Source organism: Vipera berus (assembly GCF_964194415.1).
Source record: "Vipera berus genome assembly, chromosome: 3".
NCBI lineage: Eukaryota > Metazoa > Chordata > Lepidosauria > Squamata > Viperidae > Vipera > Vipera berus.
This window is the reverse complement of record NC_138204.1, coordinates 203,534,126-203,678,304: the sequence shown is the minus strand read 5'-3', so window position 1 is coordinate 203,678,304 and position 144,179 is coordinate 203,534,126. Positions and strand designations below refer to the sequence as shown.

Genomic DNA, 144,179 nt, shown 5'->3' with positions numbered 1-144,179 from the left:
GCTACGCTACTGTGACAGAGTTCAGGAGAAGGGCCTTTTCTGCCGTGGTTCCCATCATTTAGAACACTGTGCCCCTTAAGGTGAGATCTACACCCATCCTCCTGACCTTCCATAAAGACCTGTAGATCTAGCTCTGCCAGTAGGTCTGGAGTCTCAGTGGGGGTTCACCATTCTGGCTATCAGATTAAAAGAAGATTCTACCTCTAGATATTTTGATCATCCAGGATAAGCTGAGAAGGAAAGATCTTTTCCACTCTACAGCTCCTTATGCAAAACTCTTGTCAATTCCACGCCAAACTTTGCACATATTACTTATGTCTAAATATTCTTTTTTTTCCTATGCCAATTGGCAATTTAGATTGGGACTATAAAGCAAGGTAAAAGTTAAAAGTTAAGAGTTAAACATTTTCTCTCTCCCTTCTTCAGGAAAACAGAGTGGCAAAACTCATTCTTAGATTTAGATTATTATTACTTTTTACAATATTCAACCTCAGAAAGGTTTACTTGTTCTCCAGGTTAATTTCTGATCCACACTGCAATAACCTAAAGATAAATTAGAAGCTGTGGGTGCATCTAACCACTCCCCCCAACTCCACAGCCATCAGATTACATTAAATATGAGGAACCTCGAACTCTCTAGGTTAGGAGTCTCCAAACTTGACAACTTTAAGACTTGTGGACTTCAACTCCAGAATTCCTCAGCCAGCTTAGTCCACAAGTCTGAAAATTGCCAAGTTTGGACACTCGTGATCTAGGTGTTGCTGACCGACATGTTACAGCATTTTTGGTCAACATAATGAAGTATGGTGAGAATTTTAGTTTGATAACTAAAGAAGTAACAGGCTTCTTTCCTCTAATGTATGGAGGAAAATTTCCTTAATAAGAGGAAAGGAAAATCAGAGACTTGCAGAAAGAACTTATCAAGAAAAAACAAACACCCTTCAAGAGGAGATATATGATATGCTGCAACTAATTCAAACAACAATGACTTCAAACCACAAAGAAATCCAAAATAACTTTGGAAATATAAACCAATTCATCTCCAACTTTACAACAACAAACAAACAAACAAACAAAACATCCCAGAAAACAACAGTAGAGAAGGAGCAGATAAAACAGGTAACTGAACACAAATTCGAGGATAGAGACTTAAAGATGGAACCTAACAAAACAAAGAAGTATGATTTAACCCAAGTGGAGAAAAAATATTAAGGTGACTATGTTTTTTTAAAAAATCAATAAAATATATTATTAAAAAAGAGGAAAGCTATTAAGCTACTATTTTTTACACAGCTAGACTGGTTGAACAGGCACATCAACTTCAGCAATTCTTTGTTCTGAACCAGCCCTCTTCTGGCCTTGTAGTAAGGCAAACCCCTATTCAGATAGAAGAGACTGGAGAGCGTCCAAGGCTAAAAGGCGTCTGCCAAGATTTAATACACAATTAACATAACAAGAAACAAAAACACTAGAGCTTGACTCCTCAAGCGGAAGAGTTGCTTACAGCAACCAGCCCCTCCCCAAACACTCCTTTTATTGAGAGCTCAGGGCGTGGTCTCCCTGTGCCTCCTCCCGAGGAGTCCCACAGCCTTTCTTTGTTTGTTCCTGCTCGACTGCCTCCTGCGTCGAGCGTCCTTGAACAGGGCCAGCTGTGGGTCATCATCCTCCGCACTATCGGGCTCACGCAGCTGAGAAGAGGTCCCCGGCTGAGGGCTCTGCAAAGCCTCCAAACCATCATCAGCCGGTTCGTCTCCCTCCTCCCCCTCATCTGAGTCATCCGATACATCGGAGCCGGCTGTCGGACCCACAGGCTGGCCCTGAGTCACAACATTCTTCTATCATCCTAAACCCAGTCTTAAAAACCTAAAATCAGGGAACCATAAAGCACCTCTTAGAAAACTCCTACATTGATGCTCTCTCCCAGTTATGCAGGTCTATTCTGAAGTAAGTCCCGCTTATATTATGCCTGCCTAACGTGCTTCCTTTCAGTTAATTAAACCCTGCTTTATTCAACCCAATTTTCTATCTTTACACAATACATTAAACCATAAACAGATCACGTGGCTGTATATCACAAGCTGGGCTAAAAGTTTACATATTTGTGGTACCAGGAGGAGAACAGGACCACTTGAGTGAATTCAATCTAAGCTGGTCACTCGGAAGCAGCTACTTACCCTTGTATTCATTAACTATAGCAGCTGCATGCCTTTGTTTTGCTACTGGCATTTTACGGCAGCCACATAGACACTGCAAGTATTACTTAGGCTTGCCCAATATACTTGTAATCTCCAAGTGTGGGGATTACAAGCCTGTGTTCCCATTCAGGATGCTGTAGTCTCTCCCAAAACTTCTAGATGGCTAGGTTGGGTTGCTTCCTCTTCTGAACCTCCCAACACAGATTGCCATCTCAGATGCATTAACTTACTTTGCTGGCTTCTCCATGGTCTTTCTGAATGCCACACTTACTTCCCAGTAGCCCACTACAGATGGTAAGTCCTGTGACTAACTCAAGGAACGAGCCATTCTTTTTCTGTTCCTGTTCATAAGGTTTCCTTGTAGTTAACTTCCCAAAGTATCAGCTGCTTCAACAGGGTGGGGCTGTTCAAACATACAGTTATATTCAAGAGTTTTGACGTTAAGCCCAAGAGCATCCAGGACCGTGCAGTTAAATGAGGCAATGCACAACTGTTTGATATTTGCTTTTAGCGTGATCCTCTACAAAACAGAAATTAGTCGTATTTCTCCAAACTGTTGCAAGTGACTCCTCTTCAAAACTTTGTTTTGAGGTAGATGACACCAGAGAAATCTGTCTGTCTGTCTGTCTGTCTGTCTGTCTGTCTGTCTGTCTGTCTGTCTATCTATCTATCTATCTATCTATCTATCTATCTATCTATCTATCTATCTATCTATATCCCACCTTTATTATTTTTATAAATAATAAATTCACACTTTCTTCCTTCTATTTTCCCCACACCAACAAGCTCGGAAGATTAAATCTCTGGTCCTGGTGACCGACCCAGATTGGATCCTGTAACATTATCCTGGGACATGTGCGTTCACCTTTATTTGTGTATAAAAATACTTCAAATCTATATTGGAAATGTGAACAACAGGAAGAGAGATTCTGTCATGCCTGGTGGACATGTAAAAAAGCTAAAATAATGGATTTAAATACATACCATTCGAAACCTTTAGAGACTATTAATTAATCTCAATCAGTCTGAATGGAAAGAGGTATGCTAAATGACTGCAATGGCCTTTCTCTGGTATAAAACACTGAACTGGCTGTTTATGATAGCTTGAATGGAATTCTTCTCATCTGACTTTTTCCATACTGATTACATGTTTTTTTTTACTCAAGATTTATTTGGAGTTTTGACAAGCTGCATCAAATTAAACATTTGTCCAGGACCAAACTCTGTAGTCAGTACAACAGACCAGCTGGAACTGTCCATTTCCTTCTGAGCAGACTAAGAAATAAAATATCCCCCTTATTTTCAGCAGGAGCTGAATTAGAGTGCAAAATGTTAGGCTGCCAGGGGCTGTGTTTTGTTGTTTTTGTTGTCTGTCATTTTTGCTTCTTTTACTCCAAGAATTAGTTTCCGGTCAGTTAAAAAAAAAAACTTTCCCCTCCTGCAGAAATCAAGTCACTTCACTCGGCAGGCTGTTTGATGGCAGTAGTGATGGCAATGCTGGTGATTTTTTTTGTGCTTTCTTTTGGAGATAGACCAACAGGTTTGGAATGGAAATTTTAGATCCACAAAATTAATGGGGTTAGATCAAGATTTCATGCCGTGATCTTTAGGGAGTACATCTTGCAGCAAAGCCAACATTTGTGCTTGCTCTATTCATTCATTCCTCTATCGGCAATATTTAAACAGGCAGAAACTGCAATAACTTATTTACAGGAATTGCAATAATTTATTTACTTATTTCTATTGATTTCAATAACTTCTACTAAGCATACATAGGATTCCACACTGTAATGGTAACAATTCTATCCATATTATTGTTGGACAGCCCTCCTTTTATATTTAATGGGGTTTATTCCCAAAGAACCTAGTGTAGCATTGTGCAATTCTACAAATGTGCATTGCCATATCCCATCCCTTATGCAGTTCTATCAACTCCAGACCCATTCACCTGGGAGTGGGGCATGCATCTCCTGAATCCTCTTTTTCACAGCTGTCAGAGGTAACTGCCAAAAGTCCTGCTAGTGGAAGTGGAAAAGATCCAAAAACATTGTACTGCCATCCTCCACATCAGTTTCATGCATATACAGTACAATGCCAATGTATTACGAGATTTGGAATTCAAAACACATGACTGTTGTCTTCCTGCTATGTTAAATAAGGTTTAAATAATTGGATGGATGGATGGATGGATGGATCAAAAAAGGAAGGAAGGAAGGAAGGTCTTCCTGCTCTTCCCATCTCCCATAACACTAGCAATAGCTCTTAGACTTATATACTGCTTCATATTGCTTGACAGCCCTCTCGAAGCGGTTTAGAGTCAGCATCTTGTCCCCAACAATCTGGGTCCTCATTTTACCCACCTCAGAAGGATGAAAGGCTGAGTCAGCCTTAAGTTGATCAGGATCGAACTCCTGGAAGTTGGCAGAGTTAGCCTGCAATACTGTATTCTAACCACTGCACCACCATGATGGTTTTACATAAAATCAGTAAAAATATAGAAAATCCTGGCAATGCGACTGTCAGTAGCAAATTGTGCATACGTACCAAATCTCCCTCCCCCTGTGATTTTTGTCCTTTCAGACACTATCATGGTGCATTAAATTGGTAGCAGAGTGTAGTCACAAAAAATCAAGATGGCAGCCGCAACAGCGCAATCAAGCTCTGCCTAATTTTTACACATGTTGCATGTGTTCCAACTTATCTTTTTAACCATCCCCTAGGGGCATTCCTGAATCATAGGATCATATTATGCTGCTAGGTCTAGGATAGGGGTAGGCAACCTTGGCTCTTTTATGACTCGTGAACTTCATCTCCCAGAATTCCTGAGCCAGCCACGCTGAGGGAAAAGGGAGAGGTTTCCAAGCTGAGCTACGCTGACTCAGGAATTCTGGGAGTTGAAGTCCACAAGTCATAAAAGAGCCAAGGTTGCCTACCCCTGGTCTAGGATAAAGAAGCGAGGCAGCTGATAGTGTAATGGAATGTGTGAATGGCCTTCAGGAACAAGGGATAGAGATGCTGCCTAGGAAGCAAACAGCTAAGAGAAGCAGAAGCCTCTAGTGGCTTAATGGTCAGAGGAAGAAATTTAGGAAGGACCCACCTAATGGAACAAGTAGTTGAAGGTGGAGATAGGAAGTTTGTGTCTTTTGTGGCATAATCCTGTTCTTTGCAAGATTCTGTTAATGTACCCTTACAATTAAGCAGTGCTTTTTTTGTAAAAAAAAAAAAAAAGGTGCCGGAACCTACGTCAAAACAACCTGCCATGCTTACCCTACAAGTTTCCATCCAAAAAAGGTGCCAGAACTCCATTCTGGGCGTTCTATGACAAAAAGAGCCCTGCAATTAAGTAGAATTTTTTATTCTACTTACGTTTCCTGTCTGCTTCACCCAGGAGGACTGATAGATGGGGAGAAAAGAATCATGGCTACTACCTTGAGATAGGATTGTTATTACTTGTCTAGGCAAGCAAAAGTTCTAAAGGGCTTGGCTCTTGGTTGCACAGGAACTGCTCAAGTTTAGCAGATTTCTTTGTAAAAGAATGGCAAGCCCTTGAAATTTTAAACCAGGGATCTTCAAACTTGGCTCTTTTATGACTTGTGGACTTCAACTCCCAGAATTCCTCATCCAGCGTGCCTGGCTGAGGAATTCTGGGAGTTGAAGTCCAGAAGTCATAAATGGGCCAAGTTTGAAGACCCCTGTTTTAAACAGTGAAATGGGAGAGAAAGGAAAACGAGCAGCTTTGCCATATTTAGCTCTAAATGCAAAGCAAGAATTGTTGATGGGAAAAAGTGAAGAAAAGGTAGGTGGGGAAAAGTGCAATTTGTATTCAGCTTTAAAAAAAAAGTTCAAAACACACCACTATTTTAAGAAAAGGGAGCATGGTGTGTTTACCTGCCCTAATCAAACAGAAGAAGAAAGATTAACGTGACAGGTGTTGAGCACAACCCACAGTCCCCATTCCTGACATGAAATTCCTGTTCACTTTTTATTACACTAGAAAAGCTATTTGGAAGAAATCCAGCACCATCCCTCGAAAACCACGAGTGTCAGTCTTCTAGGTAAATCAGACTAGGAATCCCAAATACGCTTTTTCAAATGACTTTCTGTGTTTTTTCCCTTGAGGATGTTTCACTTCTCATCTAAGAAGCATCCTCAGTTCTGACTGAACGCTGGGGAAGGATTTACGTTCTGGGCAGTCATCTGGTTGTTAGCACTTTGAAGATTGGCCATTAGCTCAATTCCCTTCAAGGTGCTAGCAACCAGATGATCAAATCCTTCCATACTCCACCATTCAGTCAGAACCAAAGGTATTCTCTTCAAGAGAGGAAAAAAACACAGAAAATCCAGTTGCCTTTTGAAAAAGCACCTTTGGGACAACCATGACTTGGATGACTGAGAATCTCCATAGACTAACTAGGAATCCATTATCACATAGGTCAGGGGTAGGCAACCTCGGCTCTTTTATGACTCATGGACTTCAACTCCCAGAGTTCCTGAGCCGGCCATGCTGAGGGGAAAAGGAGAGGTTTCCAAGCTGAGCCATGCTGACTCAGGAATTCTGGGAGTTGAAGTCCATGAGTCATAAAAGAGCCGAGGTTGCCTACCCCTGACATAGGTCAATACTATTTTTATTGTAAAGCTATTATAATAACAGAATCTTGTAAATCTGAATGCACGTTCCCTCTCCCTCTCTTTATCATTGCGACAACCAAGGAGAGTCTTGTCTGAAATATTTTCTCAGATTACATCTCTGGCCCAGACTCAGTTCTCTTTTACCTGACCTTTGTTTTGGTAGCAGCTCTTCCTCCTTTCCCTCAAAGCTATTCCCTCTGCTGTCTACAACGGAAGAAAAGAATGAATGAATGAACCTTTATTGTCAAAGTACAACCATGTATACATGGCTGAGCCTCCCTTCGTGCCCCCACCACCACAGCTGACAGTGACAACAAATCCACCAACTTGTTACACCATGTGAGGGTGGTGAGCACAGCACAAAACATCGTGGGCTGTCCCCTGACACCACTGGATGACCTCGCCAGGGCTGGCTGCCTTGGAAGAGTGAGGAAAATTCTCAGGGACGACTCACACCCTGGTCGGTACCTCTTTACTCTCCTACCATCAGGTAGGAGATACAGGAGTATAGCCAGCTGTACCAACAGGCTGAAGAACAGCTTCTATCCGTCAGGCTCTTGAACGGGAAATAACTTTATGTATGATTGACTTGCAAGGCCGGTGTGTTGTGTGCAATTAGCTCACATGGTGTAACAAGATGACTTTTTGGTGGAAAAATCTGGACGGGCTCTACAGTAATGTTCAAGTGATTTGGAGGCTGCAAATATCTCTGAGGCTTTTGGTTACGCACCTCTAGTGCAGGGTAGGCAATCTTGGCTCTTTTGTGACTCAGGGACTTCAACTCCCAGAATTCCTGAGCCAGCATGGCTCAGCATGGAAACCTCTCTCTTTCCCCTCAGCGTGGCTGGGTCAGGATTTCTGGGAGTTGAAGTCCACGAGTCATAAAAAAGAGCCAAGATTGCCTATCCCTGCAATAGGCTTTCAAAAGCCAATAGAGGGAGCTTTTTTTTTGCAGAAAAAAAGGTGCCGGAATGCCGTTCTGAGTGTTCTATGAGAAAAAAAGCCCTGAGTTTAGCATATTGCTCTTTTGCACTCCTACAGATGCCTCTTTGAAAATGGCAAAATCAGAACAAATCAGGTGGTAACTCTTGGACAAATTCTATAGAAAAATCAAGATGTTGATGTCAGTTTCTAGGCCTCTTGCAACAAGATGCACCACAATATAAAAGGATTTATTGAATTCCACCGCTGGTCTCTTTGATTTGACCCATATCCAACATCTGCAAAAAAAAAAAGAACACACATTTGTAATGCCTGATCTTATTCCAAGGATATCATCCACCCTATTATCCTCTCTTTTATATTTATAGTGTCTGAAATGCCTTGCCCTGCATTAGGTTTTAAACCAGAAGAGGAAGCGGGCCAGGTTGGTGCAGTGATAAGAAGAGATTTTTCTCAAACTGGACAGTTCAGATATATTTGGACCTACATCTCCTATTGCCATATAAAGAATCAGACCATCAGCCTACCTACAGTACAGGTAGTCCTCAACTTGTGACCACAATGGAGCACAAAATTCCTGTTGTTAAGCAAGATATTTGTTAAGTGAATTTTGCCCCGTTTTACCACCAGTCTTGCCACAGTTGTTAAGCGAATCAATGCAGTCATTAAGTTAGCAACACAGTTGTTCAGTGAATCTGGCTTCCCCATTGACTTTGCTTGTCAGAAGGTCACAGAAGGTGATCACATGACCCCAGGTCACTGCAATGGTCATAAATATGAGCCAGTTGCCAAGCATTCAAGTTTTGATGACCTGACGATGGGGATGCTGTGATAGTTATCTGAAAAATGGCCATGTCCCTTTTTTCAGTGCCACTGTAACTTTGAAGAGTCGCTAAATGAATTGTTGTAAGTCGAGGACTACCTGTGTGCCAGATGATATTCTTAGCAAATGTAGTACTCTATCTCATCACAGTTCTTTGCCATGGGCCACACTGACTGCAGATGATGAATCAAATACCTAGAAGGCATCAGCTTACCTATATTTCTCCTTTAGACTAACTTCTTTGATACCAGCATTTCTCTAGGAATTCAGGCAAACATTTTCCCTACATCCTACTTGATTTGAACTAGCATCAAAATCCCCAGGTACTGCTGCATTTGACTGCAGATACTATACATCCAATAAGTTCCATGTAGCGTCAAGGAGATAAAGATTAGCCTTAAGTCACTGAAAACAAGAATCTAGTTCAAGGGTCGGCAACCTTAAACACTCAAAAAGCCACTTGGACCCGTTTCCCAGAGGGGAAAAAAACCTGCGCGCGTGTGCGTGCGCACACACACACACAATGGGGGGGGGGGAAACTTGATTGAAGAGTTTAATTAAAAAGAAATAGAGGCTGCTGTGCATGAGTTCTCTCTCTCTCTCTCTCTGCCTCCCTCTCTTTCTCTGCCTCTCTCTCTCTCTCCACCTCTCTCCAATCTTCTGCTCATCTGGCAAGCTGGCTTCACACTATTCTGGACAAACTGACACACATTCTTACTGGGCTGGCTCTCCTGCCCTGCTTTCTGCTGCTTCTTGTGGAGATGCAGCAAAGGCAGGGGGCCCGCCCAATAAGCTTGTCAGCTTCTCAGAGAACAGCGTGAGTTATATACAGAGAGAGAGAGAGAGAGAGAGAAAGACACAGAGAAGGGAAGCACAAGTGCCTCTCTCTGTCTCTGTCTCTCTGCAAATGGCTGGGAACTGCAGGAGAAGGCTGAAAGAGCCGCATGAGGCTCCAGAGCCGTGGCCGACCCGTGATCTAGTTAAAGAGAATAACACATTCTTCATCTTACATATGAGCACACACATATATCCTAATGGGTTTAGTCAAATCAAAGTTTTATACAGTCATAGACCAGCCTAAGTTTAGTCATCATATTAAACTGACGAGCAGTTCATTTTGGCAAGCACATGTAAGATAATCTTTATGGCTAAATGCAATCCATGAACCCAGCCAATTGAGACTTATTAAACAAATCATAAAAAGGGACGCGGTGGCTCAGTGGGTTAGGACGCTGAGCTTGTCGATCGGAAGGTCGGCAGTTTGGCGGGTCGAATCCCGAGTGCTGCGTAGCAGAGTGAGTGCCTGTTACTCGTCCCAGCTTCTGCCAACCTAGCAGTTCGAAAGCATGTAAAAATGCAAGTAGAAAAATAGGGACCACTGCGGTGGGAAGGTAACAGCGTTCCGTACGCCTTTGGCGTCTAGTCATGCCGGCCACATGACCACGGAGACGTCCTCGGACAAGCGCTGGCTCTTCGGCTTGGAAACGGAGATGAGCACCGGCCCCTAGAGTCGGAAACGACTAGCACGCATGTGCGGGGGAACCTTTACCTTTACTTTACCTTTAAACAAATCATGGTTGAAACATATTTTTATTAAACCATAGATTAGATTGATTTGTGGAACCTGTCTTTTTTTTCCTTTTTCTTCCTTTCTCAGCTTTCTTCCTTCTTGATCGTGAGATGATGAAAAGGAAAATTTCCACTAACCACGAAAACTTTCAGAAGTCAAATTGTCCCTGAAGGGGTGGAGCTAAGAAGATACCATCCAGATCGTTAAAAACAAAGTTACTCAATCTTGGATTAGGGGATTAACTAAAATCATGGAAGACTTGGTCCTGAAGAGCTACTAGTGATGATACTTGAATGCAATCTTTAATATATTTTAATAAACAAATAATTGATTAGCAGAAGAAAAGCAATTCTGGATCTTCCAGGTGCATCTGGTTGGTTGCAAAAAACCTTTGATCTCATTTATCAGTTTCTTTTTATGTTTATCAACAATATGTTCCCTACTATTTCTGTGCTTTTTCGTATCTTTGCTTATCAAGTATATTCTATCTTTGCCTCTTCATTTTCCCCTTATTTCTATAGCTCCGCTCTTCCCCCCATAATACCATGACACTCTATTTTAATTTTATACATTCTTTTTAAAAATGGGGATCTGAAATGTACTGAGATATATACAGGGGGGAAAAAACATCATATCATTTTAGGAAACCTCCGCTCTATGGCAGCTAGTTTCAAGAGTCTTTTGATCCTTCTTTCCTTGTTAAATATATCGGCATTAACTTCTTGCTACATCTTTAGCATAATGCAGGATTAATGCTGAGGAAAAAATAAAGAAGCAGGGGGAAAAATGAAGCATTTCAGGGAGCCCTAAGAAGGCAGTATGTAACTTGATTTGCAATTCCGATGATCTTTACAGTAGTTATCCAAAATATATATGAAGCAGATGTGCCTAATTCTGTTCTAGTACAGCCATTTGTCTGTAATGGTATAGGGTTTCCTGCCTGAGCAGTGGGTTGGACTAGATGACCTCCTAGGTCCCTTCCAATATTATTATTATTATTATTATTATTATTATTATTATTATTATTATTATTATTATTATTATTATTATTATTATTATTATTGATGATGGTTATAAAACTTTTATTCATAAAATATGAAACTCAGTCAACTGAACACTCAAATTGACTGGCACTAGTGGTTGACACGGGTTGCTGCCAGCATCCTAGGTATCAACCAGGTATCTCCTTAAAATGTAAGATGTTCCGAGTAGCGCAGTTTTTTTGTAGCTTTGCTGGAGTTATTGAAGGAAGCTGCAATTTCTTGATGTGTTTTGTAAAGTTTTGGGACATAGTTCCCAGTGCCCCGATGACAATGGGTATCACTATTACGCATTTCATCCATAATCGCGTAGTTTCGATGGCCAGTATTTCGTAATTTTTTCCAGTTCTTTTTCTTCGACTCTGGCATAGCGATATCAATCAGCTGTACACTTCGGTTCTCTATCTGGCGTGTTGTGTTCCAAATGGCGATTTGTCTGTTGTTTTTATTATTATTATTATTATTATTATTATTATTATTATTATTATTATTATTATTATTATTATTACTATTACTACTACTACTACTACTTCCCTTTGAAAGGCCATCTCCTACAACCTACACCATATGGAGCAGAAGAGGTTTTCAAAATTGTTGTCAGCCCTTCAAGATAGGCAAGATCAAGAAGCAAGCATAACCAAGATTCCAGGAATATCACTTTATCATTGTAGGATAGAATAACAGAATCCTGACATCTTCTCTCTGTGACGCTCCCATCTCCTACCAATCAAAATCAAGGTGGAGCTATTTTGAGTTTCTTTTGCGTGCTTTCCCTTTTCCTTGACTGAATAATATTTTCTGTCATTCCCTCCTTAAGGGATGGCTCATCTCTTCCTCGTTGCCCCCAAGTCAGAGCCACATTCCTTCTCAAATAGGAAAGAAAACTAGAAATCTGTCCCCAGTAAGAGCTTTACAGATTCTCCTGTCATTTTTCATGGCTATACTTTTTTTTTTAAAACTATTTCTATTTTTGCTGCGGGGATAGAACCGTTTGTATCTTTCTACAGCAGGGCTCTTCAAACTTGGCTGGAGCTGCAGGGCTGTCAGGGCTCAGCGGAAGCTCCAGGATCAGCGCCAGGCTCCAGCTGGAGCTCGGTGCTCATCCTGGTGCTTCTGCTGAGCCCAGAAGAAGCACCGATCAGCTGGAATGTTGTAGCATCTCCAGCGTCTTGTGTTTTACACTCAGATGCTTGGCAACCGATTCATATTTACGACGGTCACAGTGTCCCAGAATCATCTGAAGTGACCAAAACCTGCTGGAACCACCCAACAGAGGGTGGGGAAATAAAAACCAAACACCCCCCACTCCACCCCTGCTGCCAATCCTCAACAGAAATTCTTACAACAATGAAAACCTCGGACAGGAGGAAGAGCACCGCCGGGCGGGCAGGCAGGCAGGTATATTGCCCGGCGGCACTCGGGGGGCACTTTTTTCAGTGCCGTTGTAACTTTGAACAGTCACTAAACGAACTGTTGTAAGTCGAGGACTACCTGTACTTCATCACTTTTTTCCTTTTTTTTGTCATCAAGTTTTTGACAACTTGCTCGGCAACTGGTAGTACTCAGATGTTGCCATATCCTAAAAGTGGTACAATGGGTGAAAAGGTTGAAAAGCCCTGCTCTAGATACTCAGTTTCCCAATTCAAAGGGAAACCTATAAACTAAAAAGAGAAAATCTCTCTCCTGATAGCTAAGTGGAACCATCCATGTACAGTAGAGTTTTTTTTTGGGGGGGGGAATATGGAAGCAGCCCCTGTTGCCTTTAGGAAATTTCAACAATCTGCTCTACGTCCCTGAGGTGTCAGGCAGTCTCCCCTCCAATCAGATCTGAACCTGGTTAGCATTAACATCCTTCCATATTCTTTTCTCTTCCTGTTTTAGTTCTGCCTTTGTAATTTTTAATGTTTCTTTAACAATTATTATATAATGGTTTTAGGTAACAATAAAGGTAAAGGTAAAGGTTCCCCCGCACATGTGTGCTAGTCATTTCCGACTCTAGGGGCCGGTGCTCATCTCCGCTTCAAAGCCGAAGAGCCAGCGCTTGTCCGAGGACATCTCCGTGGTCATGTGGCCGGCATGACTAGACGCCAAAGGCGCACGGAGCGCTGTTACCTTCCCACCGTAGTGGTCCCTATTTTCCTACTTGCATTTTTACGTGCTTTCCAACTGCTAGGTTGGCAGAAGCTGGGATGAGTAACAGGCGCTCACTCTGCTACACTGCACTCGGGATTCGACCCGCCAAACTGCCGACCTTCTGATCGACAAGCTCAGCGTCCTAACCCACTGAGGCACTGCATCCCTTTTAGGTAACAATGGTTTTATATATTTGATGTTTTATCGGGTGGCTAGACGCCACCCAGAGTTACTTTCCATGAGATGGGAAGCCATATAAAACTGATTACTAAATACATAAAATCAGCCAAGGTCAGCTAGCTGCTGCCATCTGCTGCAGCAACTGATACTTTTAAAATATAAACTTAGTACAATGTTGTTTCCCACCATCACCCTCCTCCCCCCCCTGCCCTGCCCGCCGAAAAATGTTATGGCCTTACTAGAGAAAAGTGCAGATATATTTGTCATGATTGATAATTCCCATTAAAAATAAGAAAAAGCTTAGGCACTCTGGAAACAAAATGAGGAAGAGCCGTAGGCAAGTTGCGCTCTTTAGTTAATTGCTGTTAACTTTAGCACAAATTCCGATCAGAACTCACCAATGTGAACTCCAAACCTTGGGTCATTTAAAGAAAACAAAGCTCAGTTGGGTGAATGAATATGCCATGTAAACACAACAACATCTGGAAAGGGGAAGTTGCAATTAGATAAACACTGCACAATTAATAAACTTTGGGCCTCTTATCAAGGAGGTACATTATTGCATCTGCAGACTGGATAATTGGGAGAACAAAAAGCAAAAAATCCCCAAACAAACCCTAAATAAAAGTCAGTATGTGCTGCACCATTATGAAAGGCCTTCGGTTGTGTCAGTCATGTCAAACTGTGGAATATCCTTAGGAGAACTAAAGAGAAATTTCCTGACAGTTAGAACAATTAATCAGTGGAACAACTTGCCTCCTAAGGGCGAGTGGGTGGAGGTTTTTAAGAAGAGATTGGACAACCATTTGTCTGAAATGGTATAGGGTTTCCTGCTTGAGCAGGGGGGGTGGACTAGAACAGAGGTCCCCAACCTTTTGGGCACCAGGCACCGGTTCCATGGAGAAAGTTTTTTCCATGGATCGGAGAGAGCGTGGTTTTGTATGCTGTCTGCATCCCATGGATGGGGCTTTGCTTGTTTGTGCGGACCAGTTGCTGGCATGCTGCGGCCCAGTACCGGTCCACGGACCGGGGGTTGGGGACCCCTGGACTAGAAGATCCCCAAGACCCCTTCCGACCCTGTTATTCTGCTATTTTGAATGGGAATTGTTGTGTATGTAGAAATGCCTTTTTATATATATATACCTTGTATTTAGCTCTGGGAAGTCCGGGGGGGGGAGGGGGGTTAGGGGGAGGTGGGGGGGGAGGAGGGAGGGGGGGAGGGGGGGGAAGGGGGGAGGTAGGGAGGGGAGGTAGGGAGGGGGAAGGGGGTTTTTTAAAGGAAAACTGTATTTTTAAAACTTTTCAATAAAAAAAAAAAAAAAAAAAAAGAAATGCCAGGCTAGTATAGCCACCATAACACCAGGTGGCATTGGCCGGGCGTCCTGATTGGTGAACCTGTCCGGCGGGAAATATACAACACCAGGTTGGGTGTTACCTGGCTGGTGGGAAAATAGAGCAACCTGGTTGGCTGGGTTCATGGGCATCAGTAGGCTATAAGAGGACACTGGGGGTTTTGGGACTCAGTTCCATCTTGTAATCAATAAAGGTATCTTGTACTATGTTGACTCGTTCCTGTGTCCACGCGGTCACCCACGCTACAACAGGAATCTCAGAATATCTCATTGATTCCATGTGAAATCTATACACAGGAAAGGAGATCACAGGCTGGATGGAACATAGTCAAACTGATTGGCTCCAGTTTAACAAGGCGAGAGGTAAGATTGTATATTTATTTATTTATTCAGCTAAAATGCTGAATATGCCTTAAGAGAGCTTGGATTGGAAGATGAACTAAAGGAAGGAATGTCAAGCACCTGCACTATGCTGATGACGCTGTTAGCCAAAGAACGCCAAGGATCTGCAAGCTTTAGTAAAGAAAATCAAACAGCACTGTGTGGGAAGTCAGCTCCCCAGAGAAGGAAATATTAAAAGGGCAGGAAAATACATTTCCTAAAAAGAAGTTAAAGAGGCAGAAAAGCATGCGCAGGTTTTCTTAATAGCCCCAAGTCTCCCTCCCCCAAGCAGAAACCAACTCTATAGAAATGCAGATGTAAACCATTCAGGAAGATTATTTATTTATTTATTTTAATTCCATTTATATCCCGCCCTTCTCCGAAGACTCAGGGCGGCTTACAAGCTTAGCAGTAATTTATTTATTTATTTATTTATTTAATTTGTATACCGCCCTTTTCCCGAAGGACTCAGGGTGGTGAACAGGGCAATACATAATAAAAACAAGATACAAAAATTAAAAATTCTTAAAAAGTGATTAAACAGTGATGCCCGTAATAAATTACTACAGATTAAAAGTTAAGACCAATTTATAAAACCCAACCCCATCCCATCAGGTCAGGCTGGCTTGTTCAAAAAGGTGGGTTTTAAGATCGCGCCGGAAGGAGCGGAGATCAGGCGCCATCCGGAGCTCGACCGGAAGATGGTTCCATAAATCCAGTGCGCCCACAGAGAACGCCCCCCCTGGGGGCCACCAGTCTGCATTCTTTGACCAGTGGCACCCTGAGGAGGCCCTCTCTGTGGGAGCGTACTGGGCGGAGGGAAGTTGACGCCGGCCGCAGGAAGCTAAGAAGACTTCAGACATCTAAAATCTACATACCCCGGCCCCAGGGAGGTGGGCTGGGACAGACAACCAGCAAGAATCCTAGAGGGGCACACCTAGGCTCAGGACAGAATACGTGACAAAGGAAATACAAAGCTTGAAACAGGAAATAACTCCAGACAATAGAGTCCAGGGGGTATAAAAACTCACTACCCACCTGTGGTCAGTCCTTCTCTGGCTCTTTTCTGTTGGATCCATCTTTCTGTCTGGCTTTCCTCTGCAATAAACTACAACCTTCTTCCCAAAGCAGTTGCCATGTTTATTCCCCGCTTGGAGGAACCATGATGAAGACTTTTCTTCCTACAACTGAAAAATCGGGATGAAAATTACATATAGGCTAATGTAATGACAACAGGTACAGTAACCAGCTTTACAACTGACAACAAGGATATTGAAATGAAGAATTTCTTCACTTTAGGATCAATTATCAACGGGAGGAAAACCAGATTAGTTTACTGGTTAAGGGCACCGGACTAGAAATTGAGAGGCCATGAATTTAGTCCCGCCTGAGGCGAGGAACTAGTTGGGTAATTCTGGGCCTATCATTTTATTGCAGGAATAAGGCAAGGGTCTTTAAACTTGGCCCTTTTATGACTTGTGGACTTCAACTCCCAGAATTCCTCAGCCAGCATGCCTGGCTGAGGAATTCTGGGAGCTGAAGTCCACAAGTCATAAAAGGGCCAACTTTGAAGACCCCTGGAATAAGGCAATGGTAAACCGCTTCTGAAAATGCTGGTTTCCAAGAAAACCATACAATCTTGTCCAAGCAGTTATCAAGGGCTAAGACTGAGATGAAGGCATAAAACAAGCAAAATGAAAAACAAATCAAAAGGAACTAGCATGAAGAAATACATCACAGACTAATTCTTGGTAGAATAGCAATAACAGCCTAGGAAAAGACCTTGAGATGCCAGGACCTACAAAGATCAAAATCCTACAGCCATTGGATTTCCCTGAACTCACTATGAATGTGAAAGCTGGACTCTGAAGAAGCAGGCTGGGAAGAGTATTGATACCTTTGAACTTTGATGTTGGAAAAGACTCCATAGAATAGATAGGCAAGAAAACAAACAGATCATCAAAAATTAATCCAGAGTTCTTACTACACTAGAGGAATAAATGACCAGGGGGAAAAATATCGTATTTTGAACATATTAAAGATCTTACTCTAGATTCTAGAGAAATCTAGAATAGCACCAGACTAGAAAGCAGGAGACCATGAGTTCTAGTCCTGCTTTAGCCATGAAAGCCAGCTGGGTGACCTATGTTTCTTGTTGTGAAGACAATAGAAGAAAGATGTGTTAGATAAATTCTCTGCCTTTTGTTATTTCTAACAATAATAAGTAAGTAAATAAATAAATAATTCAGGAATGATGGAAGGAAAGAGGATGGCTGTCAATAAGATGGATGGACTCAATTACTGTGGATAATTAATTGATAATTAGGATAAAAGAACTGGAACATCAGAAGGGCCAGTTTTGGGATAGATCAACCTGGAGAAAATCTATCTAGGTGTTTGCCAGGAGTTGACACTGACTCGATGGCACAGGATCTGTCACTGACTACGTACTTTCTGATAGCCTCTCATTCATATGATCACATGAATTGTGCTTGCTAGAAGGCATTCGTGAACCCTTACAGTTGTGGTGTTTTTTTCCGTTCACCCATGGTTCAGTTAAAATTGCTCTATGAAGGGGAAAATCTATTTTCTGAGATTTAATTATGCAGGGATATAAGAATCTGTCCATATGAATTAGGATGGATTACACTAATTCAAAGTCCCAAACTGCTGATTCAGTTGTTTCTAACTAAAGCAGGAGCCCAAATGAACCTATTTCAGAGGGTGTCTTGAAAGGACACTGGTCTGATTATGAAAGATGGGTTTAATTTTCACCTAAAGTTTAAATTAAATGAAATGGTTACATGTCTAATGCATACTAGGCAACTATGACCTACAGCAGGGGTAGGCAACCTCGGCTCTTTTATGACTCATGGACTTCAACTCCCAGAATTCCTGAGCCAGCCATGCTGAGGGGAAAGGGAGAGTTTCCAAGCTGAGCCATGCTGGTCAGGAATTCTGGGAGTTGAAGTCCACGAGTAATAAAAGAGCTGAGGTTGCCTACCCCTGACCTACAGGGTCATCCTCTGTCAGTATTTACTTACCTATATGACAGGAAGACAAAAAAAGTGGGGGGGACTGACTTCTGACTTCCTGCTGGCTTTCCCATGGATTTTGTTTGTGGGAAGTTGGTGGGGAGTATTAGAAATCACGATCGTATGACCCTGGCTGACCATGACAGCACTGCAGTGGCCACAAGGATAGGGATACAACTGGTCTGAATATCCTTGAAATTTCAATTCCATAGGAATAACAGGCCCTGGATTTTGGATGCAGTCTTTAAGTTAATGTATTTGAGGTACTTTATTCAAAAATTGTTGTCCTGTGATATAACTTTTCGGCTAATTAAAGGTTACAAACGGACAACACCAAGCGTTTTAGCAGGAACTAAAGAAAAAATGGATAGTGGGAAGAGCAGCTTTAATTATGAGAAGGAGGGTCTTATATAGTTCTCTTTCAAATGTCATCTGAGAATCCTGAGACAATATTTATTTTAATCCTGCCTTTCTTATTTTTCTATAAATAACTCAAGAGTTATTTCTTTTCCCCACAATAACCTTGTGAATTGGGTTGAGCTGGGAGTGAGTGACTGGCCCAGAGTCATCCAGCTGGCTTTGATATCTAAGACAGAACTAGAACAGAACAGGACTGTTCTGTTATGACCCAGGTGGTCAAGGCAAGGCCGGCCTTTAGAGTCCTTTATTGTCCTCAAAAAGTATTCAACAAACAGCCCTGCAATGACCAGTAAGGCTCCACCCCATACTAGCCCTCAGTCCCCCAAACAAAAGCCCATATATTATCAGGAAAGTCCACAAGGCAAAGTCTGGGCATAAGACAAATGGCAGTCCTTAAAGCAAAGACAGGGTACAAGGCAAAGGCAGTGCTTGAAGCAAGGCAAAAAGGTACAAGGCAAAGCCGGCGGGCGTGTAATCCAAATCCAACAATTGTTCCTGGCAAAGACGAACTCTCCATGGCTTCTCAAGTTACTGCATTCCAGGTGTTTCATTCAAGGGGTGGAACGACCTTCTCCCGAGTAGCCTTGCAGCCCTTCTCCGAGCTTGCCTACACCCAGCTCTCTGTGACCTTGGATCAGTGGAGGAGGCAGCTGTTCCTCATTAGAGGAGATCTACTGCCTATCAGCACCACTGCCCTTCAGCAGCCTATCCTCCCCTGTGTCTGTGAAGGCAGACAGCTCTCCATCTGGATGACCACCTCCCCCAATGCCTGAGGGACAGCATCGTCCTTAGCTCTTGGCCTCTCCAAATGTGCCAAGGGAGAACGTGACATCCCTGTCGGACAGTCCCAGTTCCAACTCCTCCTCTCCTCCCAATCAGGCTCCGACGGAGCCATGAGTCTCCTGCTTTCACTGCCAGCAATAGCAAAAGCACTAGCACTTAGACATATATACCGCTTCATAGTGCTTTACAGCCCTCTCTTAAATGATTTACAGAATCAGCATCTTGCCCTCAACAATTTGGGTCCTCATTTTACCGACCTTGGAAGGATGGAAGGCCGAGTCAACCTTGAGCCGGTCAGAGTTGAACTCCTGGCAGTAAGCAGACCTAGCCTGCAATACTGCATTAACTCCTGGGGAGTCACTGCTGGGTGTTGACAACAGTTTTCCAAAGGTTGGATGCTGGAGCCACAAAGTAACATTCTATAGCTAGTGCAGGGGTAGGCAACCTTGGCTCAGGAATTCTGGGAGTTGAAGTCCACGAGTCGTAAAAGAGCCAAGGTCGCCTACCCCTGAGCTAGTGAATCTCACATCAACACTCAAGAAATATAAATTCTGCATTTAGACAGAAGGCCTGGCCTGGAGATTTGTGATCTTCCCAGTCAGCTTCTGATCAGCAAAGTCCATGAGGAAAGCCAGATTCACTTAACGACCGTGCGATTCACTTAACTGCAGTGGTTTGCTTAACAACTGTGGCAAAATCAGTTAAAATTTAAATCAGTTACATCCGGCACACAACTCACTTAACAACTGCCTTGCTTAGCAACGGAGATTCTGTGGTTGTACATAACTGTATAGGGTGATTCCTTGAATTTCATTTTTACAGGAATTCCTCAACATACGACCACAATTGAGCCCAAAATGTCTATTGCTAAGTGAGACCGCTGTTAACTGAATTTTGCCCCATTTGATGACCTTTTTTGCCACAGTTGTTAAGTGAATAACTGCAGTTGTTATATTAGTAATATGGTTACGATCGTAAGGGGACGCGGTGGCTCAGTGGGTTAGGACACTGAGCTTGTCGATCAGAAGGTCGGCAGTTTGGTGGATCAAATCCCAAGTGCCGCGTAGCAGAGTGAGTGCCTGTTACTCGTCCCAGCTTCTGCCAACCTAGCAGTTCGAAAGCACGTAAAAATGCAAGTAGAAAAATAGGGACCACTACGGTGGGAAGGTAACAGCGTTCCGTGCGCCTTTGGCATCTAGTCATGCCAACCACATGACCACGGAGACATCCTCGGACAAGCGCTGGCTCTTCGGCTTTGAAACGGAGATGAGCACCGGCCCCTAGAGTCGGAAACGACTAGCACGCATGTGCGGGGGAACCTTTACCTTTACCTTTTTTACGATCGTAAGTGTGGGAAAACAATCACAAATTACTTTTTCCAGTGCTGTTATAACTTCAAACGGTCACTAAATGAAGTGTTGTAAGCAGAGGACTATCTCTGCTTCTCAAGGAAGTTCACACCATGGCTCCATTTTCTGTTCATATTCCTCTATAAGGTAAGATAGACACTTGGACCAAGGCTTCATAGCCTTGATTTGAAACTTCTGAAAATTGTAGCCCTACTTGTAGCTCTTGACAACACCAATTTCAGGAAGAAAAGTCTAATAAGTGCTTTGGGTGCTGTAAAAATAATAATAATAATAATAATAATAATAATAATAATAATAATAATAATAATAATAATAATAATAAAGTTGGAAGGGACCTTGGAGGTCATCTAGTCCAACCCCCTGCTCAAGCAGGAAACCCTATACCATTTCGGACAAATGGCTGTCCAGTCTCTTCTTAAAAACTTCCAGTGTTGGGAGTATTCACCGCTTTTGGAGGCAGGTTTTTCCACTGGTTAATTGTTCTAATTGTCAGGAAGTTTCTCCTTAGTTCTAGGTTGCTTCTCTCCTTGAATAGTTTCCATCCGTTGCTTCTTGTCCTGCCTTCAGGCGCTTTGGAGACTAGCTTGACTCCTTCTTCTTTGTGGCAGCCCCTGAGATACTGGAACACTGCTATCCTGTCCCCCCTCGCCCTTCTCTTCATTAAACTAGACATACCCAGCTGGCTTTTTTGGCAGCTGCAGCACACTGCTGGCTCATATTTAAGTGATTATACACTAGCACTCGGAGATCCCTCTCACAGTTACTACTATTGAGCAAGGTAGCCCCTACACTATACCTGTGCATTTGGTTTTCCTTGCCTAAATGTAGAACCTTACTTTTTTCACCACTGAATTTCATTCTGTTAGATAGCGCCCAGTGTTCAAGTCTGTCCAGATCCTCCTGTATCTTAAGCCTGTCTTCTGGATTGTTGGCTATTCCTGCCAGCTTGGTGTCATCTGCAAATTTGATGAGTTCCCCATCTATCCCCTCGTCCAAATCGTTGATGAAGATGTTGAAGAGCACTGGGCCCAGAACAGAGCCCTGAGGCACCCCACTACACACTTCCCTCCATGTAGATGCATTCCATTGAGGATCACATGCTGAGTACGGCCGGTCAACCAGCTACGAATCCATCTGGTGGTGATGCTGTCTAACCCACATTTTTCTATCTTATTGCTCTTTGCATACTGCTTCCCAAGCAAGCTATAAATCTTAATAAATTATTACATGCCAGTTTTCAACACCATTATGCTAGCAGTCCAACCAGAACATATTGCTTTAGACTGACTCTGCAGCTGGAGGTGTTCCAAACGTGTTTACAATATACTGGCACTTCTAATGGCTTATCCGCATCTTTTAGTGTGCATCAATCACTTGCACATTTTACCTGTTGCAGCAACAGCTGCAGAGCATGACTGCAACATAGCTCCAAAATGGGGAAATGTGAGGGTGGCAGCTGTCCTAAAAATAGACTGCTGCACATCAAGATTCTTGAAATCGGAAGCAGCAATCGGAAGCAAGAAGTTTCACTTCCCACCTAAGACTGGGTTGCTCCAAAATATACCTACATCATGCTATCCCCTTCCTGAGTAAGCAACATTATGCAAAGGGCAGAAAGGAACTAAGGGATACTAATCCAAAGAAATTCAGGTAAGAGATAACAGAAAGATAAGAAAACACAGCTAAATCTAATTTATACCAAGCCTGCCTAACACTTTTCTATTCCTTGTTTCAACCACCTCCACACTGCTTTGTAACACTTTCTTTTATTGATTAAACTTTCTCACTTGTCCTTTGTTCAGTCATGACTTTCTCGGTTTACCCATTCCTTTCACTTCCTGGCCACATATTCATCAATTATATCTGCAGGATCAGGGCCTCATTTAAATCAATTGCATCCTTCCCCCTTTCTTTCAATTTACCAGATGCTCATTGGATCTACTTTTATTCATCTTATTCATTCATTGAGGCTCTTCATCACTCATCTACTCCTCTTACATTCCAAAGCTGTAATCCTCCACTGTTGCCACCAGATTCTCATGTGCTGAAAATACACATAAGCTTGCCCAAGACTTTTCAGGTTAGAGCAGTGGTGGGATTCAGCCAGTTCGCACCAGTTTTGTTGCCCAGGCTCAGAGTGGACTTCCGGAAGTGGCATCCACACAGAGAACTGGTTGTTCACATATTTGAATCCCACCACTGGGTTAGAGGCAAGTTAGAAATCCAGGCACAAAAATCCATGTCGTTGCTGCAACCTCTGTTTCCAGCATGCTCCTGCCTCTCACAAATGAAATGCTATATACGGTACTTTGTGACTAACCTTCCCAATTATTTTGCTAGTGGTGCATATTAAAATATATTAAAGACAGCCGCACGTTGGAAAGCAACATTCCAAGTCCAGCCTTCCTAGAATGAACTGAATTGAGATCAGTGTGGATCAGCCAAAATGGAGTGTGAGCAGCACGTCAACACCGCGAAATCCTGCACAAGTGCTATTCAGATTATTAGCATGGCATGTAGTCAAATCAGAACTTTGGGATGTGACTGAAGCATAGCGTGCCTGGCTGAGGAATTCTGGGAGTTGAAGTCCACGAAACATAAAAGGGCCAAGTTTGAAGACCCCTGGCATAAGGCAATGGATTTTCTGCCGCAAGGATATCACAGAATGTAAGGGCTAGAACAGGGGTCAGCAACCTGAAACAGTGAAAGAGCCACTCGGAACCGGTTCCCTCACAAAAGGAAAAACTGGGAGCCGCAAAAAATGTTTGCATATGCGCATACATGCGCGCATGCGCAGAACAAGGTTTGACTGAAGAGTGGAGCCAAGGCGAGATATGCACCTCCCCTGCATATTTGAATTGATTGGTTGAACTTTTTTAGTCCCACTTTTTATTTATTTTTTGGACTGCACATGGCAGAGGACTGGGAGCCGCAGGAGACGGCTGAAAGAGCCGCATGCGGCTCCGGAGCCACGGCTTGCAGACCTGTGGGCTAGAAAGAAACTCAGAGATTATCTATTTCAACCCTCTGCTCAACGCAGGAGTGCACAAGTGCAATATCACTGACATGGCCAGTCAGCTATCTTTGAACTCCTCCAAGAAAGGAGAGTCCACTACCTGTTACTGAAGAGTTCTTACTGTTAACTGTAGGAATTTTTTCTGCTGTTCAGCCAAAATTGCTTCTTTGTAATTTCTTGTCCTGCCCTATAGAACAATTCTGTCCTGGTTTTACATAACAGCCATTCAGATATTTGTACTCTGTTATGGTATTTCACCGTATTGTAGCATTCTTGTCTCTAGGCAAAAGATACCCAATGCCTCCAACCATTATCCCTAAATTTTCCCTTTTGGATTCTTTATTCTCGCGGAGTTCTCTGGACATGCTTTAATTAGTTAATTTCCTTCCCAGGATGCAATCCCCAGAACAGAGTGGAATATTTTAGATTTGGATGAAAACTATCAGAATAGAAAGGAGAATGACTTCTCTTGATGTTATGTTAATGAAGTCTAAGATTTTATCTGTAGATTGGTTTGTCTTTTGCATCTGTCTTCCTGTTGATTCATGTTCATCATGTGATCTACAAAGACACTCAGAGCCATTTCTTTATATGCTGCCGCCCAACACGTTCTCCCCACCATCTGACTTTGGTTTGTGCAAACACACTCTGTAAGTCATTCCATTTTTAGTTTGAAAAACAAAATAACACTTTTAAACAACACGCCATTCAGGTCTGCTTCCACAAGAGTAAACTTGGTAGTAGTTAGAAAAAAGGTTTTGAAAAAAAATAGATGACAGCTATCTACAATTTCCAGTATGGAAAGCAAATTATAAAGCAGAGGGGGCTGTGAAATGCTTTGTACTCCAATGCCACCTGATCCTGGGGTGTTACATTCATAGGTCCTACCGGTGGAAAAGAATGCTAGTGCATCATGTGCCATGTCTGTGTTTCTCAAGTCTAGACATATAAGCATCTGCAGCACATCAAACTGGCATCAAGTTGGTGATACAATGCAAACCACACTCTTGTGCACTTCCTCCCGATCTTTAATGCAAAGACTTAAATGATAGTTAGAGACACCTCATGATTCTTTACTTATCCCTCTTTGCAGATCTTGGGCCAGTCGCTCTTTTAGACCTAGGAAAGAGGCAATGGCAAACTACTTTTTAAAAGACCTTAAAATTGCAGGAATTTGTCCAGGAAATCATCAAGACTTGACTCAAAGGCACACACCTACAAAATAGCCAAAACCAAAATGAATTTCACTGGGATTTAGTATATTGGCATAGGTGACACTACATAAAATAAGATATAAAACAATTTGCTTGATTTGGACAGGCACTGAGCTTTTTAAGCCATTAATTATGGTTTTGCAAACAGTCATTATTAGATAATATTCAAAGAGCAAATCTTTTTGTCTTCTAAGTCATTCTAATTTTGCATATGTGCCTATATCAGAGGAAAACTTCAAGAACAGCAAAAAAAAATTAAAAAAACTATCAGCCTTTCCATCCGAACACTTGCTCTCTAGCTCATCCTTGCGTCTGCAGCTTTTATGATTGTTTGCACTTTAACTGGCTTTCCAAAAAAAATATTTCACAGAATCACATCCCCAAAGTGCTTTTTCAAGAGGCAACTGGACTTTTCTTGTCTTCAGAGCTGAGGGCAAAGAAAAACAAGAAAATCCAGCTGCCTCTTGAAAAAAAGCACCTTAGGGATAAACCAGGACAGGGGTGACTGAGAATCTCCATAGACCAGGGGTAGGCAACCTCGGCTTTTTTATGACTCATGGACTTCAACTCCCAGAATTCCTGAGCCAGCTGGCTCAGGAATTCTGGGAGTTGAAGTCCATGAGTCATAAAAAAGCCGAGGTTGCCTACCCCTGCCATAGCCAATCATAGAAACATTTTTTTAAAAAAACACCTATTGTCATAGGAACATAATACCCAAACAGAGCAATAAGCCTCCTGTCGGTTTTCAATGGCCTGAGAGACCGTATTACCGTCAGTCAAGCATGACAAGATTTGTATTCCAAGGAATACAGATGAAATAAGGCCATTCAGGTTAATGTTTAGACCCCGCCTTCCTCCATTCTCTACGTGACAAATAAAAGGGCGGAGCATGCGCCAAGCATCACGGGAATCGTAGTTTCGCCGATATGCGAGGTGACGGTCCAACGGTCCCACTTTTTTTCGGCTTCTCAAGGATTCTTTCTCATAAAGCAAAAGGGTATGCCTTTTCTTTTGTACGTAAGGAACTATTGCAGCTAACGGAATCGCTCATTAGGTAGGAGGACCTCCCCCCCCCGGATTCACCGCGCGCATTCTTCACCATCTTTCCTCCCCCCCCCCGTCCCGCGCTTTCAGGCCTTTTGAGTTCGGCTCAGCGCCGGAAGTGACGCACGGCGGAGGGGGCGGGCCTGCCGGCGTCCACAACGCGGAAGCGGTGAGGGGGGAGCGGAAGGCAAGTTTGAGCAGTTGCGTTGGGTGGCGGCGGAGCCTCGCCTCAGGAGCGGGGCTGAGGCGGCGGCGAAGAGGACTTGGGGTCCGCCAACCCTCCGTCCGTTCTCCCTTGCTCGCTCCACCCCATCCCGGGGAACCTGCCATGAATGTGGACGTGGAGTTTCACATTCGCCAAAACTACCCCTGGGCCCGTCTCCCCGCCAGCGTTAAGCAGGTACTGACTGACTGACTGACCCCTCTCGGCACCCATACGCAGCAACGCCCCTCCGACTCCCCGCGAAGTTGACCCCTCGGGCTGCCCGTAGCCCACTCAGGATGAGCCAGAAGTCGAGCCGGTCTCCCCTGCTAGTTCATGCTGGATGTTCCTCTTCTGCCCCCTCCGACGTAACGCAGCCTTTTCGGGCTTTTCGCCCCCACGCGGGCGGGCGGGCTGCGGTTCGCCTTTCTCCCCAGCAATGGGACCCGTTGGCGGGGAAACGGGGTGAGGTGCAGCCCGAGGAGGCTAAGGCCGATCAAGCCCAGCACCTGTTCATGACCCCGTTCCAGGGCAGGTAGGCGCGTGGCCTCCTGCGTCCTCCTTGCTGGCTGAGGAATTCTGGGAGTTGAAGTCCACAGGTCTCTTAACAGGTGCCAAGTTTGAGACACGTTGCCTTAGGGCAGGGGTAGGCAACCTTGGCTGTTTTATGACTCGTGGACTTCAACTCCCAGAATTCCTCAGCCAGCTACGCTAACTCAGGAATTCTGGGAGTTGATGTACAACGAGTCATAAAACAGCCAAGGTTGCCTACCCCACAGGTCTTAACAGGTGCCACGTTTGAGACACATTGCCTTAGGGCAGGGGTAGGCAACCTTGGCTGTTTTATGACTCGTGGACTTCAACTCCCAGAATTCCTCAGCCAGCTACGCTCAGTCAGGAATTCTGGGAGTTGAAGTCCACGAGTCATAAAACAGCCAAGGTTGCCTACCCCTGCCTTAGGGCCTCATTAACCCGAACATCACTTCCCTTTTACTGGAAGAGCCTGGGTTGAAAAAGAAGGCACGATCTTCGACTACAAAGGCTTGGGCTCAGGAGCTTCCATTCCGCAAGTGAGGTGGACATGGACGACATTCTCCTCCCTGTCTCCTCAGCTCCAAGGGTTACCTGAGGCTCCGCACGGGACCATATTACGAGTCACGTCTGAAATGAGTTCACAGAACATTCTAAATTAAAATGTGATTAGCTCACATTTGGGTTAAGTAGTTTGTGCAGACAGCCTTATTAGTTAAGATCCCTTAAGAATGGGATTGGGTCAGTAAAGTACAGTTAAGCCAATTATGGGTTAGCGAGTTGTGCAGACATAACTTGAAATTACTAAGTGTTGCTAAGTGTTCCAACTAATCAGAAGTTGTAGGTGCTTCATCAGTGGAGGTTTTCAAGAAAATCCTGGACAGACACCTGTCTGAAATGGCACAGAGTCTCCTGCTTGAGCAAGAGATTGGAATAGACTAGAAGACCTCCAAGGTCCCCCTTCCAGCTCTATTCTGATTGATTGAAGTGCTCTTGATTCTGTGCCTTAAGGTCATTTTTATTTTTTGCTCCTAGCGACCGCATATAGATAGAGTCCCTCCATCATGATATGTCCCTTACCTGGTCTTCCAGTCACCTGTCATTCTTGCCACTGTACATGGGTCCATTCCCTTTATTGCTGGTCATCCTCTTCTCTTCTCTACCACCTTTCCCGACATCGCACTCTTGTGCACAATCTTAACACACATAATGTGGAAGAGTTACAATCAAAGCTGTTATAATCTCTTTGTGGCAGAATTGCATGCATTTGTTTTGCAAGCTGGTAACTTTATATCATTTGTATCAGTGCCTTATTACCATCCTAATTAATTGTTAATGTTAAACTTAATTGTCTTAGTGTTTTTAGTAGTGAAATAGAAACAAATGCAACACCAACAAAACGTGACCATACAGTGAGAAAAGAACATTACAGTAATTAAAATAATGTACCAAAAAAGGAAACTCACAAAAAAGAAAGACATATAATTAGTCCATTTTGTATGGAGCTAAAATTAATTTTAATCTTTAAGCTTATTACTAAGATCTGAATTTTCATTTTTAAGAACATAAAGACTTTTAAAAATGGGGAAAAAACAACTCATATCTTGAATCCATTTCTTATTATCAAGAAGTTTCTTTTCATTTACTTAAGATTATACTTTTTGTCAGCACCAGACTTGGTAGAACTAAAGTCCTTCACGAAGTGACAAAGTCCATGTTTCAGAATAAGGATTTAGTTCATCTTTAGCTATTGCATTTCTTTCCTAAAGCATATTAACAAATGCCATGATTTGAAACAAAAATAAAGTTGTATATCAAATGTCATACAATTCCAGCAGAAAATACTTAACGCCCAACACTTTTCTAGACTTTCTCTGAGAGTTGTTTTTTTTAATCCCATTTATATCCCGCCCTTCTCCGAAGACTCAGGGCGGCTTACAATCTAAGCACAAATCAATGTGCTTAGCAATAAGTTCCAATAGTTATGAAATTATATTTTCTAATGAATTGATTTCATTCTTAAATCATATATTTTTTGTGTTTTTAAAACCTGGATCCATTGATTTATCAAGATTGGATATTCCAATTCTTCATTCCACAGTTCCAATATAATGAATAATAAATTTTATTCTGCATTTTTGGTTCCTTATAAAATTAGATTATTGGTTTCAGTTTAAATGCTGTACTACAATCGGTATGTTGTCTTTCACTAGCCTCAGATGCTCTCAAGAATATATGGGTAGACAATGACAAGATTTAGTAGTGACATTTACGAAGAGCATACGAAGAACTTTATTTCATGCTGTTCTCAAAAATAGGTCTGCAATATTGATATTTTTCAATGATATGTTTGATATATCATTGATACAATGTGTTGTATTAATACATTGGGTGAGATGACTGGTTATAGAAATTGAATACCTAAATAAAAACCATGTATATTTGAATGTTAGAAACCACTACAGTTTTGAAATTCGTGCTGATTCCATTCTCAAAATTGTATCTGTGCTCACAACAAGTTCTGTACCAGTTCCTTACAGTTTTTACCCTCATAAGACTAATGGGGAGTAATTGAATCCAGCCTCAATAACATAAACTGTCTTTCTAGGAACTTTCTGCAGCTGTTTTTCCCCCAAATAACATGTAAATTGATTCTAAGAGTTGATTCTATTTGGAAAAAAAATCTCCAATCGCTTTTTAGCATTTAGATTTACAACAATCATTTGGGGTAAAAATACATTAAAATACTTTTGTTTTACTACAAGTCAATCATGCATCTTTGTTGAAAATTAAGCCATTAAGATGAGTGGTGCTTTCAAGCTGAAAGAGTGGATGTTAATCTCTGAACATCTGAGCGTTCATCAAATTTTTAGTAGCTTATCCTAATGAATGTGTTTTGTTTGCTTCATAGGGTCTTGGAAACTCACAACGAGAATATGAAAAACAGGTGGTGCTGTACAGTATCCGCAATCAACTTCGGTACCGAAATAACTTAGGTGAATAAAGAAGTACAGATTTGGGAAAGGGAAAATATTTTGTAACTGTGCTATCCATACTGGCCACGCTGAAAAAAAGCTCTATAATAGATTTTTTGTTGCTGAAGTACATTGACCAACTTATGAAGGAGGATTAAGAAAATATACCAGGTCCTACAAATTTCTGTAAAACATCATAAACTATGACAGGAGCAGCTAAGGAAGATGTTTTTGTTCAAATTTTATAAATGCAGATAGAAATAGCTCCATCATTTGTATTTGTAAACAGTCTCAAATCTAAGCAGAATAAATGAGACATATACTTTAAATAAGTACTCTGGAAGTTTTTAAGATAAAAGTGATATTCATTGAATTCCTTGGATTGGTCTTCTTTCTTAATTAATTCCACGTGCCACCAGATGCTAGTGTTTGAGTACTAGCAAAAAATTATTTACCAAGACTTTTTGGTTAATTCTATATTGATTATTTATAGGTGAAAGAAAAGTCACATCTTTCTGCCAGTGATCTAAAAACTTCAAACCATTTTGTACCCATGTTGGACACATTTTAGATAATTGTGTTCCCCATGTCATTGTACGCATCAGATACCATATAAAAATTCAGTTCTCAGCAAAGATTTGCTGGCTTCCTCTGGGTGTCAAGGATTTTGATTCTCATCATCCTTGGCCAGCACAAACATAGAAGAATCCTGATTTATAGAACTATTGTGTGGCACAATAGTTATTTTAATGATTTAAATATTTAAATGATGGAATTTAATTCCGGTTTTGATCTTAATTCTCTCCACATTATTGTTACATCTTACACTCTGCATTTTTAGTATTACAGAAAATAATTGCAAGAGACAGAGACAGAGTACTAGAGTCTCTTAGAGAGATGGGCAGTTCATATAGGTGAAATATAAATAAATAATTCTATAATAAATTAATATAATTTTTCTCTCACTGGGCCACAGGTTCAAGTATAACAACCATTCTGTCTTGTTTTGACTTTCTTACATGGATGGATAGAGTATTGTTCAGATTTGTGTGCAAGTAAGCTAGCTTGCATTGACGTCTTTATATCCCAAAAGGGATTACATTATTAACTAAATTAAGAAGACTGTTCTAACATGTCATTTCTTCTCCAGTTAAGCACATCAAGAAAGATGAACGCAAATACTACGAGGATCTATTAAAATATAGCAGAGATCATCTTATGTTGTATCCCTACCATTTGTCTGATATCATGGTGAAGGGCCTGAGGATAACACCTTTTTCATATTACACAGGAATAATGGAGGTAAGCCAAGAGAAGTACTTGAAAAGAAATAGACTGTTTCCTTCTATTGCAATGTAATGCTTACTTACTGGGAACACATGTCTAGTGTTTGCTTTTACTTAGATTACTGCTACACATTGGGGAACATTATACCCCTCGAGCTGCATAAATACAGGTAGTCCTCAGCATACAACCATAATGGAGTCTATCTATTATGGCCATACGTCACGACAGTCATAAAATGGGTTGGTCACATGACCCAACTTTACTGCCTTTTTTGCAGTGGTCGTTGGAACATACCCATTGTTCACTATAGTGTGGTTTTGTCAAAAACCAGAAGTAACTTCCAGCTTTCAGTAAAACTGTCCTAAAATGAAGTCACATTTATGCAACCATGTTGCCAAGTGCCCAAAAGTGTGGTCATATGTGGTCAACTGTAGGAACTTTAGAATTGGGTTGTAAATCCCTTTTTCTAGATAAGTCATAACTTCAAACAAACGCTGAATGACTCGTAAGTTGAGCACTACTTGTATTCCAGTTTGGGCTTTGTCGTTCAATTTCTCCAATCAAGGAAGCTGCTTGGAAGGAATAAGATGTATAGTGGGGAAGAGATTGAAGTGGCAATTGCTTGTTGTAGCAGTTAATCCCCAGTTCTTTTCTAGTGACAATAGTCGCTGGCTGAGGAATTCTGGGAGCTGAAGTCCACAAGTCATAAAAGGGCCAAGTTTGAAGACCCCTGGCTTAATAGAAGATATAGCATCAGTATACAGCTATGAAGTTTAAAAAGTACAGTCATTGAAACTGATCTTGCTTTTTTTTCCTTTAGGACATAATGAATAGTGAAAAAAGTTATGATTCATTGCCTAATTTTACCGCTGCAGACTGTAAGTATAAATTTACATTATGTTTACATGGGTTAAGTAAATGCCTATTTTTTTTCCCAAAAGAATTTGCTGGTTTCCAAAGCCCAGCTGCCTGACAGTTCCCTTTTTTGGGGGGGGAAAGTTGTAACACTTGTTTAAGAGAGTAAATCTGTCATCTGAAAACAGAACAAAAGAGACAGTGATAAGAGAATAACATTGAGAATATTAACAAAATAAATTTCCTGCATATCACAGGACTGTTAAACAGTTGTTTATTTTCTCAGCTGTAAGCCATAATAATTAGATTATTTAGGTTATTCTAGTGTAGTCATTTTGCAGTCCATAACATGGCTCTTAAGAGAGTTAGCTGTTAACAGAGAAGTAAAGCAATTACTCTGAGTAATGTTTCTGTCTTTGTTTAGTTTTATGATTATCTAACATTCTACTTAGATTGCTATAACTTGTAATAAATGCCTTTTGCAGGTATACCCATTCTCCTTTCCAATGCACAAATATAGAACTTGGACTAAATGCTCAGAATTCCAGGACAGTGCTTATCTTGGATAAAAGCTGTTACAATATATATATATATATATATATATATATATATATATATATATATATATATATATATATATATATATATATATATATATATATATATATATATATATATATATATATATATATATATATATATATATATATATATATATATATATATAAGGTAAAGGTAAAGGTTCCCCCGCACATGCGTGCTAGTCGTTTCCGACTCTAGGGGCCGGTGCTCATCTCCGTTTCAAAGCCGAAGAGCCAGCGCTTGTCCGAGGACGTCTTCCGTGGTCATGTGGCCGGCATGACTAAACGCCAAAGGCGCACGGAACGCTGTTACCTTCCCACCGTAGTGGTCCCTATTTTTCTACTTGCATTTTTTACGTGCTTTCGAACTGCTAGGTTGGCAGAAGCTGGGACGAGTAACAGGCGCTCACTCTGTTACGCGGCACTCGGGATTTGACCCGCCAAACTGCCGACCTTCTGATCGACAAGCTCAGCGTCCTAACCCACTGAGCCACCGCGTCCCTTATAATATATATATATATATATATATATATATATATATATATATATATATATATATATATATATATATATATATATATATATATATATATATATATATATATATATATATATATACACATATATATATATATATATGTCTTGTTTGAAATCTTTCAGTTGTAGGAGAATTAAGGAGCCCTTCTTTGTTCCAACTCAATAGTGACTGCTTTCAAATGTAGATGTCTTTCAGATAAAGTTCTTACATAACTTTTGAATCGAGGAGAAACTTAACTGATTTTAGATTACATGCTAAAAATGCATGATAATTCCAGACAAAATGTCCATTTTCAGCCAACCAGAATATAATGACTATCTTCAACTGAATGTTATTCAATGACAAATGAAATTGTTCAGATAAATCTACTGTTTTTGCCCATTTAAGGGTACCTTTTTTGTTATAGAGCTAATAATAATAATAATAATAATGGCAGCAATGGAGCATATTAGTAATACTTTCTGTCAAAATAGGTTTCCAAATATAATTCTGTTTTTAAGTGATTTTATCTTTTTTTTTCAGGCTTAAGGCTTCTTGGCATAGGAAGAAACCAGTATATTGATCTGATGAACCAATGTAGGTCATCAAAAGTATGTATTCTGTTTTCTCCATTTGATCTACTATTGACCTCTTGTTTAGAGGTTGATATTAAAACAAATAGGTTCATACTTTTGAGCACCCATACTGTGCCTAGCCAGCTTTCTTTGCAACCTAAAAAGAGCTTGCAGATTTCCAGTTCTTTGACTTGGTGAGTTATGAGGCTCTGCCATCAAGGACAGTTTGTTTTGGCATGTTACAGTTGGCAGTTTATGAAATACTGGCTTTGCCACTGTTTGCATCCAGTCATCTGTAGTCTTTTCCAAGTTACAAGGGTCATTTTTTTTTTTAGCCTGTGACTTTTCCTCAGTTTCTGGAGGGAAAGTAAATATGGCAGAAAATATCCTGCCATCATTTTGCCCAGTACTGACATATAGTTGTTGATTTAAAAAGTATACCCTGCCCTTCAACAGAATACGCTGAAAATAAAAAGAACACTGTAGCACCAGTCGTACAATATTATAAATGTATGACTGAATCACGTTCCCAGGAACGAAAGCGCTCCAACAGGAAGGTGAATTCAATTTGGCTAAAAAAAAAATTAAAAAAAAAATCTTGGGAAATCAAAACGATCTCAGCCTTCGGAGACAGCTTGGAAAATGAAATGAACGTCTCGCTTTAGAGAGATATCCGAAGCCATCAAAAGAAAAAGAAAAAAAATACACCTTCCCAGTTATTGCTTGCTCAGTTTTCCTGGAAAGGGCTTCTGAGAAGTCTCAGCACATGGAAAGCTTTCTTTCTTTCACTTACGGCTTTGAACGTAAAGCTCTGCATTTTTTCCAGTTATGGGCAGTCTTTGACTTACGACCAGAACCAAGCCCAAAATTTCTGTTGGCAAGTGAGACGGTTGGGAAGTGAGCTTTGCCCCAGTTTACAACCTCTCTTGCCACAGTTAAATGAATCACGGCAACTGTTAAGTTAGTAACCCGGTTCTTAAATAAACCTGGCTTCCCCATTTTCTTTGCTTGTCGGAAGGTCACACAGGAGGATCACATGAACCCTGGGATGCTGCAACCCTCATAAATATGAGTCAGTTGACCAGCGTCCGAATTTTGATCATGTGACCGTGGAGAGGCTGCAACGGTTGTAAGTGTAGAAAACGGTCACAGGTCGCTTTTTTTTCAGGGACGTCGTAACTTTGAATGATCATTAAATGAGCAGTTCTGAGGACTACCTGCGCATCCTAAAATGAATTGGCAGCTAATAAAATTATTCCATCACTGGCTGAGAAAGAGCTCTCTAACGATGGCAATAGCAAGTCCCACGAACGACACAGTAGAGTAAGGAGAAAAGGGTGTTTAATGTGACCAATATTTTCCTGGGCTCCAAGATCACCGCAGATGGGGACTGCAGCCAATAAATTAAAAAGACGCTTGCTTCTGGGGAGGAAAGCCATGGCAAATCTAGACAGCACACTAAAAAGCAGAGACATCACCCTGTCAACAAAAGTGCGTATAGTCAAGGCTATGGTCTTCCCAGTTGCAATGTATGGCTGTGAAAGTTGGACCATAAGAAAGGCTGAGCGCCAAAGAATTGAGGCCTTTGAACTATGGTGCTGGAGAAGACTCCTGCGAGTCCCTTGGACTGCAAGGCGATCAAACCGGTCAGTCCTAGAGGAGATCAACCCTGACTGCTCTTTAGAAGGCCAGATCCTGAAGTTGAAACTCAAATACTTTGGCCACCTAATGAGAAGGAAGGACTCACTGGAGAAGAGCCTAATGCTGGGAAAGGTTGAGGGCAAGAGAAGAAGGGTACGACAGAGAATGAGGTGGCTGGATGGAGTCACTGAAGCAGTAGGCGTGAGCGTAAATGGACTCCAGAAGATGGTAGAGGACAGGAAGGCCTGGAGGAACGTTGTCCATGGGGTCGCGATGGGTCGGACACGACTTCGCAAGTAAGAACAACAATGTGACCAACAGAGGCAGGGTCCTCCAGAACGATTGGCTCCAAGGGATTATATTACTCTATTTTCATATAATGTCTGAGAGTCGATGACCAGTCTAAAACTTCACAAAGGGGTCACTGAGTTTGGGTACCCCGATGCAAGGCTTACTTTGTGGATTCTGTAGATCTATGATTGGTAAATGGCCTGTCCCTGTGTATTTATTATCATTGTCTTTGGCTTATGAAAAAGGCAAACAAGTACTTTTTCTCAGGTGGATGCCTCGGCTTCGGTTAAAAAGAACTTAAGATTTATGTGGGTGAAACTGAAATATGAACCAGAACCTACTGCGGTTGCTCACTTTCAGTCTACATCAGAGGTCTCCAAACTTTGCAACTTTCAAGACTTGTGGACTTCAGCTCCCAGAATTCCCCAGCCAGAAACAAGGCTCTGAGTGATGAGGACGATCTTATCAGGGGGAGGGGATGGTGTGCTTAAAGATTTGAATGTTCTGCATTTGAAAATGTAATTTCTTTTTAAACCATTTCAGAAATTTTTTAGAAGGAAAACTGCCCGGGATCTGCTACCCATGAAACCGGTAGAAATTGCCATTGAAGCTTGGTGGGTGGTACAAGCCGGTTATATCACAGAGGATGACATTAAGGTATAAATTAAATAACTTTTGTAGCTCAATTAGATTTAGGCTTTGCAGGTGGACTGCTAAAGGGTTTATCTCCACTTCCAGGTCATGAATGTAAAAACATGGGCTGTTATGATCAGCAACTTTTCTTTTGTCAAATTACATTTGGTAAAGCTGCTTGGAAATTACAGCAGTAATAAGCTGTGGCTTATGTTTAATTTCATAAACTAATTGTGTAGTGTTTGGGAAAAAAATCTTTTATCTATCTATACCTTCCTACAAAGTACAGTTTCATTAAGCGATCCTGAATTAACGTGATAGAAAACATGCATCTTTTTCTAGTGAAAAATTTATTCTAGCATTCAATCCAACGGTTCTCAGCATAAGCATAGATTGTGTTCTTTGTTGCCCACCCTGCATCAAATAATTTTGAAACCCTTATGCGTGCATTATTTAATACACACTTTTCTCATTAGATATGCACTCCCTGTGAAAAATCTGCAGTTGATAAAATCATTGATTCAGGTCCTCAGCTTGCTGGAGTCCTAGACTACAATGTTGTTCACAGTGAGTTATGTGTTTGTTTGTTTTCCTTCCAAACAAGAGAGTAATTCTTGCATATTATTTTTGTTACAGATTTGAGTTAAAAGATTGGAAAGCTTCCATGTTAGAGAAAATAGAGAATAATTTGGGCATTCGCCTTTCTTTGTATGAGTTTTCCTTTTTTATCAAGATTATGTGAAGTGTTGATACCACTTTATAATGCCTTGCTAAGAGCACACTTGGAATACTGCATCCAGTTTTGGTCGCCACGATGTAAAAAAGAAGTTGAGACACTAGAAACAGTGCAGAGGAGAGCAACAAAGATGATTAGGGGACTGGAGGCTAAAACCTATAAAGAACGGTTGCTGGAATTGGGTATGTCTAGTCTAATGAAGAGAAGGGTGTGACAGGATAGCAATGTTCCAGTATCTCAGGGGCTGCCACAAAGAAGAGGGAGTCAAGCTATTCTCCAGAGCGCCTGAAGGCAGGACAAGAAGCAATGGATGGAAACTAGTCAAAGAGAGAAGCAACCTAGAACTAAGGAGAAACTTCCTGACAGTTAGTACAATTAACCAGTGGAACAACTTGCTTCCAGAAGTTGTGGGTGCTCCAACACTGAAGGTTTTTTAAGAACAGATTGTATAACCATTTGTCTGAAATGGTATTAGAGTTTCCTGCCTGAGCAGGGGGTTGGACTAGAAGACCTCTGAGGTCCCTTCCAACTCTGTTGTTCTGTATCTTTATTAGAATAGATGATCCTAGTGCTGAATCAGGTATTTGGGCTTTCCCCTCAATTTAGAAAACAGTTTCGCTATGTTATATTTGCGAATAGTCTTAATTTAAACTCATGGAATAATTTAGGCTCATGGAATCAGAGTCTCAGTCATCCGAATCCCGCTGCTGGAATTTACTTGCAAATTTTAATCTATCTGAAATATTTGAGTACCACACTGAACCAAGTATTTGTATGACATTTGAGATTTTAGCCCAAATATGTGTGACTATTGATAAACAGCGAAACCACAATTTAACAAAATCAGTTTAGTGGATTTTGAATGCAGTTAACCAGATTTCTGTCCAGGCATCCTCCTGAAGGAAATTAAATTTATATTAATTTCACATCTTTCCTAGCAGTTGGCATAATGATATAATTAACCCCAAATGAGATAATTATGCAAATGAACATAACATAGTAAATTGCTGCAAATAACATAACTGACAGTTTTAACAGGCATTTGGAAATAATGGACATAACCCCTCTCTACTGGTCTGTTACAGCAAGGTTTTACTGCCGATACTTTTTCAGCTAAAATGTTTGTATTCTTCCAAGCTCTTTGTACAGTTATGAAACGTACATTTAAATCTTGTTCAGATATATTTATGTTTGGATTTTGGTGAAGCATGTTTTAAGCAAATATGCATAGGGATAAAGTTGCAATTATAACTTTCCAGCCATTTTTGTTTTGGTACTTTCGTTTGAATATGTTCAAAGGAAATCTCTCATCAAAAAAAGCAACATCCTTTTGTGTGTGTGTGTTTTTGTGTGTGTGTATACATGTTTTCTAGTCTATTAATTTCAAGCTTGAAGAAAGAATCATGTTAAGGAAGGATACTTTAGAGCTGTGTTTCTCAACCTTGGCAACTTTTAAGATGTTTGGATTTCAAATCAAAGAATTCTTAAAGTTTAAGATGTCTTAAAACCCAGACATCTGAAAGTTGCCAAGGATGAGGACACTGCTTTAGAGTGTCTCAGATCTGTGCCACAGATGTATCCTGTCTTACTAGCATCTCTGTGCAATACTGTGCCATGCATGCAGTAATTTGGATTAATTTTCAAAGGAGCAACTGGATTTAATTTGAATTAGAGAAAAATGTGAACATAACCGTCAGTATTCTATGTACCATTTTCTGAAATCTGTCTCACTTTCTTCATTTCTCAGCACAACAGAGTGACTGAAGACACTGCATGAGAATCTGTTAGGATAATGGGGTTCTTTTTTGTATCCATAGGCTTATATAATAAGGGGTTCATCTACCTTGATGTACCAATATCCGATGATAGTTGCATAGCAGGTGCGTATAACTGTTTTAAAAGAAACCTGTTCAGTGTACAGATACAGTTAAACATGTAATAGTTTAACTGACTTAATACCCCAAAGCAGCTTTTTCAAAAGGCAACTGGACTTTCTTGGTTTTTTCCTTAAAGATTTTTCGCTTCTCATCCAAGAAGCTTTTTCAGTTCTTGCTGTCAGAACTGAAGAAGATTCTTGCATGAGAAGCGACACGTCTTCAAGGAAAAACAAAGGAAGTCCAGTTGCCTTTTGGGGGGAAAAAAACTCCTTTGGGACAATTATAACCTGGATGACTGAGAAACTCTGTAGACCAGCACCCTCCATCCTTTCTGGCTTGACGGACTGGTGGTGGTGGGGAGAGGGGATGGATCTGCGCAAGGAGTGGGCGAGTGTGCTCAGGCGTGCAGCTCCATTTGTATGAGAGGCAGGCACGCACACCTGCTGCTCACACAAATGGAACTGACCGTGCGAGAGTGATCACCTACTGCTTGTGCAAGTGGGGCCGCGCACACAAGCACAGCCCCCCCCCACGACATGTGTGGCCAGGTTCCAAACAGGCCACAGCCCAAGAGTTGGGGGCCCCTGCTATGGACAATTGACGGAATAGTTTAATGACGTAATGATGCTGAATTCCAGATCTCGGTTTCATTGTGTGCGGAAAGACTTACTTTGATATGGCTGTATATTCCATAATTTAGCTTGGCTGACTGATCCTAAGTCATAGGCCGAAGAGAAGGAGAGAATAATGCTTGTTCCAACCATATATTATTTTGAAAATCCTTAGGGACGACTCACACCCTGGTCGGTACCTCTTTACTCTCCTACCATTGGGTAGGAGATACAGAAGTATAGCCAGCCGTACCAACAGGCTGAAGAACAGCTTTTATCCATGGGCTGGTAGGCTCTTGAACGGGAAATAATTTTATAAACTTTATGTATGATTGACTTGCGAGGCCGGTGTGTTGTGCAATCAGCTCACATGGTGTAACAAGATGGTGGGTTTGTTGTCACTGTCAGTTGTGGGGGGGGGGCACGAAGGGAGGCTCAGCCAATCTCAATGTACACATGTTGTACTTTGACAATAAAGGTTCATTCGTTCAAATGTGAGCAAATGCATTTGCTTCACTATCAGTTTTAACAGCAGTAATAAAAGACCTATAAACTCCGAGGCCAATAGTTGTACAGCAGGGCTCTTCAGACCTGGCCCTCTTATGGCTTGTGGCCCGCTGGCTGAAGGAATTCTGGGAGTTGAAGTCCACCAGTCATAAAAGGGCCAGGTTTGATGACCCCTGTTGTACAGGAATCTTACATAAAAATGTTAATGTTGAAGAGCCTACAGTACGTGTGCGTGATGAATATGTCCCATTTATGCATTTGATACAGGTAGTCCTCAAGTTACAGCCATTCGCTTAATGACCTTTTGTAGTTATAATAGCACTGAAAAAAGTGAATTATGATCGCTTTTCACACTTAGCGACCATGGCAACATCCCCATGGTTGCAATGTCTTGGGGGGGTGTCACATGATCATCTTTTGCGACCTTCTGACAAGCAAAGTCAATAGAGAAGTCAGATTGACTTTACAACTGTGTTAGTAGCCTATCAAGTGTAACGATTCACTTCGCCACCACTGTGGCAAGAAAGGTCGTAAAATGAGGCAAAACTCACTGAATAACTGCCTCGCTTAGCAACAGAAATGTTGGGCTTCGTTTTGGTTGCAAGACGAGGACCTCCTGTATTTGGTAAAGTTACAAGTAGAAAAATAAGTGTAAGTCTGTGACTGTATCTCATTCGCTTATGAAAGTCTCTTGTCTCTTCTGAAAGAGAGAAGCAGGAATTCTATTGTATATTCTTACTTTGATAAATGGCACTTCTTTTTATACTTAACATTATCCTTAAAAACATGGTTTTTTCTTTTCAGTGCCTCCACTTGAAGGATTTGTTATGAACAGAGTTCAGGGAGATTATTTTGAAACTCTGCTGTACAAGATATTTGTTTCCATAGATGAGCACACAAATGTTGCAGAGGTAAGTCATTATTTAAATACTTCTCTGAGGCTGTAAACCAGCACCTGCTCAGAAGCTTTTATTTATTTATTTATTTATTTATTATTCGATTTTTCTTCAATTTATATTGCATTGTATTTTAATTCCTGTAGCCGCCCGGAGTCCCATGGATGAAATGAGCAGCCATATAAATATAAATTGTAAAAATATAAACAGACAACAATTGGTTGTTGTAGTTGATTGGCAACTACTACCAGCTCTGCAGTCATCCTTCTTTAGTCCTTAGTAGGCATGTTCTACCAGAGTGCTACAGGTTTTTCTGCCTCATGTTAATTAATCCAACATCACTGATTGATTTACAGGTAGTCCTTACATTCATTTAGCGACCAGTCAAAGTTACAACAGCGTTGAAAAAAAGTGACTTATGATCAATTTTTCACACGTAATGACGACTGCAGCTTTTTCATGGTCATGTGACTAAAACATGGATGCTTGGCAACTGGTTCATACTTATGACGGTTGCTGTGTCTTGGCTCCCACTCGGTGACATTGGAACAAGACCTTGACCGGATCATCTGGTCAGACCCAAATCAAGATTTACAGGTAGTGGGGACAGTTGTAAGTGCAAGGACTGGCACTTGTTTCAATGCTGCTGTCGCTTTGGATAGTCGCTAAATGAATGGTCGTAAAGAGGAAGGCTAGTGCAACAGCAAAAAAAACTCAACTCCTCCACAGAGCTCAGTTTCAACTGGAGGAGCTCATGCACGGTTATCTACAGAGCTGAGCCTGTAAAAGCCATTAAGGTCTCATGATGGCCAACTGGCTCTCTGCCTTCTCCCCCTCCCCCTGGTTGTACAGTGCCAAACCCCAAAGCTTGGAGGTCATCTAGTCCAGCCCCCTGCTCAGGCAGGAAACCCTATACCACATCAGACAAATGGCTGTCCAGTCTCTTCTTAAAAACTTCCAGTGTTAGAGCATTCACCGCTTCTGGAGGCAGGTTGTTCCAGTGATTAATTGTTCTCACTGTAAGGAAATTTCTCCTTAGTTCTAGGTTTCTTCTCTCCTTGATTAGTTTCCATCCGTTGCTTCTTGTCCTGCCTTCAAGTGTTTTGGAGAATAGCTTGACTCCCTCTTCTTTGGGGCAGCCCCTGAGATATTGGAACAGGGAGCTCCACCTTCCAGGCTTACCAAGGTCTGGTTTATAAACTCCAGCTTGTCTGCCCCATCTATAATCAGATCATGGACAAGGACAGGACACACTGACCTAACAGCAGCTGAGTCCTAAGACCACCAAGGGGGTAATGACGTTGCTTGGGGATGAATATTGAGGGCTGGAAGAAAGGACAGGTCTCAACCATTTCATCCCACCATTCCCACGAGGAGCCGTTCCTCAGCCCCCTGCCATCACGGATCACCTCCCGCTCAAATCTCTGTTACAGAGCCGAGGATGTAAGGTTGCAATGCTAAATTGGAAAAATAAGCAGAAGAATGTGCTTCTTTCCTCCTCCCCCCCTTTTTTTGTACTAATGGGAAACATTTTCCCATCGAAAAGCATTATTAACTCACGTAATAAATCCTTGAAGTGACTGTGAAATGTGTTGCAGCGCTGTAAATACTTCAACTTTCTCATCTGGAATCTGCCTTCATATTAACAAGCAAAGCTGATTTACCCTGGATCAGACTATCAACTGAACTTTAGGCCAAGGAACTTTAGATTCCGAAGTATATATTGTGCTGCTAAACTGTGGCTGTGTTCCAAATGCATGGAAACTGCTGAGATTGTGAAATTGTATCAGAATGCATTTTCCATTAGGTGATACAGATTTATCATTGTGGAGTGTATTGATATCTTAAGAGTCTGCTAAACACTTGAAATGTATTTACAATTAGTATTAGAACACTAGCCAGTTGACCAGGCCGATGAGTTCATTGGTTGCTTTTATTTCACCATGATGAAATGTTGTTAAATATTCTAAGAAAACACTATGTAATTCAGTCATTGGCTCTCTTATATGGTAGGCACTAAGTGTGACATTTTTAATGGAGCTGATGTAAATGAACACAATTATCAATAATCCTTACTTTTATATATTTTCAGCTAGCAAATGTCCTAGAGATTGATTTGTCACTTGTGAAGGTAGGCTTCAATTCCATTTTATTGTATAAGAGAAAAGATTAACTGTTCTATTGCTCAACTTCTCTATTTCTCTTTCTCAAAATTATTAAATGGAATTTTTTCCCCCCAGAATGCTGTTTCCATGTATTGCCGGTTAGGGTTTGCCCATAAAAAGGGTCAAGTAATAAACCTGGATAACCTTCATTCATCATGGCGGAACGTTCCCTCAATAAACAGGCTGAAGTAAGTATAAAAGTACATTTTTCTACTGAAAGCAGAAGAGGACAATTTCCTCAGCTTCCTACCTCAGTTTTACTCTGTATTTATTTCACCATTTATCCAAATGCTGTTCTGAAGAATCATAGTAATATGCGTAGAGCAAAGCTTCTTAACGTGGACTTCAAGTCCCAGAATTCTCCAGCCCAGCATGGCTGGAGAATTCTATCTAGGAGTTGAGGTCCAGGCGTCTTACAGTTGCTAAAGTTGAGAACCACTAGCATAGAGGATTATGTATATGAGAATATGTATATGTGTTGCAAAAAGCTGCTTCAAGAAACCTGGGGATAGAAAATCAGCTCTCATTTCCAACTTTTAAAATTAGTTCTGTCTTTCCCCTAGATTGCACAAGATCCCCTGTCTGTGATCCCAGAAAAAGACACAGTTGCCTTAAATTGCAGTCAGGTGATACCTTTACATTCTTCCAAAAAACCGTTGTACTTTTTGGAATCAATGTATTTCTAAAATATTCTTCTAAAAGCCATTGTACTTTTTGGAATCAAAAGTATTTCTATAATAATAATAATAATAATAAGAAGAAGAATAAGAAGAAGAAGAAGAAGGAGAAGGAGAAGAAGAAGAAGAAGTAGTAGTAGTAGTAGTTGGAAGGGACCTTGGAGGTCATCTAGTCCAACCCCCTGCTCAGGCAAGAAACCCTATACCATTTCAGACAAATGGCTGTCCAGTCTCTTAAAAACTTCCAGTGTTGGAGCATTCACAGCTTTCGGAGGCAAGTCGTTCCATTGGTTAATTGTTCTAACTATCAGGAAGTTTCTCCTCAGTTCTAGGTTGCTTCTCTCCTTGACTAGTTTCCATCTGTTGCTTCTTGTCCTGCCTTCAGGTGCTTTGGTGAATGACTTTACTCTCTCTTCTTTGTAGCAACCCCTGAGATATTGGAAAACTGCTATCATGTCAGCCCTAGTCCTTTTTTTCATTGAACTAGACATACCCAATTCTAGCAACCATTCCTTATATGTTTTATCCTCCAGTCCCCCAAACATCTTTGTTGCTCTTCTCTGTACCCTTTCTAGAGTCTCAACATCTTTTTTACATTGTGGTGAAAACGATGGGTGGACTGACATTTGGCTTTTCCACCAACAGATCGGTAGATGGTGTTCAAGGCAGCCCACAAACTGGCTGATAAAAGTAGTAATGCCATTGAAGTGTAATTACGACAATGTGCTAAGCTAAAAATACCCAATATGGTATCTCTCTCTTTCTTTCTCTCCCTCTTTGCCACTTTATCAGCTGAAGACCCAGTGAGCCATCCAAGGCCCCCTTGCCTGAATTAAAATATTGGTGCCCACCTGCAGAAGGAACATAGCAGGGACCCAATCTGTCTTTTGTGGCAAATACTTCTATCTGAGGGTTTTTTTTAAAATGCTCTCAATTCAAATACAAGTAGTCCTCGACTTACAACCGTTCCTCTAGAGTCCGTTCAAAGTTACAACGGCACTGAAAGTGACTTATGACCGTTTTCACACACTTAGCAACTGTTACAATATCCCCATGGTCACGTGATCAGAATTCGGATGCTTGGCAACTGGTTCACACAATCCCCTTTTGCCGCCTTCTGACCAGCAAAGTCAAACGAGGAAGCCCGATTCACTTAACGGCCGTGTTACTAACTTTAACAACTGCAGTGATTCACTTGCCAACTCTGGCAAGAAAGGATGTAAAACGGGGCAAAATTCACTTAAGAACTGCCTCGCTTTGCAACGGACCTTTTGAGCTCATTTGTGGTCGTAAGTTGAAGACTACCTATCTTCTCGTGCTAGTTGTCCAAGATCTAATATCAAGAGTCTAATGAAATGTTGGGTAAGGTGAAAAATAAGGAACTGCCACTTTAAAGAAAAACTTGGCTAACACACTGCAATCTTTTGGTGAAACATAGCAAGAAAAAATATCACAGACCCTTATGGATTGCATTGCACCAGCATCAAATTTTGTCTCTTGGGCATATAAAAGGAATTTCCTTTTTAAGGGGCTTGTGTCCTTTGCAAACTCCTAATAAAGTTCTCTCTGCTGATTAACAAGTGCAATTTCAGGGTCTAATCAAGGGGTGTCAAACTGCCAGCCCGCGGGCCGGATGCGTCACCAGGAAACCGCGCCCGCCCCATTGCCGGCAATGGGGGGAAAAGCTCCGATACGTTGCGCGACGTCACGTGACATCACGAGTTTGACATGTCTGGTCCAATCCTACTCCCCTCGATGAATAAAAAGCCTTTGAATTCAGTGGAGCCTCCTTAAACTTTCTCAACGCCCAGCTACAAATGCTGCCCCTTAACTATGACAAAGAAAAAGCACCTTTAAATCTTCCCATTTCCAAATTCACGTTGTAGCACCGGAGTCAGAATCGCTTCACAAAAATAAATGAAGGTTTCTCTTTCAGTGATTAAAACCAGTTCCCTGAGAATTCTAATTTAATTCTGGGTTCAGCGATAGTAGGCTAGAAGCCTGGGTAGTGAATGTTGGACTGTAAAGCCTAAAAAATGTAACTCAATTTTTTGCTGAGAGCCTATGGACTTCTAGAATGGTTCTGCTATTTTGAGATGACCGCTCCACCCAGTTTCCCAACCTCAAGATATTCAGGTCAGTTGCTGGGGCACAGTAGTGGGAGGGATCTGCTGTCCTCAGATCCTATTTGTAGACTCCTCAGGAGGCAGATGCATGACTTACAAGATTGCAGATCAGGTAGCCTTTTGATCTGACCCTATAAAACTCTTCCCATGACGCGTTCCCCCCCTTGTTAGAACAACGTTGGACCCACAGAAGATGCTGTTATCCTGGGACGGCGGAGAAAGCAGGAGTCCTGTACAAGAGGCTGGCTCTTCTGCCACCGATACAGATACCAACAGTCAGGATGATCAAGGTGAGCAATTGGGTGCCGACTGCCGGGTTGATCAGTTGCAGTTCATACCATCCAGTGCCTCTCATTAATAGGCCTGGCGTCTTCTGATCTCTGCTGGCAGCGTGTTGCAGGGGGTTCTTCCACTTAAACTCCACCGATTCAGGAGTTGCAAGGATTTGTTTCAAACGTGCTGGTCTCTGCATGCAGGAGGCATTAAACGTGGGGGAAAAAACCTAACATGCCCACTTGCAGTGAAGGGTGAGCCACCGATTGAGAGAGAGAGAGAAAAAAAATCAGCAATAGATTGCGTTTTGTGGATGAATCTCCTTGTGTTCTTTTAAGGTGAAGATTACATCCTTATCTCATGCTAGACTACACTACATTTGTAGAACTCTGTAGGAAGGATGTGTCTCGTCTTATCTCCAGCTGGAAGCCGAAGGAAATTTTTATTTATTTATTTATTGAACTTATATACCGCCCTTCTCCCATGGGACTCAGGGCGGTTCACAAGGTAATTAAAATAACACTACAAATACGAAAAGTTAATAACAATTAAAATAATTAAATTATCCTTGAGTAAAATATAAAACGCCTATAGCTCCAATTAAAAGCATGGAGCCTTGGTGGAGCAGTGGGCTAATGCCTCCTTAAGTAACACCAGCTGCCTGCAATTAGTGCAGGTTCGCATCCCACCAGGCTCAAGGTTGACTCAGCCTTCCATCCTTCCGAGGTAGGTAAAATGAGGACCCAGATTGTTGGGGGCAATTAAGCTGACTTTGTAATAATGCCGCTTGGGTGTGTGTGTGTGAAAGCCCTAATAAGCAGGCATATACATAGAATGAAGGCTACTGCTAAGCTTGTAAGCCGCCCTGAGTCTTCGGAGAAGGGCGGGATATAAATGGAATTAAAATAAAAAATAAAAAAATTAAAACCCAATTACAATAAGTTAAAATTAAAATTCTCAATCCTGGCCGGAAAGCTCAAAGAGCCAGGTCTTCAGGTCCCGGCGGAACGAACGAAGATCAGGGGGCAGTCCTGAGCTCTACGGGTAACTGGTTCCACAGGGCAGGTGCACCCACAGAGAAGGCCCTCCCCCTGGGTGTTACCCGCCGGCAGTCTTTTGCCGGCGGCACCCTGAGGAGGCCCTCCCTGTGGGAGCGCACAGGACGAAGGGAACTTGATGCCGGCAGCAGGTGTTCCCTCAGATATCCCGGACCCAAGCCATTTAGGGCTTTATAGGTCATCACCAGCACCTTGAATCTCACCCGGAGGGCAACCAGAAGCCAATGCAGCTCGTGGAGCAGAGGTGTTACATGGGAGTATCGGGAAGCCCCCATCACAACTCGCGCGGCCGCATTCTGCACCAGCTGAAGCCTCCGAGTGGTCCTCAAGGGCAGCCCCATGTAGAGAGCGTTGCAATAGTCTAACCGGGAGGTCACGAGTGCATGAGTGACTGTGCGCAAAGCATCTCGGTACAGATAGGGCCGCAACTGGTGCACCAGGCGAACCTGGGCAAAGGCCCCCCTGGTCATGCTCCTATATGATCTTCAAAACTAAGCCGCAAATCCAGGAGGACACCCAAGTTGCGAGCCCTATCGACGGGGGGTAACACCTCACCCCCCATCATTAAAGATGGAATAGAATGGTTCACTCGAGATGCCTGTACGCACAGCCACTCAGTCTTGGCGGGATTGAGACGAAGCCTGTTTCTCCCCATCCAAACCCGAACCGCCTCCAGGCAACGGGACATCACGTCGAGGGCATCACTGAGTTGGTTTGGGGTTGAAAGAAAAAAGTTGGGTATCATCAGCGTACTGATGATACCCCACCCCAAAAACACGAATGATCTCACCCAGCGGCTTCATATAGATATTGAACAGGAGGGGAGAGAGGACCGACCCCGAGGAACCACAAATGAGAGACCTCGGGGCGGACCTCTGCCCTCCCGTCAACACCGACTGCGAACGGCCCAGGAGGTAGGAGGAGAACCACCGTAAAACAGTGTGGCTTTTGTGGGTGTTAGGTTATTCAAGGCTTCCTGCCCAAGCAAAAATTAACACCCAAGTGTATTCCCTCTACTGCCTAATGTCGTTAAAATTGCTCACGGATATCAAGATTGCGAAACTCAGGATTTTCCATCAATTAAATTTCTTGCCTTGATATTTTTCACAGCCTGTTGGTATTTCAGAGCACCTGAGCCAGTAGCTATTAGATATGCTGAGAAAACCTAAGGCCTTAATTCAGTATCATGTTTGGTGCTGAAGCATTACACAGGTAGTCCTCAGGTTATGACCAGAATTGGGACCAGAATTTCCATCACTAAGCAAGGTGGTTGTTAAGTGAGTTGAGTTCTATGACCTTTTTTGCCACAATTGTTAACTCACTTGACGCTGTTAAGTGAAACACACGGCTGTTGAGCTGTTATTAAGACTTTGCTTGTCAGAAGCTGACTGAGAAGCTCACAAATGAAGCTCACCTAACCCCACCAGGATGCTTCAAACATTGCCATGTGTCCATATTTTGAACACATGACCATGGGGTTGCTGTAACAGTCATAAGTGTGAGGACCAATCATAAGTCACTTTTTCCACGGCTTTTGCAACTTCAGACAATCACTAAACGAATAGTTGTAAGTTCAGTGGTATCTGCAGCCTTTCAGACTTTGATTGCAAGAATAACAAACACCCTACGGCAGGGGTGTCAAACTCAATTTCATTGAGGGCCGCATCAGCATTGCAGTTGCCCTCAAGGGGCCGGGTGGGTATGGCCAGGGTGGGCGTGGCCTACTGGGTGGGCATGGCTAGAGTGGGTGTGGCCTACTGGGTGGGCATGGCCAGCTCTACATCGTTGGCATCAAGGGTGCCTATGGGGGCCTGGGCAGGAGTGGGACAGATCTGAGGGTCTCTGGCAGAAGGAGGGTCTCTGGGCCAGGGCCAAGGCAGTGGGGGCCGGTCCCTCACTGTTTCCAGGATGGCTTCACGGGCCACATGAAACCACTTTGCGGGCCGGATCCGGCCCCCGGCCCTTGTGTTTGACATGTCTGCCCTACGGTGACATCATAGCACATCAGCTGATTTAGAGCATATCCAAATGGCAGGTGGGTGAGGGCAACAGAGGACGATTCGCTCAGTTTTGCAAGCTGTCAAGTCATCCTGTTTCCTGACTCGGTGAGGAGTCCGTTAGTGGGATAGGCAATTCTGATTGGTAGAATTCCATTTTGACTGGTTTGATTTTGTTTTGCTTTCCAAGGTGACACAGCCAGCGTGAACAGCTTAAGTCTGTCTACTGCACACACGAAGAGGATAGCCTTCCTCTTCGATTCAACTCTGACCGCCTTTTTGATGATGGGGAATCTTTCACCAGTAAGTCGACGTGCTCATCTGATTGAACTCAACCTATTAAAATCTTCCCGGGTTTATTTTTAGTTGAAATGGAATCGTGGGCAAAGTCAGTTTTAAAGCGCTGATTTTCACAAAAGGCATTCAAGAGGGGTTTTTGCGTTCTTTTTTTTCCGCAGTGCTTTTTATCTTGAATTCTATCTGAAAATTAGTAGCGGTGTATTTTGTCTTGCAGAATTTGAAAAGCCATGCAGTCACCATGTTCGAAGTAGGAAAACTGTCAGATGAGTCACTGGACAGTTTTCTGGTGGAACTTGAAAAGGTATAAAAACAACTGACCCCTGTTTTACACAGCATAATTCTTGTGGCAGCGATCAGAATGTGACAGGACTACTGTCTTGCAGTAAAGGCTTTCTAGTTACAGCATAGATGCCATTCTTCAAAATCCAAAGCTCATACCATGATCTTTGTTTCTTTCCGTGCTGGACAAAAGCAAAAGTTTGGGAGAGTTTTTAAGGTTACAGAAAGCTGCTTGAGGTGCTGGATCCAGTTTGCAGGCCTGTAGAAACAGCATTGCCCCCTTTTCTCCCTCCACCCTATCCCACTCAACCCCCCCCCCCCCATTTATTTTCATGATATAACTCAGCACATGGCTCTTTTCATATCAATCATCAGTGAAACCCTCGATAAATGAATTGCAAGGAAAAAATATGGAGATGCTTTGCTCGTTAAACATAGCCCTTGACTTACAATCATTTATTTAATGACTGTTTTAAAGTTAAAACAGCACTGGAAAAAGTGACTTCTGACCGTTTTTCACACCACTGTTGCAGCATAAATATATTTCTATTCATATGCACCTAAAGCTAACCTATAAAAATGGACCTAGCAGTATTAACTAAAATACTGGATTTTGCCTTCCGTTTTTCATATGGTACAGGTTATCCCAAGTACTACCATGTTTCCCTGAAAATAAGACCCACTTGGGAAATAAGCCCTAGCATGATGTTTCAGGACACTCATAATATAAGCCCCACCCCAAAAATAAGCCCCACTTTAGATTGTCAGCCAGATAGATGCATTGAGTACCGTATTTCCCTGAAAATAAGACCTAATGCGTCTTTTGGAGCAAAAATTAATATAAGACCTGATATATTATATTATATTATATTATAATATTATATTATATTATATTATATTATATTATATTATATTATATTATATTATATTATATTATATTATATTATATTATATTATATTATATTATATTATTATATTATATTATATTATATTATATTATATTATATTATATTATTATATTATTATATTATATTTATTATGTTATATTATAATACTATACTATACTATACTATTATTATATTATATTATACTATACATTACATTACATTACATTACATTACATTACAGAATCAAGATCACGCAAAGTATTAGTACCCCTTTATAAAACCCTAGTAAGACCACACCTGGAATACTGCAGCCAATTTTGGTCACCATATCACAAAAAAGATGCTGAGAATTTGGGAAAAATTCAGAGAAGAGCAACTAAGATGATCAAAGGCCTGGAGACTAAAACATACGAAGAACAGCTGCGGGACTTGGGTTTGGCTAGTCCAGGGGTAGGCAACCTTGGCTCTTTTTTGACTTGTGGACTTCAACTCCCAGAATCTGGAAGTTGAAGTCCACGAGTCATAAAAGAGCCAAGGTTGCCTACCCCTCGGCTAGTCTAAAGAAAAGGAGAAATAGGGGAAACATGATAGTATTCCAGTATTTGATGGGCTGCCACAAGGAAGAGGGGGTCACTTTGTTCACCAGAGCACCAGAGGGAAGAACGAGAAACAATGGTTGGAAACTGATCAAAGAGAGAAGCAACCTGGAATTAAGGAGCAACTTCCTGACAGTGAGGACAATTAACCAGTGGAACAGCTTGCCTCCAAAAATCTTGGGTGCTCCATCACTGGAGGTTTTTAAGAAGAAACTAGACAATCACTTGTCTGAGATGGCATAGGTTCTCCTGCTTGAGCAGGGGGCTGGACTAGAAGACCTCCAAGGTCCCTTCCAGCTCTATTCTATTTTCGGGGAAACACGGTAGGAACATAATAGCTGTGAATGTAATAGATATTATTTTTTCTTTAGAGTGTCAAAGCAGCTGTGACACTCATAACCCCTGAGTTGGGAATGTTGTGTAATACTTTAATTCAATTTGTTGTGGCAACCGCATTTGCGTAGACGGTCCATGTTTGTCTTCTCTTATTTAGGTTCAGAGTACAGGAGAGGGTGAAGCTCAAAGATACTTTGATCACGCTCTTACCCTGAGAAACACTATCCTGTTTCTGAGACACAATAAGGACCTGGTGGCTCAGGTTTCACACGTTGAACAACCCAGTAATGGTACAGTGAAAAACATCTGTTTTAATAGAAAGCTGCTATTTTATATGCTCGGCGCTTCCTTTCTTGTCGGGCAACTCTGTTCCAAATATGTGATATATCATTTGGGAGCTGAGAATTGCTGGTTGTGGGTCTTCTCTTCGAAAGATTAATTTCTGTGTGGCATTAAAACTGCAGGAGGAGTGGAATATATCCAACTAAGGCCAGAAAAGAATTCAAGCACAGTGACCTAGCAACAAAATCAACCGGATACCTATGCTTTCATGAAGTTTAGATTAGGGTTTGTCCAAAGATTGTCTGAAAGCATTTCTAATGGCAGCAAGATGTTTGTGGAAGTCCTCTGTGAACTATATTTGTTTTTAAGAGTAAATTACAATCCCCAACTAGGATTTTTCATGGTGCAAAAAAAAAGAAAGAGGCCGAGACCCTACCCTAGAAAGAATGCAGAGAAGAGCAACACAGACGACAAGAAATCTAGAAGCTAAACCAGGGGTCTTCAAACTTGGCAACTTTAAGACTTGTGGCTGGGTGAGGAATTCTGGGAGTTGAAGTCCACAAGTCTTAAAGTTGCCAAGTTTGAGGACCCCTGGGCTAAACTGTACGATAAACAGTTAAGGGAACTAGGTACGTTTAGCCTAATGAAGAGAAGGACTAGGGTGACATGGTAACTGCCTTCCAGAACTTGAAGGACTGTCACAGGGAAGAGGCGATTGATTTAATCTCCAGAGCATTGTGAGAGCAGGACAAGAAGCAATGGGTGAAAGCTTGTTAAAGAGAGCAATATAGAAATCCAATCTGGAATGAAGGGAAAAAAATTCTTGACAGTAAGAACACTTAATCTGTGGAACAGCTTGCCTCTCAAGAGTTGTGGGTGCTTCATCACTGGAGGTCAAGAAAAGTTTGGACAGTCATTTATCCAGAATCAATAAAGTCTCCTGCTGTGGGCAGAGGACTGGGCTAGGTGACCTCCAAGGTCCCTTCCAGCCCTACGATTCTAAGAAAGTCATGGGGGTGGGGATATCATTTGGTGTCTTTTATGAAACCAGCCCATTTTTCTTCATCCCCCAGCTAAAGAAAGGCTTTGATTCCAGTAGCCCAACTTCGTCTACTCGTTAGTCCCCAAATAATGTTCAAGTTTATATCACTTCCAGGACTTACCTAGCTGCAGTTTTTTGGGAAGACTATGTTTAGAATGGTTACATGGCAGTCTCTGGATCAGTTAATAAGTGTGTCTAGATTTTATTTCTCAAGATTCACAGAGTTTAAATGCTTTGGATCAACTTAGCATCACTTTCGCTCTGGAAGGTGTGTTTTGTGATCCTAAGTTGCTTCTATAAAACATACATGCCACCCGTACCCACCTCACACTTGCAATTTTTATCAATGTTGGTGTTCCATATTTTTTGCTGCCAAGTCTAGATTAGGTCTCTGTCCTTTTGGGTTAATAAAGTTGCCCACCCCTTCATTTGCCCATCTATCCCTGTTGCAGTCTACCATTTTAGCTTATTTCTCATTTTTTGTTGGTATGGTTATTTGCAAATAAGTCCCTGGACTGTAGTCCTCTTAATTTATTTTTTTTAACTTTGCTTTTTGGGATGTGTTGGATCCAAAAGGCTTCCTGGAAATAAGGAGAATGTTTGAGGCTGGTTTGAGGCCTTGACTTCTTTCTTTGAAAAAAGTAGAATAATCTTTTAAACAATCAATTTGAACATGAACATTGAGGATGCCAAGACAGTTGTCTACCAATCACCACATGAGAGCCCAAAAGCTGGATAGTTTTATGTCTGTTTAATTAATTTCTTTCCAGTAAGGATATTGTTTTATTTGCCCTTTTCTTCTTTTATACATAACGTCCTAGATCTAGTTGATCTAATGAAAACTCTAGGAAAGGGTACAGTTAAAAACTCTTTCGTAGAAATAAGTTGATGCAAGACATGAATATAAACTGCCCACTTCCAGTTAGTGTCATTGGTAAATAAAATTTCTTATATTAATTGAAGAAGGGGAAAAACTTAGTGAATTGTTATTTCAGGCTAAAGGATTGCTTAAACAAGGCTTCAGCTGTTGCTGTATCCACAACACTGGGGTAAAAAAAAATCTGTTTATGTAGTATCCAGTTGATTACACAGTGGGTTTTACACAGCTCATTTATGCTTCTCGAGAAACATAATGTTTCTTAGGAATTTAATTTTTGAGTTTTGACTGTCTTTATCCGTTTCTTAAATTACAAAGAAGAGGATGGACTCTTTGCTTTAACAAAACCAAGGAACTTGGTCCACTAAATTCTGATGTTCTATTTAAAAAGAAGTGACGTGTGGACTTTCTTTAGTTATTACTGAAGAGACCAACCTACAGACCATATGCAAACTTCCTCAAAATTCCTCAAATTTGCCCTGCCAAAAGTATTTCCTTTAGACATTTTTGTATTTAAAAGTAGGACAAAATAGACTTGAACTGTTCCAGACAAAAAAGGGCATAAATCACTGGCCTTTTCCTTGGTGGTGACGATGGGTGTTCCTCAAGGAGACAGATGGTACTTTAAAAAATATTATTTTTTCCTTAAAAAGAATATCTGCATCCATAAATCAGAGAACTGTATCACAGGACAATTATTTAAGAATCCCAAACACTGTGTACCCAAGTTGTTGCCATTTACTGAACAGAGAATTATCCATATTTTATTGCAAAAAAATAATAATCTTTTGATGTACCAGAGCAATACGAAACAATTTATGATACAGGAATGGAGCCCATTCTTAAAAACAGCATATTAGTCTATTCCTATCTGAAAATGAGATTTTTTCAAAAACAGTAATAGTCAACTCTTCAAAATATTGGGAGGTATAAAAATCCCATTTTAATTTCTACTTGTTTCTTGGCAACATTTATTATTCCATGAATGTGTTGTTCAAATGGAAATTTTGTGGTCTTGTTCCCTTTGTGAGGCTATCCCACAATGAAGGCATCTCTCTACTATTAGAGAAAATAAGTCAAACCGTACTGTGTTGATAGAAATAAGTACTGTTATTTCTCCCTTGCAGTTTAAACCATAGCAACTTTTAGGATGTGTGGACTTCAATCCCAGAATTCCCCACCCAGCCATGCTGGGAATTGGAAGTCCAAACATCTTTAAAGTTGCTAAAGTTGAGAAACCCTGCTATAGGAGCTAAAAACTATATGTTGGCATCTTCCTTCATAAACAACTAATTGTTCAAAATGTGTTCAGATTAATGTAGGAGCTATTATGATACCTGTTATTTAGTGTGTGTGTGTGTGTGTGTGTGTTTGGGCGGGGTGCTGTGTTTTCCTTAGCACAGATGTTTTCATTAGGTGCTTTTTATACAACACTGCCTCCCCCTTCTTATTATAAAGGAAATTGAAAATATTTTATGCCACGAGAAATAATTATGATAAACTTCTCAAGCACTTTTGGGAAAGCAAAAAAAGGGCCTAAGAATTTAGACAGGGAGTCCTCAACTTACAACACTTCATTTAGTGACCATTCATAGTTACAACAGAATTGGGGGGAAAAGTGACTTATGATCGTTTTTCACGCTTAACAGCCATTGCAGCATTCCCCGTGGTCACATGATCAAAATTCAGACTCACATTCAGTTTTAGTGTCCCGGGATCATTTTGTGACCTTCTGACAAGCAAACTCAATGGGGAAGCCAGATTCACTTAACAACCGTCACTAATTTAACAACTGCAGTGATTCACTTAACTGTGGCAGGAATGGTCGTAAAATGGGGCAAGTTTCACTTAACAAATGTCTCACTTAGCAGCAGAAATTTGGGGCTCAATTGTAGTGGTAAGTCGAGGACTGCCTGCAGTTTGTTCACCGAGAAATCTCCTTACCCATTCCAAACCTCCCTAGGGGTGTTCTTTAAAAAAACAAAAAACAAGTACTTAAATCCCAAGGAAGAAAGACCATCTAAATCTATATTTTTCCTTCCCCTTTTCCTCTGCCCCTTTCACTTGTATATATGTTCGTTTGCTATCTGTATTCCAAGTGTCTTTGACATTGTTAATGTAGGTTTCCCTCTGGATTTGCTACGCTGCGAAAGCTTGCTTGGCCTGGATCCTGCCACCTGCAGTAGAGTTTTGAACAAAAACTACACACTGCTTGTCTCCATGGCACCCCTCACCAATGAAATTCGACCTACCAGCAGCTGCACCCCCCAGGTAAGCAAGATCCTTTAAATAAATACATAATATTTTAAAAAAATGGCAAGGTCAAGCTACAAACAAAAGTGCGTATAGTCAAGGCTACGGTCTTCCCAGTTGCAATGTGTGGTGGCTGTGAAAGTTGGACCATTAAAAAGGCTGAGCGCCAAAGAATTGAGGCCTTTGAACTATGGCGCTGGAGAAGACTCCTGCGAGTCCCTTGAACTGCAAGGCGATCAAACCGGTCAGTCCTAGAGGAGATCAACCCTGACTGCTCTTTAGAAGAGCCTTGGTGGAGCAGTGGGCTAATGCCTCCTTAAGTAACACTAGCTGCCTGCAATTAGTGCAGGTTCGCATCCCACCATGCTCAAGGTTGACTCAGCCTTCCATCCTTCTGAGGTAGGTAAAATGAGGACCCAGATTGTGGGGGGCAATAAGCTGACTTTGTAATAATGCCACTTGGGGTGTGTGTGTGTGAAAGCCCTAATAAGCAGGCATATACATAGAATGAAGGCTACTGCTAAGCTTGTAAGCCGTCCTGAGTCTTCGGAGAATGGCGGGATATAAATGGAATTAAAATAAAAAAATAAAATAAAAAATAGAAGGCCAGATCCTGAAGCTAAAACTCAAATACTTTGGCCACCTAATGAGAAGGAAGGACTGGAGAAGAGCCTAATGCTGGGAAAGATTGAGGGCAATAGAAGAAGGGGACGACAGAGAATGAGGTGGCTGGATGGAGTCACTGAAGCAGTAGGCGTGAGCTTAAATGGACTCCAGAAGATGGTAGAGGACAGGAAGGCCTGGAGGAACGTCGTCCATAGGGTTGCGTTGGGTCGGACACGACTTCGCAGCTAACAACAACAACAAGCTACAAATACAGCACAACACAATGCTGCCTAAATTTAAAAAGCGTTTTGTTTCTCCACCTGTTCAGAGTTTCATGAAACTGACATAGCATTGTGTTATGCTGTCCTTGGTAGCTTGACCTTGCAATTTTATTGTGTATTTATTTAAAGACCTATCCTGCCTTTTAAAAAAAAAATCCTCCACAACTATTCATAGCCATTTATAAAGATGTACAATGTTTCTGTTTTTAAAAAAAAACATGCACACTTTTAAAAAATCTGATTAGGGCTTCCAAGGAGAAAAAAATTCACCCAAGAGATACTAAAAAGTCTCTCATAATAAATACACAGATAGCGTCTAGGTTTTTTGTTTGTTTTTTTGCAAAATGAGCATATTTTGTGTTCTTTAATAAATAACAGTTCCAAGAGTCATCCTGAAAATAAAACTGTTAGAATGTAGGACTAATTCTCACAATGGAAGAATGGATGTTAAAGGTGATGCAGTTGTCGGAGATGGTGAAACTGACTGTTTTAATCCAAGAGAAGAATCTTACCTAGTTTCTACTTGAAAACCACTTCAGGATTTTTTGCTTTGAATTGGGGGGAAAAAAATACGAAACTTTGATTTTAGGTGTTGATTATTAGAATGGTTTTGTTGTTACAGAAATGGCTTGAAACGTTCAAAAATGTAAAGGAAAAGGTAGAGATTGTAGCTTTTTTGTATTCTACTGCTCTGAAAAAAATTGGAAGTCTATTTTTTGGTTTTTTCTCTACACCTTTCCTCCCACCCTCTTTCTAACTTTTCTTTTTTGTATTTTTATCTTATAATTAACTTTTTTTTTTAAAAAAATAATTGTCTGAGGACCACTGCAAATGCTAATGGCAGTGGCTTTGTTCTTCTTGGTGAGCATAATTAGCTTCCCCATGTGCTTTTATTCTGACTTTTTTTATCTTTTCACAGCATATTGGGCCAGCTATTCCAGAAGTTAGCTCTGTATGGTTCAAGCTCTATATTTATCACATAACTGGACAGGGACCTCCATCCCTGTTATTATCTAAAGGCACAAGACTTCGAAAACTTCCAGATATATTTCAGGTAGGTGTTCCGCACTTTTCCGGAACCGAGAGTCTTCTGTAATGGCATTGTTCTGAAGTTGGGCCTCCACATCAGAACAACTCATCAATAGTTGCATGCGGAGTGAAACTGTGAAAGTTTGAAACAACTCTGAGCTTGGTTGCTTTCTTGCAGATGTTTTATTCTCCAAACTAGATAAAGTCATCAGTGCAGCCCTGAGCTACAGATATTCTCCTTTATTGTAACTGAAAGTGTTTCCAAAGTGTTTGAATTGAAAATGGGCTCGTCTTACTTCTTACTTACTCCCTTACTTCTTACCAAAATGGCCTGTTCGGAATTCAAAATATTTGGTAACCCTTTGAGAAGTTATTGATGCTTGAAATCTAAGGGGTTTCTAATTCATGCTAGAAGGCAGATGATTCCAGGGATAAATCAATATAATTAAGCCATTATCATCTGGCAAAAGAAGAATCTGGAAAACATTGCATTTAGAGCACTTCGAAATGGGCTGAATCCGACTCTTTAGTCTAGTGCAGGGGTAGGCAACCTCGGCTCTTTTATGACTCATGGACTTCAACTCCCAGAATTCCTGAGTCAGCTCCCAGAAGTCCATGAGTCATAAAAGAACCGAGGTTGCCTACCCCTGGTCTAGTGGGTTTATTAGGTAATATACAATATTTCAGATTTATTTTTATTGCTTTTTAATTAATAAAAAGAAAAGGGCAAAACACAAAGCTAATAGTCATTGTCAAAGAGTAGGAAAAAATCCTAAAAATGTTATATAATAAAATGAAACAATATGTCAAGGAACATAAATGTTATAAGCTCCTAGGTGGCACGTGCAGTCAGGTGTTCATTGAATGAAGGGGAGGCGTACATTTATTTTTCCAGTGCTGCAGTTTCATTTTTTTGACCATGAAGAGTCCATTTATACTGTCCAGTTATCAAATTCCATGTATTAGGTATGCGGTTCAAGAAAATATTATCCTCTGAGAATTTTAGCTTTCTTGCACAGTCGACTACTTTCTTCCAAAACTAGAGGACATTGTAAAAATATGTGCTTTAAAGAAGCATGATCCTTAAAACATCTTGAACAAAGTGCTGTTTTTGACAGTCCTTTTACATCCATAGGTAAGGGGAGTCCAGTACATTCGAAATATTATTTTTTTCTTGAATAAGCCGTAATTTGAGATCCATTGACACACGTGCAACAAAAGCTAAGACACACTCCTGTTGTCTAGACAATATACCTGTATTTTTTTATACCGCTCAATTCTTAACATCTGCATATCAAATTGGTTTATTGATAGCAAGTTAACTACAAAAACAAAGATGCCTACTATATTATTATACTAAGCCTTTCCACCAAAGACTGTGCCCAGGCCAATTATAAATATGGCATTAGCAAATTTATTACTTGAAAAAGTATGTATTAAATAAATACAGATCAGATTTTCTCTCCCAACAAACAAAAGGATTTAAGACAGATGAGCAGACTGAAAGGAGAACCAAGTAAAATTTTAATGGCAAAACTTGTGGAAAAATACAGATACTGAATAACACTACTGTAGATGGAAATATCTTGTTAATTGGCTCTTAATTTGTCTCTTTGCATTTGATTCCCAGGGCTATGACCGCTTATTAATAACATCTTGGGGTCACGATCCAGGAGTAGTCCCCACTTCAAATGTGCTTACTATGCTGAATGATGCTTTAACCCATTCTGCTGTCCTGATTCAGGTACAAGGACTTATAAAAAATAGACTAAATAACTGAGTTTTGATAGATTTTTGTTTTGGCCGGGGTAGAAGCAGAAACATGAATAGGCAAAAAATGGCGGGTAGGCTGTTCATTTAATTGTAGCTTTTTAGATTTCCATGGTCAGTGTTTGTTCTCATAGGATACAAAGGGTAATCTTCCAGGTGTGTTGGATTAGATACAGATTATATCAACTCAGCCAATACAATCTCTTCCACAAAATTCAATTTTCATGAAATTGACCACCGGGAGGTGTTGCATGAGCGGTTTTGTCCCAATTGGGAATTGTCAGATGTGGGCAGCTAAATTTTATTCTGTGAAGCTCTACTGGAGTTGAACTCACAAGCCTTCACACTTGAAATGATTAGATACAGCATTAGTTTTAGAACAGGTCCCGGTGCTCAGCAGTTGCAGGAAAGGATATCTAGAAGTGCTGGGTCTTAAAAATGGCTTCAAACCAGTATACAAACAAATATTTATTTCATTTGTGCAGGTAGTCCTCAACGTATGACCTTTTATTTAATGATCATTCAAAGTTGGGATGGCATTGAAAAAAAGTGGTGTATAACCAGTCCTCACAATCACGTGGTCAAAATTTGGGAACTCGGCAACTAGCACGTATTTCGGATGCTTGCAGCATACCAGGGTTACGTGATCCCCATTTGTGACTCTCCTAGTCAGCTGCCAACAAGCAGAGTCAGTGGGGGAAGTCAGATTTCACTTCACAACCTGGTGATTCACTTAATGACCGTGGGGATTCACTTAACCGCAACAGCAAAAGAGGTCATAAAATTGGATTCAACTCACTTCACAACCACCTCGCTTAACGATGGAATTTTCAGTCCCAGCTAAGATGCCAAACATTCCTATCCTACCTATATTTTATCCCGACAAGCCACTTTGTAAAATAGTGCTGAGAGAGAATGGCAGGCCCAGTCTCCTTGAGAATTTTGTGGGCACAGAGAGAGTTGTGCCTAGATATCCCCAATGTTACCCCAACAACTCTTAACCAATGTTCCAAAATCACAGAACAATTGAGGCGACTTGGAAAAACGCAGAACCGAAAGTTGTCAGAAAGATGCGGATTACGTATCTTACCTCTTACTTTGGCATTTAGGGACACGGCATATACGGCGTGGGGGAAACTGTCCATATTCCGTTTCCACTTGATGAAGCAGAACAGCAAGGTGGTAAGGTGGAATTATTTATTAATAGTTCATAGGTCATTAAATCAAGATAGAAATTTGTTTCTCTCACTTCTTGATTCATGTTTCTATAGACAGAAGTGTAGAGACTTTAGACAGAGGTCTAGAGACTTCTGTAAAGGCTTGTATTCTGACAGGAAAACCTGCTCACCATCAGTAATTGTTTTTTTTAATTAAAAGTTTTGATTGCACATTTTCTTTTCCAAAGAAAATACTGTAAACTGAACAAAATGAAAACAGAAATCCCAAATACGAGCACATCAAATCCCAAACTGGACATTATGTCAACATTCAGTAATTCTCCAAATCTTTTTTTTTATATCCTCCTGTCATTGTGGTTTAATTTAGTAAGCTGTTTTAACGTACACTTTTTTGTGTGTTTGTGGGGGGTATGTCTAGATTTTTCCCGTCTCAACATGGGTGTTCATAAAGCGCTGAAGATGTTGAGGGAAAAGATGGATCTCCAGCACTTCTGTGGCTACATCACCATGTTGAACCCTTTCAGTCACCCTGTTAAGAGGAAGCTGAGCAATGCGTCCGACGAAAAAGGTTGGTCCTTGGGTTGTCAAATTAGTAGGTAGGTAGGTACGTAGGTAGGTATTTATTTATTTATTTATTTATTTATTTATTTATTTATTTATTTAAATTTCTGTGCATTCTTCCACGTGTGGAAATTGATCAGAAGGGGGTAGCAAGATTCTTCTGCATTCGTTAAGACGTATGTATGCAGCTAAGAAACATATTCCAAAACCTTACATTCGTAGCCTTTAGTTACAGTAAATGCAGTTAGGATTTAGGATTTATTAAATTTATATGCCGCCCTTCTCCCTAAGGACTCAGGGCGGCTCACAATAAAAATTAAGAGACATAAAATACAAAAATAAAAAAAGAATTAAACAATGAATATAAGAAATACGGGACAATTTAACACAATAAAAACCAAATTAAAAAAAACATGGTCAGTCCAGGCCCGCTTGTTGGAACATCCACGTCTTGAGGTCACGGCGGAAGGACCGAAGGTCAGGGGCCGTCCGCAGCTCCGGAGGCAGTTCATTCCAGAGGGTCGGCGCGCCCACAGAGAAGGCTCTCCCCCTAGGGGTCACCAGCCGGCATTGCCTGGCCGACGGAACCCTGAGGAGGCCGACTCTGTGGGAGTTCATGTGTATGTTTTAACCATTCAATCATGTCCAATTCTTGACGACTTTATAGACAAGGGCTCTCCATCCTAACCTGTCAAGCACAGCTTCTTTCAGTTGTTGGGTGTCCATCTTTGCGGTCAGTTTTGATGTTCTCAAGCCAGCAGGTTCTTTGTTTGCCCCCTTCTTCTTGTTCCACTAACCATTCCTTAGCGTCGTTGACTTCTTCAATGAGTTTGCACGCCTGACATATCCGAAGTAAATCAGAGATAGTCTTGCGATTTTGGCTTCTAGTGATGTTTTTGATCTTATACGATTCAGCACCTCTGTTGGTTGCTCTGGCTGTCCCTAATATATGCAATAATTTACCTCAGCATCACACAGTTCAAAGGCGTCAGTTCTTCTTCAGTCGTTCTTGGTGTCCAACTCTCACATCCACATGTCTTTATAGGGAAGAATGTAGCTCTAACTAGCCTGCTTTTTTTGTATTTATATCCTTCTTTCTTCTTTTCTGGATCTTATGCCTCTTAACCATTGCAGCGTGGCTCAAGGTTATCCAGAAAATTGATTATTTCAAGAATAGGAATCGGAATGCCATCATGGACAATTTTTGATCCAAGGTGGATTATGTTTATAATTTAAGTATTTATTTTCCTTCTCAGGTGAACCAGAGCTTGCCCTAAGCTCAGATGTAAATGGAAGTACAGAATCCTTTGAAATGGTCATTGAAGAGCCTTATGTAGATCCCACTGCCAAACAAAGCCCAGAAGGTAATCTCTTATCAAAATGGAGCAGATTTTATTATTAGGAGATGGGAGACCTTAAATGGCATCACACAGTAGTCCATGCTATCCTCTGCAGTCTCTGGCTCACCTGTAACGAGAAGCAGGAATTCTGCTCGTTGATTGGTTGGGCTTTGTGGTAGAACAAGCGGTAGGAGGAGGAAGGGCCACATTGTACAGGTAGTCCTCGACTTACAACAGTTCTTTCAGTGACCGCTCAAAAGTTACACTGGAAAAAGTGACTTAGGACCGTTTTTCACACCGTTGCAGCACCCCCATGGTCCTGTGATCAAAATTCAGACACCTGGCAACCGTCTCACATTTATGACGGTTGCAGTGTTCCTCCTGCCAAGCCAAGCCAATAAGGAAGCCAGATTCACTTAACAACCATGCTACTAACTTAGCAACTGCAGCGATTCACTTAACGACTCTGGCAAGAAAGGTTGTAATATGGGGCAAAAATTCACTTAACAAATGTCTCACTTAGCAACTTGGGCTCAATTGTGGTCGCACGTTGAGGACTATATAGCAAAAAAAAGCGCAGAGGGTAAATTATTTTTATCCTCTGCGATGAACTTTCTGAATACAGAGAACAGTATTTATTATAAATCGGCTTTGAGGGGTGTTTCCTACATTCTGTTTTGGGGATAAAATCAGAAAATGCAAATACATTCCTTTTCAGATTTGCTCAGCTGCACTAATGGTGGTGCTGATGGTGCTGATGGTTGTTGATGAACATCCCAGAAGAAAAAGAGACAACTCTCTTGATTGCTGTTTTTCCACTGTTTGTTCATCTGAGTGGAGTTTATTGCTTGGCATAAGGCGCAGTTCAACCTCTAGAAGATAGAAGAGGAAGTGATCATTATTGCATACTATAGTGCAGTAGTTACCCATTATTAGCAATGTAATTTGAAGGGACCTAAAGTCACAAAAAAGAGGGACGTGGTAGCTCAGTGGGTTAGGACGCTGAGCTTGTCGATCAGAAGGTCGGCAGTTTGGCGGGTCGAATCCCGAGTGCCGCGTAACAGAGTGAGCACCTGTTACTCGTCCCAGCTTCTGCCAACCTACCAGTTCGAAAGCACGTAAAAATGCAAGTAGAAAAATAGGGACCACTACGGCGGGAAGGTAACAGCGTTCCGTGCGCCTTTGGCGTCTAGTCATGCCGGCCACATGACCACGGAGACGTCCTCGGACAAGCGCTGGCTCTTTGGCTTTGAAACGGAGATGAGCACCGGCCCCTAGAGTTGGAAACAACTAGCACGCATGTGCGGGGGAACCTTTACCTTTACTTTAAAGCAGGGGTGTCGAACTCAATTTCATTGAGGGCCGCATCAGCATTGCGGTTGCCCTCAGGGTGCCGGGTGGGCGTGGCCTACTGGGTAGACGTGGCTAGAGTGCGTATGGCCTACTGGGTGGGCATGGCCAGCTCTACATCGTTCGCATCAAGGGTGCTATGGGGGCCTGGGCAGGAGTGGGACAGATCTGAGGGTCTCTGGCAGAAGGAGGGTCTCTGGGCCAGGGCCAAGGCAGTGGGGGCCGTTCCCTCACTGTTTCCAGGATGGCTTCGCGGGCCGCATGAAACCACTTCGCGGGCCGGATCCGGCCCCCGGGCCTTGTGTTTGACATGTCTGCTTTAAAGTCACAAAAGTGTTTAAAAAGTAATACACGTTGGCAGCTGAAGTCCCTTCCACTTTGCCCTTTCTTGGTATCTTTTCAGTTCCTACCACAGAACTGGAGTGGGTTCCCCTGGAACTGAGCTTTGGAATCCCATTGTTCAGCTCAGACCTCAACCGAAAAGTCTGTCGGAAGATTGCCAGCCATGGATTATGCAGCAGAGAGAGGTGAGGCTTTGATGGAGTAAAAATAAAGGATAATAGCGTTTAGTTATCAGATCCTGACCTTGTCACTTTCTCTGTTGTCTCTTGGCAGCCTTCAAAAACTGTTACATTCCAGCAGAAAACTGTCCCTGCAGGTCCTTAGCTTTGTTCATTCATTCCAGGTAAATGTACCAATAACATATTCATTTATTTATAAGCTGATCAACTCCCAGCCACCCTGGGCAGTTTACAAATTTCTGTTCAGGATTTGCATCTGGGCAAGGGCTGATGGATAGTCTTTCGTCAGGAGCTGAAACGGGAGCATGTATCTCGTGGTCTTTTGTACCTCTGGGTGGGCTTCAGTACCATTGATCAGGAGGTCCCTGTGGGAACAGCTAAAGAAGCTGGACAGCTTGCAAAGTTGCGTTTGGCATTTGGACATGCTGGCCACATGAGTACAGAAATTGTCTTTGGACAACCCTGGCTCCCTCGGCCAAGAAACGGAGACGAGCACTGCGCCCTCAAGTTGGGACAGAACTGACAAGGAAACCTTTACAGGTGCATTGGGCAAACATCCAAAATACTGGTGTATGCAGAAGTGGGTGGATGTGTTTTTCAAGAATCTGTGGACTGAAAGAAGAGTTAAACATGTAATAATAATAATAATAACAACAACAACAACAATAATAAAGTTGGAAGGGACCTTGGAGGTGATCTAGTCCAAGCCCCTTCTCAGGTAGGAAACCTTATACCTGTGGTGACGAACAGAGCCCTCTCTATGGACACGCACGCTGTCGGCCCAGTCCTAGGCCTTCAGCTGGGTTTTATAAAACCTTTAGGCCTGCACCAGCGTGTGCAAAAAAAAAAGGTTCAATCAATCAATTGCATCATCTCGCGGGGAAAAAAAGATCTCGCAAAGCTGGAATTGGTTGATTGAACTTTTTAGTCCCAGTCTGCCATTACCACCACAGCCACGCCCACCCAATGGGCCACACCCACCCAATGGGCCACGCCCACCCAGCACCTGACGACACATAAATGGGTTTTGGGTTGCAGTTTGGGCACTCGGTCTCTAAAAGGTTCACCATCACTGCCCTCTACCATTTCAGACAAATGGCTATCCAGTCTCTTCTTGAAACTTCCAGTGTTGGAGCATTCACCGCTTCTGGAGGCAGGTTGTTCCACTGGTTAATTGTCCTAATGGTCAGGAAGTTTCTCCTTAGTTCTAGGTTGCTTCTCTCCTTGACTAGTTTCCATCCGTTGCTTCTTGTCCTGCCTTCGGGCACTTTGGAGAATAGCTGGACTCCCTCTTCTTTGGGGCAACCCCTGAGATATTGGAACACTGCTATCATGTCACCCCTCACCCTTCTCTTCCTTAAACTCTTCATGAATAGTTTGACTTTAAATGAAAGCAGTTTGCGTTTTTGCCCCTCTTTGTTTTTAGAAATCCTTCCCCTCCCTCCCCCTTTGCCCAAAGTTGCATATTCGTGTAATTGAGCCAACTGTTGAATCGTTGGGACAGCAAAGGAACCCCAGTACAGATGCCCGATTTATTCCCTACTGCAAATGGGGAATTCAGCAAAAGAATAGAAGAGGGGCTTGAGAAAGACCGTAATTCACTGTGATGAATCCTTTCATTATCAAAATAGAGAAATAGTTAATAAATTAGAACATAACACTTGCAACAGTCTTCCCCCCCCCATGCCCTACAATCTTTGGTGAAGTCCCCCCTCCCAAAAAGTTGCCAGGGTCTTCCTGTGTTCTTCTTCCAGTTTCCTATGCAAAATTAATTCTTGAGAAATCTGCGTTTAGCCAGGCTAGGGGGTGGGACTGTGAGTTAAGTACGGGTGGCCCTCGACGTAACAACCACAATTCAGCCCAAAGTTTCTGCTGCCAAGCGAGACAGTTCTTAAGGTGAGTTTTGCCCCGTTTCACAATCTTTCTTGCCGCAGTTGTTAAGTGAAATCACTGCAGTTGTGAAGTTAGTAAAACAATGGTCGTCAAGTGGATCTGGCTTCCCCATTGACTTGGCTTGTCAGGTCACAGAAGATGATCACGTGAAAAAACTCACCCACCCACCCCGGGACTTTGCAACCGTCATAAATATGAACCAATTACCAAACGTCTGAATTTTGATCCCATGACCATGGGGGATGCTGCAACGGTCATAAGTGGGAAAAGCACTTTTCCGGCGCTGTTGTAATTTTGAACGGTCATTAAACCAACGGTTGTACGTTGAGGACTGCCTGTGGTCAAACTGGCATCCTATTTGAACCCTGTGCCCTTCTTCTCATTTAGGAAAACATTTCAACCATGGAGTTGCTTTCAGAGGCCAGTTTTTCTTCTTCTGCGTCAAGTTTACTTTCTCATCCAACGTCCGCTGACGCTGGGGTTCCGCTGCCCGCCAAGAATCTCGTGTTTAAGGATGGCATGTTATCGGAATGGAGTGGACGGTCTCCTTCCTCGGTCCTAATTGCAGCCGTGCCCCCAGAACACCTAAAATAGCGTGGCGTTCACAACTTGCCTTTGGACTCGTGGTAACCAACTGCATTCAACTCACAGTGCCAATCTTCTGAAACTTGTGATGCTATCACAATACGTTCCCCTGCAGTGAAGGTGTTAATAAAAGTGTGTAATGTTACATTTCAATGGGGAAGGAAGGGGTAGGTGGAAGAGGCATTTTGTCTCCCCAATTCTTGCATGTTCTGCCATAACACACACAAAAAGCTTTTGTTAGCTGTTGGCCTGTCTCTTAACTCAAGACAATCGATCTTTCCTTTTTTCTTTTTTTTAACAGATAGACCCCTTCCTAAGCTTCCTGATCAGTGAAATTCTCTGCTGTCGCAAGGGATAAAATAGCATTTTTATATATTAGTAATGCTGACCTTAAATTTGCCTGGTTCTTTTGTATTACAATAATACGGAACAGCTAAAACGGTTTTTGATGTTAGAAAGGCACAAATTATACCCAAATAATGCTCCACAGCTGTCTGTGATTCTAGCAACACTCTTGAGGACTAGCAGTACAAGGGACTATCGCCAACCTACGTCTATTAACTACCTGATAAAAACAATGGTGGGAAGATTTTGGCATCGAAAGATCGATGCTATTTTGTACTGGGTTTTAATCTTACATTTTGTAAACATCTGCAGATGCCTCATGGGAAAACATTTAAGAGATCTAATTAATGTCTCCTTTCTAACTAAAAATCTTCTCCCACGGGCACATCATTGTAGAGTTAGCTATGCAAAAGTTTTACACGTAATGGATTTCAACCCATAGTCCTCCGTTTGTGTGAATTCATCATCCTGTGCAGAATTTGTCTTTGGGAAGCGGCAACAAGTATCCCAAAAGCTGAACCTGGAAATTTTGAGTCTGTTCCCTTTGGTTTCCAAGCACCCTTCATCGGGCAGCTTGGAAAATCGCTAGGTGAAAAGGTCTTGAAAAATACTGTATATGCGACAGCTCCTTTGACTGCGGGCGGGGTCCACAAAACGTTTGCAGACGTGATAACGATTTCCCACGTTGTCAAAGGCTACATAGGAAGAGTTTTCAGTGAGTTCTGTTCAGGGTTAACCCAGACCCTCAAGCAAAAAGGCCAAACTCGAGAAAACATTTACCTACCATGTAGGAATAGGCAGGTGACTGGGGATACTAGAACTAGTAAGCAAGGTATTAAAAAGGAAGGCAAGTCTGATGCAGAATTGAGAATCTTTTGAGGATAACCCTCTGGGGAATTTCCTAAATCATCCTGAAAGAACTGCCTGTTAAGCTTGCCTTTCTTTACCTAGGCCCTAGGGAGCCGCAAAAAAATGTGTGCGCATGCGCGTAGATGCACACATGCGCAGAACAGGGTTTGATTGAAGAGTGGAGCCAAGGCGAAATATGCACCTACCCTGCATATTTGAATTGATTGGTTGAATTTTTTCAGTCCCGCCCTTTTTTTTTTTTGGACTGCACGGCTGAGGACTGGGAGCCGCGGGAGACGGCTGAAAGAGCCGCATGCGGCTCCGGAGCCACGGGTTGCAGACCTGTGACCTAGGGCAAGGGTAGGTAACCTTGGCTCTTTTATGACTCATGGACTTCAACTCCCAGAATTCCTGAGTCAGGAATTCTGGGAGTTGAAGTCCATGAGTCATAAAAGAGCCGAGGTTGCCTACCCCTGACCTAGGGCGTTCACTTGTTTCAGAGGAATAGATGCCGAGGGGCGTTTTAGTGGACGGCCACAGCAGTTGAAGTGGTTGGTTCATTATTTAAAAAGTTAATTGGAAATGATTCGTGCTGGAGTCTTTCTAGAGTTATGTCAGTGTTCCCTTCCTAGAAGGGCAAGAGAAACGTGCACAGTGTTGTTTAATACTTAACGGTAGTTTTGTAGGGCAGATAACAGATTCTGTAGTGCGGTTCTGCTAATTTCAGGGTCTTCTCAGCAGCTGCAGAGTCTAAAAATGCAGCTTGTAAGAAGTTAGGAATTGGAATGGTTTCCTAAAATCATTGTGGCCTAAAATGGATGATCCGGGACTTGCAGGAAGTATGGCTAGTTTCTTTCACTGTTTTTTCTTTCTTTTTTCTTTTTTTTTAATGCAAATCAGCAGGCTTGAACGGTGGGGATGTCTGTGGGACCAAGAACATAAGAGAGCACATTTGACATTCCAGGAGGATATAGCAGGAAATGTTTATTTGTTTTTTTTTAAAGGATTTGCTGTCCATTAGAACTTAGGTTGTTGATATCGTTTCATTCCCTCTCTCACACACACACAACACACACACACACACACACATACATACAATGCAGTAATCCCCTTCTATTTCTATTCACCAATTCTGGTTCTATTTTTCTGAAGAACAGGAGTAAACAAATTTGTATAAACAGCCCTGCTTTTATCAATCTTTTTCTCCTTTCTCAGCATTTTATACCCTCCTTTCCTTCTTTATATTAGGATAGGTCTTTAATACTATACTTAACACACAGTTTCACCTAAAAATGTAATTTATCACCATACGGCGGAAACTTGACAGTCAGTACTTCACATACCACAGCTGTTACTTAAGAGCCTTCTAACCAGCAAGGAAAAAAATAGGAAGAGGATAAATATGAAGATTGATTGCAGTTCAAAAGCCGGTTATGGTCCAGTGATATTGGGAAGCCAAATTGTTTAGGAAGCAGGCTCATTTCTGGGCATAAACAGCAGCTTATTATATTGAAATCTTCAGGCTGAAGAACCCTCTCGTGGAAATAACTAGATATCAAGCTACTCTTTTAAATATTGGATAAGTTGGCAGCTAACATGGTTTGTCCAAAATAATTTGGTCTGTTCGAATAACTGACTTGGTTATTGCAATTACACAAGGCAAGAATATAAGGAATAAGGGGAATAGTGTTATAATTATTTTGCATGAGAATTATTCTAAGAGGAGCTATTCTCTCTCTCTCACACACACACATACACACACACACACACATACACACACATGTACCCCAGTTACTATGATGCTCGGGGCAATATTTCATGTGACAGAAGAGAGCCAAGATCGGGGTTCCTTCCAGATTACAACCGTCTCTTGTGACTTGCCCGCTCTCAACTGCCCTCCTTCAAGGCTCCTGTGAAACCTTTTTGCCACCCTAAAATGCCACTGCTTTCAGTTTCCATCTACAGTTACAGTGTGTAAAAGTGAGGGGTCTTTGAGCTTGCTTGTTTTCTTACAGACATTTCATTACCCAAATTAGGTATCTGATGCTGTTACCCTGTTTAAGTAATGAAACGTCTGCAAGAAAACAAGCAAGCTCAGAGAGCACCAAGGACCCCTCGCTTCAAACCTGAGCTACAAATACGGTACTCTTCTTTAATGTGTAGAAGATTCAGTTGCCCCAACCTCTCACACACACACACACAAACTATGACAAAATTCACGCCCCATGTATGTTTGTATATTGACAAACTAGTGGATTTCCCACGTGTTTGAATTTTCAAAGGTGGGACAAGAATGGCAGCCATTTTGTCATCCTGTTTTCCTTAAATGTAGAATGGACATCTGCACCTAGAAATTCACCAGAAAAGCCTCAAATTTCAGAGCTATTCAAGAGATGGGCAGAGATTCCCATCTCACCTTGATTCAGGCTTCTTACTTGATTCCCAGATGTCAGATAATACATTCCCTTTTTTTTTGGTCCAATAACTAACCTCAAAGCTTCCATAAGCTACCCTTTTTGGATGCAGTTATGCAAGGCCTGACAATCCAGAAAGGTAACACTTAAACTAGATATGAAGGAGATACTGAATGGTGAATAATGGCTATATTGCAAGGGGTCCTGGGTGGGTGATTCTGTAACAGAAAACAGAGATACAAAGCAGAGCCTTAATTTGTCATTTTGGGTTTTTTATGCGTGCATATGCTATACTTTAGGGGTTTTTTTGAATGATGATTTAAATATACTGTGAACAAAGGCAGAATTTTAACATCTGTGGGATCCATTATTTTTTTTAATTGGTTTTGGGTGTTTTTTTTTCCAGCAGCTGTTACTTGTCCAGAATCAAGTTAGTAGTATTTTAGGCCATAACATTTCGTGGTTTGTCTTTGTGCTTCATCATTAAGATGTAATCTGCTTTTTGAATTTAGAGTAAACGAGACATCCAGAAATAATATTTTTATTGGACTTGCTCTGTGAGTTTCTCCAGAATATATATACATACACACATACAACCTCTTCTTCCCTCAGCTACCTAATCATCTAAATTCTTTCTTTCAATAATCCTGTTACTTTTCTTTGTATTTCCTCACTGTTTTTAATGCTGCTGGCATTTTGGAAGGTTTTAAAACATGGGACAGTAACAACCATGAAACAGTCCAGTTTCTTTCTTCCTAATCCAATTTTGACCATATACAGTGAAATGTACAAATGCTGGAATTCAGTTAACTTATTGGAACATGTAACATAAATGTTTACAAATAAAATTGTGTTGCTAGTCTGGAACATTTGCAGATGCCTTATTTTGACATTTGAGCATTTTGATGGTAGATGAATTTACATGTGCAGGTAGTCCTCAACTTACAGTCATTCGTTTAGTGACCATTTGAAGTTACAATGGCACTGAAAAAAGCAACATGACCATTTTTCACATTATGACCATTGCAGCATCCTCATGGTCATGGGATCAAAATAAGAATGCTTGGCAACTGGCCTGTATTTATGACAGTTGCATAATGATCACCTATTGCGACCTGAAACAAAGTCAATGGGGAAGCCAGATTCACTTAACAACTGCAGTGATTCACTTAACAAATGTGAAAAGGAAGGTTGTAAAAGGGGACAAAACTCAATTTCTGTCTTGCTAACCAACAGAAAATTTGGGATCAATTCTGGTCATAAGTCGAGGACTAAACTGTATGTCTAGTTCCTTTGGTTGTATTACTAAACGGTTAATCAAATGCTTCCCAGAGATAGGGGTTTTTCCCCACTTAATTATGGGATGGAATCTCAAGCTTAAAAATAAAGAACTTTTTACTCGGTTACTTTAGCAGCTAAAATAATAAATTGCCTAACACGGGAAAGCTTTAGATAATTTAATAATTGAGATGTAGATGGACATGGCCACCTGAGTGTGTATGTATGTATGTATATATATATATATACAGTATGTGTATATATATATATATATATATATATATATATATATATATATATATATATATATATATATATATATACACTGTAAACATGAATGTGTGTATTTGTGTGTACTTTTTTAGCAGATTTTATTTTTTTTCTCTGGAACATGGATTTCTGTTGCTAGGGTACTTGCAAATGTTTATTAATCACAGTCTAATAAAAGAAATAAATTGGAGGTGTACTTTCTTTGGTTGTGAAGATATAAATTGACCACTGAAAAATAGTATTAGTGGTAGAACAGTGTAATGTGTACAGGTAAAGGAGTAGTCCTGTTGAATTTGGCTTGTCCAAATCGTTGATGAAGAGAGCCCTGGGGCACCCCACTACACACTTCCCTCCATGTAGATGCATTTCCATTGAGGACCACACGCTTGGCTGGGGAATGCTGGGAATTGCAGTCCACACATCTTAAAGTTTCCAAGGTTGAGAAACACTGATCTAGTTACTACAGTGTGCATATTATTCATACTTACAATATGAACATGCTACACAATAAGCATGTTAAGCAATGCCAGCCAATTTTTTACATGATCAGTTTGAATTTTTAATCAGACTATTTGACAGATTTCCAGGGCATTTACAAATAAATAAGGAAAGAATCTCCCTGGGAAAGCAAAGTTGCAACACTTTTCCCTAGAATCACCTCTGGCGACTCAGAAGCTACCCAGACTTGCATCATACGTATATGATGAATGGCTATATATTAAGTTAAATAAATAATCCAGATTTATTTGATATGGACAGGAACGTGCAGAAAACAAATCTTTGGATCTCCTAATCCCTCCAAATATTTTCTCTGCCTCTATGGTTGGGATTTTATTTTGTTTTTTGGTGTGTATTTTTTATGAAATACAGTTACTGAATCAGCAAGACGTCTGTAATATTTGCCTATCAACATCTGTCCTTCCATTCAACCGTTTGTGTTCCATACTTCCCTGGGTAGGTTCCATCTTTTTTTCTTTTTGTGACACACAAGAGGACAGCTGCGCTGAAATCTGATTTAGCCATCAAAATGTTTGATTTGCTATTGAAAAGGTAGGAACCAGAGTGACTGGGATGAAGTAGCTTTTGTTCTCCACTGTGTCTCCTGCTTTCTCATTTCATTCCCTCTGCATCTCAGTTGCTTTTTTGCCGCTCGACATTTCTTTCTGGTAAGTTCATAGGGATTTTTCCTCAATATCTTGAAACTTCAGGGTTTCTGGAATCTGCTGATGATCTCTTAACATGGAGCTTGGCTGTTCAGCTTGGGGATGTGAGAACTTGAGTTAAATATAGATTTCTTTTTTTCCCCCTGAACTCACAACGTGACGCTGTTAGGTAAAGCCAGATTGCTATGCCTTACCTAGTTTTTGAGGTGCATAATTTTAATTATCCCAAAGGTGTTTTTTTCAAGAGGCAACTGAACTTTCCTGTTTTTCTTTGAAGACATTTCGCTTCTCATCCAAGAAGCTTCTTCAGCTCTGACTGAATGGTGATTTGAAAGAGGGGTCAAAGAGGACATTTATGTCAGAACTGAACAGCTCTCTCTCAATAGAGGGGGAGGGATACGACATCATCTATCTCCAGTCTACAACACAGTCCTTTCAGCAGTTCCAAGAAGGCTCCACACCCATTTGCACCACTCAGGTGACCCTGAAGACACAGATAAACCTCCAGGTGGCCTCAATGACTCTAAAAGAAGGCAAATGACCAGCCGTCTGCAAGAAATATAAATCCTTCCATTCCCCACCATACAGTCAGAGCTGAAGAAGCTTCTTGGATGAGAAGCGAAACATCTTCAAAGAAAAACAAGAAAGTCCAGTTGCCTCTTGAAAAAGCAGCTTCAGGACAACCATGATCTGGATGATTGAGAATCTCCATAAACATAATTTTAATTGCTTTTAGGGTTATAAGGCACACAAGGCCAAAATACCTGTAACCAGGGCTTTTTTTGTCATAGAACGCTCAGAACGGAGTTCCGGAACCTTTTTTGGATGGAACCTTGTAGGGTAGGCAAGGCAGGTTGTATGACATGTGTGAGTTCCGGCACCTTTTTCTTTTACAAAAAAAGCACTGCCTGTAACTCAATTTAAGTTCTTGGTCAGACTTTGTGAGTTAAACAGAGCGTGGAGGTGAACTAGTTAAGAGCAGTGCCAGAATGCTGGAGTAGGAGAATTTAGTTACCTGATTTAAGTTTCCCTCTTCCCCACTTAAACTAACCCTTTAATTACAAGGTAGTCCTTGAGTTACGACTACAATTGGGACCAGCCATTCCATTGCTAAGCAGTATGGTTGTTGAATGAGTCACACCTGATTTTACAGTCTTTTGCCACAGTTGTTAAGTGAATCGCTTAGTCATTAAGCAAATCCAGTTTCCCCCCCCCCCCTCATTGACTTGGCTGGTTGGAAGCCAGAAAGTCGCAAATGGTGGTCACATGACCCCGGGAAGTTGCAACTTTTATAAATGCACTCCAGTTGCCAAGCCCCAGAATTTTGATCACGTGACAGTGCGAACATTGTGTTGGTCATAAGTGCGAGGATTGGTCGTAAGTCACTTTTTTCGATGCCATGGTAATTTTGAAAAGTCGCTAAACAAGTGGTTGCAGGAGAGGGAAATCCAGTCTGTTTTACCTTGTATTATGTATGCTTTGCGTTTACCTTAAGCAGCAGAGATGAGGACCCTGCGCGGGCATATTGAAGGGGTTAGGAACATTTGGACTCAGTTACTAGAATATCAACAATTAAATCAGATAAATGCAGCTTTTTCTGGGCTTGATGTGACTCATCCTAGCAGGGGTAGGCAACCTTGGCTCTTTTATGACTCGTGGACTTCAACTCCCAGAATTCCTGAGCCAGCATGGCTGAGCTTGGAAACTTCTCCATTTCCCCTCAGCATGGCTGGCTCAGGAATTCTGGGAGTTGAAGTCCACAATCATAAAAGAGCCAAGGTTAGTGAAACGCAATACTCTGGGTCATGTGCATAGAAGGAACTGTCTGCTACTTATTTGGTGTGCTAAACATCCGATAACAAAGATTTTAAAGCTTATTAAGACTAGAAACACCTCCCAAACTCCACAAAGGCCTGCCCTACAACAATCTTCCCACATTTCCTAACTAGGTAGTTCTCGACGTTCAACCATTTCTTTAGTGATCATTTGAAGTTACAATGGCATTGAAAAAAGTGATTTGCAACTGGTCCTCACACTTATGACCACAGTAACATCTCTACGTTGACGTGATCAGAATTCGCATGTATTACGATGGTTGCACAGCCTTGTGTTATGTATTTGCCATTTACGACCTTCCCAGCTGGCTTCCGATAAGTGAAGCCAATGAGGAAGCTGGATTTGCTTAATGACCATTTGATTCACTTAACAACTGCAGTGGTTTGCTTAACAAGGGCAAAAAGGTCATAGAATTGAGCACGGTTCACTTAACAACCACCTTCATTAACGATATTCTGGTCCCAATTGTGGTCGTAAGTCGAGTGTTACTGTGTAACTAACTCTTAACTTGCAAGTATTTTAACCATGATTTCCATATGAAGTCTTCTCTCCCTTCCCTTCCTCTCCCCTTCTCTCTTCTCCTCTCCCCTCCCCTCCCCTCCCCTCTCCTCTTCCCTCTCCCCTCCTCTCCTCTCCTCTCATTACACAACAAAGTTTGTACAGCAATCCAGACTGGATTGTACATCAGAATGAATGGTGATTGGAAATATAACCATTTACAGTAAATCTACTTCCTTGCCGTCATCTCATTCTTTACAATAGTGATTTCTTATTATTTTAACTAGTCCATCAACTCTTCTTGGAAGAGGTGAGGTATGTATCTTCAGCCAGAATTCTTCCATTGCCAATTAATCCTTATTTATAGCATCTGACATTTTTCTACATTTACAGTAAATCCTTATTTTTTTCCCCCACTTCTGTAAAATTCCTGGAAAGGAAAAGCTGTTTAATCTTAAGATTGGGGAAAGCAGGGTACAAGAAAATAATTGCTTCTTAATTCTTTAGCACCTAGTAGATTTTGCACTGCAGCATCCGGCATTGTCAGTATAAAAGTTCCTTATGCACAAGGATATAAGTCTCATTAGATGCTCTCTTCACAGGTATTCCAAATGATGGGCGAAGAAATAGGATCATGCCCTACCTTGAACGTATAAAGAATCATAAAATTGAACCTCAAAGATCAACTAATCCTGTTGTGTAGCCAGTCCTTTGCAGGCAATAAGCGAGAGGGAAGGTTGCAAACAGGAATATTGCTTTAATGAGTCAAACAGTAACAGAACTGAGACAGAGGCTGCTGCGCAGCTACTTATACAGTTGGCCACTAAGCGGCGGCCAATAGGTTTAAAGGAACCCATTCCCTCCCCAAATCATCCAATGATCTTCTTGGAGACAACAAGTCTGGCTTAGTCAGCGACCGTTACACAGACACACCATTGAGCAACCTTAAGCAGCATTCAAACAGACCCATGAAACAGTTCAAGTAAAAATCCCAGTACATTACAAATCCAATCCTCTGCAACGTACAGGATAACCCAGTAAACCAGTGTTTCTCAGACTTGGGAACTTTAAGAGGTATGGACTTCAACTCTCAGAATAGCTGGCTGGGGAATTCTGGGAATTGAAGTTCACACCTCTTAAAGTTCCCATTAAACCATCTATTAGACAGGACAGTTCATCCTCTTCTTAAAAGCCTCCAAAGAGATTTGTACAAATTGTATCATCAGGTTTTTCCTTATGTGGAATGAAATCTAGACAGTTGCAATTTATACCTACTACTCTTATTTCTTGTTTCTCTGGTCATAGAAAACTGTGACCATATTCCCCGTAGCTTCCTTTTATGGACCTGAAAGTGAAGTACATCATCTTGGTACCTTTGGATCGCCCTGCTATGCTGTTCTATGTGAGGGATTTTACCCTCTAGTTTTACAATTTAAGCCTTTGTGTTAATCGAAGAAAAAGTGATCTGTTCTCTTGCAGATTTATGTTAAGCTACCATTTCTTTTAAGGCCTGCTAGTATAATAGTATGGCGGTGCTCACTGCAAATTCAAGTCAGTGACATGCCAGGATGATGAAGTTGAAGAAAAAGCATCTTGGAATGTTTTGCAGAAAAAAAATAGGGATAGTCCTGTCAAAATACAGGCAGTCTTCAACTTACATCCACAATTGAGCCCAAAAACGCGTGTTGCTAAGTGAGAAATTGCTGTAGCCTCGGGTTAAAATATTGTAGGCTAGTCCTAAGGCACAAATATCTTACTCATACTTCTTCCCCCATGGGAGAATGCAGGCATTGGAAAATAAGGCTGTTCTGTTGTCTCATCAGAATGCAAACTCTTCTTGTACTGCCACGTTTGCTGGTCAATTAGGCAACAGGAGAAAAATTTGTCAGATAATGATACCCTCATTTGGGAGAATCCCCCATTCTAACTCTGATTTGGTTTACTCCAACTGCTGTATATCTTGGTGCAGGTTTTCAGTTTCCAAAATGACATCCAGAGGCATGGAAAAATAGTTTGTACTATTTTCTCACATTTATCCCTAAGAGAATTCTCTGGTATCCCAGGTTGGAAATTTCCCAGGTCCAATTTTGTTCTTCCTGCTTTAGACTGACCTTCAAGCAAAGCATGGAACAAGTATAGAACATAAATGCTGAAATAAGGGGATATTTGCTCCAAGTATGTGCTCCAGCCTCGAGCAGTTTTTAAGAAGCTAACCGTTGGATTTCTGTATTCTGGGTGATTTGATTTTTCTTTAATGCACACATACACATACACAGACATAGAACATAGAATAATAGGGTTGGAAGGGACCTTGGAGATCTAGTCCAAACCACTGCCTGTGGCAAACACATGGCGGAAAGATAAGACAAAAGCACACACATTAAATAAGTCGTTGTTCCTACTCCAGTGCCCAAACTCTACTCCATGCTGGTATTTTGCACCATTGTTACCACTACAGTAGTGGCCAAAATTGTGGAAACCTTTTGGTAGAAATGCCACCTTTGGTTAAGTTTCCACCAATTTTTCTTCTAATTTCTTTATAACTGTAGCCTTGTTCACATAATAATAATAATAATAATAATAATAATAATAATAATAATAATAATAATAATAATAATAATAATAATAATAATAATAATAATAATAATAATATAATAATAATAATAATAATGATGATGATGATGATGATGATGATGATGATGATGATGATGATGTTGGAAGGGACCTTGGAGGTCATCTCTAGTCCAACCCCCTGCTCAGGCAGGAACCCTACACCATTTGTACATCGCTTTCTGGGCAACCAGTCAACTCTTTGCACCATTACTTTAATTTTATTACATTTTACAAGCTCACTAAATGAAAGAACACAAAAAACCCCACCCAACTTGATAGCGAGCACATAACACACTGACAAATGTCCTCCTCTCAGCTTCAATACATGACATCAATAACTGAATCCTACTGTGATCTGATTGGCTCATTGCCAAAACAAGATGACACCTGATTGGCTCTCTAAACACTCATGCTCATTGGCTACAATCAGATGAAGGAAAGCTACCTGATATCAAGCTTAAGCAAGTTGTGCTTCCTTTTTCCAATTATTTAGCTATAACGTTTCATAGAATACAGTACAGATAATTGAACAAACTTTGTTGCATTACATTCTTGATTAAATTATCTTTCCATTGATATATAATTTTATGGTACTACTCCAAAAAAAAAGTGGTGTTATTAGCCATCAAACCTCAAAAATACACTTTTCCCAAAAGGTTTTCACAATTTTGGCCACTACTGTAAATCAGGGGTCCCTAACCTGTGGGCCACGGCCCAGTACCGGTCTGTGGCCTGTTGGCCACTGGGCCACAGGAATGTCTGTCGAGTGTACACATATGTGCAGGCACCCTCCCCACTCACACTAGTGTGGCCGTGCGGGTGCTAGTGGCCCCACTGCAAGCATCACATGGGCACTAGTGGCCCATTTGTACATGTGCGTGGGCTGTAGTGGTCCCTTTTGCGCATGTGTGTGGGCAGTAGTGGTCCGTTTGCACATGTGCATGGGCGCCAGCACCGCTGTAGGTGCGTGTGGGCACTAGCTCCACCACTGTCTGTGTGCATACATTTTCCTGCTCCCTTTCTGCTAGGCTTTGATCCGTTAAAGCCTTCGTGTGACATTTTCTAGTAACAGAGAGAAGATCTGTACTCTCTAATCTGGGCCATGCCGCATGTAGAATTCTCTGCTAATTGAGATCGATCTATAAATGTCTCAAGTGAGGTGCCCTGAAATCGCCAATCTAAACCAAACTTAGCATAGAGACAGTGCAAGCAAATTAGACATAGCAAAAATATAATTGGGCTGCAATTTGAGCAGAATTGAAAACTATTTAAAAATAATAAGCCTCAAGTTAAATGTGACATTTTCTAAAAATAATCAACACCTCAAGGAATAGAAGGGAGAGAAAAACAGACCAGGTTTTCATCTTTATTTAACTATTTGTATTAGAAAGGGAGTCATTGGTCAAATGACTTATTAAATAGTATTTTATAAATTCATAAGAACTACTCAAAATTTTCAAACTTAAACCTGAATAAAAATGACTTTTATATCACTGAAGCCAGCTCATTGCTGTACAATACACTTGAAATTACATGTTCAGCTTCTGCAACATTTATGGGCTTTTGAACCTCACAAAGAAAGACGCTGTGTTTGGATGGCATCAAATCAAGGCAGATAAATTCTGCTATAGATGGCAAAGTCCTATCAGCCCTTCAGGGTATTCCAGATGAGGAAACCAAGATAGTAAAAGCCAAGAATAATTTTATTATAAAATTATGGTAGCAAAATTTTGCAAGTCTGTATGTGTTTCCTCCTTCCCTCCCTCCATATTTGTGAGAGCTAGGGAGGATGTTGTCTAAACATTTTCTCAGATTATAGGTCTGCCTCATGCTCAGGTTTTTTTCTTCCTGTCCATTGAGGTCATTCCTTCTGTACATTACAGTTGGAAGGAGAAGGAGAAGGAGAAGGAGGAGAGGAGAGGAGAGGAGAGGAGAGGAGAGGAGAGGAGAGGAGAGGAGAAGAAAGGGAAGGGAAGGGAAGGGAAGGGAAGGGAAGGGAAGGGAAGGGAAGGGAAGGGAAGGGGAAGGGGAAGGAAAGGGATTCTATTTTCTCCTTGCAGCCATGTCAGTCATGCAGGAATTGCATATTCTCTTGACCCACTGAGTCTTGCTTAAGCAATATACATTTTGTAAGTTCTCCTTCAGGCTAGCTAGATTCTGCTGCCCTTCCAATTAGGAGTTTGCAAATTCAGGCCTTCAGATAGTTGACCAACAGTTCATAGAGCCCTTGCAGTAGTTGCTGCCAGAATGTAATTAGTAGCATGGCCAAAGGGAGGAAAGATAAAATACAAGAATAGCTTAAAATCAAGCAAGGAAACAGCAAAGAACAAAGCTGTGGAATCTTAATTGAACCAAGGCGTGTTTTGAACCTTTGAATAACACATCAGGGGCTGTACTCATCAAAGTATGGAGGACATGATGACAAGCAAAGATTCCACCACTTGTGTCTTAGTTTGATTTTTGAGCCTGGCTGCCTGAGATCTCCCAATTACTCCTCACAATCTAAAATGAAGAAGACAACCATGTGTTATCACTAAAATCTTTGAGACTTCAAAAGTTTTAAATGTCTGCTCAGTTATGTAGAAGTGCTTTAAATCATCTGGGAAACCCCGAACTTGTAAAGATACATCTGGAAGATTAATGTATCCAGGTGTATTTATTTTAGGCATTTACACAGATTTCTTTTCCTGGCTGATTTCAAGAGCTTCAGCACAATTTTATTTCTATCGAACTTCTTCTCTGGCCACCCAAGATGTTTTGTGGCTATGGATTGCACCCAAAATCTGATGAAAATTCTAGCTGATAATAATTGTATTTATGGGAGTATAAATACATGTGTATTCATGTATTAACAGGAAACAAAAATGACTAAAATCTCTGTGGGTATGTATACAATAACTCAAAATTTTTAAGAACTTGAATGTTTGTCCACAAGCAACATTCCTAACTGTTCCTGCATACCTCTTTCCCTCAGTAATAAAAATTGCATCAAAACCAGGATTCTTGATTGGTCATTCCTCTAAGAATCTGTAACCTAAAGTTAGGATTTGAGCAGAATTTTTCAGAATAACAAGCCAGGACTTCCACTTCCAATGAAATGCAAATATTACTGTGGTCCTGATGGCAGTAGAAATCAAGGACGTCTCCTTTGGAACAACATACTAGAATTCTATAGCAATCATACTTATGGATATAAGTATATAAATAAATAAACTAGACTCTATAGGATTCTAGTTTATTTATATACAGAGTAATCCATAAGTATGATTGCTTTGAAGTACTACCCCTGATTTTCTTCCTTTGCTTGGATGTTTTCTGCCTGAAATATCTAGAGATCCTGTTTATGAATCGTCTGCTTTGAAAATTCTTTGATTCCCATTTTTATATTTTCTTTCCTTTCCCAAGGAAATTGAGTGCACTAAGCAAACAATTTCTTCCTCAAATGGCTCTGTGAGGCCAGTAGCTAAGAGCTATGTTGCCACCAACTTCTTACACTAGAGGAGAAATAGTTCCAATACAACTAATGAAAGTTTTAGTCATGTTTTCTAGACATGAAAGCCGGCTGGGTGACTTTGGGTCAATCACTAGGAGAATGTGAGTTCTAGTCGTGCCTTAGGCATGGGAGCCATCTGGGTTACTCTGGGCCGCTCACTCTCTCTTAGCCCAACCCACCTCACAGAGTTGTTGTGAGGAAATAGGAGAAGGAAGGAGTAATATGTATGTTTGCCACCTTGAGTTACCTATAAAGTGTCAACGCTGCTAACATCGAATGTTATTGCTTGACAAGAGATGAAGAAATAGCCATTTCATATGTTAAACTTGTGTATTGCTTTAAGAGATTGGATTAAGGTTGGAAGGGGGGAAGAGGAGGATTGTACCTCAAGGCCATCTGAAATTAAGAAGATAAGAACTTGGCGGGTTTTCTAACGGAAGGGAAACTGATTCTTTAAATTAATTGGAGAATATGATTAATGACAAAATTAGAAAGGTGGAGAATTGTGTTTTAATATATTGTGCAAGGGGCGGAGGTTTCGGATTCCAGCTTCCTTCGAGCAAGCATTTGCCGGTGTACTAGGCTAAATAAAGGACTTTTAAGGTAAACAGTGCCTCAGAGTCACTTGAAAAGCCCACACGTCGGAAACTTGACATAAAGTAATAAAAATCTAATAAACAAATGCTTCAGTTTTGCACTTTCTATCCAATAGGCCAACAAAAAATCATTTCTTCTCTCAGTCCATACTGCACATCCTGATTTTTCAAACCTATAGAAGTGGTCTTTCTGTAAATATATATATATATATATATATATATATATATATATATATATATATATATATATATATATATATATATATATATATATATATATATATATATATATATATATATATATATATATATATATATGTGTGTATATATATGTATATATATGTGTATATATATGTGTGTATATATATATATATATATATATCTTATTAAAACGTACTATAGTTGAGAAAATTGTGAAATATTCATATTGGGTAAAATAAAACACCTGTAGAATGGAGGAAAAGTACACAAAACAATATTAGTGGAAACCTTTTTTAGAAAATCACAACGTACAGGTAGTCCTCGACTTACGACCACAATTGAACCCAAAATTTCTGTTGTTAAGTGAGACAGTTGTTAAGTGAGTTTTGCCCCATTTTATGACCTTTCTTGCCATAGTCGTTAAGGGAACCACTGCAATTGTTAAGTTAATAAACCGGTTGTTAAGTGACTTTGCTGGTCAGAAGGTCGCAAAAGGGGAATCACATGACCTTGGGACACGGCAACGGTCATAAATATGAACCAGTTGCCAAGCAAATTTTGATCGCATGATCATGGGGATGCTGCAAAGGTCGTAACTGTGAAAAAGTGACAAAGTCACATTTTTCATTGCTGTTGTCAGCTGTCGTTAGTCAAGGACTACCTGTAGGACCTTGAGTGGGATGAACTGAACTGAATTTATGAATGGAAAATTCAGAAACAGAGTTAATGAAAAAAGACAGATTTATCCCCCCAGTTTATACCTTACTTTTTTTTTGCATGTTCACTATTAGCCATGGATCAATAATCCTTACTAGAAATTAGAAAATAGAACATTAGTAGATGAAAACAAGTTGGTGCCCCTCAAGCTTCTTCATTCCATTGGAGGCAGATCCATAATTAGAAAGACCTTGTGTGGGACATCGGCAGGAATTGCTATTGAGGGGACTCAAGCAGACTATTTATCCATGTGACTCAGAGGTCAGATGGGGTTTACCAGACTTGAATCTGAATCAAGATGGCCAACGTGATGTCCACACAGAGCAAATTTGATGTGAAAGTACACAATATGCTCTAATGTTGCTGATCGACTATGTAGCATCCATATGATTGTCATCTTGCTAATGAATCTAGTGCAATAACTACAGCTTACATTCTCCATGTGATGTTTTTCCTACATTCATTTGCTTAATATAGCCTTGCAGAAAACACACACACACACACACACACACACACACACACACACACAAAATGTTATCCCACAATGTTTTTGGCCAGCTTGCTTACCCATGTATATCATTTATAGCACATTACAGTCTGAAAAACAAATAGCTTTTTCTCATCCAGCACTCAAAAATATCCCTGTTGGTTTGTCTTGGGAAAAGTATTCACTTGCCACAGGTAGTAAAAAGATACATAGCTCTGTTTAATATGATGTAGTTCTTTCTGTTTGATTAACACAGGGGTGTCAAACTGCCGGCCCACGGGCAGGATGCTTCATGGCAAAACTGCGCCCACCCCATTGCCTGCAATGGAAAAAAAATTGCGACACGTCACGTGACATTGCGAGTTTGACACCCCTGGATTAACAGTTTGACTTACCTGTTGCTTAAAACCTAATAAAACAGTTTTTAACTCTGCTTACCTTGGATTAGGATGCTTCTAACATCATTATAATCCCACACAGTAGATGTTTCTTTGACAACCATCCTACACTAGAATGTAAGGGTTGGAAAGAACTTTGAAAATGATTTATTCCAATCCCTACTAGTACAGGAATTTCCTACTAGAGGTTTCCTCTGGAGTAGTAATTCACACCTTTGAATTACGGAGGTGGAGGGACCAAAAAGCTTCCTGCTTTGTGAGGAATTCTTCAGAACATCTCTGGCCTATGTCTGAAGGCATCCAATGAAGGACATCTCAGCATTTAAGGTGTCAGCCTATTCTAGATTGTACACCCCAGAAGTTATTGGACGGTCCCCACTATCCAGTCAGAGCTGAAGAAGCTTCTTGGATGAGGAGCAAAATGTCTTCAAAGAAACAAAGAACAAGAGAGTCCAGCTGCCTCGTGAAAAAGCACCTTTGGGTCTTCCTTTGAACTCACTCCAACTTACGAGTGCCTTTTTTGAATGGTACTGCTATCGGTCAGAAACAGGCAACACAAAAATTACTAGAGTTCTATTGTTACAGGATATAATAAGAGAATTTTGAGAGTCTGACAGGTACCCAGAACTGGACATAAGGAGGCTTTTGCAAGCAATGTGTGAATGAATGGGAGCGAGAGAAAAGCTTTTGCTAGCAAAGGGTGAGGGGGGGAGGGGTTGCAGGGTGAGAAGAAAAGGGAAAAGTGAGGCGCAGAAGGGAAAAAGAAAAAAGGCATTGACTTCTGAGTTCCCCTGTTGCAGTAGGAAGGAAGCATTAACGTAGAACCTCAACTTTTTACTTTTCCTTGATATTATAAACTAGCCATTTCTATAAGAACAAATGAATCTAACCGGTAAAGCCCCAAATCTTTCCCCCCTCTTTTTTTTTTTTTAGTCATCAAGTTTTTGACACCTTGCTAAGCACTGGTGGAACTCGAATTTGGTCATGTCCTAAAAGTGGTACAATCTGTGAAAAGGTTGAAAAGCCCTGGACTTAGATGACCTCCAAGGCCCCTTCCAACTCTGTTGTTCTGTAACTCTGTTGAAGTCCACACACCTTAAAGTTGCCAAGTTTGAAAGACGCTGTTCGAGTCCATATTTTACGTTTTTAATCAATGAGAATTTCATGACTTTGCTGAGATCTAGGTAGGTGAGGCCTACGTCATTCCCCTGACCGGCTAAGTTAGTCAACCTCCTCCCTAACAGACCAATGATTAGAGGAAAGATGGGTTAACGTGGGACAAACAAACAGCGAGAAATGCCTTCTAGAGGCTTCAGATTGTTTATGCCCTTTAGCATTACTAACCTCTGGGCCATCTTCCTCCGCTTAGGCCAGGCCTTCAGCCAATGTCCCATCCCTAATCTCCCCTCTATTTTCATTTGCAAATACTTGGCACAGGCGCGCTCCTTGGCAGGACAGAGTTGCGTCCCCTTGGTTGCTAGAGCAGGCAATTGGAAAGTCACATGTAGCAACATTGGGGGGAAAGGATCCCTATTCTTAGCTCAGGAATGTACCCAGTGCTGTGTTATGGTACCTCGCTAACCCACCCCCCTTGGAAAAGCAAGGACAGTTCGGTGATGCTAAACAAACCTAGAAACTATCCCCAATGAATCCTTCAAACGGCGAAAGAATAATATAGGGAGGGTTTCATGGCTTTCTCTCCCTCTGCTTTTCAAACATTAATCTTCCGAGGCATGTTATAGGCATGGAAAGTTTCAGCAGAGAATAAACAAGCCAGAGACACTGAAGTTTGGGAAAGGATTAAGGTAAACAGATCTGCCCCGATTTTTACTACAAACAAAAGCCACGAGATCTTGGAGAAATTTGCTATGGGCTTGTTGGTTTTTAAACTTCTCGTTGCAATATATGCGCAGGTTATATTTTGTACATTTCATTGAAGAATGAGGTGATGGGGTGGAGGTGGGCTGAAGTCGGCTAGCAGCTGTCCTCTTTAAAAAGTAGAGGGCTTTTCGATGATCTGTTGTTCTTTTAGAACTGAAACCGATGCATTTTTTTAAAAAAAGCTAAACATTGGGTGCATTTTATTGCAGATGTACAGTATAGCTGAGTATAACTATAGGGTTGGGGACAATGTTTTAGCAGATTTTGAACTCGTGCAAAGAAAACAAATGCGTGATTCCTGTTTGGGGCTGATCTGAAACCAAAGCAATTCACAGTAAAAAAAAAAAAAAAGATTTCCCATATCCGTTCCTAAATGCAAGGAACTTAGTTTAATTGTGTTGCTCTGCAAAGTTACATTTTTTTGGAAATGACTAAGGTTTTTTTTTTTGAGGGGGTGGGGAATGTTAAATAGCCTAGAATTTTTAAAGCGTTTCTTCCTTATGAACAAATGTTTTGCTTTGGTCTTGAATCATTGATTACTGCAAGCATGCTGAAACTTTAGTCCTTAAAAAATTAAATCTATTTTTAACTCATTGGGCTATTAGAAGCCCAGAACTGAAATTTAACATCAGGTTTATTTTGTAAGAGGAATGTGATACAGGTAGTCCTTTGACTTACGATCATAATTGAGCCCAATTTTTTTGTTGCTAAGCGAGGCAGTTGTTAGGTACGTTTTTGCCCCTTTTTATGAACTTTCTTGCCTCAGTTATTAAGTAAATCACTGCAGTTATTAAGTTAGTAACATGGTTGTTAAGTCAATCTGGCTCTCCCCCATTGAATTCGCTTGTTGCAAGAGGTGATCACATGACACCGGGAGACTGCAAATGTCATAAATATGAGTCAGTTGCCGAGGGTATGAATTTTGATCATGTGACCATGGCGATGCTGCAATGGTCATAAATGTAAAAAACAGTCATAAGTCACTTTTTTTAGTGCCACTGGAATTTTGAACAGTCACTAAACGAACTGTTCTAAGTCAAGGACTACCTATATACAGTATATGTCCTTTTAAAACCTTCTTTGTTGGTGTAAGCAGCTCTTTTCCCCATTCTTTTAATAGATGGACATTATTTCAAGGGGACTTTTGCATTGCACCCTGAAGAACTTTTGATACAGTAATCCCAAGAATTCTCATTTGGATGCTGTTTACATCATGGAAGAAAAATCTCTCCAAGGCCTGCTGTTCAGAGACCAAGATTTTTCATCTGATCTCCTAAAGCAGCTGAACGACTTGAGACAAAACAGAATCCTAACTGATGTTCTTCTGTGCACAAACGACATTGAAATTCCTTGCCATAAGAATGTTCTTGTCTCCAGCAGCCCCTATTTCAAGGCCATGTTCTGTAACAACTTTAAGGAAAGCATCCAGGAAAAAGTCAACCTCCAAGGAATGGACTCTGGCATTCTGCAGTCTATCATCCTTTACGTCTACACGGGAGAGGTCCTCATGACGCCCGAGAACATTCTGAGTCTCATGGAGACGGCTTCCATGCTTCAGTACATGAAACTCTTCGAAGCCTGTTCAGCTTACCTCCAGGATCAGCTTTCTCCAGAAAATTGCCTTAGTCTGAGCAGGCTTTCCGAAATCCTCCACTGTCAGGATCTTAATCGGAAAGCGAAAGCTATGGCGCTAAGGTATTTCCCTGAGGTAGCCACTTCTGAAGACTTGAAAGAACTTTGTGTGTTAGAGTTGATAGACTATCTTGGGAATGACGAACTTTATGGAGAGGAGGAACAGGTTTTTGAGGCGATTATGGTCTGGGTAAGGCATGATCTTCAAGCACGACAAGGCTATATTCAAGACTTGTTCAAAAAGGTGAGACTTCAGTATGTCCATCCAACATTCTTCTTCCGTTTCATAGCCAACGACTCTCTCATTCAGTCATCCCCCGACTGTCAAAATATCTTAGAACTTGCCAATAAGCAGATGTTTTCGTTGTATAGTGTCAGTGCCCCTGACGTCAAACCCATCTGGCATGTTCCCCGGCGCTATTCATGTCGGGAATTTCTCCTCTTAATCGGTGGTCGCAAAGACAATCAACAAACTACAAGGGACGTTTTGCTATATGATGAGAAGACAAATCAATGGTTGGGCCTCGCCAAATATCCAACCCGTGTCTACAAGGCCTCTGCAGTGAGTCTGCACAGTAATATCTATCTTCTGGGGGGAATTCCTGTAGATAACGAGAGGAAGCAAGTCAGCCATAATGTTTACATCTTCTCACTCAAACTTAATCAATGGAGGCTGATAGAGCCCATGTTAACAGCACGCTATTCCCATAGAAGTGTGGCCTACAAAAACTACATCTTTGCCATCGGAGGCATAGGCGTGAACCGGGAAATCTTAAATTCCATGGAAAGGTATGATAGCATCTACAACATTTGGGAAGACATGGCAAATATTCCTACTGCAGTTCTGCATCCTGCTGTATCTGCCAAAGACCAAAGAATCTACCTCTTTGGGGGGGAAGATCTGATGCAAAACCCAGTCAGGCTAATACAGGTAATTTCCTCTCTTGATAATCTCACTTGGGCTATCTCAAGTGCATGCTTCCAGACATGTCTGCCTTTGGTTCAAACTCTCTGGGCTATTCTTATGTTTTGCTAAGAAAATGTTCTCAGCAGAAAATAAAAGAAAGTTTCCATTATTTTGAGAAACCATTTGGATGCCGTGCAGCGGATAACCAAACTCATTGGCTAAGCTGAAATTCCATCTCCTGAAAAACCACATAAAAAGCTCTTTTTATTTATACTTGTGAACATTTTGCTGTTAAGAGCATAGGCAACAGCCACAATAGCATTTTGCTAAGAGGCCACACCATTACTTGCCACATGCAATCTGGAGGGGTGTAAATATTGCAGAATGGACAAAAAAATAATAATAATCTGTGATTGTAATGCAAATTAGTCCAGAGGCAGGTCAAAGGCTAATTTTTGGAACAATTGCAAGTGTGGGTTTGTCTCAGCATTCCAATGCCAGTGTAACAAAGAGAAGGACTAGTTAGAATGGTTGTGTCCAAGGGCATCTACGGAGGGGACAATATATATATATATATATAAGATGGTGGCTGCAGCTGTGAAATAGGAACCCAGACCCCTTGTTCTTATTGGCTATAAGAGTCAAAAAGAGGCTGGTCCTTCAGGGATCAGTAAAATAGGGGTGGGGCTTCAGTCACATGGTTGTGACTGCCATCTTGTCTGTTTAGATTGACCTACTTCAGGGGTAGGCAACCTTTCCTCTTTTATGACTCGTGGACTTCAACTCCCAGAATTCCTGGGTCAGCTTTGAAGTCCACGAGTCATAAAAGAACCAAGGTTGCCTACCCCTGACCTACCTCATCGTCCCTGGCTGCATTATACTTAGTCTTAAAGGGTCATCTAGGCTGGCTTTTGCAGTCCACAAGCGTAGCACCATGTCAGTTGTTAAAGTACATTCTATTTTATATTTACAAACTTCTGTAGCTTCAAACTGTTAGAAGGTAATAAAATATGAGCAAATCAATATCTTCCTGCCTGCTTCATGGGCTCAAGTTTGCAGCAGATCAACACCTTCACACAGGCTAAAAGTCCAGCATAGGAGATCACCTCCACAATTTCAACCAGATTGACAAAAAAAAATAAGGGGGTGGGGGGGGAGGGCAGGTTAGCTAATCTTTGTTTGATTCCTTCTTTCCAAGATTCTGGACTTCCAAAGATAATAAAAATGCCCCCATGTGATTTTTTCAGATATACAGGTGGTCCTCGACTTACAACAGTTCATTTAGTGACTGTTCAAAGTTACAACAGCACTGAGAAGAGTGACCTGTGGCTGTTTTTCACACTTTGGGCCACTGGGAACTGGTTCATACTTATGATGGTTGCTGTGTCCCAGAGGAATGTGATCACCTTTTGTAACCTTCTGACATAAATTTTGGCCCCAATTAAGGTCATAAGTTGAGGACTACCTGTAGATTGTTATCCAGGCATGGGAATTGTTTCTGCCAACTCAGATTGAGGGTCATGTTGTGTGAATTACACCAGTATTTTCCATTTTTAAACCTAGAATTTTCTGAAGTCATGTTTTCTCAGCTTTGTGCTTTTTATACATTTTATTTGCACTCCTGTCATTCGGTGGCTGTGCTGGCTGGTGATTACAGGAACCAACGATATCATCTTATAACGTACAGTAATAGGTTCAAATATTTGGTTTCATAAAAAAGCAATTTACAAACTGTTTCGATACCAGATGTTCTTTTAATCATGGGTGGTCATTAAAAAAAACACCCCAGAAAGTTAGGCAATTCCAGATGTCCATTGCAAATGTTTTATCAGCATTTGGTGGCTATTATGATTCAGGATTCTGTTAAATAGCTCACAAGTTACATTAACTGTTGACTTTCCCATGATGTTTATGCAACAGCTAATGATGCACTAAGAAGACTTTAAAACAAGCTCTGGCATTCTTTTCATTTCTCAACTGCTGAATGGTATTCAGTTGTGTGTGTGTTTGAATCTAGTTGACACACAAATAGACGGGCACCAACACAAAATGAGGATGGAGCTGAATATTCAAATGCCGTTCAGTTTCTTATGCATTTAAACAACTGTACACATCCGTAGTAGTTTCCATCCTGTAAGCTAAAAGCAGTACTGTATACAGGTACTTAATTAAACCATTTGTTTAGTGTCCAAAGTTACAACGGCACTGATAAAAGTGACTTACAACCAATCCTCGCACTTATGGCTGTCACAGCATCCCTATGATCACCTGATCAAAATTCAGGCACATGGCAGTTGTAGCTTCCTGGCATCATATCATTGCCACCTTCCCTGCTGGCTACCCACACACAAAGTCTATGGGGAAAGCCAGATTTGCTTAAGGACTGCGTGATTCAATTAACTACTATGGCAAAAAAGGTCGTAAGATCTGCCACGACCCATTTAACAACCAACTTGCTTAGCAATGGAAATTCTGGTTCCAGCTGAGGTTATAAGTTGAGGACTACCTGTATGATAGTAGTTCAGTAACTGAACTAGGACTGGGGAGATGCTTGTTCAAGTCCACACTTGGGGATGGAAACTGGTGGTTCCGGGGCAGTCAGTCAACTGTGGTCTTGCTTCACTTGATTGTACCCAATAATTTACTTGGATTTCCAGAACCGGATCCAAAACTTGGTAACTATTTGCCCAATAGGTAAATGATTGCAACCCAACAATTAACCAGTGAAACAACTTGCCTCCAGAAGTCGTGAATGTTCCAACACTGGAAGTTTTTAAGAAGAGATTGGACAGCCATTTGTCTGAAATGGTATAGGGCAGAGGTCCCCAACCTTTTGGGCACCAGGGACCAGTTACTTGGAGAGAGGTTTTTCCGCTGACCAGAGGGTGTGTGGTTTTGTGTGCTGCCTGCATCCCACGGATGGGGTTTTCCTTGATTGTGCAGACCGGTTGCTGGCATGTCACGGCCTGGTACTGGTCCATGGACTGGGGGTTGTGGACCCGTGGTATAGGGTTTCCTGCCTGAGCAGGAGGTTGGATTAGAAGACCTCCAAGGTCCCTTCCAGCTCTGTTATTCTATTCTATTCTATTTGCAATATACAGTATTTTCACTTTTTAAAAAAAAAATGGATTTAATATTACAGATGTCCTTTCATCTCAAATCCATCCATTTCATGCCCTGTGTACGGAGGTGCGGGGGCTCAGTGGCTTAATGTCCCTGGAGATGGTCTCTGTTTGGGCGGTTCAAGCCCTAACTCTGCGTGGTAGGGTGAGTTCCCATCACCTGCCTTGGCTTTGGCCCACTTTGCAGTTCAAAAGCATGTTCTATGCAAGTAGATGAAATAGATACCACTTTGGTGGGGAGACGAGCTGGTGCTCTGTGCAGGCAGTCAGATTCCTGATGGCTCTGATTTCCTGGTTGCGGTGCCCGCTTGCAAGGCAGCTCCAGGAAGGAGGGACCCTTGGGTGATGCTGCAGGAAGAGCCGCTGGTCTTTCTGTCTGGTGCGATGCCAGCTCGTCCTCCTGTGGCACACTTATAACAGGGCTGGTACCCTGACAGGCAAACTACTACTCTGCAATAGCACTGTGTTTCTTAGCTACTGTAATAACGCCATGCACTAATAATGAATAATAATAAGGCCCTTTGTATTTCTCAGGTGTATCATGTGTCTAGGAATATGTGGTTCCGAATGGAGACCAGGATGGTGAAAAACGTCTGTGCACCAGCAGTTTTGATTGGAGACCGGATTTTTATCGTTGGAGGTAACCTACACTGAAAATCACTGTCATGCAGGTGTCCCAAAGTATAGCCATTTCTTTCTGCTTGATGTTGTAGTGTAGGGGGGTTTTTTTTGCCCCTACAACTGGCATGCCTGAATATATATTGTGGAATCTGTTACAATAGTAGTATTGAATCTAATTTATGTTAATTTCAATTTATGTTTTGTTCTCTGCTATGATTTCACAGTGCGTCTCCTAATACAGCACTCAGAGATTAAGATAAGATAAGATAATCTTTATTGTCCTTTTTTTACTGTGGGCACAACGGCACACATAAACAATGAAAAGTTTTGCACAACTTTTATTCAGAATGACAACTGAGAAAAGAAGCAAAACATACATAGAAAAGAGTGGAATAGTTAGAGATAACATTGGATGAAACCTTGGAATAAGGTGGTTGAAACCTATTAGAGAAAATATGCTGCAAAGCTTTGTTCCATGTTTTACTTCTGAAACATTGATCCCATCCCTGGAGGGTCTAATAAAGCCAACACAACACTTTTGATCATAATAGGTATGTCAGTGTCAATCTCTGGTGCCAAAGCTTTTCATTTAGTTCTGTACAAGAGAGTACTAGACAGCACACTAAAAAGCAGAGATATCACCCTGTCAACAAAAGTCAACAAAAGTGCATATAGTCAAGGCTATGGTCTTCCCAGTTGCAATGTATGGCAGTGAAAGTTGGACCATAAAAAAGGCTGAGCGCCAAAGAATTGAGGCCTTTGAACTCTGGTGCTGGAGAAGACTCCTGCGAGTCCCTTGGACTGCAAGGTGATCAAACCGGTCAGTCCTAGAGGAGATCAACCCTGACTGCTCTTTAGAAGGCCAGATCCTGAAGCTAAAACTCAAATACTTTGGCCACCTAATGAAAAGAAAGGACTCACTGGAGAAGAGCCTAATGCTGGGAAAGGTTGAGGACAAGAGAAGAAAGGGACGACAGAGAATGAGGTGGCTGAATGGAGTCACTGAAGCAGTAGGCGTGAGCTTAAATGGGCTCCAGAAGATGGTAGAGGACAGGAAGGCCTGGAGGAATGTCGTCCATAGGGTTGCGATGGGTTGGACATGACTTCGCAGCTAACAACAACAACACAAGAGAGAACAAGAAGGCTTGTAAAAAACTAAACCTTGCCCTCTATTTATTCTGAAACTTTGTGCCAATGATTCAGCTGACAAGCTTAAGCCATAAGTGTGTTGGTTTATTTAAGGAAAAGCACAAACATTTCAACTAATTTCAAACATAATTCATTTTCCTTTAAAGCGAAGAGATTTACTACCGATAAATTTTCAGTTACCAAGTAAGTATGTCATAACATCATCTAGTTGTTCCTGGCTTATCGAGCAATTGGAACTGGGGAAAAAAATTCAATAATAACAAACAGATTTTTGGCATTTTCCAAAAAGCATCTAATATATGTCAAGTTTCCCTTGAATAAATCAGATCAAAACAAGACAGAGTTTATTATCCAAAGCAATGTGGCACTTGGCTTGAATTAAATAGAGTTCTCATTATTTACTGCAAGGATCTGATTCTGTATTAGTTCTGAGCTGATCCATTACATGATAAAGCATTATAGTTAGTAGTATAGCAATAGCATTAGACTTATATACTGCTTCATAGTGCTTTTACAGCCTTCTCCAAGCGGTTTACAGAGTCAACATATTGCCCCCAGCAATCTGGGTCCTGCTGGAGTGAGCAGAGAGTAAGTCTGTAGTATTGCACTCTAACCATTGTGCCACTTTGGCTCTAATTTAGAGAGATAGTTTTGCAGGTCTATTTACCAGCTTTAGATTAAATTCAACAGGATATTTTTTTGGAGGATACAGTGAAGACACATTATCATTTGTCAATGATTCTTCTTTTCTTGACTGCCGTATTTCATCAATTCCTGTAGCTTTCCAATCTGGTAACAATGGAAGTGTTCCTCTAACATTATCTTCTATACTAGAGATTCTTGTATCTCCTAGGGTATCTTGGGTGTTGACATCACTATATTTCTTTTATATTTGTTTCATCTTCTTTGAATCAATTAATGTCTATCCACTGACATCCTTTAGCATACCAATCTGAGGTTGCAACCATCTTCTAATCAAGGAGAGAAACAACCTAGAAGTAAAAAGAAATTTCCTGACAGTTAGAACAATTAATCAGTGGAACGACTTGACTCCTGAAATTGTGGATTCTCCAACACTGGATATTTTTAAGAAGAGATTGGACAAATAGAGAAGGGTGAGGGGGTGACATGACAGCAGTGTTCCAATATCTCAGGGGCTGCCACAAAGAAGAGGGAGGGAGTCAAGCTAGTCTCCAAAGCACCTGAAAGCAGGACAAGAAGCAACGGATGGAAACTAATCAAGGAGAGAAGCAACCTAGAACTAAGGAGAAACTTCCTGACAGTTAGAACAATTAACCAGTGGAACAACCTGCCTCCAGAAGCTGTGAATGCTCCAACACTGGAAGTTGACTGGACAGCCATTTGTCTGAAATGGTATAGGGTTTCCTGCCTGAGCAGGGGGTTGGACTAGATGACCTCCAAGGTCCCTTCCAACTTATTATTATTATTAACTATTTGTCTGAAATGGTATAGGGCAAGGGTCTCCAACCCCAGTCCAGGCAGCAGCACGCCAGCAACCGGTCCACAGAAACAAGCAAAGCCCCATCCATGGGATGCAGGCAGCACACAAAACCACCTACCCTCCAGTCCATGGAAAAACCTTTCTCTATGGAGAAAGGTCCCTGGTGCCCAAAAGGTTGGGGTCCTCTGGTATAGGGTTTCCTGCTTGACCAGAGAGTTGGACTAGAAGACCTCCATGGTCCCTTCCAACTTCCAACTGTTCTGAGTTTGGAGATTTTGGGAAGACTGTCCTTGATTTTCTGCGTCTATTTCCATCTTTGATGTTTTTATAGTGATCATTGTAACATTGTTTCTTGCCTCTTCTGAAATTCTTTGTTAGATTCCTTCCTAAGATTTTTGTTTTTCTTGGCTTCAGCTTCTCTTTTCTTGGCAACTTCTGAGGTCTGTTCTGAAATCCAGTTTGCTTTATTCTATTTCTTGATCTTAGATTGTTGCTTTTCGCACTAATCCTTAACAATTTCTTTGAGTTCATTCCCCAGTGCTTCTGGTTTCCTATCGGTATGGTTCAGGAATTCAGAACGTTGTTTTTCTTTAAAAGGGTGCCTAATAAGCTCAAGATTACGCATGGAGCTACTGTTGTGTTTGTTCTTCCACTTTGGACTGATGTGGAATTTGCATATTATTGGTTTCACAATCACACCTGGTTGTGACTTTGCTATTATAACTGAACTCTTCCACCTGCTCATACCAATATTACCAAATTACTGTGTGTGTGTGTGCGCATGCGTGCATGCATACAAACAGGGCCACACCCACTGGCACAGTACTAGTGGCCACATTTATGCATGCAGCATGCGCTGGCACCATGCACATGCACAAACGATCGCACATCCCCACGATGGCTATCACCCATTTGTGCATGCACAAATAGGCCATGCGCACACACACCGCACTAGCGGCCCATTTGTGCATGCACAAACGGGGCACACATGCCCCCCATGCTAGCGTACCAGTTCGCGCCCGCAAGCATGCGCAAACAGAGCTGTGCGCACTAGCGCGAGTGGGGGAGAAGGTGCAGCCACGCGTGTGCCCCCTGGCCAGCCATTTCTGTGGCCCACAGGCCAACAACCCACGGCCCAGTACCGGGCCATGGCCCATAGGTTGTGGACCCCTGTTCTAGGCAACCAGAGAATGCACATTATAGGAAATCTTGCACAATGTGTTTAATAGTTTGCATAGCAGCACCACAATCGCAACAAGGGGAATCTTTCCATCCCCGCTGATATAGGGCAGAGGCACTTCTTCTTCGAGTATCATACCTAATTCTGTTCAATTTTGTCTAGACAAAGTGAGGCAGGTTAATAAAATCAGGTGGTTTGGTAGAGGGATCACTAATGGCCTGGCCACAAGAATGTTCCTTGGCCCATTCCTGTCTCCAGGCCTTCTTGGGGTTAAACTGGATAGATGTTAAGTTGAACAGCTGGTTTCCATACTGGCCTTCCAAGCCAAGCCACAATATGATAAGACAGCATAGTGAAATTTGAAAGGGTGGAGGGGAAATTCTGCCTAAGGTCCTTACTTTGCCCCTCACACTTCTCAACCCACTCCCCCAAATTGGTCTGGGCCTGCCTACCTTTTTCAGTGCAAGCCACAACCTAGTGTACAAAGTCTATTGTGGTCCTTGAGCCCAAATTTTGCACCTCCATACAAAGCGATGATTTGTGGAACTATTGTTTATTTGACTCAGCCATAGCTGCCTATATTCACATTCCCATGACTGTCACAATGGTGTAACAGGTCTGTCTATTTTGACTCCAAGCCACGCAAGGGAAAAGCATAATAATATGGCTGCAACAGAAAGAATAAATTACAAGAATAGAGAACACAGTAATATTATTTGTAAGGGATCATTTAGGCCACTGAGTCAGTGAGGTGCACGCCTAAGGCGGGGGAGTGTCAAAGTAATATGGCAGGTGGTGCATCATGAAGTAAGTCTCATCAGGTGGAGTTTCCATTGCAAAACTCCTACCTCCATCTTGCCGATGGTGACACACAAACTCTGTGGATACCACTGTGTTGGGCTTGATCCTCTGCTCAACACAAGAACCCAGATAAAAAAAGAATCCCAGTGGAGCAACTTGCTTTGTCAAAGTTTATGTTGCTGCTAACCACCGCCAATTCCCATAGGTAATCCTCAACTTACAACCATTTGTTTAGTGACCATTCAAAGTAACCAATCAAAGTGACCATTTTTCACACTTATGACTGTTGCAGCATCCCTGGGGTCACATGATCAAAATTCAGACGCTTGGCAATTGGTTCATATTAATGATGTGTCATGGTTCCGATAGATGAGACCAGTAGAAATAAGAAGGTAAAGGTTCCCCGGCACATGTGTGCTAGTCGTTTCCAACTCTAGGGGCTCATCTCCGTTTCAAAGCCAAAGAGCCAGCGCTTGTCCGAGGACGTCTCCATGGTCATGTGGCCAGCATGACTAGATGCCAGAGGCGCACGGAACGCTGTTACCTTCCCACTGTAGTGGTCCCTATTTTTCTACTTGCATTTTTACGTGCTTTCGAACTGCTAGGTTGGCAGAAGCTGGGACGAGTAACAGGTGCTCACTGTTACGCGGCATGCGGGATTCAACCCGCCAAATGGCCGAATTTCTGCTCGACAAGCTCAGTGTCCTAACCCACTGAGCCACGGCGTCCCACAGAAATAAGAACTCTGAGGCAATTGCTTTCCTCAACGAACAATTTTAATGGCTACATAATGTCAGCACGAACAAAGGTGAAACCAAGACTGAAAGTTCCCCCCCCCCAAAGGTTACAAAGTAAAAGTTGAACTCCCCACCCCTTAGTGTGTCATAAATCACAATCCCCAATTAACATCTTTGGTGGGCTTCTTAACGGTAGCTCCAGCCCACCAAACACTTAGGCTGCTTGACCTTGGTTCCCACAAAAAAAGTTATTCTTTTTACTAAACAATAAGAATGCATCTCCCTTCTCCCATTGCTGTGGCAACTGAAAAACGAAGAAAAATGGCTGCATTCAGAGCGTTTGAAGGTTTGACATGATGGTTGCAGTGACCTGGGGTCATGTGATCCCCTTTTGCAACCTTCTGGCAAACAAAGTCAATGGGGAAGCCAGATTCACTTAACAGCCATGTTACTAATTAACAACTGCAGTGATTCACTTCACCATTGTGACAAGACAGGTTGTAAAATGGGGCAAAATTCACAACTGTCTCACTTAGCAACAGAAGTTTGGGGCTCAGTTGTAGTCATAAGTTGATGACTGCCTGGATTCTGTTGCACTTCCCTTCCATTCCAAAGATGTTCTTCCTGTTGATCCTGTGACTTACGGATTTCACAAATTTGCTTTTTTCTTTTCTTTTTGGTTTTCTTCCAGGGTATACCCGAAGAGTAATTGCTTATGATACTAAGGACAATAAATTTGTGAAGTGTGCAGACATGAAGGAAAGGCGGATGCACCATGGTGTAGCAGCCATCAACGAGAAGCTGTATTTGACTGGAGGCCGCTGTCTTACGGTGGATAATGCCATTGTGGACTCCGATTCCCTCGATTGCTATGACCCTCAGACAGATACCTGGTCTTCAAAGGGGAAACTACCACATAGACTGTTTGACCACGGATGCCTCACTCTCCAGTGTGTGCCTTACGCCACCCTCTTGGGAGAAGGGAATGAAAGGAAAACTTTTTCCTAATTGCAGGGAAGATGCTAGTCAACCTTTCCCAAGCCAACAAAACAGATTCAGGAATAGGCTTGGGAAGGTCCACCATAACATGAGGTAAAATGAGCTCTTTGCCTCAAGTAGCATATACAAGGTCTGATTAAAGGAGTGTTTGGGATGCTTATCCAGAGAGATTAACCTTGGGTTGTCTCCATGAACCCAATGTCCTGGGTTCACAAAGATTCCTGAATCCTGGATGAAGCTCTTGCTGCATTGCAGCATAATGTCTGCCAAATATAGCCTACACATTGCTAAAGTTTTTCACTTTATTCTTTAATAGGACCCTTTGTTCCCTAATTTCAGGAACAGCCATGGTTTTTATGCAGAAGGATTTGCCTTGTAAGTTATGTGCATATGACCTGAATGGTTTTTTTTATTTCTTTTGGATTAAATGGATCTAGTGCAATTCTAAAATAAATGAGTGCCAGAGACATATAGTTGTGTTTGTCCCTCTCTTTTCTCTTGCTTGCCTTTTTTTCTTTTCGCAGCAAGCTTGATGGGAACAATATATTTTTCACTCTAGGAAGTTCTAGCTGAACGGCAGTTATAAAGTGGATCGTCCTTCCATTCATTCTTCAGAAGATGTCAAGTGAAAGAATCCTTTCCAATCAAATTCCCACCAGGATATTCAAAATCCAAGACCTTCTACACCTTATATTTATCTTATCTTCTGACAGATGGGACAATTATTAATAAAGGACCAAGTTGCAATCTCCCACTATTCTTATTTTCTGAGAAGGCCTCTAGACTTTCCTAGTCAGCCCTCCCAGGTAAACCAGACAAGAAACAGAACAGAATATCAGAATTGGAAGGGATCTTAGAGGTCTTCTAGTCCAACACCCTGCTCAGGCAGGAGACCCTATACCATTTTAGATAAATGGTTGTCAGTCTCTTTTTGAAAGCCTCCAGTGATGGAGCACTCACAACTTCTGGAGGCAAGTTGTTCCACCGGTTAATTGTTCTCACTGTTTCTCTTTAGTTCTAGTTTGCGTCTCTCCTCCCTCTCCATATGGGATGCATTTTCCCCCTCCGTGCCCCCCCCCCCGTTTAAGATTGTAAGGACAATTTATTCCAAAAATTTGCTCACTTCTAGGTTGCTTCTCTCCTTGATTAGTTTTCATCCATTGCTTCTTCAGGTGCTTTTTTTTAACTAGACGAGCTAAATCTATTTTATTTGTAAGGCTACGTTAGCAGAATCTTGCAAGTCTGCAGGTACAAAGTTTCCACCACCAGTTTTAACAGTCTGATTAATTAGGGCAGGTTCTTCCTATTTTTTTTCTCTAACTATTAATTTCTCGAGGGCTTTCGCCTCTCTTGTCTGACTGACTCCTAGGCGGCATCTCTTTCTTTCATCTCCCAAGGTCATGCACACATTTCATTGCAGCCATTTTGGAATGCAAGAGTCACTCGGTGGCTATATACCTTTGATTAATAAATAAATGTATGGTTTTGAAAATTAGACAGGGTAAATTATAGAGCGAAGAGTCATATGCTATAAGTTTAAAAAGAGAAGTGAAATATATTTGTACTTATAACTATTGGAAAGAATATTGGAAGCTACTTTTTATATGGAGGGGCACGATGGCTCAGCAGTTAACGTTGGAGTGGAGTAGAATAGAATAGAATAGAATAGAATAGAATAGAATAGAATAGAATAGAATAGAATAGAATAGAATAGAATAGAATAGAATAGAATAGAATAGAATAGAATAGAATAGAATAGAATTGGAAGGGACATTGGAGGTCATCTAGTCCAACCCCCTGCTCAGGCAGGAAACACTATACCATTTCAGACAAATGGCTGTCCAATCTCTTCTTAAAAACCTCCAGTGTTGGAGCATCCACAACTTCTGGAGGCAAGTCGTTCCACTGATTAATTGTTCTAACTGCCAGGAAATTTCTCCTTGGTTCTAGTTTGCTTCTCTCTCAGACGCCGAGCTTGTTAGTTGGAAAGCTGACTGTCCAGGTTCGAGATTGAATGCCATGCAACGGGATGAGCTCCCATTCCTGCCTCAGCTCCTGCTCACCTAGCAGTTCGAAAGCATGCAAATGCGAGTAGATAAATAGGGACCACTTTGGTGGGAATTCCGTGTTCATTTGGCATATATGTCCATGCTGGCCACATGACCACAGAAAATGTCTTTGGTCTCCTTCAGCACTGCACCTCATGATGGGACAGGGGAATCTTTACCTTTGCCTTGCTTTTTTATACATCTTTGTTTTCTTCAACGGTTTTTTCTTTTTCTTGCACTTTTTGCTTTTTCTTTGCTTTTTCCTTTTTCCTTTTTTTTGGCTTCCCTACTTTTTATTGCTTTGTGTTAGTTTTTAATCTTCTTGTTTAAAAGTCTAAATTACAATTATATACGAGATGAACTGTGCCTCCAAATGAAAAGTCCATCCTCTCAGCAGCAGTTAACTGAGAGATTCACAAACACGGCACACTTTCTGTAAATCCACAGACCTGTTTGTGTTGGTGGGAACACTCGCAACGCAACATGTCCTTCATGTGACTGTACAAGTTCCTACAACACAAAGTATGATGGCTGGGCAGCGGGGGGGGGGGGGGGCGGGGAGATCAGATTGCTCAGACCTAGTTACAGGAATGTAAGGAGATAGCATGGAGAGAAGTGGAAAATACGATGAAGCAACACCAGGTTTACAGCAACAGATGGCCAGGTTGTCTGTGTCCCCAAGCAAACTTACAAGAGAATATTTCAGTTTAGATTAGCCAGCCGGTTCAGGGGAAATGTGGTCCATCTAGGAATGTAAACAGCTTGGGATAAAACGATCTACTATTTGCAAACAACAGTGACAGTAAATCAGATCATCGTCCTTTCCCTGGAGGAAAAGGACACCAACGTCTCCTGCTTCCAGCAGACAGAAGCCAGCAGGAGTAGAAACTGGGTTTTCTGTCCTTTGTTTAAGGCACTGAAATATCAGGGTTAGATACGCCCCTTCCATAACCTGGCCTAGTGGTTGTGATATGCAGGTTCTGAGGTTTTGCTTGGTAAAAAATACAGGAAACCAGAAGTTGCCTTCAAGCTTTACGTTTTTATTCAGCTGAACAACGACGGGCTCTTCTAAAAGAGAGCAGCCATGAAAGACAAGAAATCCTTGTGTTTATTCTTTCTGGTTACATAAGCAAGCCATCCAGCAAGGCTGACACACATACGATAAAGATTTCACCCAGTAAGTCTGGCATAGTGTAGATAAGAGAGCAAAAGTAACTAAACATGTTCCTTTCTGGGCGTTTCCCTAAAGATATTGTATGTTCTTGGGTGGGTTAGGACTTTGAGTCTTTTCCTTACTGGCCTTTCATGACCCTGCATCCAGGACTTTGCAAGAGCCCAAAGACAACAGGGCCATCCACACATTCACAATTGATATTTCCTATTGTTGTTGTTAGTTGCGAAGTTGTGTCCGACCCATCGCAACCCCATGGACAATGTTCCTCCAGGCTTTCCTCTCCTCTACCATCTTCTGGAATCCATTTAAGGTCACACCTACTGCTTCAGTGACTCCATCCAGCCACCTCATTCTCTGCCACCCCCTTCTTCTCTTGTCCTCAACCTTTCCCAGCATTAGGCTCTTCTCCAGTGAGTCCTTCCTTCTCATTAGGTGGCCAAAGTATTTGAGTTTCAATTTCAGGATCTGGCCTTCTAAAGAGCAGTCAGGGTTGATCTCCACTAGGACTGACCGGTTTGATCGCCTTGCAGTCCAAGGGACTCGCAGGAGTCTTCTCCAGCACCATAGTTCAAAGGCCTCAATTCTTTGGCGCTCAGCCTTTCGGATCAACAATTGGGGTTTCATGAATGCTCAGGCAGCCAGGCCTAGCATGCACAGTTGCCTAGGTGAGAAGGGTAGTGAAAATTTAAATTAATAAACAAATAATCCTCTTTCTCAGTATTTAGCCATATCTTAGTTGTGCTTCAAAAATTATTTCTACCTTGCCTCAGCTGATACCTCGGTTTGCAGTGAGGTGAACCGTGGTCCTTTTATGACTTGTGGACTTCACCTTCTAGACTTCCTGAGCTAGTCATGCAAGTCAGGTAGTCCTTGACGTACAACCATAATTGGGCCCAAAATTTATGTTGCCAAGTACCGCCGGTAAAGGATTGCCGGCGGACAATACCCAGGGGAAGGGCCTTCTCTGTGGATGTGCCTGCCCTTTGGAACCAGCTGCCTGTAGAGCTTAGGACTGCCCCTGACCCTCGCTCATTCCGCCGGGACCTGAAGACCTGGCTCTTTGAGCTTTCGGGCCTGGACTGAGAGTATTAATTGGGGTTTTAATTGGATTCTAATTGGGATTTTATTTATTCAAGGTTAATGTAATCATTTTAATTGTTTTTAATTTTTGTGATTTGTTGTATTGTTTTTAAAAAACCTTGTGAACCACCCTGAGTCCTATGGGAGAAGGGCGGTATATAAGTTTAATAAATATAAATATATAAATAAACATTTAAGTGAGTTTTATGACCTTTCTTGCCACAGTTGTTAAGTGAATCGCTGCAATTGTTCAGTTAGTAACCCGGTTGTTAACTGAATCTGGCTTCCCCTTTGACTTTGTTTGTCAGAAGGTGATCACATGGCTCCGGGACATTGCAATCATCATAAATATGAGTAAGTTGCCAAGCGTCTGAATTTTGACCATAGAGGTGCTGCAACGGGCATAAGTGTGGAAAAAAAAACCCATTCATAAGTCATTTCTTTCAATGCCATTGTAACTTTGAACAGTCACTAAACGAACTGTTATAAGTTGAGGACTACCTGTACTATAGTATTCTAAGTCTTGCCATGTGAATTAAGGAAAGACACATTTCCTTGATAACAGTGGATCTATTTCCTTTTTGCAATATCCATTTGGGCTGTAAACTGCATCTTATTTTTCTGTTCTTTGCCCATGCCAAGGTAGATTTAAGTTTAGCCAGAATGTGGTACTATATTGAAGAGTGTATTGATGTCTAGTTTGGATTGAAGGTTTGTTTTCTTTGTTGACATTTCTTTAGTGCTGTTTTGCACTTGCATTGCACTGCATTGTGAACTATATTGATTAGTGATGGTTTTATTGTACTGGTGCTATGGCAAGCCACCTAGAAACAGAATATGGGGCAGAATAGAACTCTGCATAATACATAAACTAAAATAACTATAACTGTTCAATCACTAAACCAGTGTTCCTCAACCTTGGCAACTTTAAGAGGGGTGGACCTCAACTCCCAGAATTCCCCAGCCAGCCCATGCTGGCTGTAGAATTCTAGGAGTTAAAGCCCACTAGACAGCACACTAAAAAGCAGAGACATCACCCTGTCAACAAAGGTGCATATAGTCAAGGCTATGGTCTTCCCAGTTGCAGTGTATGGCAGTGAAAGTTGGACCATAAGAAAGGCTGAGTGCCAAAGAATTGAGGCCTTTGAACTCTGGTGCTGGAGAAGACTCCTGCGAGTCCCTTGGACTGCAAGGCGATCAAACCGGTCAGTCCTAGAGGAGATCAACCCTGACTGCTCTTTAGAAGGCCAGATCCTGAAGCTAAAACTCAAATACTTTGGCCACCTAATGAGAAGGAAGGACTCACTGGAGAAGAGCCTAATGCTGGGAAAGATTGAGGGCAAGAGAAGAAGGGGACGACAGAGAATGAGGTGGCTGAATGGAGCAGGAGGCGTGAGTTTAGTGGACTCCAGAAGATGGTAGAGGACAGGAAGGCCTGGAGGAACGTTGTCCATAGGGTCGCGATGGGTCAGACACGACTTCGCAACTAACAACAACAAAAGCCCACTCCTCTTAAAGTTGCCAAGGTTGAGAAACACTGCACTAGCCATTCTAATCAACAGTAGCTGGACTGGTGTCGTTGAGGAAGACATCAAGACTCCCAAATATGTACTGTAGTCTTTGAAGAACTTTTCTGAAAAGCACCAAAGCTGTCAGAAAATTTTGATGGGAAAAAAAATATAGAGCCTTGGTGGAGCAGTGGGCTAATGCCTCCTTAAGTAACACCAGCTGCCTGCAATTAGTGCTGGTTCGCATCCCACCAGGCTCAAGGTTGACTCAGCCTTCCATCCTTCCCAGGTAGGTAAAATGAGGACCCAGATTGTTGGGGGCAATAAGCTGACTTTGTAATAATGCCGCTGGGGGGGGGGCGAAAGCCCTAATAAGCAGGCATATACATAGAATGAAGGCTATTGCTAAGCACATTGGTTTGTGCTTAGATTGTAAGCCGCCCTGAGTCTTCGGAGAAGGGCGGGATATAAATGGGATTTTAAAAAAAATGTAGTTTATGATGCATTTTTGTTGATTTACAATACATAGCTTTGAAACAAGACCTTGCTTGCTTGTTTAAGGTACAGTACATTGTGCATTTGGCTTGTTTGTTCTGAAAATTGTGAAGATGTGCTGTTCCTGAACTGGAGGGAACTCTTCTCCTATTAAATTTCTTAAGTAATCAAGACATAAATCTTTTTAAAATACTGCATAACGTTACCAGAAATTGATGTGGTACAGGAGATAGGAGGCAGACCAAGAAAAAGTAAAAGTTTTTATGTCTAGAGAAAAAAAAGGCATCTGTATTTTTCACCTGTGGCCTCCTATTGCCCATATAAGTGCCATTCATGCAGTACAAGAGAAATAACACATTAATTATTCCTACTTGATTAAAACCAGGGGTTTTCAAACTTGGCCCTTTTATGACTTGTGGATTTCAACTCCCAGAAACTGGCTGAGGAATTCTGAGAATTGAAATCCACAAGTCATAAAAGGGCCAAGTTTGAAAACCCCTGATTAAAACAGGTAAAGTCATACATACATACATACATACATACATACATACATACATACATACATACATACATGTTAAGTGTTTGTTAAGTATTTTAGAATACCTTGCTAGGCCCCAAACACGGGACAAATCTTATTTCCTGTTTCAGCCTAACCCAAGGCCATCCACAGGCTGTAGTCACAACAATGACAGCTCATATTTGTTAGCAATCCAAAAAAAATTACATATATATATATATATGGCATGGATTTATGACGGTTGCATGCGATCACCTTTTGCCGCCTACTGACAAGGAAAGTCAATGGGGAAGTCGGATTCACTTAACAACCATATTACTAACTTCGCAACTGTAGTGGTTCACTTAACAACTGTGATTAGAAAAGTCATAAAATGAAACACAAAACTCAGTTAACAATTATCTTGCTTGAGAAGGTCGTAAGTCGAGGACTACCTCTACTATTGCCTGCTCTAGATCAGAAGTCCCCAACCTTTTGGGCACCAGTGACCTGTTCTGTGGAGAAAGGATTTTCCACAGATCAGAGTGCGTGGTTTTGTGTGCTGCCTGCATTCCATGGAGAGGGCTTTGCTTGTTTGTGCGGACTGGTTTCCAGCATGCCATAGCCCAGTACCGGTCCACGGACTGGGGGTTGCAGACCCCTGTTCTAGATGCCTTGAACTTTGCAATGAGCTCTATAGCCTTAGGAGTTCTCTGGTGGTCTCATACGCAAGTACCAAGTCAAGGTGGACCCTGCTTTCAAAGGTCAGCCACGATTGGGTTGATTTTCTAATGATATAGCAGACTGGAAGATATGCAGCCATATCAGAAGAGAAGAGATAGATGGAAGATTTCCATCATTTTTTTTTTAAAATGACTATATAGTTATTTAGGCCGTACGTTGTATGGGAGCACATAATTGAGAATTAGAAAAAAGAATAAAGGTAAAGGTTCCCCCGCACATGCATGCTAGTCGTTTCCAACTCTAGGGGCCGGTGCTCATCTCCGTTTCAAAGCTGAAGAGCCAGCACCTGTCCGAGGACATCTCCGTGGTCATGTGGCCGGCATGACTAGACGCCAAAGGCGCACGGAACGCTGTTACCTTCCCACCGTAGTGGTCCCTATTTTTCTACTTGCATTTTTACGTGTTTTCGAACTGCTAGGTTGGCAGAAGCTGGGATGAGTAACAGGCGCTCACTCTGTTACGCGGCACTCGGGATTCGACCTGCCAAACTGCTGACCTTCTAATCGACAAGCTCAGCATCCTAACCCCCTGAGCCACTGCGTCCCTTAAATTAGTTTGTTATCTACTAAAAAAGAATAAGGAGGAGTAAAATTACAAGTGTAAGAAAGATCTACGTGAATAAGAAAAGAGGAAGAAAAAAGAACACAATAAAGAGAAAAGTCAAGTGATTTCCAACTTTTATCACAACTATAAACACACTCAGTAACTCTTCACCCTCTCTAAAGTTATCAATATTTATTTCTCCATCCCATATTGATCCATCTCTTATCTATAAACTGATCCATAAAGGATAATCTTTTCAGTCCTGGTGTCAGCAAAAAGTCCATAAAAGAGTAGCCAGAAGCAGTGAGATATCTTATTTTAACTTTGATCAATTAAATCCACTTTCTATTCCTTCCGTTTATTTCTAACAGATTTATTTTTTAGTGCATTCAAATATGAGCAGACCCCATGTTCATAAGATTTCATTTTGTAATAGTTCTTCAAAACTCACTCATTTTGAAATTGGCTCATTTTGAAATTGGATATACTAGGGAGAAGCTGCTACTCTAGATAGTCCTTGACTTATGACCACAGTTGGGAACAGAATTTCCGTTATTAAGCAATGTGATTGTTAGGTGAATTGCACCCCATGTAATGACCTTTTGTTGCAGTGTCAAGTGAATCACAAGCTCATTAAATAAACCTAGCTTCCTCCATTGACTCTGCTGGTCAGAGACTGGCTGAGAAGGTCACAAATGCTGATCACATGACTTCAGGATGCTGCAACTGTTGTAAATACATGCCAGTCGCCAAGCATCTGAATTTTGATCATGTAACTGGGAATGCTACAACGAGCGCGAGAATTGATTGTAAGTCACTTTTTTCAGTGCTGTTGTAACTTTGAATGGTCGTTAAATGAATTATTGTAGATCAACAGCTGCTTGGAATCCCGCACTGGGAGGTTTGGGTCTAAGGCAGGGGCCTTCAAACTTGGCCCTTTTATGACTTGTGGACTTCAACTCCCAGAATTCCTCAGCCAGGCACGCTGGCTGAGGAATTCTGGGAATTGAAGTCCGCAAGTCATAAAAGGGCCAAGTTTGAAGACCCCTAGTCTAAGGTTTAAAGGTGCACTGCCAATGATATAAAAGAGCCTCTCCATGGAGATCTGGCTAGCTCCCTCATTGCTGGTCTTTTGGAAGCTCTTGAAGACCAAGCTATTTTTGAGATAGTCTTCTTCTATTCTGAATTTAATTTTATTTTGCACGGTTTTGTTTTCAGATTGTTGTATTGTCAGAGCAGGTTTTATTATTTTTTACTTTTTACCATATATGGTTTAATTTTTTTCTATGTAAGTGGCCAAAAGACTTTTTAATTGTAGCAGCATGGAAATATGTTTAATAAATAAGTAAGTAAAATAAACATGAGGACAATAGAATCCTTGCATTTAAGTTTTCCAATAAGCTGCCCCTGAACCCAAATTCAGCTGCCAAAACAAACTACCTTTGTTAATTTTAAGTTCCATGAGCTTGTCATAAACTCTTCTATTCACACACCACACCAAACTTTGATTTGTTTAATAAGTTACATTCAGCCAGAATTGTAACAGCATACTAGAAACCAGAGCCTATACATCACAAGGACTGGATTTGCACAATCAAAAGCAAACAGACTTACATTATGGCTCATCATGATAATATAAATCAAGTTTATACATTGTCCAGCCCTGTTACTCACAATCTCCTGTAACACGCATAGTTCCACAATTACCTTTAAAAAATTTTAGACATCAAAGCAATCAAAATTCATCTGAAAAATCTGTTTTCTGTTTTGTGCCTGGCATATTATGTATGTTAAATATCCACTGTTAGAATTAGCCACCAGAGAGTAAATACCATCCACAGAGCAAGGATAAGAAGGCCTTTCATATCAGCAACTATACCAAGATCCTTTTTTATGCCTCTGTATCTGAAAACAAAAGCCAGTGGAAGCAACTGATTGTACACAAACATTGCTCCAGGACAGAACGTTACAGCATCATGTGTCTTTGGGAAGATTATGGAACTAGTCCAACAACTGCCTGCAAAAAGCCACCACAGTTGAGAAATGCAGAACACACTAGAATAGCTGGGGAGAAAAAGTTAATTGAGTGTGTGAATTAGACTAAAGCATGGCCTCTCCTTGGTCAGGGAGACAAACAGAATAACTGAATAACAGAGTTGGAACTGACCTCCGGAGGTCTTCAAGTCCAATCCCCAGATTCAAGTATAGAGCCACTGACCAGCACTCTTTGGGTGCATTGATTCTATCAACTGTGAGTTCTTTTAACAAGAATTTCACCTACTTTTTAAACTCGGCAACTTTAAGTTGAGGTCCACACATCTTAAAGTGGCCAAGTTTGAAAAAAACACTGATCTTGTTTTAGGCTTTTATCGAAGAAAGTTTCATGACTTTGCTGAGATCCAGGCACATACGATCTACATCATTCCTCTGGTCAGTTAATAACAGAATAACAGAGTTGGAAGGGACCTTGGAGGTCTTCCAGTCCAACCTCTTGCTCAAGTAGGAAACACTGATACTCATATCCCCTGCTGAAGATGTTACCTAGCCTGGTAACAACATGTTCAGAAATCAACCCACAAGCTCGGAGACATTTTCCATTATTGCAAACTCTGTAACACTTCAGACAAATAGTTGTCCAATCTCTTCTTAAAAACCTCCAGTGTTGGAGCACCCACAACTTCTGGAGGCTAATAATTGTTCTCACTGTCAGGAAATTTCTCCTTAGTTCTAGGTTGCTTCTCTCCTTTCCATCCATTGCTTCTTGTCCTGCCTTCAGGTGCTTTGGAGAATAGGTTGACCCCCTCTTCTTTGTGGCAGATATGGGAACACCACTATCATGTCACACACACACACACACACACACACACTCCTTCTTGTAGATCTGAGCTTCAGATTAATCCAAGCCTGTCTGGAGTGAGCTGTTTTCATCTAACATTCTTGTTCCTTAGGGATAAATTAGATATCTTTGGGTTTTCGGTCTCTTCTTTAGCAACACCATGACACTAGGTGTAGTGATGAAAAGGATTTGGACAGAAAGCAAAGATCCTGTTGAGAGAAAGAAGGAGTTCACAGCCATTATTATCTAAGAAGGTGGACCTATCAGATTACTGACCTGGAATTCAATCTGAAAAACTACTGCTCTTCTTTCAAGATCTTGAGATTCTAGAAGCTCTGCCCCCCCCCCCAAATCATGGAAAGAACAGGTTTAGAGAAAGCTGACCCTTTCCAACTGTCTGACCACTATTTTCCAGGACCTAGTAAGAAGGTTGTTACTATCACCTGTTGCTACCTAATCCATTAAAAACTAGAAATATGAGATATTGAGCCTGACACATCCTGCCTCCAATTCATGTGCTTTAGTTCTCAAGTAATCTTCTTGGATGGGGCTAAGGAGCTAACTTGAACATTCCAGGAGTGTGCAACTTCGACCCATACCTTTACTTGGCCTTTGCATGATGTTTTGGGGGCTCTAAAAATGAGTGGGGTCAGGATAAACCTTGATCACGTGAAGTATTAATACCACTTTACAATGCCTTGGTAAGGCCACACTTGGAATACTGCATCCAGTTTTGGTCACCACGAGGTAAAAAAGATGTTGAGACTCAAGAAAGAGTACAGAGAAGAGCAACAAAGATGATTAGGGGGCTGGAGGCTAAAACTTACAAGGAACGGCTGCTGGAATTGGGTATGTCTAGTTTAATGAAGAGAAGGACTAGGAGTGACATGATAGCAGTTTTCCAATATCTCAGGGGCTGCCACAAAGAAGAGGGAGTCAAGCTATTCTCCAAAGTGCCCGAAGGCAGGACAAGAAGCAATGGATGAAAGGAGAGAAGCAACCTAGAACTAAGGAGAAATTTCCTGAGAGTGAGAACAAATGGAACAACCTGCCTCCAGAAGTTGTGAATGCTCCACCACTGGAAGTTTTTAAGAAGAGACTGGCCAGCCACTTGTCTGAAATGGTATAGGGTTTCCTGCCTGAGCAGGGGGTTGGACTAGATGACCTCCAAGGTCCCTTCCAACTTTACTCTTATTATGATTATGATTGATTTGATCTCATTTCATTTGCAGTTAAATTCAGTTAAGTATTGTCCAACTTTCAGTGATCTCCAGGAGCTGTATCCAAGGCTTTAAATGACCAAAAAAGGCCTGCGGTCTTGATTGTACACCTCTACACTGTACTTTGAAATCAAGTTGAGTCACTCTTGAAGCTGCTACTTATTCCATAATACAAATATCTGTAAAGTGGGTTAGGATACTGAGCTTGTCGATCAGAAGATCGGCAGTTTGGTGGGTCGAATCCCGAGTGCCGCGTAACAGAGTGAGCGCCTGTTACTCGTCCCAGCTTCTGCCAACCTAGCAGTTCGAAAGCACGTAAAAAATGCAAGTAGAAAAATAAGGACCACTACGGTGGGAAGGTAACAGCGTTCTGTGCGCCTTTGGCATCTAGTCATGCCGGCCACATGACCACGGAGACGTCCTCGGACAAGCGCTGGCTCTTCGGCTTTGAAACGGAGATGAGCACCGGCCCCTAGAGTCGGAAACGACTAGCACACATGTGTGGGGAACCTTTACCTTTTACTATATTGCCATTAAAGTTGGCTGCACGTGGACCGGCAACATAGATTTTTAAAAAAATGATAGTGACCAGAAAACTAATTTGCTTTACAAAAGTGGGAAAGCTTTAACCCTAGGGTATTTTTTTAATAAAAAAAATCAAATGGTTTAATTCTGCATTCAATATTGGGAAAACAAAGGTTGAGTTCATCTGACCTGTGGAACATGCAAAACACCAGTCTACAATTAGCTCAAAGAGCAAAATAATTTCACACATTGCTGTTTCCATAAACTCACACGTGGAATAAAAACTGACCAGAATCTTATGAATGAGTCTCAGAGATTCAATTGGAAATCTGAACCCAATTGCAGCAGCTACTTCTGCTGGTGAAAGCAGAATCAGAATCAGAATAGAGCTGGGAGGGACCTTGGAGGTCTTCTAGTCCAGCCCCCTGCTCCAGCAGAAAACCCTATACAATTTCAGACGAGTGGCTGTCCAGTCTCTTCTTAAAAACCTCTAACGATGAAGCACCTACAACGTCTGAAGGCGAGCTGTTCCACTGGTTAATTATCCTTATTGTTTGGAAGTTTCTCCTTAATTCTAGATTGCTTCTTTCCTTGATTAGTTTCCATCCCTTGTTTCTTGTCTTGCCTTCTGGTGCTTTGGAAAATAAGTTGACCGCCCCCTTCTTGTGTCAGCCTCTCAAATACTGGAACACTGCTATCATGTGCCCCCCTAGTCCTTCTTTTCTGTAGACTGGCCATTCTCAAATTCTGCAACCGTTCTTCATATGTTTTAGTCTCCAGACCTTTAATCATCCTAGTTGCTCTTCTTTGCACTTTTTCCAAAGTCTCAACATCTGTTTTGTAATGTGGTGACCAAAACTGGATGCAGTATCTGAGGGGTGGCCTTAATAAGGCTTTATCAAGTGGTACTAATACATGTAGTTTAGATTCTATGCCTCTGTTTATACAACCAAGGATTGAATTTCAAGGAAGATTTCTTTCCAAAGTTTGCGGCCACTTTGCCATGCAATCTGAAACCTCCATGATTTTTCCCTCCACTAGTAAAATGTGTACAGATTGTCCTGAACATATAATTGGAGAATTTCCATTGATAAGTAAAGCAAGTGAGCCACGCCTGATTTTGAGACTCTTGAAAGTGTGCAAAGAAGAGCAACAATGATGATTAGGGGACTTGAGGCTGAAACATATAAGGAACGGTTGCAGGAATTGAGTATGTCTAGTTTAATGAAAAGAAGGGACACAGTGGATCAGTGGGGTAGGACGCTGAGCTTGTCGATCAGAAGATCGGCAGTTTGGCAGGTCGAATCCCGAGTGCCGTGTAACAGAGTGAGCGCCTGTTACTTGTCCCAGCTTCTGCCAACCTAGCAGTTCGAAAGCACGTAAAAATGCAAGTAGAAAAATAGGGACCACTACGGTGGGAAGGTAACAGCGTTCCATGCACCTTTGGCATCTAGTCATGCTGGCCACATGACCACGGAGACGTCCTCGGACAAGCGCTGGCTCTTCGGCTTTGAAACGGAGATGAGCACCGCCCCCTAGAGTTGGAAACGACTAGCACGCATGTGCGGGGGAACCTTTACCTTTACTTTAGTTTAATGAAAAGAAGGACTAGGGCTGACATGATAGCATTGTTCCAATATTTTTTTTTAATTCCATTTATATCCCGCCCTTCTCCGAAGACTCAGGGCGCCTTACAAGCTTATCAGTAGCCTTCATTCTATGTATATGCCTGCTTATTAGGGCTTTCACACACACCCCAAGCGGCATTATTACAAAGTCAGCTTAATTGCCCCCAACAATCTGGGTCCTCATATTTGAGGGGCTCCCACAAAGAAGAGGGGGCCAACCTATTTTCCAAAGCACCAGAAGGCAGGACAAGAAGAAATGGATGGAAACTAATCAAGGAGACATCTAATCTAGAACTAAGGAGAAATTTCCTAACGAAATAATTAATAGTGGAATGTTTGCCTCCAGAAGTTGTGGGCGCTACATGGGTGGATTTTAAGAAGACTTTGGATAACCATTTGTCTGAAATGTTATAGGATTTCCTGCTTAAACAGGGGGTTGGACTAGAACAGGGGTCTTCAAACTTGGCCTTTTTATGACTTGTGGACTTCAACTCCCAAATTCCTCAGCCAGCATGTCATAAAAGGACCAAGTTTGAAGAGCCCTGGACTAGAAGATCTCCAAGGTCCCTTCCAACTCTTGTTCTGTATCTTTTTTGCCATAATTGTTAAGTGAATCACTGCAGCTTTTAAGTCAGTCATGACGCTGTTAAGTTAATCCAACTTCCCCCGCCAACTTTGTTAGTCAGAACTCAACTGGGAAGGTCACAAATGGCGATCATTTGACCCCAGGACACTGAATCATAAATACATGCCACTTGCCAAGCAGCCAAATTTTGATCACATGACTGTGGAGGGTGATGTGACAGTTGTAAGTGTGAAGCTCAATTGCTAGTCACATTTTTCAATGCTTTTTTTTAACTTTGAACAGTTGCTAAAAGAATGGTTGTAAGTTGTAAGACCACTTGTAGTGAAAAATGCCAATATATTCTTTCCCTTTGCATGCGTCCATCAGGCTGATAGCTAATTTGGAATAAGAACCACCGAAGGACACTGACTAGCTAGTATTTATAATGGTTACATTCTTTTTTTCAGGAACTCAAAATGGTACACATTGTTCTCTCCCTATTCTTCAGCTCAGGGTTGATCAGATGGTTAGATTTAGATCAGGGGTCTTCAAACCTGGCTCTTTTATGACTTGTGGACTTCAACTCCCAGAATTCCTCAGCCAGGCCCTGATTTAGATAGTTAGATCAGAAATATCAAGGGTGTCTGCAGAGGATGGTCCAAAAAGTCAAGATGGCAGGTCTGCACTTTTTTTTATGAGCATCATATATTTTTCTTATCTACCACAAATACTCTGAGAGGTATCCACAAATCATGAAGAATCAAAAGACAGATGCTGTCTGTGGTGGTCCAAGTGCCAATCCTTTAATACATATCATGCGATGTCATGAGCTCACACAAGAGTTGGGGCTTGCATTGCAATGGTGCAACATTGCCTCTGTCATTCCTTACCAAGGGATCTTCAGTTGATCTCAGCAAAGGGAGTATTTTGGGGGAAAAGGGTCCCCAAAATCAGGATGGCACCTGTGAGCACACGAACAACACCCCACCTCTTGCTTCTGTATATCACAACCCCTCAAAATGGGCAGTGCTTGCATTGTGGAAGCATCTTCTGGACATTTTTGGACCTCCATGTGGACATTACTGATTGTTGGTGTAGCTGGTGAGAAAGAAAAGGGGGGGGTTAAGTAAGCATCCCTCCTTCCCATTTGTCCCTCAGTCTTAAAAATATGTTCAATGGCTGCCAACCTGGGATAGCAGTTGTTTAACTCTGATTCGTAGATTGTAAGTTATTGATACGCCCAAACTTTGATTGTGAGCATGTTTGCTTAAGAGAAAATAAATTTTCCTGAGTAGCATTGATTCCTAAGCAAGGATGCAAGGGCTATACCACTTATGTCCCATGCAATGAAATCGGACTGAACGTCTGAATAAAACTGCTTAAGATTGCACACCACCAATCTGGGATCTCGGAGGATTGGAGTTGTGAGTCTAGTATCCAGCATCTCAGTCTGAAAAAATATTTAAATGGAAAATAAAGATGGGAGGAGGGGCTATTTTGTTTTGGGTTGTTTTTTTCTTTCTTTCCACGCAGATGATTCCTTGGCACAGAATTGTTCAGAAGGAGCAAGCAAACAAGTCTCCAATGTCTCATTTTGTTTTCTATTTTGAGAAATCACACTTGGCATACATTATAAAGTTTTGCTGTGTTCCCAGGCAGGGACTTTTCTTGGGGAGGAAAGTAGAGAAGAAGAGCTGAGCTCTGAAAAATCGCTTTAGAAAAACCCCACATTTTTCTTTTGTTTTTGGTTAGGAAGCACGATTGACCACAGAAGGGAGGGAGGGTGTCTCTTTCCGGCATCTGGCAATAGTTGAAATTCAGATCTTTTCAGAAGTCTGGGATGACGTTAGGATTAGGCCCAGGGAAAACACACTGACTTTAGTTTCTCACCAGTGAGTTAGAATAGCTCATACCCCTCTAACCGTGGCGTGAATGCATCCCGGGAACAATGCATCTTCATGGCACAGCCCTCATCTCGTGAGCAGCTTCGTCTTAGCAGTTCCAGTTTTTAAGTAGAGGGTTTGTTTTTCCTCTTTTCCAGGCATAATTGTTGCCTTAGGTATGATTCAGCTGACTTCAGTAATGATGTGGTTGATGACATAATCAGGTGCTGGGCATCTGCCCAGTTTTTAACCAGCCAATTTAACTGTTGGAGACACACTTTCCTTTCCAGTTGCTGAACGGGGCCTTCCACAGCTTTTAGCTCAGGATTGCAGGAGAGACTGCATACAGGTAATCCTTGACTTACAGCCATTCGTTTAGTGACCATTCGGAGTTTCAACAGCACTGAAAAAAGTGGCTGTTTTCACACTTATCGCCACTGCAGCATCCCCAAGGTCACGTGTTCAAAATTCGGACGCTTGGCAACTGGCATGTATTTATGACGGTTGCAATGTCCCGGAGTCATGTGATCCCCTTTTGCGACCTTCTGACGAGCAAAGTCAATGGGGAAGCCAAATTCACTTAGCAACCGTGTAACTGACTTTAACAGTTGTGGTGATTCACTTAACAACTGTGGCAAGAAAGGTTGTGAAGTGGGACAAAACTCACTTAACAACTGTCCGGCTTAGTGATGGAAATTTGGGGCCCATTTCTGGGTCATAAGATGAGGATTCCCTACTGTATATCTGGCACTCCTATAGGCACCTACCTGCATAATGCCTGATTGTGGTATTCCAAAGGACTAGTCCAGCCTTATACTGGCTTCTTACACACAGTATATAGGTTTAGCGTTTTTATGATAGAGCAGATCTGTTTGTTGAAGACGGGTGTAGTTCCTCTTTGAAAGAATACTGCGCTGGTCTTTAAATACTTGAGATTAGGGCTAGGATTAGGCTTCTGTATTATTTAACTCTTTTTTAACTTTTGTACATTGTATTTTTACTGTATTTGCCCTGTACACCGCCCTGAGTCCTTCGGGAGAAGGGCGGTATAGAAATTAAATTATTATTATTATTATTATTATTATTATTATTATTATTATTATTATTATTATTATTATTATTATTATTATTGTTGTTGTTGTTGTTGTTGTTGTTGTTGTTGTTGTTGTTATTATTATTATTATTATTATTATTATTATTATTATTATTATTATTATTATTCTCTTTCACAGACTGGTGCTTTGGCCTTGAAATTAAAGCTTGGTGGTGCCAGCTGTGTGATGCTGGTTCTTTTACCTATGAATGCCCTGTGGATTTTTCATTGTTTTTGCTAACAAGTAGTTTCATGTTGCTTTGTTCCTTGTTTTTATTAATTTGGACAGGGAGGACAAGTTTCCTTCCTCCATTTGCTACTTCTAGGCACTGCTGGCGATTCACTGCCATTCTTGCAATATGAGTCAAGACCTTGTGATTTATTGCTCCCTTTCAGTCTGTCAGTCAAGTTATTTTTGAACACAGGCTTAACACTCTTCCAGAACAGACACATGCTCAGAAAAGTGACGGGTGGCAGGTGCTGTTTCACCTCCATGCCTGTGATCTGTGGTTAGACAAGAAAGATGAACCAACCAAGCCCTGCCTTTCCTTGCTTTTGCTTATCTTCACGCCATCATATGTCAAGAGAGCAATTGATGATTGTTTGAGAAGAGAAGCTAAGGCAGGAACATCCATTATCGCTTCCTTTAACACTTCCTTCATTTCAACATTGAGAACAGCCCCAATCTCTGGCTTTCCAGATAGGCAGAAGAGAACTATGCAAAGAGAACAAAGTGGCTTATGCTGGCATTCAAGTAGACCTCAATTTACAGCCATTCATTTAGTAACCCAAGTTACAATGGCAATGAAAAAGGCAACTTATGAATGTTTTTTCATACTTATTGCAGCACCCCTGAGGCCACGTGATCAATATTCAGACTCTAGGCAACTGGTTCATATCTATGGTAGTGTCAAGGTAATAATTTAACAGCTAACCAGCTTATGTAATGAAAGATGTAGGATGTAATGATGGGAATGACTCAGCAGGGTCTGTGTCTCTTTAAGAGCAAGCAGGCTATGTGTCTCTTTAAGAGCCTTTGTATAAAAGGGAAGGCTCCGCAGATGTGTTCTCTCTCTTCCGTTTCCTGCTGTAATTGTGATTTGTTGGATCCTGCTGTATTAGCATGTGTATGTATATTGTTCCTGGTGTATGATATTGTAGATACTGTAAGATAAACCACCATTTAATATAGACCACTGTTTACTGTATTTACTCCTGGGTTATCTTGCACAATAAGACTGTGCATGCTCTGACAGATAGTTGCAGTGGCCCAGGGACATGTGATCACCTTTTGCGATCTTCTGACAAGTAAAGTCAATGGGGAAGCCTGATCAACTTAACATCTGAGTTACTAACTTAACAGCCGCAGTGATTCACTCAACAATTGTGGCAAGAAAGGTCATGAAATGGGGCAAAAGTCACTTAACAATTGTCTCGCTTAGCAACAGAAATGTTGGGCTCAGTTGTGGTCATAAGTCAAAGACTACCCATATTGTAAGGATACATATTCTTAAAGTTGTTGGATCATTGTTGTAGGAAAAGAATAGAAATGAGGACAGTCTTTATATCACTTCTGTGATAGGTGAAGCTATGAAGACTCTATAAAGAACTAATGGGGAAATAAATTTAGAAGGCAATGTCTACTATGACATGTTGAGTTGTTTTCTCCAACCTGCCTCTCTCTGGAGGGACAGGACTACAATGACCATCAGTCCCAGTGGAGAGAACCCGAGGGTACAGAACTCACTGAATAAACCATGACTGGTGCCAACATATTCAGCCATTAACTATGTTCTGTAAATCACAAAGACTGAGTTCATGGAACAGATAAGGCCAAAGTAAGGCAAGCCACAAGATGGCTTAACACAATGTTGGTTCCAATCTTTTGACTCAGGACCAAAACATGGCTGAGGCATCTCACAGCCATCCTGATGGTATGATGGTTTCACCCGCGGACTGGGCTACAATAGGAAAGCATATCTAAGCAAATCCAACTTAAACTTGTAAAACATTGCTGTTAAGAGGATAAAAATGATTGGTGTGGCACCTTAAGCTCCTTAGGAGAAAAAAACCAACCCAAGAAAGTCCAGAACTAAAGAAGCTTTTTGGATGAGAAGTTAAATGTTCGGCAGTTCAATTCTCACCGGCTCCAGGTTGACTCAGCCTGCCATTCTTCTGAGGTCGGTAAAATGAGGACCCAGATTGTGAGGGGCAATATGCTGACTCTGTAACTTCCTTAGAGAGGACTGTAAAAACACTATGAAGCGGTATATAAGTCTAAGTGCTATTGCTATTGTTTTCAAAGGAAAAAAACCAAGAAAGTCCAGAACTAAAGAAGCTTTTTGGATGAGAAGTTAAATGTTCGGCAGTTCAATTCTCACCGGCTCCAGGTTGACTCAGCCTGCCATTCTTCTGAGGTCGGTAAAATGAGGACCCAGATTGTGAGGGGCAATATGCTGACTCTGTAACTTCCTTAGAGAGTACTGTAAAAACACTATGAAGCAGTATATAAGTCTAAGTGCTATTGCTATTGTTTTCACAGGAAAAAAACCAAGAAAGTCCAGTACTGAAGAAGCTATTTGGATGAGAAGTTAAATGTTTTCAAAGAAAAAAATCAAGAAAGTCCAGTTGTCTTTGTGGGGGGAGGGGAAACACCTTTGGGACACCAGGATGGAGTGCTCCTGATCCACCCTATGTGCTAGTCCGGGGAATTGCCAGTCCACTGTAACGTATTGGTATTTTACTTGAACTGTTTCATGTGTCTGTTTGAATGCTGCTTAAGGTTGCTCAATTGGTGTGTCTGTGTAACGGTCACTGACTTGCCAGACTTGCTGTCTCCAAGAAGATCATTGGATGATTTTGGGCGGGAATGGGTTCCTTTAAACCTATTGGCCGCCACCTACCTAGTAGCCAACTGTATAAGTAGCTGCGTAGAAGCCTCTGATTCAGTTCTGTTCCTGTTTGCCTCAATAAAGCAATGTTCCTGTTTGCAACCTCTCGTCTCGCTTACTGCCTCCAAAGAGTTGACTACACAACATCCACCATAACATAAGTAGTGTGCTTTAACTTGCACGAACAAAAGAAAAAGATTGTTTTTGGGTTATTGTTTCCTTTTGTGCAAAAGCAATGAAGCAACTGCCTCTGAATTTGCACTGGGGCCAGCCGTTCCCATTTCCCATATTTTTGTTTACTAACAGGGTATTAATCAAATATTTGCTGTCAGATGCTCTTCCAATACTTTGGACCTGGGATAGGCTGGGCAGAAGAAAGACACAACATTTAGAATCAGCCCCTGACATTTGGGGGGCAATTCAGCTCAGATGTTTGCTTTGATGCTTGACTTTCATATTAATTGTAATGGACTCTTCTTATCTTCCTCCAAGAAAAATGTGCCAGGTGCCTTCTTTGGGTTTGGAACACACTGTTCTTGCACAACTCTTGACCACAACAGAAGATGCACAAAGTAACAGCAGCTGTCCTTAGGATTTCTGTTTGTCTTTGCCATTTTTCATTGCCCCCAGAGCCAAATGTCCGTACTCTTGGTGTGTGGGCTATAGAAGCAGCCTATCCAAGCAAAGACAGCAGAAGAAACTCAGTTCTAGAAGAACAGCCTTTAGAAAACAATACTGTAATCCTCTCCTAATCCTGTAGCTTCAACAATGACCGATCCACCATGAAGTGGCTAACACATGTTTACATTTGGCAGTATGTTCATAGTAGCACCTTTGCCAAATAGTGTAAACATTTGCGATTATTCACTCCCCAAGAAAAACTTATATTTTGCTTTGGAGCCAGCAAGAGGTATGTGATAGCTATTATTCATGCCATGAAAGAACAACGGCATCAAACCATATTTATTGCTCGGTTAAACTAAGGGACGCGGTGGCTCAGTGGGTTAGGACGCTGAGCTTGTCGATCAGAAAGTCGGCAGTTTGGCGGGTCGAATCCCGAGTGCCGCGTAACAGAGTGAGCGCCTGTTACTCGTCCCAGCTTCTGCCAACCTAGCAGTTCGAAAGCACATAAAAAGGCAAGTAGAAAAATAGGGACCACTCTGGTGGGAAAGTAACAGCGTTCCGTGCGCCTTTGGTGTCTAGTCATGCCGGCCACATGACCACAGAGATGTCCTCGGACAAGCGCTGGCTCTTCGGCTTTGAAACGGAGATGAGCACCGGCCCCTAGAGTTGGAAACGACTAGCACGCATGTGCGCGGGAACCTTTACCTTTACCTTTACCTAAACTAATGGCAGATGTCATTGCAGCAATGATTCAGATATGTTGCATGTGCTCTTGGTGGACCTTGAAGAAGCAGAATAAGAAGAGTATTGATCCTCAGCGAAGACTCCTGCAAATATCACGAACAGTTAAGGGAACAAAAATTGGATCACAGAAAAATCCATTCCAAGGTCTCACTTAAAGTAATATGGTAAAGTAAAGGTAAAAGATAAAGGTGTCCCTGCGGATTTTACTCTGCTAGTCATTGGCAACTATAGGGGCAATACTCATCCCCGTTTCAAGGGCATTGAGCCAGAGCTGTCTGAAGACATTTCTGTGGTCGTATGGCCAGTGTGATGTTATGGAATGCTGTTACCTTCCCACTAAAGTGATACCTATTTATCTACTTGCATTTGCCTGCTTTCTAACTGCTATGTTGGCAGGAGCTGGGCTGAGGACGGGAGCTCACCCTATCACGTGGCACTCGGGTCTCAAACCTGGGCTGCCAACTTTCCAGCCAACAAGCACAGCATCTTAACCGCTGAGCCACCATGCCACCAAAATAATATGACCAGGCTTAAATTATATTTTGAACAAATTACAAGAACCAGCTCCCTTGAGAAATCTATAATGCTAGAAAAGGTAAAACAAGAAAAGGCTGACAAACAGCAAAGGGGATGGACTCAGTTACAAGTGATGATGGGTGTCCTGTTGGACAGAAGGGCTGTCTATGTCAGAGGTCCCCAAGCCCTGGTCCGTGGACCAGTACTGGGCCACGGCATGCCAGCAACCAGTCCACACAAACAAGGAAAGCCCCATCTGTGGAATACAGGCAGCACACAAAACCACGCGCCCTCCAGTCCACAGAAAAACTTTTCTCCATGGAACTGGTCCCTGGTATCCAGAAGGTTGGGGACCTCTGATCTACGTGATCTATTAATCTATGTATTAATGCTGGTTTGATGGCACATCATCAGTCAATTGTGCTCTTGAACAGGAAATAAATGAAACGTTATTAAACTGTCCAAAGTGTAGTCACATTGAATTCATTTGGACTTATTTTTGAATCCACATGCACAGAATTCTTGTATATGTCTAGATGCAGACAATAAATTGTCAGTACAGCATCCTATGAGCCAAAGCCACATTGCAAAACATGCTCGCCTGATTTGATGGGAAAATATTCCAAGCTTGTTTTCTGCACGATGCCAGAAAAAGGAACTGTGAGCAGTAATACTATACAGGAATAGGTTTCATCTAGTGTAGTATTAGCGCCGGCCCCTAGAGTCGGAAACGACTAGCACGCATGTGCGGGGGAACCTTTACCTTTACCTCTTAGTATTATTTAGTCTTATGCTGCCATTATATAGGTGCTATGAGGGGAATAATTCCTGTACATTCCTGCATGATTCTCTCTTTCTTGCTGTAGCAAGAGGATGATTTCTACTAGGAATCCTAAAGTACTTTCTAAAGTGCGTTTCAGATATGAGTAAATAGTTCATAGACACAAATTTAGGGCACTGAAAAGCCCTGGTGGCGCAGTGATTAGAATGCACTATTGCAGGTTAACTTTGCCCACAGCCAGGAGTTCGATTCTGATCAGCTCAAGTTTGACTCAGCTTTCCATCCTTCCAAGGTCAGTAAAATGGGGACCCAGATTGTTGGGGGCATTATGCTGACCCTGTAGAGGGCTGTGCAGCATTATGCAGCGTTATATAAGTCTAAGTGCTATTGCTACTGCTATTCTATCCACTCTATAAAACTCAGTTATTATGCTGCAAATCATTCTGTTCAGAAGTTGAATCCCTACTATATTCTCAGTCTGCTGTTTGAATCATCTAAGAAAGCTGCATTTTGTGAGAATTTTGCACATCATAAAAGCAATTTTCCCCACCCATCCTTATTTTCAGAATCTGCAGGGTCCTGAACTTTGAAATTTCACATAACCCTCAAAGCTAATGGAGATGGATTGCCATAACAGTTTATGTCATCCGTAGCTTCTCACAAACATAAGATAGCTAACTTTTCCTTTGAAAATATCACTCCTTGGGGAGGATCAATCTAGCCAATATCAAGTTAGCTACCCATGGGGAAAACCTGGCCAATATCTTAAGTGATGGGACAGAACTAGGTAGAATTTTGTGCACTAGAGAGAAGGAGAAATTATGACAGATTGGCAGAATGCCCATTGATAACCTTTAATTGTTTATTAGATAGTTTCACCATATCAGTAACGTAATTCTAGTTCCTTCATAACATAGTCAAACTGTTTGAGGAAAGTGGTCAATGGGTTATGAGCAGTGGTGGGGTTTAAATATGTGAACAACCAGTTCCCTGTATGGACGCTGCTTCCGGAAGTCCATTCTGGGCCTGGGCAACAAAAAATTAGCTACTGTTTCTGCCGAACTGGTGAGAACTGGCTGAATTCCACCACTGGCTATGAGTCTACCCTAGTTGGATGTTCTCACCAGCACTTTTATAAGGTTAAGAGGATCAGTCACACATTCTTCTTGAGAAAATAATATTCTCAAGTTAGGAATTTGGGAAGGTGCTTTATACACAGTCGGGATGTGGTCCATTTAACTTACAACTGGGACACCACATCACAGCCATTGTCCAACAATTCAGATAGGAGGTCTTCTCACACCACTCCAAACAAAGACACCAGGAAGTGAATCTGTATAACCTCTGACATGCAAAAATGGGATCTATCAAACCACCAAGAACTATCTTTCCAGATAGAGGAAGGCAATATTTTGGCAGCCAGGTGGATGAGGGTGACCCTTATTTCAGCTGCCAGTGGTTGCAAGAAGCCCAACCAGATGTGAGAACTTCCTTGGAGGGAATATGGATGGACTCTTAAGTTTGGGGAATTTTTTTTTTAATCAAAAAGGTAAGCTCAGGTTAAACCAATTTGAAGTTGACTGTACCCCTATTATTGCTTTTTATATATACTGTATTTAATTTTTTTATTTTATTCTATGAACCATCATGCCTTTATTCAGATGATTGCCAATAAGGTTTTGCAACATAATCTTAGGGAGATCTGAACCTTGCGGAAAAAAAAGACTGAGGAAGAAGCATATGGACTGCAGGGTTTTTTCCCCCATGCTAAGATATTAAGGGCAATTCGTTTCAAGAAATTTGCTCACCTTGCCTGCAGAAAAGTGGGCTGTCTAATAAATCCTTTCATCTGGGAGGCTCATTTACAGAGTTCCCCAGCTTTGGACAGCTGCTGAATGTTATTATATCCTCCTGCAAGGATTTTATGTTGTTGTTGTCAAGGACAGCTTCCCATTCATAAAATAGTTGTTGGGAAACACGTTAAATGCAATTAATAGCAGCCAGGAGTAGTAGTTGCAATACTCTGATTTCCCAAAACGTTACCTGGAATTCCTTTTTCACCAACACAGGACATTTCCTTCTAATTATTATTATTATTATTATTATTATTATTATTATTATTATTATTATTATTATTATTATTATTATTATTATTATTATTATTATTAAATTGGAAAGGGTGTCCCTTATCTATTTAAACACTGGGCTTCAGGTTTCATCTTTTTTATCATTTAAGAGAGTTGATAGGTCCTTTCTTGGAAACAAGGCACTTGCTAGGAAATAAAAGGAATGCTGACATCTTGGAGCTGATTCACAAAAAGTGCTTTGCAGAGTGCAAATATGTCCTGCTCCTTGTGGCTCTTTAAAGCAGATATCTATGGAAACCTATATGTGGGCCAAGAAGCAACAGTGAGAACTGGACACGGAACCACTGATTGGTTCAAAATTGGGAAAGGAGTCCGGCAAGGCTATATATTGTCGCCCTGCCTATTTAACTTATATGCAGAGCACATCATGAGAAAGGCAGGGCTAGATGAATCAAAAGTTGGAATTAAGATTGCCAGAAGAAATATCAACAACCTAAGATATGCAGATGATACCACTCTAATGGCAGAAAGTGAAGAGGAACTGAAGAGCCTCTTGTTGCGGGTGAAGAAGGAGAGTGTAAAAGTTGGGTTGAAACTTAACATTAAGAAAACCAAGATCTTGGCATCCGGCCCTCTCAATTTCTGGCAAATAGATGGGGAAGAAATGGAGGTAGTGACAGATTTTATTTTCCTGGGCTCCAAGATCACCACAGACGGGGACTGCAGCCAAGAAATTAAAAGACGCTTGCTCCTGGGGAGGAAAGCCATGGCAAATCTAGACAGCACACTAAAAAGCAGAGACATCACCCTGCCAACAAAAGTGCGTATTGTCAAGGCTATGGTCTTCCCAGTTGCAATGTATGGCAGTGAAAGTTGGACCATAAAAAAGGCTGAGCACCAAAGAATTGAGGCCTTTGAACTATGGTGCTGGAGAAGACTCCTGCGAGTCCCTTGGACTGCAAGGCGATCAAACCGGTCAGTCCTAGAGGAGATCAATCCTGACTGCTCTTTAGAAGGCCAGATCCTGAAGCTAAAACTCAAATACTTTGGCCACCTGATGAGAAGGAAGGAAGGACTCACTGGAGAAGAGCCTAATGCTGGGAAAGGTTGAGGGCAATAGAAGAAAGGGACGACAGAGAATGAGGTGGCTGGATGGAGTCACTGAAGCATTAGGTGTGAGCCTAAATGGCCTCCAGAAGATGGTAGAGGACAGGAAGGCCTGGAGGAACTTTGTCCATAGGGTCCCGATGGGTCAGACACAACTTCGCAGCTAACAACAACAACATGGAAACTCTCAATCATCCAGGTCATGGTTGTCCCAAAGGTACTTTTTCAAAAGGCAACTGGAGTTTGTTCTTCCTTGAAGACATTTCGCTTCTCATCCAAGCAGCTTCTTCAACTGCACTTTCTTTGTTTTTCTTTGAAGATGTTTCGCTTCTCATCCAAGAAGCTTCTTCACTTCTCAAGACCATGCATTAAAGCAGAGACTGCATGGTTATGAGGCAAAAAATCAAGTTATTAAAGATATGCAAGGGTGTCTAGAGACCATGGTTAAAAAAAAACCCTCAAGGTAGCAGTAGCAATAGTATTTAGATTTATATACTGCTTGTCAACACTGCTAACATTGGATGTTTTTGCTTTGACAACAGTTAGAGATGCTTCACAGTGCTTTACAGCCCTTTCTAAGTGGTTTCATAGAGTCAGCACATTGCCCCCCAACAATCTGGGTCCTTATTTTATCAATCTTGGATGGATGGAAGGCTGAGTCAACTTTCAGCCGGTCTGGATTGAACTCCTGGCAGTGGGCAGAGTCAGCCTGCAATGCTGCATTTTAACCACTGCACCATCACACACCAAGATGGCGACCACAACAGTGTGATCAAACTCTGCCCACTGTTATCTGCATTAAAAGTGGGTGGAACTCTGTCCATACTGTTATGGCTGTCCTCTTGACCTTGTTGACCACATTTTGTGGACATTCTGTAGATGGATGCTGCCTTTGTGCCCTTGCACTATCCAAAACTCTTTTTGAGGACTGAACCCAATGCTTTGCATCCTCGGTTTCCATTATACCAATAGTTTAAATATTTTTTAAAATCCAGTGGGAACCAGGCATATAACAATGGAAATCTCCAGCAGCATCTTGATGGCTATGGGCTCAGCGCAGACCAAACTGAAGAAGACAATAATGATGTCTCCTGCAATCAAAACTCTACCTGATGTGTGTTTTGAACAGATAGCACAACAGGTCTCTCTCCTGCACCAAGAGACAAAATAGAAGTAGCAACCAGAGGAGGACTAGACCACAGTAAGACACATTGCTGTGTTGTGATACCAGTTTGAGGTTACCATGAGCTTAACAATTCAGCTGTTCACTCAGCTGCAATCTATTTGCAGTTTCATCATTCTCCTATGTTGCCTTGGTCAGAAGTTATTTTCCCCAGCCACGTGTGCTGGGTCTTCATTTAGGCCTGCTGTGATTGACACCTTCATCCCCCTGGCTTGAGTTAGATTTCCTGGAAGAGATATTCCTTCAGGTTCTTCTTTTCCAATTTCACAGAAAACGAACCCTCTTAATCTGAAGCTCATTACTTTCCTGAGCGATTCATGAGATTTACAGATGCTGTTTTGCAAAACATATGTCCACTTGTTGCTGTCACATCATCAAGGGAAAGTGAAATTCTGTTTGGGCGATAAGGACCTGAAATATCCAAGCTTCTCCTGGTTGAGGAGTGACTTTTGCAACATTAATTAGTATGTTGCTAAACAACCTTTGTGTTCTCCTTCAGGATCTGTTCAATATTTGAGAAGCCCTAAGTTAACAGGTTCAGCAACTTATGTCCCCGAAATATTTTTGAAACTGCTCCTCCTGTGAACCTCAGATGGTAGGCTTATAATGAAAGGTGTTGATGTAGGCTGCATACATGTTGCAACAACTGCTGCTTCTTCTCGTTCCCATCAGATGGTTCCCATTGCAGGTAGTGCTCAGCTTACGTCCACAACAGAGCTCAAAATTTCTGTGGCTAAGTGACCCCTTTGCTAAGTGAGTTTTGCCCCATTTTATGACTTGTCTTGCTACAGTTGTTAAGTGAATCACTACAGTTGTTAAGTTAGTAACACACTTGTTCAGTGAATCTGGCTTCCCCACTGACTTTGCTTGTCAGAAGGTGGCAAAAAGAGATCATGTGATCCTGGGAGATTGCAACCGTCATAAATATGAGTTAGTGGTCAAACATCTGAATTTTGATCACGTGACAGTGGGGATGTTGCAACAGTGGTGTGAAAAACAGTAATGCTGTGAATCACTGTTCTGTCCCAGCCTACGTGAGTCCTTGTTATGTTCACAAGGAGGAACCCCTCTTCCAAGAAACAGGCAGGAACTGCAAGAAAAAACCAACCCCTTTTATTCTCACAGACCTGGGTCAATGTCCAAGGCAAACACAGTCCACAGAAACTCGATCCTCAACATGAATGGTTGCCTTCGGCAACCAGCACCTCCCACACCTTCCCTTTTATAATTCAGCCAAGGCGTGGCTTCCTAAGGCCTTCTCCTTTGCCTTTGGAGCCGCCCCATTACATTCCTCTGTCCTACTCGCATCTCTTGCCTGCGCTTTCATGCATCCTGGATTTGTCCCAACTGTTCTTCATCACAGTCCAACTCAGGATCCCAGCACAGCTGTGTCTCAGCCTGAGCGCAAGTAGAGGGGCCAGGCTCTTTGTCCAACTGTAAGTCTTGGAGCTCCTCAGAGCCTTCCTCTAATTCTAATGTCACTCCAGGCCCCTCCTCCTCCTCTGATTCCTCAGACTCAGCTGCCAGATCCACTGGATGGAGAGGAATCACAACAATCATTTTTTTCAGTGCCATCATAACTTTGAATGATCACAAAATGAACAGTTCTAAGTCGAGAAGGACCTGTAGTCATTTTGAACTGAGACGGGCAACACATACATTTAATAAATGAATAAAATAATTAATTAATTCCGAAGAGAGGGCAGCACTATCATTGGGGGCCAGCAATATTTTGCCCCTCCAAAGTATTCAGGAGATGAATACCCCAAGGTGGACACCCGTGAGATGGACTCCACCTTTCAACCATTTCTGGAAGATTACATTTTCTGTGTGAATCGAGTCCATGTTCTGCTTTTATTTGGACTGAGCAATATTGCAACAAAGCACAAGCTTTCCTAGACCAAATCTGCATCTTATGGATTGCATCAGAAACCATAAGTGGAAAAGCAAATTGGAAACAATTTTGGTCAAAGCCGAACGTAGACTGGCTCAGGAGAAAACATGCCCTTTTCTTAAATTTCAACCACTATTTTTCATTCTGATTCTGCTATTACTCCCAGCGCCACATAAGGAATCTGTCCTATCCCACTGTATCCACTTTCAAAACCAGTAAAGTGGGTGAGGATTTTTTTTCTCTCAGTTAAAAGCAGCCCTGGAGCTCTCTGATCCCAGAATGTTGTCAGTGTTTAGAAAACTCAGCCAATTTATTTCTGGCTCAGCTGCAGCATCGCCAAAACCAGGGCAAAGCTACTATTTCCTACTGCAGTGTTTTGAAAGGCTGCCACTCCATAAAGCTTCTGTCAGTCTGAAGTCCCAGATCACTCCTTTCCTCTTGGGCTTCAGCTCTTCTAGCACAGGGCTTTTCAACCAGTGGTACGGGTACCACCTGTGGTACATTGGCACCTGGCAGGTGGTACACGACCATCCTAGAAAAGTGGTAGCAGGGGAGGGGAATGAGCTGAACCGGTGGCAGCACCGCACAAGCCTGAGCGAGAGACAGCTGGAGCTGCAGGGCTGTCAGCGCTCAGCGGAGGCACCAGAATCAGCACTTCTTCGGGGCTGTCAGGGCTCAGCAGAAGTACCAAGATCAGCACCAGGCTCCAGCTGGAGCTCGGCACTGATCCCGGTGCTTCTGCTGAGCCCAGAAGAAGCTCCGATCAGCTGAAATGTTGCAGCATCTCCAGGGTCTTGTGGTTTACATTCAGATGCTTGGCAACTGATTCATATTTATGATGGTCACAATGTCCCAGGGTCATGTGAAGTGACCAAAACCTGCTGCAACCACCTAGCAGAGGTGGGGGGGAATAAAAACCAAGCACCCCCCCACCCCACCCCTGCTGCCAATCCTCAACAGAAATGCTCACAACAATGAAAACCTCCGACAGGAGGAAGAGTGCCGCCGGGCAGGCAGGTGTCTTGCTTGGCTGTGGCTTAGGGGGCACTTTTTTCAATGCCATTGTAACTTCAAACAGTCACTAAGTGAACTGTTGTAAGTCGAGGACTACCTGTACTTCATCACTTTTTACTTTTATTAAATTTGTATACCGCCCTTCTCCCTTTTCCTTTTTTTTATTTGGTCATCAGGTTTTTGACACCTTGCTAGGAGACTGGTAGTACTCGGATGTTGCCATATCCTAAAAGTGGTACAATGGGTGAAAAGGTTGAAAAGCCCTGTTCTTCACCCAGCAGAATAGCATCATGATTTTGAAGCTCAACTGCTCCGATTCTCCGATTCCTCAGCTGGCTGAGGAATTCTGGGAGTTGAAGTCCACAAGTCTTAAAGTTGCCAACTTTGAAGACCCTTGGTATAGATCAACAATGAGACCATCAAAACAATAAAGGAATTCAACTTCCTGGGCTTTAAAAATGACCAACATGGTGTCTGAGATCAGAAGGTGTACAGCACTTTGAAGAACTACAATGTCTGGCATGAATAACATCTGGAAGAATAAAGAGATCAGCCTCCCAAGCAAATGCAGATTAGGATGCAATCTGGACTGGTCACTTGAACTGGAGGTTTTGTCTTCCGAGCTTTCGGACTCCTGCTGGAGCCCATCCTCAGGGAACTATCTTTAGGTGCATTGTATGTGATGTTGATGGCTGGCTATTAAGTCCTTGGCAGATGATTCAACACAATAATTTGTCCAATAGCTTCTTAGGGCTGCGAAACCTGGACTCTGGAAAAAGCAGATATTATAAGGGTGAACGCCTTCAAACTGTGATGCTGGAGGTGACTATTATGCATCCCATGGACTGCAAAAATCACACACAAAAAAGAAGTCCTAGACTGAAGCTCACCAAAAATATCACTCGAAGCCAAGCTCACCAAACAGTGGCTATCATTCTTTCGCCGCATCGTAGGAGCTGACTCAACTGAAAAGTCAATCATGGTGGGAGTGATCAGAGGAGAAGGAGCTGCCCTATCCCCTTTGGCTAGACACTTTAAAGCAGAGGCCCCCAACCTTTTGGGCACCAGGGACCAGTTCAGTGGAGAGAGGTTTTTCCATGGACCGGAGAGGGCGTGGTTTTGTCTTCTGCCTGCATCCCACAGATGAGGCTTTTCTTCTTTGTGCAGACCGGTTTCTGGCATGCCAAGAACCAGTGCTGGTCCACGGACTGGGGATTGGGGACCTCTGCTATAAAGGTTGATACTGGGATGACCATGGCAGATAGGAAGGAGGCAAGGCAAGGCAGAGGGGCATGAAGAGTGCTGATCCATAGAGTGATTGAGGTTTAGACATGACTGACGATGACATCAAAGTTTGAACCCTACAAATCAAAGTTCTGCTGGAATAATGTTTCATGCCATTAATGTGGTATCCTTCACAGGATACAACTATTACAACTATTTGTTTAGTGGCTGTTTTATGTTACAATGGCACTGAAAAGTGACTTTTGGCCATTGTTCACGCTTGCAACTGTTGCACCTTCTCCATGGTCATGTGATCAAAACTCAGATGCTTGGCAACTGACTCACATTTATGATGGTGGCAGTGACCCAGGGCCATGTGATCATCTTTAGTGACCTTCTGACCAACAAGGTCAATGGGAAGCCAGATTCACTTAACAATTGTGTTACTAACTGAACAACTGCAGTGATTTACTTAACAACTTGGTGGAGCAGTGGGCTAATGCCTCCTTAAGTAACACCAGCTGCCTGCAATTAGTGCAGGTTCGAGTCCCACCAGGCTCAAGGTTGACTCAGCCTTCCATCCTTCCGAGGTAGGTAAAATGAGGACCCAGATTGTTGGGGGCAATTAAGCTGACTTTGTAATAATGCCGCTTGGGGGTGTGTGTGAAAGCCCTAATAAGCAGGCATATACATAGAATGAAGGCTACTGCTAAGCTTGTAAGCCGCCCTGAGTCTTCGGAGAAGGGCGGGATATAAATGGAATTAAAATAAAAAATAAAAAATAAAAAACTCTGGCAAGAAAGGTGGTAAGATGGGGGAAAGATCACTTAACAACTGTCTTGTTTAGCCAGAGAAATTTTGGGCTGAGTTGTGGCCATAGATTGAGGACTATCCGTATACAGTTTCCACGATTCAGTATCTTAACTTCTTATCTCTTGACCTCAAACCTGATTAAGGAAACTCAATAGGAGGAGAACTAGAGTGAACCATAGTTAAAGCAGATAGCGAGGTTTCCAACAATAGATAAAGCAGCATTTACATTGCAGAATGGAACGGTGTGCTTTTGCTATTTATATGTATATGAGTGTGAAGGTATAATGTGCATATTATTAAAATATGTGACAATAAAACACCATATTCTTTGCAGAGCCTCACGTCTATGGCCAATATTTATGTTTATAGCATTAAAAAAATAGAACCCAAATGAACAGTAATGGTATTTGGAACATACAGTAAATGTGTTCAAGAATTCCAGGGCAGAGAATAATCTTTAAACTAACTTCCTGAGAAAAATCTTTAAACTAACATTCTTGTGCTTGATTGCAAACTCGGCAGGCTGTGCTTGGTTAAAGAAGAGCCTCATAAACTTACTTTGATGTCACATTCCTGGCAGCTTTTTGTAGAGTATTGCAGCAAAGAATGTCTATTTTAGGAATGTAGTCTGACTGGAAATATTTACAGATGCCAAAGCATTTCTAGCATTTTGCGAATTGGAACGTACCAACACGAATTAGTTGACAAGGAAAACGTGGAACGTTTTATATTTGCTCCAGGGACAAAACTCCTGTCGTGCAAATATGAAAGTGAAAATATCCCTAATGCTTCCTAAATATCTAAGCCACTTTCAAGAGAGCTGATATGCATTATAAAGAGTCCTCCACTTACAACCATAATTGAACTTGGGAATTATAGTCATAAGTTATGATAGCAATAGCAATAGCACTTAGACTTATATACTGCTTCACAGTGCATTACAGCCCTCTCTAAGCAGTTTACAGGGTCAGCCTATGGCCCCCAACAATCTGGGTCCTCATTTTACCAACCTCGGAAGGATGGAAGGCTGAGTCAACCTTGAGTCGGTCAAGATCAAACTGCTGACAGTCAGCAGAATTAGCCTACAATACTACATTTTAACCACTGCACCACCACAGTGATGGTCATAAAGTGGATCACCACATGACCAAGAGATATTTTTGCAGTCTTTTTGTAGTAGTCATAAAGCAAATGCAGAAATTGTTAGCAAATGCCCCATTCATTAAGGAAACTATTTTTTGCTATGAGCTGTAGAAATAAATGCCGGTGTCCAGCAAAACCATCATGTATCAGTCACATGACCCCACAGCACTACAAACAGCTGTAAATCCCAGCAGTTACTGAACACACAAAATGCAGTCACATGACTGTGGTGTGTGTGTGTGTGTGTGATGTTGCAACTTCAAAACTGAATCATAAATCCCTTTGGGGAGGGGCTGTCACAACTTATGTCCTAACATACTGAATATAGGATTACCTATATTTTCCACCGCAGCTTGATTGAAGCTTGGGATGAGTTTGAAAAGTGGTTAAAATAATCTCTTCCCCCTTCACAGAACTATCAAAAAAGGGTAGAGGTTCAATGGTCATGGTTATGACTGCCATCTTGCCATTTTATCATCCCTTCACTGACATCAATTAAGTTTCCTAGATACTGTCAAGCTATGAACTTTACTGTCTTTAGGACCGCCGTAGCACTTCTAGTTTGCCAACAGTTACAGGAAAGGGAGAGTTTGGGATCCACAGGTGCTCCCTATCAGAGTGAGAGCCGAAGCCGTTGAGAGAATGTTTTCAGGGACCGAAGTTTCTTCTCATAACAATTGCTGGAGGATTTATTGGATGATGTGACCTGAACTGTCAGAAAAGGGAGGGAAAGTTTTACTCTTTTAATTATCTGTTTCCCGCCATAGTTTCAGAGCGAGCTTCCTTTCTATCTTACCGGCTTGTTTGTTGTTGTTGTTGTTGTTGTTGTTGTTGTTGTTAGTTGCAAAGTCATGTCCGACCCATCACGACCCCATGGACAACGTTCCTCCAGGCCTTCCTGTCCTCTACCATCTTCTGGAGTCCATTTAAGCTCACGCCTACTGCTTCAGTGACTCCATCCAGCCACCTCCTTCTCTGTCGTCCCCTTCTTCTCTTGCCCTCAACCTTTCCCAGCATTAGCCTCTTCTCCAGTGAGTCCTTCCTTCTCATTAGGTGGCCAAAGTATTTGAGTTTCAACTTCAGGATCTGGCCTTCTAAAGAGCACTCAGGGTTGATCTCCTCTAGGACTGACCAGTTTGATCGCCTTGCAGTCCAAGGGACTCGCAGGAGTCTTCTCCAGCACCATAGTTCAAAGGCCTCAATTCTTTGGCACTCAGCCTTCCTTATGGTCCAACTTTCACTGCCATGCATTGCAACTGGGAAGACCATAGCCTTGACTATACGCACTTTTGTTGGCAGGGTGATGTCTCTGCTTTTTAGTGTGCTGTCTAGATTTGTCATGGCTTTCCTCCCCAGGAGCAAGCGTCTTTTAATTTCTTGGCTGCAGTCCCCGTCTGCAGTGATCTTGGAGTCCAGAAAAATAAAATCTGTCACTACCTCCACTTCTTCCCCATCTATTTGCCAGGAATTGAGAGGGCTGGATGCCATGATCTTGGTTTTCTTAATGTTAAGTTTCAACCCAACTTTTGCACTCTCCTTCTTCACCCGCAACAGGTTCCTCTTCACTTTCTGCCATTAGAGTTTATTAGGCTTGTTTAATGCCTAATAAAGTTGACATTAGAGTTCACAATGTCTCTGGTGTTTTGCTTAGTTGGGCTTCTCAGCCAGAAGATTGACAGATACGGGTAGTCTTCGACTTACAACAGTTAGTTTAGCGACTGATCAAAATTACAACAGCACTGGAAAAAAAATGACTTATGACCATTTTTCATGCTTATGATCACTGCAGCATCCCCATGGTCACATAATCAAAATTCAGATGCTTGGCAACTGGCTTATATTTATGATAATTGCAGCATCCCAGGGTTATGGGGGAAGCCAGTTTCACTTAATAACTGTGTTACTAATTTAACAACTGCGGTGATTCATTTAACAACTGTATCAAGTTGTTATAAACTCCTCTGCTTTCCCCAAGTATGCTAAGCTGTCATATATTAATTATGCCAAACATAGCTACAGGAAAAGAGTCCATAGACGGTGCAACAACTGCCAGTGAAGCAAAACCTATGTCTTTCTCTAACTTCCTTGAAATTCAAGGAAATTTGAAATCTACAGTCAAAGTTGAACCAAAGGCATTTTTTTTCTAAAAGGAAACTGGACTTTCTTGATGTTTTTTTTTAAAAAACAGGGGACGCGATGACTCAGCGGTTAAAGACACTGAGCTTGTCAGTTGAAAAACTGACAGCCCCAGTTTGAGAACTGAGCGCCACACAACAGGGTGAGCTCCCATTCCTTGCCCCAACTCTTGCCCACCTAGCAGTTCAAAAGTATGAAAATGCAAGTAGATAAATAAGTACCACTTCAGTGGAAAAGTAACTGCCATGGTTCCGAAAGATGAAACTCTTCAAAAGTACTTTGAGGTATTGTTTACCTTAAAGAATCTTTTATTCGAGTAGCATAATATCGGCACTTACATAACCCCTCCCCTGGATACAAAGTAACAAAGTACAATTCCCACCCACCCCGATAAACAGTCATAAATCACATTCCCCAATTAGCTTGAAGCGCAGGCTTCCACTCCAGCTCTCCAGTCTGCCAATTCTTTATCAGCTCGGATTTCAACAACCTTGATTCTCACGCTAGGCTCAGTGTTGTTATGTCTCATTCACTCTCATTCACATCCCCCCCGCTCCCCGGGCATCATCTAACTCTAAAAGCAAAAGGAAGAAAATGGCTACATTTCCATCTGTTGTCAATGCAAAAACATCCGACGTTAGCAGCGTTGACAGTAACAGTGCCTTTGGCATATACCCATGCTGGCCAAATGGACCACGGCAATTGTCTTTGGACAACGCTGGCTCCCTGGGCCAAGAAACGGAGATGAGCACGGCACCGTAGAGTCGGATGTGACTGGATAGGGAAACCTTTGAAAACATTTCATTTCTCATCCAAGAAGCTTCTTCAGTTCTCACTGAAGAAGCTTCTTGGATGGGAAGCAAAACGTTTTCAAAGAAAACACCAAGAAGGTCCAGTTGCTTTTTGAAAACAACAACAACAACATTGAGACAATCATGACCTAGATCAGGAGTCACCAAACCCCGGTCCTTGGACCAGTACCGGATTGTGGCATGCCTGCAACCGGTCCACACAAACAAGCAAAGCCCCATCCGCTGGATGCAGGAGCACACATAAAACCATGCACCCTCTGGTCCGTGGAAAAATCTCTCTCCACGGAACCAGTCCCCGATGCCCAAAGGATTGGGGACCTCTGACCTAGATGATTGAAAATCTCCCTAGACTTACAGTCAAAGCTAAATACTACAATAATGTGAGATGCCATTTGCCTCTAGGAGAGGTGATTCCAAACCCTGTAGAGGATGTGAAGTTGAAAAACTCGGGTATTAGCAGTTAAGCCTCTGATAAGTTCCTTTGCTATTCTCTAGTTCTGTTTTGTGTTCTTCTCACTCAGCATTCACTGAACATGGTGACGCAGGTACGGCATCTGTAATCCTTATTGCGCAGCAGGTGCGTGATACTCTGTTTAGTTTTACGTACTTCTGTAAACTTTGGAATTCATCCAGCTATGTTCTCATAGTGTGTATCTAGCCCTGTACTCTTAGAGTAGACTACGAATACCTAAGGACAGCTCACAAACAAGATCTCAATAGTATTTTTTTGTTCTTGTAATGGTATCCAGGGGTAAATATGTAGCCAGGTAGAACTGCAGTCAAGAGGAGGCAACAGTCAATTCCAATGATAATCAATAACAGAACGGAATAGCAGAGTTGGAAGGGACCTTGGAGATCTTTTAGTCCAACCCCCTGCTCAGGCAGGAAAACCTATACCATTTCAGACAAATGGTTGTCCAATCTCTTCTTTAAAACTTCCAGTGTTGGAGCATTCACCGCTTCTGGAGGCAGGTTGTTCCACCGGTTAATTGTTCTAACTGTCAGGAAGTTTCTCCTTAGTTCTTCTCTCCTTGATTAGTTTCCATCCATAGCTTCTTGTCTTGCCCGCAGGTCCTTTGAAGAATAGCTTGACTCCTCTTCTTTGTGGCAACCCCTGAGATATTGGAACATTGCTGTCATGTCGCCCGTAGTCCTCCTTTTCATTAAACTAGATGTATCCAAATGCTGCAACTGTTCCTTCATATGTTTTAGCCTCCAGCCCCCCGATCGTCTTTGTTGCTCTTCTCTGCACTCTTTCCGCACTCTCAACATCTTTTTTACATCGTGGCCATCAACGCTGGATACAGTATTCCAAGTGTGACCTTACCAAGGCTTTATAAAGTGGTATTAATGTTTCACTTGAATATCACGTGATTGATCAATCCATACCCATTCTTCTTCTTCCCTGTGCCCCCAATTGCAGAAGACAGTTCCCTGCTACACCCCCTCCCCACACACACACACACAATTGCTACATTTAACTATAAAGGGACAAGCTCTCTTTTGCAATGTAGTGAAGACAGGATTATTCCAAGCTGTGGTGCGCTGATCTCCTGTGACAGTGCTGTGAGCAAAGCAACATCTTCTTAGAAGGAATAGAACAAAAAATGATAACAGAGATGAGATGACAATAACCAGGCAGGCACACATTAGTGTACACCCCAGGGCATATGACTCCTAAATCAGGACCTGGGGAGAAAGCCACAAGACACATTTAAAGTGCAGCAGGACTGGGGCGACCTCTGGGGAGATAACATGCTAGAAGGTAGACACTCCTTCTCCTCCCTCTGTTCCTCTTCTCTCTCCCTCTCCTCCTCTTACTCCCTCCTTCTCCTTCTTCTCCTCCTTCTTTTCCTTTCTCTTCCCTCTCCCTCTTCTCCTTCTCCCCCTCCTTCTTTCCTCCTCTTCCTCTTCCTTCTCCTCCTCCTACTCTTTCCTCCCCCTCTCCTCCTCTCCCTCCCTCCTTCTTCTTCTCCTTCTCTTCCTCTTCCTTCTCCTCCTCTTTCTCTTCCCTCTCCCTCTCTCTCCCTCTCCTTTTTTCCTTCTCCCCTTCTTCTCCCCTCCTCTTCCTTCTCCTTCTCCTCCTTTTCCTTCCTTTCTTCTCCTTTCTCTTCCCTCTCCCTCTCCCTTTTTTCCTTCTCCCCCTCCTTCTTTCCTCCTCTTCCTCTTCCTTCTCCTCCTCCTACTCTTTCCTCTCCCTCTCCTCCTCTCCCTCCCTCCTCCTTCTTCTTCTCTTCCTCTTCCTTCTCCTCCTCTTTCTCTTCCCTCTCCCTCTCCTCCTCTCCCTCCCTTCTTCTTCTCCTTCTCTTCCTTTCTTCTCCTTCTCTTCCCTCTCCCTCTCCCTTTTTTCCTTCTCCCCCTCCTTCTTCTTTCCTCCTCTTCCTCTTCCTTCTCCTCCTCTTCCTCCCTCCTTCTCCTCCTCTTCCTCTTCCTTCTCCTCCTTTCTCTTCCCTCTCCCTCCCTCTCCCTTTCTTTCCTTCTCCCCTCCTTCCCTCCTCTTCCTCCTTCTCTTCCTCTTTCTCTTGCCTCTCCCTGTCCCTTTCTTCTTCCTTCTCCCCCTCCTCCTCCTTCTTTCCTTCTCCTTCTCTTTTACTACTTCTGGTGATGGGAGATACGAAGTTCTGGTTCTTGCACTTTGAGTGGCCTCAGCCATTGTTATTTAAGCAGATACTGCAACCCCTTGAAGTCCTTGGATCTCCAAAGCCCCTCCGTGTATGGTTACCACGTGGTTACCTCCGTGTAGGACAGTTACCACTTTCATTTTTAATGCAAAAATCATTAAAGGGCTGGAAACAATAACTAACTACCTCCATTTCATTTCATTTTAAATTAATTAGAAGAAAAATGAAATAATACCATGTGTGTTTTCTCAGCCAATTTTAGATTCTGACCTGATACAACTTTTAAAAATTCATAGCATGCCAAAGACTCGTGATGGCCTTCAGCCTCAACAACTCACTCCTACAATATAAAGCTGGGGGTATTTTTTTCTGGGGTGGGTTGAAAAGGTGCTTCACATTCCCCTTTATCTAACCACAGTGATGTGTACTATGGCCCAGCAGTTGTTGTTCACCTGGAGCAATGTGAAGAGTAAGATGACTTCATCCATCTGTAAGGTTGGATTCCCTCAACCTCAGGTGTCGAGTTGCAATTCTGCCTGGGCAGGTTTGCCTGCCTGCTTCTAAACATAGTTATAACAATGTCATTGTTGTTGCATAACCTGATGAGCAATTGGATCCAAAGTTGATAGTAATCGCACCCAGCTGGCAAGGAAGAAAAATGTTTTTGGGCAGAAAGGTGTTAGAACATGTTCAGGTCAGGAGATGACTCTGCCACAGAAAATTCATAGTATACATAGTATACATTTGGAGGAGGAGGAAGAGGAAGAGGAGGAAGAGACGAAGAAGAAGAAGAAGAAGAAGAAGAAGAAGAAGAAGAAGAAGAAGAAGAAGAAGAAGAAGAAGAAGAAGAAGAAGAAATAGTATAAGTAGTAGTAGTTCAGTTGCTGTATTTTTATGACTTGACTACAGTTGTGAATGTAGAAGCTCTATTAACAAATATTCAGAGAAATTGAAACAGGTAGGGAGAAAATGGTGATAGGAATACTATGATGAGGAGTTTTACTAAACTATTCTTAAGAACGTTTGAGAGAACTGACTATGTTTAACACTTTTCAAGGACCTAAAAGTTTGGATTCAAGTTAAATAACTAAATCTTGAATATTTATGAAGACGCCTGGATAGTTTCTTGGCAGAGAAGCTGTCATTTGCATGCCTGCACGGAGTAGCAAGTTAGACTCCATAGTTTAAGTGCTCTCTTCAGCTCTGTCAGTCATCTTCTACCAGATACTAGGGCTGTGCAAAACCCACCATTCTGTTGCTTTAATGCTAGATCCAGTGGGATTAGATAGCCATGAAAAAAGCCAGGGATTTGTTTTTCCTTTACATTTGGATCTTGATTTTTCTTTCTGTAGTGTATGCTCTTAAAGCATACACGGAATGTCAGCACAGCAGGGGGCTGGACAGCTCCAGGCTATAACCGCTTTTGGCGGGAAAGCCTGAATAGAGCGAGTCGTTGACAGCCCCAGGGCATGGTCAGCTCTGGCGGGAAGCCAGGGTTTAAATCCATTGGCCACCTGCACTGGCGGGAAGCCCAGGTTTGACTCTATTGGCTGCGATTCACCTGGGCAGGTATAAAGAGACGCCAGGTAACCCCTTTGCTCCAGCTTCATTCCTGATAAAATAAAGAAGTACTACCCAGCTCAAGTGTCCGTCTCTCTGTGCGACCACGTGACATTGCACTTTCGAAGAAGCATCCAGGGTGGTTAGTCATTTCTTGAGCTGCCCTTAGACTTAATCAGAAGCATTTCTGTCTAATACCTCTCTGCCTATCTGCCAACCTGCATCTGTCTGTCTGTCTGTCTGTCTGTCTGTCTGTCTGTCTGTCTATCTATCTATCTATCTATCTCTGCCATCTATCATCAGTCTCTTTCATATCTATCTGTCTGTCTGTCTGTCTGTGTGTGTGTCTGTCTGCCTGCCTGCCTGCCTACTCTATCTATCTATCTATCTATCTATCTATCTATCTATCTATCTATCTATCTATCTATCTATCTATCATCTCTGCCATCTATCATCAGTCTCTTTCATATCTATCTGTCTGTCTGTCTGTCTGTCTGTGTGTGTGTCTGTCTGTCTGCCTGCCTGCCTGCCTACTCTATCTATCTATCTATCATCTCTGCCATCTATCATCAGTCTCTTTCATATCTATCTGTCTGTCTGTCTGTCTGCCTGCCTGCCTGCCTGCCTACTCTATCTATCTATCTATCTATCTATCTATCTATCTATCTATCTATCTATCTATCTATCTATCTATCTATCTATCTATCACACATGAAGAATGGCTGCAGGACTTGGGTTTGGCTAATCTAAAGAAAAGAAGAAATAGGGGTGACATGATAGCAGTGTTCCAGTATCTCAGGGGCTGCCCCAAAGAAGAGGGAGTCAAGCTATTCTCCAAAACACTTGAAGGCAGGACAAGAAACAATGGTTGGAAACTGATCAAAGAGAGAAGCAACCTGGAATTAAGGAGAAACTTCCTGTTCTATTCTAGCTACTTATCTATCTACCATCTATCTATATCCGTATATCTCTGTCATCTTCATTGTCATGTTATTGCTTCTATCAAACTATTGTTTAAGGTACAGTTTTCCTGGATTTCAACCCTTGAGAAGAATTACAGCCCAATATCTACAGAAAGATATTGTCTGAGTTCTGGGTTTATCCTTTTAAAAGAAAGGATAGCTGTAGGATACCAATTTCTCAATATTTCTCAGGCATTTTTATCTTGGTACATCAGCTGCACGTACTACTAAGTGATAATAACTACTGCAAATGGTAAACATGTTCTCCGATTCTATCAGAGTCAAGCGATTTTTTTTTAAATTAAACATAAACTCCAAACTTGCAGTTCCAGGAATAAACATGCAATTCTAAGAACATTTATACAATATAAAACAATTGCGCAATGCAAAAATTGTTAGCCTGAAAATAATGAAGTGAGTTCTGAACCCTAGCTTAGTATTTCTCCCTTCACAAATCCACTGCTTCTTTTACAAACAATGGTTAATGGTTCTGCCCCAGAAGAATTTTTGATCTTCCTAACGGGGATTACAAGTACACCCAAGTCTAAATTTTCCTGTTTGCTGGGGAATGCGGTTCCCAAATAACTGGGAAACAGGATGTTCCACATAAAATTATAAATATATTGGATGTGGAAATGCAGAAAATATACATGACTGCTGAGCATGTTATATTTGTGACCATTTTCAGAGTCTATACAGGCAGTCCTCACTTTAAGACTGTAATTGAGTCCGGAATTACAATTGTTAAGTCATTGCTGTCATTAAGCAAATGATCGGTCCTGACTTTATAACATTTTTTGCAATGGTCATTAAGCGTACACCACAGCTGTTAAGCAAATCTGTTATCCATTTTTTGAATTGGAAATTTCCAGAAACTAGAAGTAAACACTGGAAACCAGCAAAAAATAAAATAAATCATGGTCATGTGCCCATGGGATGCTGCAAATGACCATAAAGATGAGCCACAATCACATTTTGAGTGCTTGGCAATTGGCACATCTTTACGGCCATTTGCCAAGCACTAAAAATGTGATTGTGTGACGAGAGTGTTTGTGTCTGTGTGAAACCATAATAACTTTTCGGAGGTTCCATTGTAACTTCTACAGGTTGCAAAGTGACCAGTTGTAGTTTGAAGCCCACCTGTAGTTTATCTGGCAAACTGCAGTTCATCAGCGGAAATATATGGTATACCTGCAGAACATCCAAATTTTCAGACAAAGTGGGGGAAGTTCATCTCTGGAAAGATCTTACCAGCAATATTGGCAAAATTAGAATAGAATAATAGAATAGAATAATAACTTTTAAAAGGTAAAGGTTCCCCCGCACATGCATGCTAGTCGTTTCCGACTCTAGGGGCCGGTGCTCATCTCCGTTTCAAAGCCGAAGAGCCAGCGCTTGTCCAAGGACGTCTCCGTGGTCATGTGGCCGGCATGACTAGACGCCAAAGGGGCATGGAACGCTGTTACCTTCCCACAGCAGTGGTCCCTATTTTTCTACTTGCATTTTTACGTGCTTTCGAACTGCTAGGTTGGCAGAAGCTGGGACGAGTAACAGGCGCTCACTCTGCTTTACTGTCACTTTAAATGTACACTCATCAGCATATATTAAAATGAGAATTTGTTGCATACAGCTCTCAAAGGGTAACCACCCCTAATATACACTGCATAAACGTGACAAAATATCATAAAAATAAATTATGCATATAACCACGTACACACGTATATGGCCCAGAGAAACAACACAAGTCTAGTACAGATGTAGGCAATGTTTAGAGCAGGGATGAGCAACTACAGCCCTTTTACAATCTATGGACTTCAACTCATAGAATTCCTGAGCCAGAATACCTGGCTAAGGAATTCTGGGAGTTGAAGTCCACAGGTCGTAAAGCGGCCACAGTTGCCCACCCCTGGTTTAGAGTTATCAGCAGGGCTTTTTTCGTCATAGAACGCTCAGAACGGAGTTCCAGCACCTTTTTTGGATGGAACCTTGTAGGGTAGGCAAGGTGGGTTGTATGGCATGTGTGAGTTCCGGCACCTTTTTCTTTTACAAAAAAAGCACTGGTTATCAGATATCCCACAAGAGGACATGGCCACCTTTTTGCCCTCATGTGCTCTGTCTGGCAAGTATAGTCTTACATTCAAATAAAGTTCCTGCATTTTGACTGTCCTTAAGGTATCTCTTTCTGAGCAGTTTTTCTGCAAGCCCTTCTCTAATAAGGGATAACTACAAGTTAACAAAAGCTGCTCTTTGACCTTAATTAGTTGATTGTATTCTCACACAGGACTGAAATTGACGTTAATCAGTGGCATGCTGAAGGCTTTTGTGTCCTAAGGCCTCTAGCATATTCCCAAGTTAAAAACCAGTGTTTCTGGAGCTGGGAAAGGTAATTTCATATACAGGTAGGTCTAAAACTCAATAGTTCAACCTTTAACTACACATATTCTCATCCATTGGTCCTAACTGTGTTTTGGTCCTCTGGATTGCTGTCAAGTATAAGTTGAGTAAATGAATAATACATATCAAAAACATATTTCCTTATTGCAAGTGATCCAATGGCTTTTTTTCTCTTTTCTTTTCAAGGAGCACAACTAATCAGGCAAAATATACTGTCAAATATTACAAGTATTTCATGTTTTCTCACCCACTCCTAGTTAATAGGCTACAGAAGGAAGGAAGGAAGGAAGGAAGGAAGGAAGGAAGGAAGGAAGGAAGGAAGGAAGGGGGAGGGAGACACAACTTTACAGGCAGATAGTGTGTACAGAATGTCTCTTTTTATGTGTCATGAAAGGTAAACCTTGATAAGGAATATAATAAAAAGCTATTGCCTTGTTTTGCAATATTGGCTTCTGAAACTGTAAAAGGTTGAAGGAAAAGAGTTTTTTTAACGAACTAACAAGTTAGTTTAACTCTTTTATGGCAAGAAAAATTGGCTCAAATAGAACTTAGACTGGCATAATGGATAAGGAGATGGACAAGGAGAGAAGAGACCTGGATTCTAACCCTCCTTCCAGCATGATAGCTCGCTGGGTGTCTATAGGGCTGCCAGGCCAAAATCAGCACCCTGTGGTTGTATCATACATTGATGATTTTTGCTGTGTGAACTAGCTAATTAATGCAAACAGGCCTTGCAATCAAGCACTTTCAGTGCTAAGAAGATGAACAAAGTTAAGAGAGTTTGGAGGATTTCCTTGATGTACTGGGCTAGCCAATAAGAACTGCAAACATCTGGACGGCAGCAAAAAAAATGGGGCTTATATCTCTTTGCTGCTCTCTATTGATCATAAGGAGTTTTGCAGCCCAGATGCGATAACTGAGTTGCCCTGAACATCTCTATATCTCCACTTGATGATAGCAGAGATGTAATTTAAGAATCCTATTTGCTGCATGTCTATGGAGATTCTCTGTCATCCCGGTCATGGTTGTTCCAAAGGTGCTTTTTCAAAAGGTAACTGGACTTTGTTTTTTCTGGAAAACGT

General features: G+C 41.7%; 2 protein-coding genes across 10 annotated transcripts; both read left to right on the top strand.

Moving 5' to 3' along the window:
- The first annotated feature begins 26,307 nt into the window (after nucleotides 1–26,307).
- FAM91A1 (family with sequence similarity 91 member A1) lies at nucleotides 26,308–87,335 on the top strand. 6 transcript variants are annotated; one of them, XR_014026064.1, is made up of 25 exons: nucleotides 26,308–26,527; nucleotides 29,772–29,856; nucleotides 30,986–31,137; nucleotides 31,943–32,000; nucleotides 33,619–33,686; nucleotides 36,126–36,239; nucleotides 36,692–36,782; nucleotides 38,769–38,831; nucleotides 40,751–40,857; nucleotides 42,935–42,973; nucleotides 43,083–43,195; nucleotides 45,982–46,100; nucleotides 49,329–49,441; nucleotides 49,653–49,739; nucleotides 51,694–51,826; nucleotides 55,860–56,008; nucleotides 57,797–57,931; nucleotides 59,537–59,650; nucleotides 60,786–60,858; nucleotides 61,273–61,422; nucleotides 62,672–62,779; nucleotides 64,509–64,632; nucleotides 64,721–64,790; nucleotides 66,907–68,631; nucleotides 68,761–71,579. XR_014026064.1 is itself a non-coding variant. In XM_081324895.1 (25 exons), exons 1-24 carry the CDS (start codon nucleotides 26,456–26,458, stop codon nucleotides 65,742–65,744), a joined length of 2,364 nt encoding a protein of 787 aa, XP_081181021.1. In that variant the 5' UTR covers nucleotides 26,308–26,455; the 3' UTR covers nucleotides 65,745–65,779; nucleotides 66,907–66,942. The 6 variants fall into 6 exon arrangements, 4 of the variants coding, with proteins under 4 accessions (XP_081181021.1, XP_081181020.1, XP_081181019.1 ...); XM_081324895.1 differs by lacking the exon at nucleotides 68,761–71,579 and adding an exon at nucleotides 65,718–65,779 and having other exon boundaries at nucleotides 66,907–66,942; XM_081324894.1 differs by lacking the exons at nucleotides 66,907–68,631; nucleotides 68,761–71,579 and adding an exon at nucleotides 87,264–87,335.
- A 21-nt stretch (nucleotides 87,336–87,356) lies between these two features.
- Nucleotides 87,357–119,578, top strand: KLHL38 (kelch like family member 38; the record flags this gene model as incomplete). Of its 4 annotated transcripts, XR_014026066.1 has the most annotated exons (5): nucleotides 87,357–88,706; nucleotides 92,339–92,444; nucleotides 98,446–98,846; nucleotides 118,897–119,008; nucleotides 119,134–119,578. XR_014026066.1 is itself a non-coding variant. In XM_081324898.1 (3 exons), the coding sequence occupies 3 exons, from the start codon at nucleotides 87,357–87,359 to the stop codon at nucleotides 98,760–98,762; spliced, it is 1,773 nt and encodes a 590-aa protein (XP_081181024.1). In that variant the 3' UTR covers nucleotides 98,763–99,647. The 4 variants fall into 4 exon arrangements, 1 of the variants encoding a protein (XP_081181024.1); XR_014026067.1 differs by lacking the exon at nucleotides 119,134–119,578 and having other exon boundaries at nucleotides 118,897–119,009; XR_014026068.1 differs by lacking the exons at nucleotides 118,897–119,008; nucleotides 119,134–119,578 and adding an exon at nucleotides 99,313–99,647.
- Nucleotides 119,579–144,179: the final 24,601 nt, after the last annotated feature.

Excerpts from the sequence above, each read along its gene's own strand:
- FAM91A1 (XM_081324893.1), top strand. The coding sequence starts at position 26,456 with ATGAATGTGGACGTGGAGTTTCACATTCGCCAAAACTACCCCTGGGCC. Across the intron at positions 33,687-36,125 it reads ACCAATGTAGGTCATCAAAA|AAATTTTTTAGAAGGAAAAC; the intron begins GTATGTATTCTG and ends AAACCATTTCAG. Across the intron at positions 61,423-62,671 it reads CAATGCGTCCGACGAAAAAG|GTGAACCAGAGCTTGCCCTA; the intron begins GTTGGTCCTTGG and ends TTTCCTTCTCAG.